The 144,179-nt window shown below is 38.6% G+C and overlaps 1 protein-coding gene across 3 annotated transcripts; it reads left to right on the forward strand.

Moving 5' to 3' along the window:
• Nucleotides 1–34,931: 34,931 nt before the first annotated feature.
• On the forward strand, nt 34,932–113,008 carry Arhgap5 (Rho GTPase activating protein 5). 3 transcript variants are annotated; one of them, XM_059280033.1, is made up of 7 exons: nt 34,932–35,028; nt 49,286–53,171; nt 80,513–80,660; nt 101,026–101,103; nt 103,408–103,539; nt 105,571–105,676; nt 110,334–113,008. In XM_059280033.1, the coding sequence occupies exons 2-7, from the start codon at nt 49,452–49,454 to the stop codon at nt 110,659–110,661; spliced, it is 4,512 nt and encodes a 1,503-aa protein (XP_059136016.1). In that variant the 5' UTR covers nt 34,932–35,028; nt 49,286–49,451; the 3' UTR covers nt 110,662–113,008. The 3 variants fall into 3 exon arrangements, with proteins under 3 accessions (XP_059136016.1, XP_059136015.1, XP_059136017.1); XM_059280032.1 differs by lacking the exon at nt 34,932–35,028 and adding an exon at nt 35,337–35,465; XM_059280034.1 differs by lacking the exon at nt 34,932–35,028 and adding an exon at nt 35,337–35,465 and having other exon boundaries at nt 80,516–80,660.
• Nucleotides 113,009–144,179: the final 31,171 nt, after the last annotated feature.

A 144,179-nucleotide genomic window follows, 5' to 3' on the forward strand; every position in this document is an offset into this window, starting at 1 on the left:
ACTAAGAAAAAGCCTTAAAACAGTAAAATAAATGTTTTGTATGGAAATGAGTTTTCATTTCTCTCGGGTAGTATCTAAAAACAGGATTGCAAAATACATAGTTAACTTTATTTAAAAAAAAAAAAAAAGCTGTTTTCCAGAGTGGCTCCATCAATATTTATTTCCACCACCACCACCAACAGAGTTCTGTTGTTCCGCACACCAACATACACACACCACACCTTATCCATGCTTTCAGCTACTGTAATAAGTGTGTAGTTGTATGTCACTGTAATTTTAATTTACATTTCCATAATAACTAGTGTTGTTGATACCTCAGATGCCTTCATTTGTCTTCAAACAGAGAACATTCTGCCCGCTTCCTACTTGTCTGCATTTCTGTTTTTTGCTGTTCTGTGTTTGCTAAGACCTTCAGTAGATGCCAAGTGGAGCGGTGAAAGCGGACATCCTTATCTTGTTCTTGCTTGTAGGGAGAAAACATTTGCTCTTTCTGCATTTACTGTGATACTAGCTGAAGGTCTAGTGTAGACACACTTTATTGCCTGAAGCCATTTTTTATTTATTCTTATTTTTGGCTTACTAAAAGCATCATGTATAGATATTGAGATGAACATGTGTGTTACATCAATAGATTTTCCAGTATTGAACCAGCCTTGCATTCCTAGGATACGTCTTACCTTGCCATGATATACTATCCTCTCATATGTGTTGTATTTGATTTGTTGTGTGTGTTTAAATAAAATAAGACAGTAATACACCCCCCCCTCTCTCTCTCTCTCACACACACACACACACACACACACAAAGATTTGTAATTTTTTTTGAAAATTCTTATTTTCTTAAATCTAGAAGAAATAGATGCTTATAATAAAAGTTCATGAGGCTGGAGAGGTGGCTCAGTGGTTTAGAGCACTTGCTGCTCTTCCATAGGACCGGAGTTTACAACACCAGCGTTGGGCAGCTCCTAGCTTCCTGCAACTTCAGTTCTAGGGTACCTGTCAAACCGTTCTGGCCCCCATAGGTACCCATACACATGTGGCACACACACACACACACACACACACACACACACACACACACACTCACAAACAGACACACATAAATAAGTAAAAGCTAAAGACAAGAAAAGATGTTTTCAGTAGATTTTTCTCTTCTCCGTTTCTTTTAGTGTAGGAGTAGACAAGTATTATGTGTATTTTATTTCAAGTTCAAAATAGATTCCAAATTTGGGCTGAGAGATGAGAAATTTTTAGCCCACACAAACCAGCTTTTCTAATTAGCTGATAAACCCTGAAAAAAATCAGTTGCTTCTTTGACAGAATGCGAAGGGAAAACTGTTTTATGTTTAAAGGCCATTATCGATGCCAAGGGTAGAGAGAAAGGAGTCCTGAGGGTGTCTCATGCTCTGCCATATGATAAACCTAAACCTACATCAGAGAGCTTAGGTATTTGTAAAGCAAGATTTGTGGGGCTAGAGATAGACAGAGCATTGACAATCTTTTGGTAAGTTTTATTTTCTAAAACATTTTAATTTTGAGATGTGTCTTCCCTAAACAAGTAAGCCTTTTCACTTTTAAAATTAAAAATAAAATGTTCCTTATTCCAGAAACATGAATATTTTCTAGGTACCCACTTCGACTTAATTTTAGAATTCTGAAAGTCTGGATCCCCTGCCTTCTGCCCAGTTTTGCTTTAGGAGGTTCAGGCTGAGTACTCTTCACATCTTCATGAAGGCATGCTCTGTTTTATATGTGGGACACAGTAAAGATAATGGCCAATCTTACCAGAGGCCTCATGGCTACTAAACATTTTTTTTTTTTCTGGAGACTTTGTTTGCTCATTCGTTAGGGTTTTCAGTGGGCCGGAGTCGGGGTTGGGGGGGTCCGGGGATCCTCCATGCCGTGCATTGGGTTAATATGATTCTGGGTCTCTCAAACATTTGTATGAGAGGATGAACTTGGATGTTTGCATTGTTCACCCTGTTTTATACTCTCCTCGCATAGACCACAGCTGAGAGTTTGGGAGAAAAGGCGCTTTGGGCAAGTGCAAAGTGGTATTGTCGTGTTGCTACTGGAGCTGACTGTGAGAGCCAAGAAAATAGGACAGAGTAAAAAGGAAGTCAAATAAGTCCTAGCGAAACCTTCTCCCTCGGAGGAAGGAGAGCAAACACTGAAATATTGCTTTTTCCTGGCTGCTTATTAAAGGGGAAATTTGCCTACCGCGCTGGAAGAGGCTTTTATTCCTCGTTCTGTTGATGTGAAGCAGGCAGCCTGAGGTTGGTTTTTGTATGCACAGCCCATTTTGTTACTTACAGTGAACTTCACTGACAGTGGGTGTACCACAGTTTCAGCATTTCTCACGATGTTGATTTGCTGTTATCAGTCAATAATTTGAACGAGGGCCAATTCTCAGAAACGATGCAGTTGAAATGTTTTCTGCAAAGTCAGTCTGTGTTTGTGAAATAGCTAACGTTGTTGTTTACATGGCCGTCTTGTTTTATTTTAACGATGGACTGACACATTTCAAATAAAGTGCCACTCGAGCATTTTGTGGAGCTTAACATAGTTTTGTTGCTTTCAGAGATATTTAGGTCAAGGGTATTGTAAGTTAATCAACTAATACAAAAGCCTCGAGTTTAGCAGTATAGAATTGTAATAATGTATTATGCAATGCAATACTCCAACTTCTATTTTTCATAAGTCCAAGGTCGTTGGTCTAAATTACAATTATATAATTTCTGTTATTATTACTAGTGATTGGTATAATTTGACTAATTGTTGTCTAAACAATGGAAGTTGGCTCCGACTCAAGCTGCAACAAATGGTTTTCTGTGTGAGATGAACAAGGAAACAGTGTATTTTTCTCCTGTCATTCACTGAGGAACTGTGATTAATCCTAAATATTGTGCTGGGGGTGCGGGAGTATAGAGAGCCTTCTCTAGTTCTCATGATCGGCTTTCTTGGTTGGGGTAGAAGGCAACCCTCCAGAGAGAAATAAATGACCATGTTTAGAGAAACATCACTTGGACTGACTAATTGAAAGGGTGGTGGACGAAAACCCCACAGGAAATGGCCTGGAGCCTGTGACTCTTAGAGTCAATACTCTGCTTAGGCAGAGCAAACGTTCCTTTTAATGGCATAAAAATCCATTTGAATTGAAAGTACCATCTGCCCAACCTTCTAATCTGACCACGGGTTTAAGAATAACCTTTGCCCAATAAGGAAATAATAAAATGTTTTGTGAAATATAGGATGGACTTGTAGTCAGTAAGAATGTGATTACTAATGGGGGTAATTTTGAAAAGATATTTGCATTTTTAGGAATTTTAAACATGACATGGTTTATTAAAATCCTTTTAGCCTTTCCAGGGTTTTCCAGCAACTTCCTTTTCTGTTTTGACTTTAAGCTTCAAATGAACTGAAAATACGAGAGTGTGGTTATTGTCACTGTACAGAGGTATCTGTGTGAGAGCAGATAATAAATAACCTGCAATGCTGAGTAGGACCTTAGGAGAAGAGTGTACTCTAGTTGGCTGTGCCCTTAAGATGCTTGGATTTGCACAGGTTCTGGGATCCTTGGCATCTCTGCCGGGACTGAATCCCTTTGATCCCCAGACATGAGAGATGAACTATTAAGGTTCCACTGCTAACAAAGTAAGTCTGGGCCAAGCTTTCTAGTTAGAGATGGCAATATGTTCTTGCAGGCACATCAAGGAAGTGGTGTGAACACAAATTCTGTCTTATGGCCACTCATAAGAATTTACTCTGGTAAATTCTAGGTGGAGCTCCCCCAGTTTCCTCAACTCCCGACATGAAGACTTGGAATCTGTCCATGAAAACCATCATTCAGGCCAGGGGAGATGGTTCTGTGGATAAAGTGTTTGTCCTGCAAGCATGAGAACCAGAATGGGATGCAGTAGCTTATATCTGCAATCCGAGCTTGCCTGTGGGGAGGCAGAGACAGGAGAATCTTTACAATATGCAGTCCAGCTAGCTTAGCGTGTACAGTAATGAACAACAGAAAGCCCCGCGTCAGACAAAGGAAGACCAGGAAAGAAGAGATTGCACACACGCACACACACACACATTTTAAAAAGAAACTGCAATCCTTGGCTGCTGAGCTTTGCTTCCACTATGCTAAGGACATTCCTGTTGAAAAGAAGAACAGGTTCAATGTGGCATGTCTTCTGAGCAGTGTCAACAGCATGCCATCTAAGTACCAAGTGAAGTACATTGTCTTTAATATAGTGCAATGTATCATAAATGAAAGGTGTTCCCATTTCCTGTCCCTTCTAACTGTGTCGTACTGCTGACTTTAGAGATGACTGCCTCATTTTGACAGCTCATGACAAGTAGGCAGGAGATAGGCTGGCCGTTACAGGGTCACCTTGGCAAAGTAAAAAGGGAGTTGATTTTAATTCTCCCATTTTGGAAGGTGGCATATATACCATACTCTTTAAACATGTCAGAAATGGAATCTAACCGCCTGGGTACTGATTCCACTAGTCCAAGCTATAACTCTTTTGATATGTTGCTTAACTTTGGGAAAGCCTCCATTTCCTTATCTGCAAAACAAATTCTATAACTTTACTTGCCTCAAGGGATTGCTGTGAAGAATTTAGAATATGAAAATATGAATACCTAGAAACAATTAAAGAAAATTTAGATTTACCCTTTAGTTACGAAATATATACATTCCCAACAATATCTCTTCCTCTCTCTCTCTAAGTGTGTGTGTGTGTGTGTGTGTGTGTGTGTGTGTGTGTGTGTGTGTGTTCCCCTCAGCACTGGTAGGATTTCCTTAAACTGTAATCACTCCTAAAGTTGTTTAAGTGGGCCCAAAGTCTGTCAGAAATTAGATAATCAAATTAAAAATTGCAGGTCAAGTTGCATTGCAGTGATTTCTGAAAGTCATTATTATCGAAGTTTGAAGTCTTCTCTTTGTCTTGGTGGAGAGGCTGTGTCGTTTCCCCAGTCCCTTTCAGGCTCACGGAGCTGTTTTATCCACTTCAAAGGAAGAGGGAAACATGAAGGCCCAAGATGCCTCGGTTAGCGTCTGTCTAGCCTGCTTCCCATTGATGGCTCTGCTTCAGATCTGAAGTCAGGTTTTGAGTCGTGTGTGGATTACAAGTTAGGAGCTGGAATTCTGTTTTTAAAAGTCAGAAAATAAAGTTCAGTTCTTGGCTTTTTAGGTCATAGGATTCTTGGATGCCATTAAAGATTAGTAGAGAGTATTTTTAAAATTGTACTCTTGACCTGAAAAATAATCTTCTCATTTTAACTTTCAAGCCTGTCTTCTAAGTACAGAGCCGGCCGTGGTATTCCATTGTTTAGGAGAAAACATCTCATGCCTCTTGGATGCTATGAAATCAAACTGAAGAAGTCAAAGTCAATTTATGAACCCTCCAAATCTTGCTAAGGAAATCACGAGCAAATGCTTAGAGAAATTGTATTTATCCTTATGAAATACGAAAAATAATTTCAGTGTACTTCCCTAAGTGACTCTGCTGTATAAGCTGTGTAAGAGTATGCCTGCATTGAGTTTACTTCATACGATGCTTTGGGGACTGTGGTATAATTGAAAGATTTGAAGATAAAACTAGCATCAATTGAGTTGAAGAGTTCCGTTTTAAATAAGATCTGTTAAATTATGCTACAAAGTACTGGAGAAAATATTACATACTATCTAAATGTGAAATCAATGTCTCCCTGAGCATTACTGTAAGTAGTGCATCTCAACTTAGTTCATAGCTAAGTGAATTGGTTCCTTCATTTCTGATGATTCAGATTTTCCACGCAGTCAAGTCTTTTCATCATCCATTTCTTCAACCAAATTCTCTTGCCAGATTGTTGTATTTGAAGAAGCATATTCATGCCTCCTAGGGAGGTGTTACCAAGCCTGGGAAGAGGAATTGCTCCATGGGAGTAAACGTGTGCATGATTCTCTGAAGGGGCCGTGATGCACTTCATGATTGTTCTTGTTGTGTTAGAACCGTACAGCTCTTCTTCCAGGGGTCTTCGTGCCCTTGTGACTGTGTTTTCATTTGTGTGACTCATTTCACTTGTTAAGTTTGTCCCTGTGGACATCAGCCATCCACTGTGCCACACTGTGGCCATTTATCCAAGTTGTAAATCAGCAGTTCTTAACCTGTGTTTTTAATATCTGAGGGCATGTTAATATAAGCCAAGAGCTATCTTTAGTTCTTTAAAAGCGAACTCAAAATAGCTTTCAATTTTAAGATGCCATTGGAAATAGAATGGATGATTGGACAATAACTTGATTTGTAGGATTTAATATATTATACTGGAAGTATTCCTGGGCATAGATGCAATCACCTGATTGAAGGAACTGGTTGCTAAGCAAACAACTGAATTGCCTCAAAGATAAAACTAAAGTTATAGCTGCTTCCATCTTTGGGTACCCATTTTCTTCTTCCGGACCCATGATATTTTGCTGTTATCAATTAATAAAGAAACTAAATCCTGCCACTTACATCTCAACACCAAAATGTTTAATCTCTGTGGTTTTTTATGTTAACAATTGGCTTTCTCGTGCTAAATAAAGTCATAGGTCTTGGATTTTAGGAACTCTTCATTTTATATTAAGCATGAAGTAACAAAGATCCACAAAATTTCAAGCGATTCTACATGTTTCTGAAGTTGTTAGCAGCAGAGCTTTACCTGACCAGGGCTCCTTACAAGCATTATGCTTCTTTCCATCTACACCAGAGCATCTCCAAGGCCTGGCTCATATGTCTTAGCATGAAGTGAACAAGAATGTAAAGGACGCTACTGTAGTGGGTAACCATTCCAGCTTTGATCTGGAAGTTCCAACCTCCATTGAGACTTCAGCAACTGTCACGCCTACAAGGCGGGGCCAAGGGAGGCGCCTGGGGACCTGAGATCTGGATCTGCGGAGACTATCTCCGTTCCAGGACCCTGAACGGTGGAGGTGGACAAAGCAGAGCTCCAGAGAACACCGCTGGACTGTGATACACCTTCCCCAGACCCCGCAACCTACCTATCCCTTAATTTGTAAGTTACGCCATTAAATAAATCTCCTTTTAACTACGTGGAGTGGCCTTAATAATTTCACCAATACGCTACTTTGAGAACTGGCAGTTGGAGATAAGGTCCATGGCACTATTCCTCAACCTGTGAACTGAGAATGACTTATGTCACTGAGGGGTAGATTTATGTCATATCTAGTGTGACATGTCTGTAATCCCAACACTAGGTGGGCCGAGACAGGAATATTATGAATTTAAAGATAGCCTAGGCTACATAGTGATAGCTTAAAAAAAAAAGTAGATTTTTTTTTTAGACCCTTCCCTAGACTTAATGAATCTTGATCTTTAAGGATGGACACAGAAACATGTACTGTAAACCAGCTCTCTGGGGTGATTTTTGTACACATTAAGGTTTATATCTATAGGCCAATGATGTGTTTTACTAGAATGTTATTTAATGTTTTAATTGGCATAAACAAAATAGTCCCATTTGAGAAAGGTATAATGCTTTGCAGTAGATTCTCAGGTATGTACAGAGGAGATATGTGGCCAAAGGGAAAAATATTGACTCTGATTCCCATCTAGGCTCTACCACCTTTCTGTGCAGACTTGGGCAAGCTATGAAACATCCCGGAGCTCCAAATTTTTCTTTTGAGTAGTAATAATAATGCTACTTTTGCAGGATTGTTGAGAAATAATAGCTATGAAATACCTGGCAAGCATTGGGCTTGGCGTGTTAAAATACCTGCAGCTGTTAATTACTGTCTTTATCTGAAATCACATCACTGTTATTTCCCCGTCTCTCCTTTCACCTTGTAAAGTGGGAATTTGCAGAATTCTACATTGTTTCAGACCTAACTACCCACTGTGACTTATTTCTGTCCTTTGCTCTTCCTGCTCTCTGCCCTGGCGCCCTGCCTGCTTACCTCTTGGCCATTTCACTGTTCATTAGTCTCTTTAAGTGGGAGGGGGAGAGGGAAACATGAAATGCATTTCAAAACACCTATTTTCCTCACCTTATTACTTCTCGCAAAAGGTTGGTTAAAAGGAAAGGCTGAGTCACTGGCCAAATATTTATTGTGTTTTCTGAGAGTTTAATCTACATTTTAAAAGACAGGTTGTGTCCCAGCTTCTATATAATGGATTCATGGTAGTGGTTCACTTGAAATACGCTTGCTTTAAAACAGAGCTTTTAATAAAATTGCATATGATGAAGAGATATTTTTAATCTTGTTTCTTTCCCTGCATTTTAGGGAAACCAAAAAGATCCAGTTTGAGGGAACTCATTAAGATCCAAGGGAGAGAGAAGTGTGTATAAAGTAGGTCAGATCCAGCCTCCCTGGTCATGCCCTTCAGCAGGCTGACATAGGGTTCCGGATCAGCAGCAGTGGACTGTATGTGGACAGAGTCCTAGGGAGCAGAGCCTCACGGTTGGCCTCTAACCTAATGAGAAGGTGTCCATGCAGAGCTTGCACAGCCTGGGGAAATGATGAAGGGAAAGAGAGAGAGAGCCTCAAGTTCAGCTACAAGAAAAGAAGTCTCCAGTGGTAACAAACCATAGCATCACCCAAAGATGAGTGTGACAAGAGGAAGTGTGTCTTAACCACTTGGGTGTGAAGCACACTCTGGCAGGGGGTGCAGGTTGTGGGCCGGGTAGCTTTCTGGCATGGTTCATCTCTTTCCCCCACTATTCTCTTGTCAGACCTTGTCCCTCAAGTGGACAGGAGGTCTGGCTAAGATGCCTGGGGAGATCAGTGTAGTGGCAGGGCAGCAATGAAGCCTTTAATAACCATGTGTTGGGTAAATGTATGAATTAGAGATCAGGATTAAATGGTGTGTGTTGAATTGAAAAAGAAAAGAGGGGTAAAATGAAGAGAAACCATGAGATAGTACTTAGTTTGTTTGGACAAATCTGGTTATTTGAAGGATGTGCTCTTCAAATCAAAGATGTCTTGTTTTGTCTTGAATCGGGGACCAGACCCAGGGCCTCACATATTCTAGGCAAGTGTTGCACCACTGAATTGTATCCTAGCCCCTTTTCATTTTTGAAATCATGTGTACTTAGTTTTTTTTTTAATTAAAAGCATGTAGTATCCCTGCTACTAGACCCTCCTCACCAGGTTTCAGGGTCTACACTTGGTAATACCAATGCTGATGACTGATTTGTAATGGAATATTAAAGATGTGTTACATTCTCTTATGTTGTGGAATATTTGTTTAATGATGCAAAGAGGTGTTGCATTCTATTATGTTGCATTTGTTTAACTCTGTGAAGCTGTGTTACTTTGCCTGCCTAAAACACCTGATTGGTCTAATAAAGAGCTGAACGGCCAATAGCTAGGCAGGAGAGAGAAACAGGTGGGGCTGGCAGGCAGAGAGAATAAACAGGAGGAGAAATCTAGGGAGAAGAGGGAAGAGTGAGGAAAGGAGAAGGAGAGGAGGACACCAGGGGCCAACCACCCAGCCACTCAGTCAGTAACGGAGCAAGAAGGAAAGAAAGGAATAGAGAACAGAGAAAGGTAAAAGCCCAGAGGTGAAAGGTAGATGGGATAATTTAAGTTAAAAAAAAAAAAAACCTGGCTAGGAACAAGCCAAGCTAAGGCTGGACATTCCCAAGTAAGAAAGAATAAGTCTTCATGTATTTATTTGGGAGCTGGGTGGTAGGCACCCAAAGAATAAAGAGAAAAAAAAAAACCAACTACACTGATTGGGTTGGAAAAATAATTATAACAATAATGATTATAAGTAAGAAAACAAAAACAATGATACTGACTGTTTATGTAATACTTGCACCATGTGGGTTGCCTTTTCCAGTGTGTAAACATTAGTGGATGGTAGGAATAGCATCATGGCGCTTTGCCACAGCATTGTGAAGCTTGATAGAACATATCAAGGGTATTCAGCCATGGAATGCAATCTTGTAAGGAGGTCCTATAGGCAGCAGAGTAGCCTGGTTTCTCTAAATAAACACTGCTCATGCTCTTGCATATGCATATACGTGTGTGTGTGTGTGTGTGTGTGTACATATACATGCATAAAATCTACTCAAAATAATTTGTGATGACCTTGTTCTTGGAGTTGGGTTACTAGGTGTAATTTTTACTTTAATGTCTAATATAGGCCATCATTTCCTGAGAAGTTGCCAAAACCACAAATGCAAATGGCGTGCATCTCTATAAATTCCCCTTGGAGTAAAGAGAATGGCAGCGTGCCAGCGGAGGTGAAATAGAAGGCATATTTTTCCAAGAATCCCTGACTAGTCCTACATTTTAAGCATCTGCTTATTATATGGCCCTTACTGTATCGTGTTTGCTTACTGCCTCCACACTTTAGCTCTTGAATTATCTTACTTAAGTTCAGTAAAGGCAAACGAGATGAATGAGACTGTAAATTGTAGTTTCCTTGTGTGTGTGTGTGTGTGTGTGTGTGTGTGTGTGTGTGTGCGTGTGTGTGTGTGTCCCCATCGAAAGGTGTGGACTGTGTAGGCGGGTAGACTTGGATGGTTTGGATTCCAGCTCTGCTGGCGACCTTCTGTATGACCTTGGATAACTTTCTTAATAATCAGAATTCTCCTCTGTAAAGAACAGAAAACTTCTCAGGGATGTACTAGGTGTTACATAAGGTATTACATATAAAAATGTTTGCTCGGATAACATGGCTTATAAACGGTGTGTACCTGTGTTATTTCCACCATTGCCTCCCTCATTTTCTACACACTCTCAGCATCCTGCACAACATAGGCAGCCTGAACACCTGGTCATCTTCAGGACCAGAGTCTCAGGGCAACTCCTTGGATCTCTCCTAGACTATGACAGCTGCATAGGCCAGCCTGCTCTCTACTTTGCAACACACACACACACACACACACACACACACACACACACACACACGTTATTCTGCTCACTTCTTCTTAGTTTTCTGCAGCCTATGGACTTAACTCCTGACTGAAGCATGCAAACCTTGTTTTTTCAGCTTTAGATTATTGACTTATTTTTCTTTAACCTTGCCATGTCCTTTCATAACTCTGTGGCCCTATAAATGTGTGTGGGGGTGTGGGGGTGTGTGTGTGTGTGGATGTGTGTGCGCACATGCGTGCATGTGTTCGTGTGTGTATGTGTGTGGGTGGGGGGTGTGTATTTCTCAGCCTAAAATACCCTTCCTCTCTTCACCAAGTGAATATTCCCTATTTCTTCTTTCAAGCTAAATCCCAAATGTTATCTCCTTTGTAGAGCATCTCTGGATAAAGCATCCCTGGGCTGCCTGGAGCTAAGTGGGTCATCCACTTTTACATCTTTCTAGCTTCCACAGTTCTCTATAATTCTATCACAGCAGCAGTATGTGCCCGTTGAACTACAAACATGCCCAGTAACGCAACTTTCTGAATTTGTGAGATTGAGTGAGGACTTAACGCCTGTTAATCGTGTGGTTTTGTTCCTAAGATGAAGACAATGTTCATACCTACCTGACACAGTAGTTTTAAGTATTAACTGAGATAATCTTCGTATGGCACATAAGGCAATGCTCTAGCATGGTGACCGTGTCCACAGGACAGCAGCACCTGTCCTGTCACTGAATAATTTCCCTGCAGTCTGCCATTGTTGGACTGTCTGGAGTGTCTATCCCCAAGCCCAGGGCATACTAGATATTTAATTTACATTTGTTGGAAGGAAGGAAGAAAGCAATAAGCTTTCATCTTTATTAACAAAGAAAAAATGTTAAACTAAGCCATGTTTTTTGGAAGTTTCATTGGTTGTCCTTTTAGTTAATACTTCCGGTTAATACTAGATCTTCCATTTTATAACCACAGAATGCCCATGTTGCCCAGACACATCCTGCTCACAGGACCTGAGACAACTATTGCTGTCTGCTTAGGCTTGAAGTTTAGTACTCAGTTTTTAAGACAAGCACTGTGTTTCATTGTGATGGCCTTCCCCACCCCCCCCCTTTTTTTTTTCTAAAAGTGGGCTTAGATAGTGAGTACCAAGATTTGGGATCCAGTTCTAGAGCAGGTATCTGGGAGTCAATTAATCTGGCTGAGTTTATAATGTAACACCCTAAAGACCCTGATCACTTTGCTGATTATGTGTTATTTGCTGATTATGTGTTAGGTGCTCCAGAATTGTTTTAGTACTTAACTTTGTCTTTGTGTTTCTAGCTTAGAAGAGGTGTGTGTGTGTGTGTGTGTGTGTGTGTGTGTGTGTGTGTGTGTGAGAGAGAGAGGGGGGGGGCTAAATGTGAGTTGTATGCATCATGTGCCTAAATTGTCTCCTGTAGTGTTTGACGTTTGGCATATGGGAGATGCCCAACGAATGTTATTTCATTTCTCATCCAAGTTTATTTATGACACTGTTTTATTCAGATTCCCTTGTTTACACACGTGTCTTCCCTTCTACAGTGCACACTCATACGGAGCAGGGAACTGTGTCACACTCAGCCTTGGTTCCAGCGCCCAGTACATTGAGTGACACATAATGTATAATGTATGTTTATGGAAAGCAATCAGGAAGAAAAGACAGGAGAGAAAAAAGGAAAAAGAATGGGAGGAAAAGAGGGAACTGAGAACTAGGCAAACATGAATACACAGGACGAAAATTCTCACAGTTTACACTGTTATTATGTTTTAGTTACTTATGTTGTATATTAACTCTAATAATTCTGAGCAGTTATAGACTTACACAAACATATTTAATCCTAACAGTGTTGAGTGAAGAGTACTTAAAAGTCCTTTTTGTATTATGCCAATGAACAAGCATTACTGACTAAAAATTGCTTGTCAAAAATTTAACAAAAGCAAGATAGGGCTGTGCATTTGACGGTCTGTGTCATGTATGTCTACAACACGTGAGGCGCATCACAATGTTCAGGACACTTAAGTGCTTAGAAAACTTGACAGTCTGCAACCTATTTGTTCTGGATATCTCAGGTAAAATGCATGTGTCTTATGCTTTTTAACTGATGCACTTGACACACAGAATGAAACGATCCAGCCTGTGTCGTGTAAAGTCGCAGTGCACACCAACCAGAGAAGCTGTGCTTTGGGCCTACACAATTTGGAGTTTGAAAATGTTGCATTTGATACCAAGGAAAGAGCAAGGAGGCTGGCGCTGAGGCAGTCCCAGCCTTCCCAAGGAGACTTCCACCCTTTCTCTAATGTATGCTCACACATCCTGTGGGTTTTTTTTATCTACCTGCTTCAAGTTATTCTTTTCTCTAGTTAACAATTGATACTGGTTACGTGGTTATGTGTATTTAATTATTTTTAGAAGGTTTCAGCATAGAAAGTTTTAAGTAATATAAAAGCAAACAAAGTAACAAATTCTTCTTCACTACCTCCTCACCTTTCCCTCCAACTCAGTCCCACTCCTCTGTGGTGCACACCTTCCAAGCCTTTGCCCACTTATTAAACACATATATTACACGCACTTATTACACACAGGAATATGCAAGTATGTGGACAGATGCTAGTCCATGTGAGTGGTCCCAGCTCTGTATATTAGCAAGCAGCAAGATTTTTTGCACTCATTCTTCATCTTAGAAGTCTTTCCAGGTCAGTATACGGGAGTGAAACTCTTCTTCTTCTTCTTCTTCTTCTTCTTCTTCTTCTTCTTCTTCTTCTTCTTCTTCTTCTTCTTCTTCTTCTTCTTCTTCTTCTTCTTCTTTTTACTATGTAGTATTCCATGCATTGCTAACATGACTCAACAATGACTCAACAATCCCTCCTCTGGTAGGAAGAAATTTGTTTTGCCTCTTTAACCAAGGCACATAGTGAAGTGTGGTGCTCAATCCTGTGTTTTTGCCTCTCCACAAGGTGGGACGGCCACACTAAAGCGCAGAGCCATTCAGAGTGCCAGCCATAAGAATCTATCTCAACATTTGGTGACAGTCCTTTATTATTTTTCCCTCTTTTATATAAGGATGTGATTTGCTCTGCCTTAACCAATCTTTGAAACACAGTGGGGTGCCATTATAAAGAAACTTGAGGCTGGGTGGTGGTAGTGCATGCCTTTGATCCCACCACTTGGGAGGCAGAGCCACACGGATCTCTGTGAGTTCGAGGCCAGCCTGGTCTACAGAGCAAGATCCAGGACAGGCACCAAAACTACACAGAGAAACCCTGTCTTGAAAAACGAAAAAAAAAAAGAAAGAAAGAAAGAAAGAAAGGAACTTGACTGTCTTAAATAGAAGAACAAAGAAAAAATTTTGCCACTTCTGATAATTCAATCAAAAAGTTTAACTATATCTTCATTTGGGGGCTGTCTTCATTTGGGGGCTGACCTCTGGAAGAGATCTGCTTTAATGTAGCTAGAGTCTTCCTGCCTTGCCCACAGTCAGGACAAATCTCTGTCACCCGACAGTCCCACAGCCGCTTGGACCCAACCAAGTAAACACAGAGACTTATATTGCTTACAAACTGTATGGCCGTGGCAGGCTTCTTGCTAACTGTTCTTACAGCTTAAATTAATCCATTTCTATTAATCTATACCTTGCCACGTGGCTCGTGACTTACTGGCATCTTCACATGCTGTTTCTCATCGTGGCAGTGTCTCTGACTCAGCCTTCCACTTACCAGCTTTATTCTCCTCCTTGTCCCGCCTACACTTCCTGCCTGGCCACTGGCCTATCAGTGATTTATTTATTGACCAATCAGCAACACACTTGACATACAGACCATCCCACAGCACTTGAAAGTCACATTCAGTTTAAGTTTTAGCTGCATTCATCTCATATTACATTCAAGGAGAGGTTAACTAGTTAAATAAGTTCAACCAGTTAAATTTACTTCAAAAATGATTCCATAGCATAGATTTTAAGGGGCAAGTCAAAATAAAGTGACATGGATGAGACAGTAGCAATCCCTGTCTAGTGAAGTTCCACAAAATGACGGGTTAAATTTAATATGCACTTTCTAATTGTTTCTTTTTCTTTTCTTTTCTTTTTTTTTTTTGGTGGGGGGTGTCAAAAAACAAACACTATTTCCTCTGTATTTGAGAAAGGGAGAGATCCAAAAAATTCAACATTTTTAAGTGTTGAGAGTGAAAATTTTAGTATGCAACTGTACAGATCATGTTCTGAATTTGAAAGGTCATGGAGGATTTGGAGAATGGGAAAACATCCCAACTCCTCGAAAAGGAAGTTGCAGGTAATGTTCAGAGGGGTTGAGGATCCAAGGTAGTGGTATAGTTTTGAGAAACTGTTGGATGATGGGCCATGTGGTATGGCCTCTTGGGTCTCTTCCTGTAGTCGGTCTTTCTGCCTGCCTTCCTGTACCTATTCCAGGCGCTGTGATCACACACAGGAGCTGACCTTTTTTATAGCATCTATCATTAAAGACTGTGCTGTGGCTTCAGGTCCTTGGAGATCATAGACTCTCCTCTGGCCTGGAGCAATGAAACTGTGTTGATAACACATGTCATCATAGGTCATCTGTCCTTCCAAATGATTCCCAGTGAGGTTTGTTTTCTTGCTTTCACCTTTAGAGAACTTGAGGGCTGTGGAGATGGCTCGGCAGTGAGGAACATTTAGTGCTTTTCTGCAGAACCCAAGTTTGATTCCCAGTACTCATGTTGCAAGGCTCATAGCTGCCTGCAACTCTAGCTCCAGGGTAAGCTGCTGCTCCTGATCTCTGTGGGAACCTGCATCCACACGCAAGTGCCCACACACAGACACAGACACCTCACCTACATGGTAAGAAGTAAGTCCATACAACTTTTGAAGAAAATTATGGATAATAAAAACAGAACGAAATTTAATAAAACCAAAACAAATAAAACTGCCCTCTGTGCACACCCTCTGACACATGTCTGTTCCCCAGACCTAGGACTCTTTTCCACACCAGATCTCCTCCCACCCTGCACCTCTCTCCCCGGACTGTGGTCTGCTATGGTAGCGCTGTGATGTGCTGCGTTTACTGTGCACATTCAACAATGGCTGACTGGCTGTGTCTTTATCTCAAAGCCAGCTTAATGAACTGGTCATCTTTATTACATACTAACTATTTATTAATTATACTTTAAACACATACGTATTATATATGAAAATACTAAGTATTTATTAAGTATAATATTAAGTATGTTTTTATCTAAAGAAGAAAACTTGCTTAGCAGTCCCTGCTTGCTTGAGTCTCCATTAAACCTGTGGTCATCTTTTTCCACATCCTGAGATGACTGCTTACATGTCTCATGCAGGCCCACTGGTGAAGGCTTGGCTGCCAGCCTGTGGCCCTCCTGAGAGGTGCTAGAACTTCTAGGGGCCCAGTGGAAGGAAATTAGATTTCAGGGGACATGTCCTTGAAAATACCAAAAGCTACTCCTTCCTGTCTTCCCTTCTCCACAGCCTGACCGCCATAAAGGTGGACAGTTCTCCTCTGCCATGTGCTCTGCCATGATGTGCTCCTGTGCCGTTACAGGCCCCAAACAACCATAGACTGAAACCTCTGAGAAATGAGCTAAACGAAGCTCTCCTCCTTGCAACTTTCACAGCTCAGCTATTTTGTTACAGCAACCAAAAGGGCTCTTACAAGGGGGAGACGATTCTTTCGGAAATGGTTACTCTGTGATTCTGTGGCTCTCGGTGACTTCACAGAATCATGACAGCAGCTGTCGTCTCTCACTTAATAATTTTCTGGATTCTCACTTAGGTCACAGGAGACGTTCCAGAGGTTTGTTACAGGATTCTCTGATCAGTTGGTCTGGGACAAACTGATGCGTACAATTTTGTTTATTTTAGGGCATGTACTAGCTTCCCAAAATGTGTGTGTGTGTGTGTGTGTGTGTGTGTATATGTGTGTGTGAGAGAGAGGGGGGTGGCGGGAGGAAGATTGTGTTTAGGTTTGAGTGCCTCTTTTTGTTTGTTAGGAGGAGCATAAGAATAATAATGCCTGTATCAAGACTAAATGTGCTATGAAAACTCTGAAACAGTGGCATTTAGAAAACATAGTTAAATGTGTGCGGTGATTAAACTCAAGCAGGATTAGCAACAAATTTAGGGTTCAAGATTTGCATAGAAATTAATTTCTGAGCAAGCAGGTCGTCTTCTTTCATTTAATTGTTTCCTATGTGATTATGTAAAGTTGAAATTAATGGCTGAACTTTTTCCTTTTCGCTTTAAAAACTAGTAGCGCTTCTCAGGGCCTGGTTTGTGTCTGCGTCTGGAGTCCCATTTGGCTTCCTCTTCATCACGCACTTCTAATCAAGGGCCTATTTATACCGTTTTGAGTTCCTGACTAGTTACTTCTGACCCTAATTATCTCATGCAGCACTTTGCAGTTTATATCTCAGCCATTTCCTACTCGGTATATTTTAGGAAGATCCTCCTCTGCTGACTCGGCCGAGCAATCCCGGGAAAGCATCATGAAGAGGCCGCTCAGAAGCCTTGAATCTACAAGGCTTGCTCAGGACATGGAGTTCATCTGCCGATCTGATCTGTGGAGTCACCTTCTGCCAGTACATCAATCTCTTCCTGGCAGATGGACTGTGAGAGGCTGACCCCTCACAGGGGCTGACAATATGGTTCAGTCCTCATCCTTCATTCAGGGATGACGCGGATGAAGGGGAGCACAGGCCGCGTGACAGACATCTCAGTACCACGCTGGAGGCTTTCTAGGGTTAGGTCCCTGGCTGTTTTTCTCTTTCCCACTGCCTGTTAACCCCTGGAACTTCCTCCTGCTTATCTGCTATGACTTCTTTCCTCCTTGTTCTAAGTGACATTTTTTTTGGATGTATATGTGATGGCATCTTACTAGATGGCTGAGGCTAGCCTCATATCTGATCATACTGTCTCAGCCCTTCCTAACAGTTCAAACATCTGCTGCCATGCTTCTTCAGTGTGATTTTTTTTTATATATCTGGGTGAAAACAAAACATATGATCGCTTTTTAAACCTGAGTGAGCTATCCTGGACAGTCATTCTCTGGCTCCACATCAAAAGCTACTTTCCCTGGCACATTGGGTACTCATTTGCTATCAAAGCATCTGCTGGCTGAATTCTTAGAGAAGAAATCTTTACTTTTCTAAATTCCTGCTTTAAAACAAAATGTGTTTCTATAGTTAACATTTGCAATAATGGTATAGTTAGGAATAAAATATATTCCCACGGCCACCTAAATTACCCACTGGACATTCAAAATAACCAAGAAGAGGGAGATATGGATGTATGGCATTTCAATATGTATTTGAGTATAAAGTCATCACAGTTTTGTACTTTAGAGAGAAAACATGGCCAGAAAGGTAAAGTAAATGCTATCATAATTCTAGAAGAGAACATATCAAGTAGGTCTATAGATACTGACTAAAATGTAATTGTATATTTTTATTGAGAATTAATATTTGGAAACAACACCTTTTAGTATTTTACTAGATCATTTTAATCTCAAAAGTTTCCTGCAAATCCTCCTTATATAAGCAGTATTGGCTAAGCATTTTAAGGTAACATTTTAAAACATAGACAAACCTGATACTATAGCATTATTATCTTAACTTTTCTAATCAAGTAAAATAAAATAGACACAGTCTGAGTGTCAATAGTCATCAGTCATTAAAGAAGTAATTATTTTGAAGGAGAAAATTACTTCCAGTTATTATTTCAATAACTTACTCATTATTATGATGGGAATGTAAGCAGATTCTCTTTGCATGTTCTTTTTTAAGTTTATTTATTTTACATCCCAGCTGCAGTTTCCCCTCCCTCCTCTCCTCTCAGTTCCATCCCCCATCCCTCTTTGGGGGCCGGGGTCCCTCCCCCGCCCCCAATCTACTCCTCCTCTGTTTCTGTTTAGGGAGGTGCTGGTCTCCCATGGATCTCAACAAAGCATGGCATATCAAGTTGCAGTAAGACTAAACACCTCTTCTTGTGTTAAGACTGGGCAAGGCAACCCAGTATGAGGAATAGGGTCCCAAAGGCCTATAAAAGAGTCAGAGTCTCACCAGAGGACCAAGCTACACAACTGTCACATATATGCAGAGTGCCTAGGTCAGTCCCATGCAGGCTCCCTGGTTGTCAGTTCAGTCTCTGTGAACCCAAGTTAGTTGATTCTGTGGGTTTTCTTGTGGTGTCCTTGACCCCTCTGGTTCCTACAATCCTGTCTCCCTTTCTTCTGCAGGATTCCCAGAACTCCGCCTAATGTTTGGCTGTGGGTCTGCATCTGTCTCCATCAGTTGATGGAGGAAGCCTCTCTGATGATAGTTGGGCTAGGCACTGATCTATGAGTATAGCAGAACATCGTTAGCCATCAGTACACTGACATTTTCCCCCTCCGGTCGTGTTTGGTTCTATCCTAGGTCTCTGGGTCATCCAGCCTGTGTTCTTAGAAATCATTTCTAATGACAGCATGGTTCTGAACTCCATTTCTAACTTAATATGTGATCTTTTCAACAGACCCCAATGTTTCTAAAGTATCTCAGTTGTGAGTATTTCTGTTATTTCAGCCCAAGGACACCGAAGACGCTGATTGACTAAGTTCAATATAAAGCATTAAGAGTAGGCATGCTGGGGCTGGAGAGAAAGCTCAGGGGATAGAGTGCTTATCATGAGAGCATGAGGACCCGAGTTTGATCCTCAGCATCCACTTAAAGTCGGATGAGATGCTACAGGACAGCAGTCTCACTGCTGTGAAAGCAGAGACATGAGGAGCTCTGGGACGCTCTGGTAAGCCAGCCTGGCTGAATTAGTGAGCTCCAGGTTCAGCGAGAGATGCTGTGTCTAAAAATAAAGTGGAGAGTGGTTGAGGACAGCACCAGGTGTTGACGGCAAGCCCGGTGTCCCCCATTTTCCGATGAAAACTCTGGCTACGGAAGGGGAGTTACCGCAGAATCAGAACCGTCATCCCCACATGTTTCTTCTAACACAGCCCAAGGGGTCCAAGCCCTTTGAGGACTGATTTCACTAAAGAAATATACGTCCTACATATATGTCTGCCGACCACTATCTGGACATTAAATACAGAGAGTAACACAAGTCCTGTTCCTTCAATGCAGATAAATGTATTTTTAAAGATCCGCCTTTTTATTACAGTTTGATGAGAAGGGGTCTCGCCACGTAGAACAGCTTGCACGGGTTAGTCAAGCTAACTTGGAACCTTCTATCTACCATCCCCCACCTCTCAGCTGTGCCACTGCTCTTGGGCACTCATTTATTTTCAAAGGATAAGAAATCCAGGCTTTGTCACTGCAGTTATTTGTACCTGTCAAAAATTCTTAAGATATTATATGGAAACCAGTTGCATTTTTGAAGTGAATATGAAAATGTAGGGAACTATGGCACTGTTGATTAAAATATTGGATAATTCAAAATATTACAAATATTGGAAAGGGATAATGATTTCACCTCATAAATTCACAGTATTATTGTTATTCACATTATGTATTCACATAATTAATTGTAGGAGGAGAGGCTGGTCGTGTGGATGCAAACAGGACTTGTTGCAGACAAGCATGCATCTTGCTCTGTTGCTGTGTTTACAGTGTACTGGCAGAAGAGCCCTGGCCGCCATGCAGATTTTCTAAGCAGCAGCCAGCCTTGGGTTAGAGGCACATGAAGACACATTGACTTCAGTGGAGAGCTTTCCCTTGACAGAAGTGTCATAGGAACATACACTTAGGCTTTTATCTTGATCCAGTCAGCAGCACATCTGACATCTTTATTTTAGTTAACATATAAAAAAAAAAATCTACGCATCAGTGGTGTGACACACGAGGTTTTGATACACGTGCGACCTTCTAATCAAGGTAATTTATTTCCTAAAACGCTTGTCATTCCTTTGTGATGAGAACTGTGGTCAAATCCATCCTTTTAACTTTAAAAAATATATATACACACATAGCACATTATCATATCTGCAGCCACTAGGCAATAGAATGCCAGATTCCTTTTCTCCTATATGAATATAACTTAACATTTGTTGACCAGTCTCCCTATCATTCCATCCCCAGCCTCTGATAACCACTCTTCTGTTGTCAGATTCTCTCTGATCCACTTTTCAATCCTATGAATGGCTGAGTACCCACAGTATTTGTCTTTCTGTGCCCAACTTTCAAATAACAATCTCCCATTCTATTTATGTTACTGAAATGAAACGGAGTTCATCCTTATAATGGCTGAATAGTATTCAACTGCCCATTTGCTTCCTATTCTCTACTTCAGTTGATGGCTAGGTTGTTTCTATTTCTTGGCCATTGTGAATGATGCTGCAATAAACATAAATATAAGGCTGTCTCCTCAACAGGTTTATTTCATTTCTTTTGGATTTACAACTAGCAATGGTGTTGTGTATTATATGATAGTTACATTTTTAATTTTTTAAAGAACCTTCATACTGCAGTGTGTAAGGGCCCTCTTTTTCTATATCCTTGAAACAGTTGTGACTTTTGCCTTTTGGAAGAGAGTCTTTTTAACAGGCATAAGGTAGTGTTTCGTTGATACACATGCTCTAAAGTTCATATCTAACAACAAAAACAAATCCCAAGTGACCAAAGTCATTTTGAGCAAAAAGAGCAAAGCAGAAGGCGTGATACTACCTAACTGCAAACACATTACAAAGTTATAGTGATCGAAGTAGCATGGCATTTGCATAAAAACAGATACCCATAGATCAAAGGAACAAAACAGAGTGGCCAGAAAGGGAACCTACAGATCTGCAATGAGCTGGCCTGCAGCAAAGATGCTACAATCATGTGTCGAAGAAAGGATAGTTTCCTACATAAATAGTACTGACCAAATCGGGTGTCCATGAGCAGAAGAATAAAGGTGGACATGCCTCTCACCATATTTAAAACAAAACAAAATAAAACAAAACAAAAAACTCAAAATGTATTAGAAACTTAGCTGTAAGATAGGAAACTCATTTGAATTCTATCAGACTAAAAATACTTTGCAGAGAAAAGAAAACAGTCAGCGGAGTGAAGGATGGGAGAAAATACTGGCCAACTCCAGAACAAGTAAGAAACGCAAACAACACAACTGCACATAATCTATTTGGCAAATGGGCATGTGACCTAAATAGATAGTTTTCAAAAGATGTACACTTTATCAACAACTACAAAGAAGCTCAATGTCACTAGTCCCCCTGGTTTTTAAACACCCCAACAAAGGCTCACAAAACCCAGCAGAATCATAAGGTTCAGTATAGTCAGGACACCCCCTGGCCCTTCCCTTCCATGTTATGACAGTGCAAGCTCACTCTCTTGTGTTCCTTCTTCACTGCGTCCTTCATAGGCTTAAAGAACACTTTCCTTCCCAAGCAAAAGCATTCAAGTTACTTCAGCTCTTACGGGGCTTATGCCCCCAGATTAGTGCACTCACAGCTGGTCCCGTTCAATCACACCCAGTGAAGGGCTAGTAGCACAAAGCATCCTGTCATCGATCCCATAAAGTAAAGGTGTGACAGGGAACAGAATACAACCTCATTGCTCTTTAACAAACCAACTGGACATCAGAAAGTCCTGAGTTCCCTCTGTGGGTTAGATGTTCACTTAGGAGTGTGTCCCTTATCTCTACTTAGAAGAGAATGGCCCTGGGGCCGTGTGTGGTGGAACAGGCCTTTAATCACAGCGCATGGGAGGCCGAGGCAGGTAAAAACTAAACTAAAACTGTGAGTTTGAGCTGATCACCAGATCATAGATCAGTGGTTCTCAACCTTCCTAATGCTGTGACCCTTTAATAGTTCCTCATGTCATGGTGACCCCCCCACTACCACCATAAAAATATTTTTATTGCTACCACATAACTGTAATTTTGCTACTGCTATGAATCATAATGTAAATATCTGTGTTTTCCAATGGTCCTAGGTGACCCCTGTGAAAAGGGGTCGCAACCCAGATGTTGAGAACCAGTGACATAGAGAGTTCTCAGATAGCCAGGACTATGTGGAGAGACACATCTTAGCTCAGAGAGAGAGAGAGAGAGACGGGGGGGGGGGGCCACATGTGGAAATGTGTCCTTCTATTTCACTTTGCAGCTGTTTTTGTTCCACTGGGCCTGGTCTCGAGCCTGGAATCCCAGCATTCACCAAATCCAGGCAGAGGATTAGAGCTCAGGATAATCCAAAATTACTAGCAAGTTGGAGCACAGCCTGGACTACAGGAGACCATTCCAAGAAATTAAAGCTACATCAACAACAACAGTGTTTGAGTTCCAAATAAATTTTTGCCTTAAAAGAAAAAAAAAAAATTGACCATGCACAAACCTGGTTTTTATTTAAACTATGTGAGACAGTACATGTCGCTGAAGAAGTGTGAATCTTATTTGTATTAGATCATCTAGTATATGTATAAATGCCATTTTTTAATTCTGGGATTTTGTGAATTCCCTTTAACAGACCTGACATTTTAACTGTTTAAATATATTGTGATTTTTCTTTTCCTTGCTGCTATAATTCTGTGTCTGGTACTATGCACACACCCAGGAGGACTTGCAGGGCAAGAGTTCTTGGTTCTGCTTATCTTGAAAGGCCTCCCTTCGCCACTTTCCCTGGAATGTCTGCTAAAAGCTGAGTTACATTGAAGGAAATTGAAACAGTATATGAAAGAGGTGCGGCTTTCATGAAATGGAATTTGTGGAATGCCCTTATTCTGGACGAGTTGCAGGCTTCCAGATTCCACAGAAATCCAAATAAAAACAGTCATATGCCAGTTAAAACAAGACTTCACTCAGTCTCAGAGCGGCCTCTACGCCTCTCGGTGGCATGGTCCTAACTTGAACACTGTCAAAACTCAAAAACCACAAGACTACAAATCTGACCATAGAAGAGGAAACAACAGGGTTCCTTCAAGCCACGAGCTCTGCAAGCACCCTCAGCACAGAAGTTATCCGAGTAAATCAGTGGTCAGTTTGATAGAAGAGAAATTACCGTCCTTTACATCTTCATCCTCCGAAAGATCTTACTGGGCCCGTTGTGTTTAGAATGAGAAATCATAAACGAGGAAGCCGTTATAGTGTGACAGACATGGAAAGGTCTGTTTGTTCCTCACCCAAAGCCATAGTCTGTAGCTCTACATCTTGCTAGTCCTAAAACAAGAAGAGGAACTTGCAGGCAGGAATCATGCCTTTCCTTTTCTCTATTGGTGGCACCACAGACTGGCAGACAGTGGGTATGAACTGATAGTTGTTCCAGGATAGGGTGACACAGACTAGTGCTCCAAAGAAAAAGTTTACCCGGGACTCAAAACTCGTGTCAATGATACTGTCTCAATAAATACAATAAAGGATGTTTTAAGCAGGAAGATATGATTAGCGTGTGCAATGCTACAAAATATCTGCTCTTTTCTCAAGTCTAAGGGAGCTTATAGATATGTCATGTGAATTTGTAAGACACATAAGAGGAGTGCATCATTTTAGACTCAGATATAGCTACTGTTAATGTTTTTATTTATTTTCTTCTAGATTATTTAGTTATTCGCATTTTTATACAAATTTAAAATCCTAATTGAATTTTCAGAATATACCAACCGTAAGTAGAGTGTTATTTCAGTAATTAAAGGTAAACTAGAAATGATTAGCCTATAGCCAGCTTATAAGTAATACATTTCACTTTTCTATAGTACAAGCTCCCACCATGCATTGATGCACCTTGCAGTCCTGATGCTCAGAAGCCCAAGCAGAAGGAACTTGTGTTTCAGGTCACCCTCAGCGACAGAACAATAACTGTCTCATGGCAAAGGAACAAACAGCAACAATTAAAATGTTTAGGGTCACTTCAGAAATTGTTGGAGCTTCTGTCCCACACTCAAGACAAAAATTAATTTAATGATCTTTTCATGGAGCTCCAACAGCAATTTTTAAATTAAGCATAATGATATAATCCAAAGATACACTAATTTCATACTCACCTGCTGAAGAATGACAGTGGAAAACATTAAAAGTCATTCCCTGTAATGAAATCATTATGTTTCTATAAGAGCAAAAAAACTCTGTTGCAGACAGGGAAAACATGGCAATTCAAGACATGCTAGAGTCTTGAGTTTGAGTGGAGGCATTGTATGGCATGCACCATGTGAAGTGCACAAGTGGCTTAGAACCTAGACTGAGGTGAAGTCATGTGATGCAGCACAGAAGAGCACTGCCACAAACAGCTTCCGTAGATGTTTGATTTTGAATTATTGTTTTGGCCATTGTATGTTCAGAGACCTGGATATGGCTGCCAGCATTTCACGATCCTAACATTAAGTTTCATGACCCCTTTTGGGGTTGGGACCTATGGTTTAAGAAGCTGGGTTCTATGCTAAGGCTTCTGGTGAGAATACGTCTGCAAATGTCTTTTGTTCAGATGATTTAGATTAAAATGTTTAACTAAGGGGCAGTTGTGGCAGCATCCAGAGCTGCATCATGAGTTGACAGATAAGATGATGGGGAGAGTTGGGAGTTTTACTCTTATGTAAGTTACCTGAACTGTCAGCTGCCCATCCCATGGCAAGGCAGACACACAGAACACTGTCAAAACCAGCACTCTTTTATTAGAATCGAGATGACACTTGGGATGTATACCAAAATAACACAAACCCGCAGGCCATACTGAAGATGTACACAGAGGAAATCAGAAGTGAATAGCCAAACAGCAGTAACCTATTTTCTTTCTCATCTCTAACTCACTGTGGCATGGAATTTCTTTGGAGCCAAGATGTTGCCTCGCCCTATAAAATAGTCAAAGGTATGGCTGTAGGAACCGAGAAGATCCCTTTGAACCACTCTGAAAATTGTACTTGGCTTAAAGGAGTTAAGCACCTTTCGAAGGCACTGGCAGTGAATTAGGTGTCAAGGAGACTGGTTGTGGTCCCTGGCTTTTGATCACTGTGCCTCAGAAGTCCCCTCAAGGCTTGGGATATTGAGATGAGGATCCCGAGAGTAAGTGGACCCAGATGCATATTTCACATATGTTAGTCCTTCACCTAGATTTTCTGATAGAATGATTATAATATCTCTATAAGCAGATAAATAAAAAGCCAAACAGAATGAGTAACATGCAAGGAAGAGCAGCAGCAAAAGCAAGTCTAGCTAACCAAGTGCTACCAAAGAAGACTGACTCTAAGAGCGCAAGACAGACAAAGGTTTCAGTCGGGGGTGTTACGTCTTTTACAAGTTTTGGATGTTGGGAAGAACTCAAGCACTGCAAACATAGACATGGGAATGAGCTGTAGGAAGCAGTATGGGGAAAATGGGAACCTAACGTTATCACTGCGTGAAGAAACATTTTAAGGATTTGTTACGAAAACTCAGTTAACAACATAAGCTGTAAAGAGGTTCATCTCAATGATAAAACAACCATCTGTTTTAAAATGGGCAAAATACTGAAGAGATACATTAAAGAGATACCAGTGACTAATAAGCACATTAAAAGGTACTCAGCCTCGTTTACCATACAGAGACATGCAGGCTCAAACAATAGTGAAATATCACTATATACTTATTAGAATGTCTATAATACAAGCCTGTATGTCTGTAATAACAAGTGTTGACCAGGGTGTGGAACAACTATAACATCCATACATTGTTGGTAGGAATATAAAATAATGCTTTGGAGAATGTTTGGGATTTTCTTGTAAGGTTAAACATAAAGGCTTACCGTAAAAACCTGCCAACTAACTGCCCATTGAAGACAAATTAAAACTTACATCCATACAAATATTTGTATGTTATTATTCATAGCAGTATTACCCACAGAGGGCAAATGATGGGAACTATTTAAATGTTGGTTAGCATTTAATGATGACCAGACAAATTAGTGTTTGGTCATAAAATGGAATGCTACTCAGTAATGAAGAGGAACTACTGAAGCATGCTAAAAACATGTATGAACCTCAAAAGTATCAAGCTAAGTAGGAGACAAATCCTTAAGATCACATAGAGTATTATGCCATTACATGACATGTCCAGAATAAGCAAGTATCTGGAAAAAAGTACATTAGTGGCTATCTGGAGGTAAGGATGGAAACAAAACTTATCATAAATGGCAAAAATAGGAAACATGTAGCCTAAATAGATTACTAAACATAGTTATTGGGACCCAGAATGGGTTACTCAGCTATCTCGCTTGGAGGCTGAGTAATGAATGAATTTGGGAAGTTTAAAGACCTATAATCTTAGAAAATACAAGGTAATATGGGGGGGAAAGAAGGTATGAATCAGTAGATGTTACAACATAAATGGGAAAATGCAGGACCCACAGGAAGGTGACCATTGAACTTTGCAAGGCAAAATGGTCCTTCAGGTTCCTGCTTCACAGAAGAAACTGCCAGACATTCTACAGGACACAAAGAAAACAATGACTGAGAGACTAGGCCTATGGGCTGAAGATGGATGCCCCAATATTGCAGAGGAACTTTGGGTAACTGTCCGGGCAGGCAGCTGTCTCTGTCATTTCCAGAATTTTGGAAGTTGCTTACAATGCTCTTCCTATTTACTTAGGTAATATTATGTCCTTCTGAGGTCTTTGATGTAGTTGAAGACTAGATAGTTATAATTATAATTTTCCTTGGTTATGGTAAAAGATAAATTAGATATGAAACCTTAGACTCACAAATATAGGATACATAGAATAATTTCTTTAATTTTACAAAATACAAATAGACTAGATATTGTAACTGTGATTCTTGCTTGATAATTGTTATGATATGTAATTTTACTATGTTAAAGTTAAAACCTTCCTTTCTGATTAGACAGAAAAGGGGAAATGCTGTGGGATAATGCTCTTGTAAATTGATTTAATAAAATGCTGATTGACCAGTAGCCAGGCAGGAAGTATAGGTGGGATAAATAGACAAGGAGAATTCTGGGAAGTGGAAGGCTGAGTCAGGAGACACCAGCCTGTTGTCTAGGAAGCAGCATGTAATGGCACATAGGTAAAGCCATGGAACATGTGGTGACATATTGATTAACAGAAATGAGCTGAGTTTAAGTGTAAGAGCTAGTCAGTAATAAGTCTGAGCTAAATGGCAAGCAGTTATAACTAATATAAGCTTCTGAGTGATTATTTTATAAGTGGGCCATGGGACTGTAGGGGCTTGTCAGGACTGGAGAAAAACTGGCTACAGGAAAAGTTTGTTCAGAAAGGTCTAGAAATTCAAACCTAAAGACATGGAATAGGGGTTAGGCTATGGTTTGCTTGTTTTTTTTGTTTTTTGTTTTTTGTTTTTTTTGAGATAGGGTTTCACCCTGGAGTCCAGGGTGGCCTGAAATTCACTATGTAGCCCAGACTAGCTTTGAATGTGTAGTAATGACTGACCTCTTACCCTCCTAAGTGCTGTGATTACAGGATCGAGGCACCGTGCCTCTTTTAGAATTGAGGTTGAATGAGAATCCATTTACTTGGAGTGAAGGTGAGGAAGTGGAAGGTCGGCTTTGTTGTTATTGTTATAATTTGTTTCATTTGGTTCACTTTTAATCCTTGCGGAGAGGGATGCAGGAAGAACAAAACTAAAACGGAAGCCAAAGCCAGGAGCCACAGCTTGGTCCTGGGTGTGGCGGTGGGTGTGGGTGAGTTACACTCATAGTAAACCAGGAAGAGCTGAAGCCTGGTCTGTGGGTTCACTGTTCAAGATAACGTCACCACATAACACCAGAGTGGATAGAGGCCTGTTGCCTGGAGAAGCTCAGATACAGCTAAAGACCTCTGGAGATCCCAACAGCAAGCAGAACCTGAGCTACAACTGGGCTTTTTATCTGAGGTCCTCTGCTTTCCCAGTTCAGTGCTCTTTCACGACAGATTTGTGTAATTCTTTTGCACTGTAGTTAAGATCATTTTTCCTTTTCTTAAACTGGCGCTGTGTTCAGGAGCATGCACGAGTACAGAGAGCTGCAGAAGAGTAGCCTCAGCTCGGAAGAGCAGCCCTCGTTGACATGGGATAGTGGAATGCAAAAATAAACTGTGTGCAACGAAGCTAAATGGGAGGCCATCTCAATGAAATATGTTCTGTCGTAAACCCTTCGTTCCAAAAGAGAAAGATGGGAATTCCTGGAAGGATGCATTTTTTTTTTTTTTTAATCAGCATTTGTGAAAACTATCTAGTGGAAGTTCCATGAGACCATCTTCAGTCTGGATAATGCTATTTTTGAAACAGGGTCTCATGTAGCCCAGACTGGCTTTAAACTCGCTGTGTAGCTGAGGATAACGTTGAACTCCTGATCCTCTTGTCTGCGCCTCCCAGGTGCTAGGATCACAGACACTGACTGCCACACATGGTTTATGTGGGGCTAGCGCTTGAACCACATACATACTAGACTAGCACTCTACCAACTGAACCTCATCTTCCGCCTTGGGTAACACTATTGACTTCAGAATTTAAAAGTAGAGTTGAATCCTCAAATATAAGAAAGTCCTTTGGTTGGCATAGTGTGTTCTGTAGAAACTTTAAAAAAGCCATCAAAGCAATATTATCTAGAATCTACATGTGGCAATAATGTGCTTACCAAGGCTGTTTCATTTTGCTAGGAGTTACCATAAATAGAATCGGAAAATGCCTGAAGTGGCCAGCCTGTAAGAGACAAAGAGAAAGATGGAAAAGCTAAAAGCTAGAAGACAGAAAAGTGGAAGGAACACCTAGAAGCTGAGTAAATGGATAAAAAGAAAAGAGAAGACCAATGAGGAAAAGAAGAAAGCCAACACTAGCTACAATTCCCCGTGTGGATTAAATATTAACATATTGGTCAATAATGCTGCCATCTTGTTTGTGAACCTTTTCTTTTTACACAAACCATTATGGCATTATTGCTTTTTAGTGAGACTTCACTCTTCATAAAATACTGTGGTTATTTTCCTCAGTGAATATATGCTTCTAAAATATAATTTTAAACATTTGCTTGCAGGGCTAGGTGCATAGATCCGTGACAGAGTGCTTGCCTAACATTGTGAGTCCCTGGGTTCCCTCCTCAGCCCTGCAGAAAAGATGATGATGATGATGATGATGATGATGATGATGATGGTGACAACAATGAACTCCATTTAAACTTAATCTTGTAAGAATTTGACTTATTTGATGTAAGGGGCACATGAAATGCTTCATACATTTTTTTTTACATTATCACTTTTATTTTGTCATGTTAAAAATCTCAGAATTAATAATGTAAATACTTTTATGGGAAAAAAAAAAAGCAATTATTTAATAGCCATTCCCATATGAACAAGAGTTAGAAACAAAGTATATGACATAGGCCTGTTCTGGGCTCTGCTAAGGAGGGATGGAAAGCCTGATTATGGAAAGACTTTGATTAATATTCCTTACTGTCTAACAGTACTGAGGAGGAGGAAATATTCAGGGCTAAATGTAGGATAAGACATGAAATCCTGTCTCAAAAAAAAAGCATTTAGAAATATATAATAATCGAAGAACCATACTATTTTTGGTTTCTTTTTTTCCTCGAGAAAATGCATAAGCATGGGCAGGCGAAGCAAATATTTACCATCTACTGTGGTTTATAATAAGGAGAACTGACAGAGCCTTAATTGCAGAGTGATTAGCTACCTTATTGTTGATTACAGAAAGCAAGCTCGTATGCTGCACCAGTTCTTTAGGATGGCCCCTGATGTTTCAGATTCAGTTATCTTGTTGCCAGTGACTCACACTTACCTACCAGAGAGATGTTATGTGGAGAAGTGTGGGCTGTATGCTGGGAAGGACAACTAAATCAACTTTTATAGGCTTTTCCCCCCTTAAAGTGATTATCTCAGCTGGTACTTCAAAACATAATCTAAATCCTTCTGTTAGTAATAAATCCTAGAAATCCATAAAACCTAGAGTGTTTCATATTAGCAAATATTTACAAAGCTTTGGACCAATAATCATGTATTTTATCATTGTATGGAGCCAAACACACATTCATAACTTCCATCTGGAAGAGCTCACAATCTGAATTTGGTCTACACTAAGGATGAGAGAATTCACAAAAATTAAAATAATGTGCCCGTGACCAGACAGTCAAGGAATCCTTCCTTTAGTCACCTTTTCAATTATTTTTCAGCTTTATAGAGTTAACCTGATTGGGGTTGATTAAATTCAAGCTGCGATCTTTCATAAAAAAAAAACGCAATGGAGGGTCCAGATGGCCTAGCAATACCCCCTTTTGTGATGGGAAATAACTCGAAGACCTTTTTGTCTAAAGTATTTGTGCTGGTGGGACCTGAGTGAATTATTATTACCTTAAGAATAAGTCTGCATTACAAACACTTGTTAGAAAATAGTGATTGTTTTATAGCAGAGTGCTACTTTGACAATTTCAGTTATATCCTTGGACTAGAGTGTCAGGAACATGACATTTTGAAGCTAGACTCTGATGTCATCTTTGGGATTTCAGTCTGAAATTATGGTTCTGGAGAGTCACCAGGACAAGGCTCAGTGCAACACAAAGCCAGGAAGGTCAATGTATTTCTCCTCCTCTGTCCCATCCCCATACTCAGGATTACCTTAACTATTGTCAAAATATTTCCTACCATAACAGCCAAGACGCAATTAGCACTCTTCCTTCAACTATCATTGGGGGCAGTAAACCAAACACAAGGAAAGCCCTATGCATCTTAACTCAGCAGAGGGCCGAGGGGGTTGTTTATAATGCCATCGTTTTCCATCTGCGGGAGTAAAGCCCCATCTTGCCATGTCTTCCTGAGTCACCCGTCTTAACTGTCAGAGACAGAGGATTCTAGTGGGCAGATGGGACTAGGTTAGGAGGGTTGGAAACAAGTTGAGAAATGCAGCAGGAAACTAGACAATATTGCATGTGCTTTTGAGTAGCCATTTGTATCATTAGCCTCCATCTTCTTCGTGTATTTTGCCTGTAATCAAGACAATATTCCGAGATAGGCTCTTCTCGGAAAACCCGTCTTGTGCGAGCTAGGCAAAAATACTGGTTACTTGCGTCACCAGTGGAAAAGTCCTATGTTTGACTTTGTGTGTGTTCTTGGTGGAGGCTACCAAAGACAATGCTGTTATGAGCAAAGATTCCAGCAGGGGGTGTAACTGCTTCTATAGGGTAAGTTCCTGTGAGGACACCATAGTTCATGCATTTCCAACAGAGGTGGAATTCTGGTAACATTTTTATGACTGTCTTATCTTTCGATTCAAAAACAACAATGCAAATTAATACTCTGTTAGGATATGTTGAAGAACTAGACATTTGTACAGACCAATATTTAAATTAAAACCCTAAATGCCCGACTGGAATGTTATTCTGCCTTTTTTCCCCCCTCAAAGTTAAAAAAAGAACAAAGCTCTGGGTGATTTTAATTATCCAGTACAGCAGAAGTGTTTAAATTTTTAATTCTAGATAAGAAGAGTAATAGATGTGAGAAAGCTGGGTAATATTTATTCCAGCTCCCCCACAGTACCACGAAGGAGTTTAAAGACAATGTCCTCATGTTTCTGAAAACAGTCACTTTTGGGTGGGGAGTTTCAAAGCTCTGGTTTATGGGATGGCACCCCTCATACACTATTAAATGCCTCTCACTTATAAATAAATAGACATTATCAATCACAGAACTTTGACCTCTAACCCCCACTTTCAGGTTTCTATGGCAACAGAAGACCATGCCTCATTTTTTTTAGAGAGAAATAAGTAACACAGACAACAGCAGTGGTAACTTTGTAAGTAGTAAATAGTTTACTATTAATAATAGGCAGAGTTTTACATTTCCAGATCTTCTACGTCAAGATGGATGATGCAGGACTAAAAATAATGTCAGCTATGAAAATTATTGCTTGAAAAACCATGGCAAAATGGGTGGGTGGGGGTTCCTTTATTAATAAATTAGGTTTCAAGTCCTTTTTGTGCCTAGTATCATGTCCTACAGCTGAAAATTACACCTTCTTATGCTAGTATTTTCCTTTATGAGTCCTGATTTATCTGACTTCAGATATGCTGATAAATACCCACGGTTGAAGATTTTTCTGGTTGTTTAAAAGTAATTCCAAAATTTTCTCAGTATGGGTACCCTATAGTACTTGATATTTTATTCAGGTTATGTTTTTTAACTGGCTCCATTCATTAAGGGCTTTTACAAAAAGTATACAAAACACATTCAGCTCAAGCCTACAGAAGGGATTGGTGCCTCGTCTTCCAAATCTCCGAGTTCTCTCCTTTCCTCCTAACTTCTGTGTTCCCTCCATGGCAAACGCTCCTCAGCTCTGTCTCCTTGCAGTGTTTGTTAGCATCCGCAGACCACAGACTACCCTTACCTTTAAAAGGAAAGAGTGAGAAATTAAATGTCGTCTCTGCTTTTAAACTAGTTGAACTTTAACCTTTGAGGAATTCGGACAGTGGAGGGACACGGGGAAGGAACAAACGAACAGATCTTTCTGCTGGAATATTCTGACAGATATACTGACAAATATTTTCTAACAAATGTGTACCAACAGACACTTTTTGTTTTCTTTCCTGACAGAAAACTGTAAATATACTTCTGGGTCTGGGTGGTAGCAGCTATGCCGTTATAAGAGTAAAGCGACCTTGGCTAGCTTCAGTACCTTACGTAGCATAATAACTTGAATTTTAAAGCATCTTTATGTTTATTGCCGATAAACTATTTTCAGTGCAGGAAATAAATCTTTCCCCAAAGAGAAATTCTTCCCCAAATTACTTTACATGAACCAATGAATTGGAGCAGATTTATGCTTTTCCTTATTCTTCTATCTTCTGGCAGCTCCTGTAACATCCCTGTATAAAATTGGGGTGACCTTGGGAAAGTCACAGATAGTTTTTTTTTTTTCAGAGATTAAAGGCCGTGATTTCTAGCGTTCATTCTCTCTTTCTATGCACAGAAGAAGAAATACATGGAAAGCTCAACGTACTCCCAAACTTGTGATATTTCTAGAAGTCTCAAAAAAAAAAAGACTGAATACATTTTAAAGCAGTATCATGAAAGCCAGGAGGCAGATAGTTTCTGAAGTTGAGCCGATTGTGAGCTGGGGCCCTTGGGATCACCCTAAACCACCCAAATCTCGGCGTCTCACTCAACTTCCCTAAGAATGGCCAGGATCAAGGGCCTGGGTCTCTGAGGAAGGACCTCTCTTCTTGCCCTTGTCTAGCTCTGGCTTCTGGCTGAGAGTAGCTCCATTAGCAGGCAGGCAGGACTGGCGGTGTGTGTACACACACACACACACACACACACACACACACACACACACGAGGCGAGTCCTGCCACGGAGCTCCGCGGTGTACACACACACACACACACACACACACACACACACACACACACACGAGGCGAGTCCTGCCACGGAGCTCCGGTGCATTCTTCCCTCCTTTGCATTCCTCAGTGCTCAGAGGGAGATCTTCGCCTCCAAGGCTTTAGAGGGACTTAATCGGGGAGGAGCGCCGGGCTCCCGGGCCATGCCTCGCCACGGCTCACACCGGCCCAAGTTCCTCCGCAGGACTCGGAGTGAAAAGCGCCGGACGCCGGCACGCAGGCCAGGGAAGAGGGCCGGGGGAGGCTCGGCGACCATGCACGGCGGCGGCGGCGTGCGGGCGCCTGGGCGCGTGGAGGATGGGACGGAGGCGGGGCCGAGGCGCGGAGAAAGGGGCGCGCGGAGGCAGGGCGCTCACGCCAATGGGTAACCGGGAAAAGGTGAGAAGGAAGGGAGGAGGAGCGGGAACCAATGGCCGGGAGAGGCGGGGACGGCGGGGGGGGGGGGGAGGAGGGGCGGAAGCCAATGGGGAGCCGGGGCCCCGAGCGGGGACGCGGCCCCGCGCGCTCGCGCGCCCCCTCCTCCTCCCTCCCTCCCTCCGGCGCGGCCGCTCGCGCCTCCCCGGCTCCCGGGAGACCAGGGCAGGGGCGGGGCCGAGCCGGGAGCGCGGGTCGGGAGGCGTCTCGGAGGTGAGCGCCGCGGGGCGGGGGGCTGGGGAGGGGTGGGTGGGTGTGTGTGTGTGCGGGGTGGGGGGGAGTGGGGGGGAGAGATTCTGGGGCGGGCACGCACGCGCGCCCCCGGGCTGCCCGCGCCGCCCCCGGCCGGGTGTGTGAGTGTGTGAGTGTGTGTGTGTGGCTGGGCGCGCGCGCGCACGGGTGCGCGGGTGCGCGCGTTCCGGCGGTGCGCGCCGGGAGAGATGCTGAGGTAAAGTTCGGGAGAGGAGAGAGAGAGAGAGGGAGAGAGGGAAGAGACCCGTCAGCGCGAGGGAGCCCGAGCGGCCGCCATTACTGAGCGGAGCGCGACGGCGGGCGCGGAGGGCCGGGGGGAGGGTCGGGGCGGCCGCTGCCGGCGGCCGGGCGGGTTCCCAGGCAGCGCGAGCCGCCGCCGCTGCCGCCGCCGCCGCCACCACCGCGGCCGCTGCCGCCGCGGGGCTCGGGCTTTCGGGGCGTGTGTGGCGGCGAGGGCGGGGGGAGCGCGCCGGGCGCGAGAGGCGAGCCGAGAGTGGAGGAGGCGGCGGCGGCGGCGGCGGAGGAGGAGGAGGAGGAGGAGGAGGGAGCGCTCCCCAGGAATGTCGCTGCCGCCGCCACCACCGCCGGGGCCGCTGCCGTTGAGGAGGCGACGGAGGAGACCGGCGTTGTTAGGTAGGAGCGCGGGAGGCGGCTGCGCGGGGCCTGCCGCTCCCCTCCCCTCCCTCCCTCCCTCCCGCCCGCCCGCCCGCCCGCCGGGGACCCTCGCTCGCTCGCCCGCTCGCCCGCCGCCGCCGCCGCCGCCGGTTGTAACCAGTTCAAGGGGCTGGGGCCGGGCCGGCTCGGTCCTCGCAGGGCCGGGCCGCGGGCAGCCGGGCGGCTGAAGGGCAGAGAGGCCGGAGACGGGGGCCGCTTTCTCCACAGGTGACCGGGCCGGGGTCGGCGGAGGCCTGCTGCTGCCGCTGCTGCTGCTGCTGCTGCCGCTGCTGCGGGGCGCCCAGCTCGCGCCGGCCCCGCCAGGCGTCCGCTCCCCCGCGCCACCTTCACTTGCCCGGGGCCCGGAGGGTGCGCGGGGCTCGGAAGGTGGCGGGGTCGGCGGCGGCGGCGGCGGCTGGCGGAGGCTGAGGCGGCTGCTAACGAGTTCCACCTGGAAGGGCGAGCGCGGGGGGCGCCGAGAGCCGCCGAAACCCGAGCTGGGCTGCAAACTTAACCGCCTTTCCGGGGGATCGGCCCTTTCACTTTTTTTTTTTTTTTTTTCCCCTCCTTATCTCCTCGACTCCTCCCTAGCTCCACGGCCACATTCCCATCTGCTCCAAGCCCGGGGTTAGGGAGTGAGAAGTTGCACTGCGCAACCCAAACACCAAGACTCCTTTCCGTGCGGTGGCGTTGCACGGCTCCCCGGGCCTGTGGGCTTTGATCCCGAGTTTTCTTTCGCTGGGATAACCTCTAAAATTTCCCTCGGTTCCCAGCAGAGGAAAAAAAAAGTATCGGGGTGGGGGTGGGGAGCGGCTCGGGAGCGCGCGTGCACTTATCCACACCGAAATACACTCGCTCACACCCTCCCTCTCCGGCGTTATTGGAAATGCAAGTGAGGTGCAAGCTCTGTGTGTGTGTGTGTGTGTGTGTGTGTAGCTGAGGCTGAAGGGTGCTAGAAAGTAAGGACAAACTCGTAGGGCGGCTGATAAAATTCCGAGGAAGTTGCAGGGGAGACGTTCATACTTTTACCATAGGATGGAAATCCAGTTTGGGCCAGCGCTTAGCAAATGACACGTAAAATGTACTAAATCTGAACCAAAAGAGTGAGACGAGAGGATTTTTTTGCAAGCATTTCTAAACTTAAATTTTATCAGTCTACTTTTTCTTTTGTGCAGGTAGGAAGCAAGGGCATTTTTCAGAATGTTCCAGTGTGAAACAGTGACGTGCCTCTCTGTTTACTAGTGTCTGTGCATGTTGTCTTCTGCAGGTGTTTGAGGTGGGAATTGCCCACTCTACTTAAATCCAAATCCAATATCCAATTTGAACAGGATGTTAGGAGATGTTTACCTGCATCGAGGAGACCACTCACTTCATGGACTAATTATCTCAATCTCCACTTAAAACGATTCTTCCAGCAACCATTCCTGAAAAATATTTTGGTTTCAATATGGACTTAGGTAAAATGTGTTTGGAGATGTTTTTACTGTCAATTCCAGTTTATACGGCGTTGTACTCCTTTTCAGTATTTTTACATATTGATATTAATATTATAGGTAAACTGCAGCTTCCAGAGAAATTTTGCTTTAATTTTAAATTTCTCATTTTGTGCTCTTTTGTCCTTTGTAATTGCCCCACATTTCTCTTACCTATAGAAGGTAGAGCAGAGGAAGAAAGTTGTAAGTGTGGGTCACAAAAACCTGCTAAGGCATTAGAGAAGTTTATATAGATTGTGGATTGAAAGGCTAGGGATATATGGGCTTTTTAATGTCAAGAAATTGATCTGATTGATTTAAAGCAGAATCCAACAGTATAGGTAATTAGATAACTATTGATTTGGTTGTCTTCTTTAGGCTACCTTCTTTAACCCAGGTCAGCATGCCCATACCATTCTTCGCATATTCGTTATTAAGAGCATTGAGAGTGGGCTTGGTTACATGTGGATAGAAAAAAAAAAAACCTGTCACAAAATTGTGCTTATTAGTTTTCTAAAGTACCCTTTTCCATTTAAACTGTTTTGGCAATTAGATTTTTTTCTTCCTGTGGTGCTGGACATTGAAACCAGGACCTTGCACAATGCTCTACCACAGGGCTATATCTCTGGCTCCTTTCAAAATCATCCCAATATCTGAATATCTTGATTTTCTTATATGGTATTTACCTTGACTATTTTGGAGACCCATTAGAATGGCAGATGTAGCACACTTTTGTTGGAGACAATAATTTTCACCTTGAACGTTAAGGTTTTTTATGAAATAAAATGCTGTATTTGCTTTTTGGGGGTTATTGACAGTTATGGTTCAGCTTTGAATAATAGTTATGTAACAACACTCCCCCCCACACACACACACACACACTGCTGGGAATTGAACCCAGGTCCTTGAGTATACTAGGCTGTCACTGCCAACATCCTTAGGCCTTAACTTTTTTGATTGAACAAAAGTGTGTTTCGTGAATACTGTAGTAAACTTTTCCAATTGTTTATTTGGATTACTAGGTTTTTCTTTGCACATCAAGAAGGCACTGTGATGAATTGACTCAAGAAGCATTCTGTAGTGTTGTTTTGTGTTTGTAATATTAAGTACAAGAAAGAAATGTGTCTAGAAGAATAGTGAAGAAATTTTAATAAAGTCATGTCATCCATTTGGTAATTTGTATAATGAGCCCTTTAAGTGCAAGGCTTTGTTGATTTTATCAAACTAGGGAAAAAATGTTAGAGTGTGTTGGGTTGGTGTAGAATACTTATGTAGCAAGTATGTACAGGGCCCTTGGTACATTCCCTAGTACTGCAAACAAACTAGAATGAAAGGCTAGACTTTTAAGAAATCAACACATGAATTTAAAATACGTTTGTTCTTTGAATTTCAGACCTTCCCCTGCATGCCTTGAGACTTCCTCTGACAAGTCTCCCTCCCAAACTAAGGCAGTTTCTGTCTTTAACCCATGAAAGTAGTCTGTATTAAGAAGTGTTAAAACCTCTGATATATTACTTATTAATCTGATTATTTTTATTTAGCACTTAATAACATGCCATGGGGATAAAATGATGAATTAGAGGTAGTACCTGTAAAGGACTAACCAGATGAAGAACCTGAGGGACAGAGAAGAGAATAACTCTTTCTGTCATTGTCTCTGGGAATCCTTCACAGAAGAAAACCTTGGGAGTTCTTTTTACCCCCTCTGGGTTCTGGAAGCTGACTCTCCACAAGGCTATGCAGTAAAACACTAACTTTTCATCAGAATTAGAAGTTAGGAAAAGTTATATGTAACTTTGATTTCATAGTTAAAACATAACTAAAATTTGTCACTTATATTTTTTCTCAAGCTTTTTTGCCATACAGAGTTATTATCAAACCTTAGTTTTAATTTTATCCCTTAACTTCAGATTAATCTTATTAACTTTAGCAAATTTATTGAGCACCTGGGCACTGTCAGTAATACAAGAAAGTGTGTTTGAACTATAGCCTTAACTCCTGCTTGGAGTTTATTTATTCTTTATTTTGAAGCCCCCTTTCCCACATGTGTGTCTATGCACATGTGCATGCAGATGCCCTTGGAGGCCAGAAGAGGGCATCAGCTCTCCTGGAGCTAGAGTGGTAGTGAGCTTCTGGGAACCAAATTCCCAGCCTCTGCAAGAGCAGTACCTGCTCTTAACTACTGAGCCATGTCTCCACCCCTAGAGCTTATAGTTTTGAGAGAGAAGGAATTTGAGACATGGAACAATATAAAAATACTTAAATGTGAGTCAAACATATAACAGGTGAATTTGGCTACAGGATAGTACATTGCTGATTTAAAATTTGCTATAAAAGGTTGGAGATTGGGCTCAGCAGTAAGAGCACTAGCTGCTCTTCTGGAGGATCTGAGTTCTAGTCCCAGCACCCATATGATAGCTAACATCTGTAACTCCAGTTCCAGGGGGAATCTAATGACCTTTTATGGCCTCCCTGGGCATTTCATCCACTCAGTACACAGACATACATGCAGGCAAATTACCCGTACACATTAAATAAAACTTAAAAAAAACATAAAATATGGTATAAAGAAATTGCTATAAAAGAGGTACTATCTGAAAGTAGTATATAGTAAGGATAGTGAGGAGGAAAAAAAAGACATTGAAGTAGTAATGACTGTGGACCTTAAAAGGTGTAGGCCAGATTGGCAAGTGAGAAGAAAATGCAAAGTAAAAGTGTAAGAACATCAGTTTGTACCTCATGAGTAAATTGAAGTATTAGGAGAAAATACAAGAGTAATAAAGAGATCATGGAGAAATAAACTGTCTATTCTCACTGTATTTGACATCAAATTGCCCTGGGGAAATGGACCACGTTCTTGGCTTCTGGTTTGGTATAGTTTGACCATTGTTGATTATGCCCTTTTACTGATTAAATATTCTGTGTTTACTATTTCTATGTTTACCTTTTCAAAGCCAAGGTGACACTTCTTTTTGGCTGTTGACTATTTAAAGAAATGGCTGGTGTATGGGATTCTTCAGATATTTCTAAGAATACCAAGGAGGTCTTAAAATTTTCTGAACTTTATGGTCTCGTTAGTCATCTTGCCCTTACCTCATTTCATTACTAAGTTCCGTGTCTTTGGAGATAACACCTGAAACTCAGGTGTTATCACCATCTGTTGCTAAAACTGATTAGCTTTTCATTGAGAAACACTGACTCATTTATTTCATGTGTCTAGTGCCAGTCACGCAGTTCTCTGTCTAGCATTGTTCTTCTCGGTTCTGCTGAGACGGTTCAGGTGCTTGGACTTTGTAAGCCCATCAGATTCCATCTTGTATTCTACTTTTAGACTCTTCTGTTTCCTTTTACAAGGTCTACCTCCTGTTTGCCCTTTTAAAGGATGTTTTAAGCATATTTTGTATCTAACTGTATTTGTCTGCTTTTCTATCTGTTGCTGTGCTCAGTTTATTCCACATGAATCACACATCAGGAATGTCTTCTCTTTGAAAACCAAACCCCATCAAATCTTTTATTCAAATCTTTTTTGCTCACGAAAATTATTCATCACAGGGCTAGAGAAGTAGCTCAGTGACTAAGAGCACTGGCTACTCTTGTAGATGACCTGGGTTTGATTCCCAGCGCACACATGGCTGCTTACAGTGGGCCTGGCACCCTCTTTTGGCTACTACAGGCACTGATACATTTGTGATGCACGTACATACATACAGGCAAAATACTTAAACACATAAAATACAAATAAATTTATCTAAGGCTTATAAGCTTTGGCTTTTGGTCAAATCTGGCCTATTTATTTCTCTGTAATGCAGTGCCCTTTTATATTGTGGAATAGCTGTCAAAATTGTAAGAATAATATTTTGGAGTGTATGAAAATTATATAGACTTCAAATATCTGTATGTCTAAATAAAGTTTTATTATAATATATCAAGATCACTTTCTCAAGTGGTAGGACAGACATTAGACAGTATGCAAAACCTACTTAGTGCCTAACTCATTGTGGAAAAAACATTTTCCAAACATTGGCCTGTTATAGCTTGCAACTTACCTTTCATTATTTGAATTTACACTGCATTTTTCAACTCCCCGATCTATGTCATTGGTTTTATCTCCTTAGCTATAGTACTATAAAGGTGTATGTGTATGTGTTTGTGTGTGTGGGGGTGTTGTTAGTGGTATGGAAGTTTTTTGTTTATTTTTTTTATATTTATTTATTGGTTTTTCGAGACAGGGTTTCTCTGTGTAGCTTTGCGCCTTTCCTGGGTCTCTCTCTGTAGACCAGGCTGGCCTTGAATTCACAAAGATCCGCCTGCCTCTGCCTCCCAAGTGCTGGGGTTAAAGGCGTGCGTTTGTTTATGTTTAAGACAAAGTCTCATGTATCCCAAGCTGGCCTCCAAGTTGCTCTTTAGCCAAGGATAACTTTGAATTCCTGATCCTCCTGTCTTTGCTTTCTGTGATTGTGTTATGATTACAGGTACATATCACTGTGCTTGTTTATTTTTTAGAGTTACTGAGGCAGTCTCTTTTAGTCCAGGCTATTCCAAAACTTGCTATGTATACAAGACTGGATGTGCCTTCTGCCTCAGCTTTCCATATGATGGAATTACAGACATTGGGTCACCTTGACCAGCAAGAGTCTATATATAGTGTGGAAAATGTTTTTTAACCTTCTGATACCTTTTTAAAAATGTCCAGTATATCCCTTCCTATGATTATTTGGCTTGCTACTATTCCCATCATCAAGTTTCCCATCAAAAAAAATTATGACACTGAGGACCACTTAGATGGCTCAATGTTTATAAAGGTGCTTGCTGTCAAGCCTAACCTGAGTTTGATCCCTAGGACCCATATGATGGAAGGAGAGAACTTGACTTCTGCAGATTTTCCTCAGATCTATACACACACCAATGGCATACATGCCCACACACACATACAAAATGAAATAAGTTTAAAACATTGTGGAACCTTGCTTACAATCATTCACATAATGAAAATGATGGGTCCTCTTCTGTGTAGCATTACAAATACAGAGAGTAAAAGTATTCCCTTCTCCCACTTTTTGGTGTTTCCAGGAGGGGTGAACATATTCATAGTACTGGCTTTAGTGGATTTCTAGAGCCTTTGGATCTGTTGAGTCTCTGCCATAAGCTTAAGCAGATAGTGGCTAAACATAGGCAATAAAGCTTGTTCTCTCAGGCTAACAGAAATGAGATGGCCTTGTATGCTTTAATTTCTGCTCTAGAATAAGGAACAGACTAGTATAAATTTGGAATAACTTTCTTGTAAAGGCATAGGAAAACATGTTATCAGAGAAAGATGTAGATTAAGTAGTAAGGTCTGCAGTTAGTTTGTTTGGGAATAGTTCAGCTGGCTTGCAGTTGCTTTCGTCGATGAAATCTCTCCTCTGCCGCACCCCCCCAACAGTAATTTGAAATGTCAAAAGATAGAAATAGATAAAAGTGGAATTACTTTTGTTGACTAGAGCTTAGGAAGCCAGAGTCCCTGCCTAGATCCCTTACCCTCCACCTCCTGGAGATACTGTACTATTTATAAACCTGTAGTGTATGGTAGTGATCAAACTATAGGCCTTAGAAAGATGCTGGACATTTGAGATGAAAATAGTCTTTGTAGATTTTTTGGCTTACAGCAGTGTATGGATTTATATTAATTGTGCCAACAGTTGGGACTTACTTGAGGATTTTATAATAGTTTTAGAGTTGTTTGCATTGAGCTTGGAGGTTGGGTCACTTATTACTTGGTAAAATTTATTGTGTTCCCCATGTATGTCAGGTTTTCTGGACAGGTATTCTGGGAGCTTAGAGATTGAGTAAAAACAGAAATTCGAGATTTTGCAGGTTAGTTACTACGTAACTGTGGAAAGTTTTGAAAGATTCTCTTCATTCACTTTAATTATAGTCTTATCTAAAGACCAATTCATAGAATTGACTTCTCGCAGCTACATTACATCTAAAGAGTGTGTGCTTTTGTGGCAGCAATTTTGCTTCAAAAGTAAAATAACACGTGATTGATTTTTACTAAGTATTACATTGTTGAATTACTTAGGTATCTTACATATGCTAAAATGTTACCTATTTTTGTTTATAACATTGACAAATTTGTCAACAAGAACTAGCACCATTAACAGAAGTACTGTATCAAGTTTACAATAATTTTTTTAGTATGAAATTTTCTCTTTTTTTCTTAGGTTATTCTGGACAAATTTGCCTTAGCTTGATCTTTGTGTTAGGTCTATCTTTAGTTACATTGGGGTATTTAAGATTGAATTATTAAGTAATTATAAAGTTATTTCTGTATAATCAGATCTTAGAAATGTAATTTCCTATAATAAATACTGTGACTTTAAAAAAGACTAATATTTAAAATCAGTTACATTCGGGATTATATTTCTTATTTTTAGGTTTTTAAATTTAGCTTTCATTTCATGTGTATGAGTGCTTTGCCTGCATGCACCAATATGCGTCATGTGCCTTCAGTGCCTGTGGAGGAAGAAGAGGGTGTTGGAGCTCCTGGAACTGGAGTGATGGGTAGTTGTAAGCTGCCATGTGGGCACTAGGAGTGGAACTTAGGTCCTCTACAAGAGCAGCCAGTATTCTTAACTGCTGAGCCCTCTCTGAGTGGCACTCCAGCCCCTATCTCTGTCTTTCTAAAATTAGTTTTAAATATTATAAAAATATATGCTTATTCTGGCCAAATACATTATTATGCATCATAATTTACCTTGGTTCAGATACCTTCATTTTTGGAAAAGTTTTCATCTTAAGATCTAGGAATCAGTTGTGTGAAGTACTTTTAGGCTTATGGACTAGACTAGTGCAGTGAACATAGATTTGTGCCTTTTTGGCTCTTTAGTTAAATCTAGACTGAAATGGGAGAAGGGTAGAGTTAGTGACATATGATTATTATGTTATATAGTAGTTTGGGAAATACTAGTGAAAGTGCAAAGGCAGGAATGTGTTAAACATGTTGTGTGCCTCAGTGTGACTGAAGCAGAATGAGAATTTGGGAAAGTGTTACTAGAGCAGCTCAGGTATGAGAACACTCTGGAAGGCAGATAGTGTAGTAGTAGAACATTAAAGATTTGGCTTTTCCTTTGAAAAGTACTGGAAAGTTTTGAACAAAAGGCTCTGGTTTATATTTTAACAAGAACCTGGTTGCTCTGATATTAACAGACCAGAGAAAGGGAACAGAAATTATGCAAAGAAGTGAAATTGGAATAATTTACCAAACATGATGATGAATGGAATCTAGGTTATTGTAGTAAAGGTGTCAGAAACTGCTAAGTTATATGTGTACTTTAAAGATAGGACAAAGTACAACAATGTAAAGGCATAAACATTTTGAAAATTATACTTTTATTACTAATTACAACAATTTTATGAAAAGGGATTAAAATTTTATTTAAAGGTTAATGGTTATAGATTTATGTGTCTTAATTGACAGAAGTTGTGTGTATATGGAATCCAGTGTGGCATTTTAGTATATATGATAAATGATTGGATCAGGGTAATTGACATATCTCTGCCACCTTAGGCCCTTTTTTTTTTTTTTTGTATTGAGAACAGTCAGAATCCCTTGTATTGGTTTGCTGTTTAATACTGTTATAAAATGTGGTCTAAAAGCAACTTGAGGAGAAAAGGATTTATTTGGCTTATACATTCCAGTCACAGTCCATCATTGAGGAAATCAGAGCAGTAATTCAAGAGGAACAGAGGCAAGAACCATGGAGGAAACTTCTAGGCTTATTTCCCCTGGCTTGCTCAGTTACCTTTCTTATACAGTCCGTGCTCATTGACAGTCTAATGGAGGCAGTTCCTCAATTGCACTTCTTTCTTAGGCATGGCAAGCTAACAACCAAGATTGGCTGTCACAGGTGTGTTACTTTGACACACAAACCCATCACTGTGAAATCTGTAACCCTTCCTTTCTTTGCTCCCTGTGGCTTGTGCTAATATTAATATCATAATATAAAACACAGTCCAACTTTTAAGTCTCAATCTTTAATAGTTTTCAACACATTTAAAGTCCAGATTTTCTTTAAAAATCCCAAGTCTCTTTTTTTAACTGTGGATTTCTGTAAAATCTAAAATAAATGATGTAATTTATTTTAAGAGGAAAGAACCTGGACACAGTTTTAATCAAATAAAAGCAAAACCAAAGTCCAACGAAAGCTGTACGTCTTAACATCTGGGATTCACTCATGAGCTTCTGGACTGCAAAGGGCTTAGATAGCCCCACAACTTGATTCCACCATTCGCAGCCCCTGCAGCTTGTCTCCCTAGTCTCAGGCCAAGTCCACTATGCACCTTACACTGTCCTTGGTCTTCATCCTATGGTCTTGGCATCTCCAGTATACTAGTCTCTACTGTAACAGGCTGTATCTTTACCAGTGACCTCTCTTGGCTTCTTACAGTGTTAGCCACAGCTGCTGTCCATGACTCTTTCAGTCCTGGGGTTTCTACTGCAGCTGAGGCTGAACTTTGACCAATAGCCTCTCCTGCCTCTTTTCAGGGAATCTTTAACCTTGCCATATAGTGCCAGGCCTCAGCTGGTCTCTCTGACCTCTTCATGCCTTCAAAACCAGTACCATATGGAAGACTTACACATTGTCAAGTTCTACTTTCAGCTTAAGATAGAGTTCCTACCCCCACCCTCAACTGTGTGCTGACCCTGAGGAACTACTTCCCAGATTGCACCTCAGTGATACTGGTCTCTTACTGATCATGGCTAATTTTTCAGCACCAGCTAACCAGCATTGATTGTCCCAGTAAAGCAAAGATTTTGCTTACATAGATTCTTAATTAAAATATCACAGGAACAGCAGTAGAGTCTTTGAGAGACTTCTTCCTATGAAACTTCACAAGCCAGGCCTTCATCTGCATTTCTGTCTACATTTGCATCTTCCAAGCTCCAGCAACAGTTCATTAAGTTCTGAACACTCAGTTTTTCTAGCCAAAAGCTCCCAAATGAGCCACAGTCCTCCCCCAAAACAACATGGTCAGGTTCATTACAATACCCCACTTTCTTGGTACAGTTCTGCTCAAGTTAGTTTCTCTGTTACTGTGATAAAACACTGCCCAAAGCAAACTTGAGGAAGAAAGGGTTTATTTGATGGACAGGTTACAGTTCATTATTGAGGGAAGTCAAGGCAGGAACTGCAGAGGAAAGCACAATAATGGCTTATTTCCCCTGGCTTGCTCAGCCAGCTTATACAGCTCATGCCCACCTGTCCACAGTAGGTAAGGTCCTCCTGTGTCAATTAACACAGTGTCCCACAGGTATGCCCACAGCCCAGTCTAATGGAGGCAGTTTCTCTATTGAGGTTCCTTTAACCAAAATTAGCTATCACATCTCTCTATTAGCTATTTTAAAATATGTAATTGTCGATTGATTATTCTGCTGTGGTGTAGAACATTAGAAGTTATTTCTGCTATCTAACTGTACCTCAGTACCCATTAACTGTCCTCTGTCCGTTTTTCTCTACCCTAACACTTTACCCAGGATCCAGTTAGTAGTAGTATAGTCTCTAAAAATATTTTAGGTTAAATTGTGAATTCTTAAAAATCTATTTTTCATTTTTTTCTAGATTTCTTGTATAGTTTTTAATTTGTAAAAAGCCACTTCATGTTATTAAGCCTTATTTAAAAGAGAATGCAATATATGAATGCCCTAGTAAAAGTTTAGAAAACTTAGTTCTAGGAAATGGCTTCATTTTGACAGAGAGGTATATTTCACCCAAATATATGTATTATCATTAATTTCTATAAAGATAATTGACATTCTTGACATAACTTTCTTGACATAAAACCTAAGTTTCTAAGATAACCTTAAAGGAAAATCAGAACGCTCACTGTGTACTACTAAAAGCAAAACTGATTGAATGTGTAAAAACTGATCCAAACTGTGTATTTTTCATGCAGGCCATTACTGTTTTCTTGCTTTCCTCATAAGTAAAAATAAGTTTACTAAATGTTATGAGACAAGTTACTGTGTATGAAAGTAAAGTTTCAAAAGAAATAAAGAAGCTATATGCGTTATTGACTCAGTAACATTATTACTGGTCATATTTGAAAGAAAGCTTCAAATTAAATCTAAACACCACCTTCATAGTTGAAGAGCAGTGTGTTTGGATCATTAGTTTATTAGAGACTTTGCTCTTTGCCCTTAAAAATACCAAAATCATGTTGACTAATTAATGGAGGATAATTTTGATCTGGTTATTAGAGGCCAATGGAATTCAGATGACAATACAATTTTATTTTCTAGACTAGCTTTCTCAAACTAAGATTTCTGTGTTAAACTTGCTAGTAAATAAAGAAGACTTTGATGAGAGTTGAGAAAGGGAGACCTATTTGCCTAATATTATTGTTTCCCATTCCTAGGTGAATTTTTCAACCCTAATTTAAAAACCACTATATGATGATTCATGTCATAAGCTCTGGAGTTGACTTCAAAGTAGCTTACCTGAGCTCTGCTAGAAGGATGGACTAGGATATTCCTCACTGTGTCTAATTGGCAGTTTACTCTCGAGAATTGGTGTGAAAACCATAAAAGTTATGGAAACTTCCTTATTTTTAATATAAATTTTATATTTATGATTCAGAAATCGTCACTGTGAAATTAATTAGGATGTGCAGAAGCTTTAAAATTAAACCCCAATTGATTCAGCCTCAATATAAGAGTTTTATTTACCTTTTAGATAAAAAGCTTTTCACTTCCCAGTGACCAATGATATGATGACATATATAAAACTCAGATATACTCATTTTCATTTAATATTATCACCCTTCACTTTTTTTAAACTTTCAAAATACCTTTTATGGTAATGCTTTCTTCTATTTCTTACTTTTTCATTTTAAGCTATAGAGTACACTCATATAAATGTAAATATGTATGTATACTTATATATATATATATGCACATATGTCTACATGTATGTGTGTGTGTATGTGTGTGTGTGTGTGTGTGTGTGTGTGTGTGTATTCATTGTTTTGGGGTTGCTATAGGAGAACAGAAGGGAATTTGCTGTTTGGGGCATCAAAACCAGGGGCCCATAAATATTAGGCAAGTTGTCTACCACTAAGCTATGTCTCCCGGCCCCAAGTCTGAACTCTCAGTAAGCCATGATATCCAGAGTTACACTGTATTTGAATAAGCATATGTAAGAGATATTACTAAAAAGTTTAAGCTTTTTGATAGAGAATAGGTTGTAGCTGGAGTTTTCCTGGTCCTGCCTGGCTCACAGTCAGGACAAATCTTTTTCACCCACCAGTCCCGCAGCCGCTCAGACCCAACCAAGTAAACACACAGAGACTTATATTACTTATAAACTGTATGGCCGTGGCAGGCTTTTTGCTATCTGTTCTTGTATCTTAAATTAACCCATTTCTTTAAATCTATACCTTGCCACATGGCTCGTGGCTTACCAGTATCTTACATATCGGTACTCATGGAGGCAGCTGGCAGCGTCTCCTGTCTCAGCCTTCCTCCTTCCAGAATTTTCCTCTCTCTTTGTCCCGCCTATACTTCCTGTCTGGCTACTGGCCGATCGGCACTTTATTTATTAACCAATCAGAGCAACACATTCACAGCATAGAGAACATCCCACAGCAATAGGTTTTAGTTAAAAGTTTTCTACATTATTAACTTGTTGTTCCCTTTTCCTCTCTTTGCTCTGCTATGTTCTCTCAATTTTGGGAGGAACATGAAATCTAATAGGTTTCACAGGAGCATTGAAAGTTATGGGGGAAAAAAACTTCTAAAATTAAAAAATTTTGGGAAAGTAGATTTTGAGAAATTCTGTTACCTGAAGCTGGTTATTTCACACTTTGAAGTCATGAGGCTGGAGAGACAGCTGTAAGAGGACTTGCTTCGAGCATGCTGGAGTTAGGGCCTTGGTTCTGTTGCTGACACAGTCAAAACTGAGTAAGGGTTGTAAGGCAGTTGATAAAGCAGCACAGTGTAGTTACTACTAACATGTTAGTACAGAAAGAAGGGAAATTTATTTTCTCAAATCTATAGGATGGAGTAATTAGAAGCAGAATTCATGTTTGGTTAAAAGAGGCTGTAGAGAGTTCATTTTAAAGTTAGTGAGCTATCAGATTTACATATTTAATATTTTGTTAGCTTTATCTTAACATTTGAGGCCACTGTGCATTTATAAAAGTAAATTATAAATTGTTTATGTGGTTTCTTTACATATATACAACAGTATTACAACTATTGGTTTACATAATACCTTGTTATGGACATTTTTACTTTGTGTACACAGTAACTCACATAAGATTTTTTATCTTTTTTTCTCTTTGTAGGAAGATGATCCATATGATCTTGAAGACCTTTCTTTGGTGATGAAGGAATTACAAAGAACCAAATATAATTCTGAAATTCAGGATCTGTATTTTGAGATGGTTTTATTTTCAGAATGAAAAGTATATATGGTGACTTTTATGAATGTAGAGACATGAGAAAAGAGTTATGATGGCAAAAAACAAAGAGCCTCGTCCTCCAGCCTATACTGTCAGTGTAGTTGGACTCTCTGGGACTGAAAAAGACAAAGGGAACTGTGGAGTTGGAAAGTCTTGTTTGTGCAATAGATTTGTACGCTCAAAGGCAGATGAATATTATCCAGAGCATACTTCTGTGCTTAGCACCATTGACTTTGGAGGCCGAGTAGTAAACAATGATCACTTTTTATACTGGGGTGACATAACTCAAAATGGTGAAGATGGAGTAGAATGCAAAATTCATGTCATTGAACAAACAGAGTTCATTGATGACCAGACTTTCTTGCCTCATCGAAGTACAAATTTACAACCATACATAAAACGTGCAGCTGCCTCTAAATTGCAGTCAGCAGAAAAACTAATGTACATTTGCACTGATCAGCTAGGCTTGGAGCAAGACTTTGAACAGAAGCAAATGCCTGAAGGGAAGCTCAATGTAGATGGATTTTTATTGTGTATTGACGTAAGTCAAGGATGTAATAGGAAGTTTGATGATCAACTTAAATTTGTGAATAACCTTTTTGTCCAGCTATCAAAATCCAAAAAGCCTGTGATAATAGCAGCAACTAAATGTGATGAATGTGTGGATCATTATCTTAGAGAAGTTCAAGCATTTGCTTCAAACAAAAAGAACCTTCTTGTAGTGGAAACATCAGCACGATTTAATGTCAACATTGAGACATGTTTCACTGCATTGGTACAAATGTTGGATAAAACTCGTGGCAAACCTAAAATTATTCCCTATCTGGATGCTTATAAAACACAGAGACAACTTGTTGTCACAGCAACAGATAAGTTCGAAAAACTTGTACAGACTGTGAGAGATTATCATGCAACTTGGAAAACTGTTAGTAATAAATTAAAAAATCATCCTGATTATGAAGAATACATCAACTTAGAGGGTACAAGAAAGGCCAGAAATACGTTCTCAAAACATATAGAACAACTCAAGCAGGAACATATAAGAAAAAGGAGAGAAGAATATATAAGTTCTTTACCACGGGCTTTCAATACTCTTTTGCCTGATCTAGAAGAGATTGAACATTTGAATTGGTTGGAAGCTTTGAAGTTAATGGAAAAGAGAGCAGATTTCCAGTTATGTTTTGTGGTGCTAGAAAAAACCCCTTGGGATGAAACTGACCACATCGACAAAATCAATGATAGACGGATCCCATTCGACCTCCTGAGCACTTTAGAAGCAGAAAAGGTCTATCAGAACCATGTGCAACATCTGATATCAGAGAAAAGAAGACTGGAAATGAAGGAGAAATTCAAGAAGACGTTAGAAAAAATTCAGTTCATTTCACCTGGGCAACCATGGGAGGAAGTGATGTGTTTTGTTATGGAGGATGAAGCATTCAAATACATCACTGAGGCTGATAGCAAAGAAGTATATGGTCGGCATCAGCGAGAGATAGTTGAAAGAGCCAAAGAAGAGTTTCAGGAAATGCTCTTTGAGCATTCGGAACTTTTTTATGATTTAGATCTTAATGCAACACCAAGTTCAGATAAAATGAGTGAAATTCATACCGTTCTAAGTGAAGAACCTAGATATAAAGCTTTACAGAAACTTGCACCTGATAGGGAATCTCTTCTACTTAAGCATATAGGATTTGTTTATCATCCCACTAAAGAAACCTGCCTCAGTGGCCAATATTGTACAGACATTAAAGTGGAACACTTACTTGCCAGTAGTCTTTTACAGTTGGATCATGGCCGCTTACGCTTGTATCATGATAGTACCAATATAGACAAAGTTAATCTTTTCATTTTAGGGAAAGATGGCCTTGCCCAGGAACTAGCAAATGAGATAAGGACTCAATCCACTGATGATGAGTATGCCTTAGATGGAAAAATTTATGAACTTGATCTTCGGCCTGTTGATGCCAAATCGCCTTACCTTTTGAGTCAGTTATGGACTGCAGCCTTTAAACCACATGGGTGCTTCTGTGTATTTAATTCCATTGAGTCACTGAGTTTTATTGGGGAATTTATTGGAAAAATAAGAACTGAAGCTTCTCAGATCAGAAAAGATAAATACATGGCTAATCTTCCATTTACATTAATTCTTGCTAATCAGAGGGACTCCATTAGTAAAAATCTACCAATTCTCAGGCACCAAGGACAGCAGTTGGCCAACAAATTGCAGTGTCCTTTTGTAGATGTACCTACTGGTACATATCCTCGTAAATTTAATGAATCACAAATCAAGCAAGCTCTAAGAGGAGTATTGGAATCAGTTAAACACAATTTAGATGTGGTGAGCCCAGTTCCTATCAATAAGGACGTGTCGGAAGCTGACTTGAGGATTGTCATGTGTGCCATGTGTGGTGACCCATTTAGTGTGGATCTCATTCTCTCACCCTTCCTTGAGTCTCACTCCTGTAGTGCTGCTCAAGCTGGACAGAGTAATTCCTTAATGCTTGACAAAATTATTGGTGAGAAAAGGAGGCGCATACAGATCACAATATTGTCATACCACTCCTCAATTGGAGTAAGAAAAGATGAACTGGTTCATGGCTATATATTAGTTTATTCTGCAAAACGGAAAGCATCGATGGGAATGCTTCGCGCATTTCTGTCAGAAGTTCAAGATACCATTCCTGTGCAACTGGTAGCAGTTACTGACAGTCAAGCAGATTTTTTTGAAAATGAGGCCATCAAGGAGTTAATGACTGAAGGAGAACACATTGCAACTGAGATAACTGCTAAATTTACAGCATTGTATTCTTTATCTCAGTATCATCGGCAAACGGAGGTCTTTACTCTGTTTTTCAGTGACGTTCTAGAGAAAAAAAATATGATAGAAAATTCCTATTTGTCTGATAACACAAGGGAATCCACCCATCAAAGTGAAGATGTTTTTCTCCCATCTCCAAGAGACTGTTTTCCCTATAACAACTACCCTGATTCAGATGATGACACAGAAGCACCACCTCCTTATAGTCCTATTGGGGATGATGTACAGTTGCTTCCAACACCCAGTGACCGCTCCAGATACAGGTTAGATTTAGAAGGAAATGAGTATCCTGTTCATAGCACCCCAAACTGTCACGATCATGAACGTAACCATAAAGTGCCTCCGCCTATTAAACCTAAACCAGTTGTACCTAAAACAAATGTGAAAAAACTGGATCCAAACCTTTTAAAAACAATTGAAGCTGGTATTGGTAAAAATCCAAGAAAACAGACTTCCCGGATGCCTTTGCCACATCCTGAAGATATGGATTCTTCAGATAACTATGCGGAACCCCTTGACACAATTTTCAAACAGAAGGGCTATTCTGATGAGATTTATGTTGTCCCAGATGATAGTCAGAATCGAATTATTAAAATTCGAAATTCATTTGTAAATAACACTCAAGGAGATGAAGAAAATGGGTTTTCTGATAGAACCTCCAAAGGTCACGGGGAACGTAGGCCTTCAAAATACAAATATAAATCTAAAACATTGTTTAGTAAAGCCAAGTCATACTATAGAAGAACACATTCAGATGCAAGTGATGATGAGGCCTTCACCACTTCTAAAACAAAAAGAAAAGGAAGACATCGTGGAAGTGAAGAAGACCCACTGCTTTCACCTGTTGAAACCTGGAAAGGTGGTATCGATAATCCTGCGATCACATCTGACCAGGAGGTAGATGATAAGAAGATAAAGAAGAAGACCCACAAAGTAAAGGAAGATAAAAAGGTAAGTTTAGTTTATCTTTATAAAAGTGCTCACTTTTGCCTTAAAAGGAAAAAAAAAATATATATATATATATATATATATACACATACATATATATGTTTAAGATAGTGAGTTTGCCATTAATAAGAACTTAAGACCAGTAATAAATATAGTATCTCTTGAATTTTTAAAAATTTAAAATATTTTGTTGGGACAGATTTGTTTTTATAGTTTTAGTACATTTTATTTCTTTATACTTTATTTGGAATAGAAGTTTGAGTTTTTATTCTTAAGCATGAAAATTGTGGGTGGATGTTATTTTTTTCTTTTATATTTTCAATAACTTAATTCATCTAATAGTATTAAACATTAGACCCTTTATGTGTATCAGATTTGTATTAAAGTTATATTTAATGCTTTCTACTTGTTTTTCACAGTAGTGTTTCAGGACTTTCTATTACTATGTGATTTGATTTCATATAAGCCTTCATTCAAGGATTTTATGGTTATTAAGATAGTATTCAATATATTTTTATGCTACATTGAGCATTTCATCAGTTTGATTTATGGTCTTAATAAATAAATTATTAATATGAAGTTCCTACATCTGATTGCTATTTATCAGACCCAATTAAGGATAAGGATATTTCTAGTAATTATAACACTATTTTATCAGCATATAGTAAACTGCTCATTATGATTTGGATAGACGAGGCAGGCGGATCTCTGTGAGTTTGAGGCCAGCCTGGGCTACAAAGTGAGTTCCAGGAAAGGTGCTAAAGTTACACAGAGAAACCCTTTCTCAAACCCCCCCCCCCCCCCCAAAAAAAATGACTTGGATAGACATTTTAAAAGTTTAAGCTATAGTATTTATTTTCTTTTTTTTTCTTTCTTTCTTTCTTTTTTTTTTTTGGTAGACTAAACATTTAAATTGTCTTTTCATGTAGCCTAGACATGTAACAAATATTCTTATGACCTCATGATACTGACTGTAAAAATCTCTGGCATCTTACACATACCACCTTTTATCGTTAGTCCTGTCTACAATTCTGAGGTGGGTTTTTTTGTTTGGGTTTTGTTTTTGAAATAGGGACTTGTGTTCCTCAGGTTCGCCTTGAACTATATACTCCTCACTGGCTTTGCACTTGTGGTGTTCCTGTCTCAGCCTCCTGAAATTATAGGAGTATACCACCCACACCCAGCCATGTCTTAATATCTTTTATCACTACCAAACCATATTTTCTGTTAATTTGCATAGATTGAGCATCTTTAATCTGAAAATCAGAATCTAAAATGCTCCCGAATCTGAAACCTTTGGGTCCCAACATTAAACTACCCATGGAAAAATTTTATATCTTACCATATCTAATAGGTTACAATGAAAGCTAGAAATACTTACAAAATTACCTTTAGACTGTTTATAAATTATATGTGAAACATGAATGAATTTGATGTTAGCTTTGAATTTCATCCTCAAAATGACTCATTTTCTATATGCAGGCATCACAAAATGAGAAAAAAAATTGAGATATGAAACCCCCCTGGTTCCAAGCAATTTAAATAAGAAATACTCAACTTTGTTATTCAGACTTTCATAAACACCAAGAATCTATAGCGTTGGTTCTCAACCTTCCTAATGCTGTGACCCTTTAATACAGTTCCTCATGTTGTGGTGACCCCAACCATAAAATTATTTTGTTGCTACTTCATAACTATAATTTTGCTACTGTTATGAATGTAATATAAACTACAGGTTGAGAACCACTGGTTTATAATCTTTCCACTTCAATAGTGTCTTTATGTGTATTTTCTGTTTTGATTCACAAATCCTAATTGTTTTGCTGTCTTTTAAGAGAGAAACAGACTGTGTGTGTGTATACGTGTGTACATGCATGCTTGTGGAAGCCAGAGGTTGATGTTTGGTGTCTTTCTGGCCTGTTCTCTGTCCTTTAAGACAGGTCTCTCATTGCACCTGGAGCTCACCAGTTAGCTAGGCTGTCTAGTCATGAGGCCAGCTTTTATGTGGCTGTTGATCAGAATTCAAGTCTCTGTGCTTATACAACAGGCACTTTACCAACTGGTCCAACTCTCCATCCTCCAGTATAATTTCAGCTTAAACAGTGGTTGCAGGAATGGCCAAAAGTTCCTGAATGCCCTTCATCGGCTTTCCTGATTGTTTACATTTATCCCTTCGTGCTTGAGCATGAAGTGCGGGTATGTTTGTTTGCTTGTTTAAGCATTTGGAGGTTAAGTTGAAGGTACTGGCATCTTTGTTATTAAGTGCTTGATTGTGTATTCCCTATGCAAAAATTTATCTACTAGAAGCAGTGTTTCAATGTTTTCCATGTAGCAAATTGATTAAAACTGGCGAGTTTTCCAAGGTTTTAATTTTGCTATCTTTTTGTTCCTACAGTGAATAAGTCATTTTTCAGGAAAGTTTGTTCTAGGCTTATTTTTCAGAATACATTTGTTATCACCAGACTCAAAAGACCTATATTTTAGTGATTCAGTATTATTCAATTCTTTTAGTTACATTCTCATGAGCACAGGGTAAGAATATACCAAATATATTCTGGAATTTTTAACATGGTCTATCGTGCCAACTGAATAATTATACAACTCCTTGGATTGAATGTCACTTCTTAAGTTTCATTCACCTATGTAGTGCTTTGGCTTTCTAATTATTTGATTGTAAGTCCTTTTTTGCCCCCTTCACTTCTCATATCTGATTGTGTTCAAGAGTTTGGAAGTATATCATAATTGAAATGGTGTAGGATTTTCATTTTTTAAGAGTATGTAAGATAATCGTTCTGTTTATAATCACTAGCATCTTAGCAAATAGGATACTTTGCCTTTAATTTTTGTTATTTACTAATTACCTCCATTTGACATCAGTCTTTTCTACACTTGCTCTAGTGTTGAATTAGCTTTAAGTTACACTTTTACTCTCCCTCTGTTTGATTAAAGTCACCTTCTCAGCCATCTTTCAGACTTCTTTTCAGAAATGTGTTAGACTTTGATGTAACATTGCTTTAATTATTAGAGCCATAGTTTGTGTATTTGAACTTTTAATAAGTGAAGAAATTGGTTTATAAGGTTTTAGGTTTGTAAAGTTTTTAGTTATATAAGTGGTTCTAGTCCATAGTTTTCAAAAGATAAATATAGGTTATTCAGCTTTAGACAAGAACAGGTGCAATCAGTGTGGTATTCTATAGACCCAGTTGAATTCAGACTCAACTGCTTACTGTCCAACCTCCGCACTGCCATCTAGGAAAACAGAGACATCATACTTAGCATTGCTGTGATAAAAAGAGGAACATTTATTTAAAACAGGAGCTAGGATACATTACATTTGTTTAAGAGGAAAACAAAGAATTGTTATTTTGTGATACTGTAGTCTAAATAAACATTTTTTTTAAATGTGTACAGAGTAGAAAAGGATCATCATAGAGTGCCATTCACAAAACTTGATGAAGGAAAGTAAATCAGTGGTTTTCTTTTTGATATGTTTTAAGAAACAGCTTTAGATGGAGAAAAATTTTCAGTTATGCAGAAGCATCAAATTGTCTGGGTAAAGTGAAAGATGATACAGAAATTGTCTTAATTTTGGGGTACTGAAATATTAATATTGCGTTTATAAGGGCTTTTATTGAACCTGTAGCACTAGTTTGGAGCTAAGCAAGGCCTGTGTGCGATAGGATTACAAAATTACCTTTGGACTGTTTATAAGGTATATGTGAAACAAATGACTTTGATGTTTAGCCTTGAGTCTCATCCTCAAGATAACTTATCTATGCAGATACTACAAAATTAGAAAAAAATTGAGATGTGAAACACTCTTGGTTCCAAGCATTTCAAATAAAGAATGCTCAAGGAAGAGATTTGGATCACATATGTAGATAGACTAGGTAAGAGAAATATGTAAACATTTCATTATAAAGTGATCCAGATTCAGAGACCACATGGGAAATCAACAGCTAAAAGTTGATTCTTCAGAAAGACTAGAAAATAGATAAAGTTGGCAAGATTGGGAAAATACAGAAGCCATAAATTACGCTTTAGAATAAAAAGGATGGTATAGGTGAGTATCATCAAGACAAGTACCAAATGCTCAATGAACTAATAAAAGTATATTTAAAAAATTTTAAAATAAACGCACACATATAAAAAAGAATATACAGTTAGAAGTGCATGAAAATAAAAGATAACCAGAGAGTGCTGTCAGTAGTGTTTGTGCATACTACTTTGAAAGTTTGAAATAAACATCTAAAAGCTACAGTTTGATAATTTGCCTAAGTAAGAAAGCTTTGATTTAATTGTGAAGTAGCAGTTAAGTTTTCCCACCAAAGAAATACCTGGTCTAGATAATTTTATGGGACAGGTAATTCTGGTGTTCACACAAGTTATTTCAGAGAATAGAAAGCAAGGGAATACATTCTTCATTCTTATATTTGTCCTTAATTTTATAACCAGATAGCAAAGGTATAAGAAAGAAATGATACATACGAGTATTTATACAAAATTCTTAAATAAAGTTAACAGGTCTACAGACCCCTTTACTGTAAATTTGACTTTTGTTTTGAGACAGGGTCATAATAGCAAAGGCTAGTCCTGAACTCTTGATCCTCCCGCCTCTCTCTCCCAAGTGTTAGGATTAAAGGCATGCCTCACAATGCATGGCTGGCTTTCAGATGAAGAATTAGGGACCTGTTAGTGACCAAAAAAATTTAACAACATAGAAAAGGAAAATCTTAGTCAACTTGGGTTTATACTGCATATACAGAAGATAGCTTAATATTAAAGAGTTCGATTTATGTAGTTCCTCTATAAACAAGGGAGGAAAAGTATCATGATAGTGGTACATGGAGGGAAAAAGTGCTCAATAAAATTTCATCATGAAAAGACTACTAATTTAGGAATAGATGAGAACTTGGCAAAGTTCATGCTTTAGAGTATAGTAAGTCATAGGTTTAGAAATATATGCCTTTAGAACCTCAACAGTCTTTATTAAATAAACTGCCTTTTTAAAATAAATACTATTGGACCTGAATATGTTCAAGTCAAATGGGGTCCCAGCACTGAGTGGGAAGTAGACAAGGGGGTCTCACCCCTAACCAAGAAGCTGTTTGCAATTGATACCTACTTGCAAAGAAAAAATCAGTTTTCTGTAATGGAGTGTCACACTGTATGTCAGCCACACCAGAGGGCAGGCCCCATACCCAGGAGTAGTTAGCTAACACAAAACAGACTCCATGATTTTTGTTTGTTTTTGTTTTTTGTTTGGTTGGCTGTTTGTTTTGTTTGAGATCTTCCCCCCCTCTGGGAGGGGGGACAGAACACACAGAAAATAGAGTAGGTAAGGCGGTCGGGGAGGATATGGGAAGAGATAGGAGAGGAGAAAACATGATCAGACTATACTGTATGAAAAACAATTTTAATAAAGTACTTTGTTATGGGAGTGAATCTTAGTCTAGAGGGCAGAAGCTGGAGTTTCCAAATTCGTGTGCCTCTTTACAGTGACTTTTACAGAGACACATAGATAGTTAAAGGAAAGCATTACTTTATTCAGGGAAGATAACAAAGGAGCTGGGAAGTACGCATATTCCACCTGTGGACTGGCACCCAGAGGACAAAGGGGGAAAGGCAAAGGTGACCTGTTTTATGGGTCGTTCATGTAGTACCTGCCCCTCCCACATTCCTGGAATGTGGACTTTGCAGAGCATGTTCCCGTGTTTGAGTGAACATCGATAGACTGAGCTGCCAGTCTAAGAAAGAAATGTTGTGCCACCTGCTTTTGATTGCTAATTTCTAGAACCTCCCACCAGGGCCGCCACCATTTTCACTTGACATGTAAATCTTCCTTTTTCGGTGTAAAGGTAATAAACTATATACAATTTTCAAATTTATATCCAGTATAAATTCAGGCACAGTGTACTTTCAGCTTTTAGTCTGTATCAGCTAACTTCCTGACATCTGAAGAAATTAGGGCCTTGAAGGATGTATCTCTTCATGGTTTTTGTTTTTGGTGGGGCTGGGGATTGAACCTACTGCAGGTCTTCATTTAACAAAACTTTGAAACTGTTTAAAGTTTATTTTTCTCTTAATTTTTAGCCTATTTTGGGGAATATTTATTGCTAAATTAGCAGTTGAGGAAGGTATCAATTACTTAACCATTATTACTTTGAAGTTCTGCTCTTAAGGATCCAGAGTCACCTTTATGAAGAACGTATGTTTAGGAAAATGAGAAAGGTTTTTTTTTTTTCCCCATCAACCCTCCAGCTAACACTTTTTAGTCCTTTTGTCTTGAATTGAGTCAGAGGAATACTGAGTTTGTGTCTGAGCTTTTGTCCCAAGAGCACTGAGTAATTTCTAAAGGATAAACTATAATGCCTACTATGGGAAAAATTGATACCATATTTACAATTCATGTCCCTGACCTAACAATATATTGCAGTATGATCAGCTGAATTCAGTATAAGTGAAAGTTCTTATACTTTGTGTCACAGTAAAATATATACATATATACATATATACATATATTAACAAATATACATATATATATATATTAACAAAAGAATCTGTTTAGTAATTATAATTTATTTCAAAAGAGGATAGTTATTTTATCCAATAAGGTTTTTACTGAATACTTTATATGACTGACAATACTAGAAGCTCATACAGATACAACTTATCCCTTGGCTGTTTCTCAAGGAATTAAGTCTAGTAAAATTGATTTTAAATTATTTTCAACAAGATGTATCAGTGTATCAGAACTTGTAAATTCTCCTCTATCTTTGTCTTACCTGGAAAACATTGGCTTTTGCTATTATTTCTATTTTATACTGGTAAGCTAAAATGATCTTTTGAATCATTAGCTAGGTGTGCAGGGTTTATAATTTGTATAAAGTTAAGTGTGGTTTATTGCCATATATGATGGCATGCATGTGCCTATGTAGCCTAACTATGTGAGGCTGAGACAGGAGGATCTCCTGAGCCTAGGAGTTTGAGAACATCTTGGGCAACATGAGTGACAAGCAGTCTTAAGATTTGTTTCTTTAATAGCATTTCAGTACTGGTCACACCAATTTATGGTATTATATAAGTTCACTTTTATAATATACATTTTCACTTATATTTTGCCTTTTCTCATTTCTTGAGCATGTCCTATACTATACATTTGACTGATTTCTTTTCAGATATAGATGGAAATATGCTTAATTAATTTTTAAAGTATTTCTAATTCATATTTTACTGAGACCTATAAATTAGTTGCTTATTTCTGCATCAGATTAATTATAATTGTTAAGAATATAGTGTGTGTCAAGGAGGTACTTTTTAATGCGGATGTTATGCTCTAATATATAGATGGATAGCTGTTACTATTGGAAGACAGGTGAATTTATAGCATTTCTGGTTTGCATACTACTAACTTTAGTGTATTATAAATGATTGTATTCAATTCTGGAAAAACAGTAGATATATTTTTATGATTTCTAGCTCTAATGTTTTCTTGATGGCTCAGCTGAAATGATGAAGGGATCCTCAAGTAAGCAGAAATTAATTTATGACTTAAAAACAAAAGCTGGATGTAGTGGCACATGCCTAGCTATGAGATCTCCACACTTCAGAGGATGAAGCAGGACCGCCTTGAGCCAGCTTTGTCTGCATAGGGAGGCCTTGTTTCAAAACAAAACAAGGCAGACTTCAGTAGAAAGAAAGGCTTTTTAATTAAAAGTAGTGTTCATGTTTCAATACTTAATACAGAATACATGGGTATGAAAAAGTGATGTTGTGATTCTGTTTAGTGTTATCCAAATATGAGGAACAGTTTTTATATTTTGTATAAAATAGTTGTTTTGAATTTTTGGAAATTGTTTTTAGTCATTAAAAATCTGAAGAAAGATTTGAATGTTTCTCCCGGAAAAGTACATACATAAAATTTTACTGGAGTTTTAATATTTTCACTTATTTTCTAAAGACCTGTGGACCCTAGCTTAAGAGTTCTTGTTATAAAATGTGAGAGAGGTGGAAAACACTCACATTTTTCTTTATTTCTTTATTCAGTTTTTTTTTCTTTCTTTCTCATTCTTCACTAATACATTGACTGGCAAACATTGGAGTTAATTCAAACACTGAAAGGTGTTTGATAGGTATGATGAAAGTCAAAGGGAATGCCAGTGGTTTAGGAATGAAGTTGTATGTATACTATAAAGCTCAGTTTCTTTAGAATGTAGATATTTGAAGAACCCTGATAAAAATACCCGTTCACTTATAGAACCAGATATGGTGACAGTGCCTTGTCCAGGTCACTCTTGGTTTATAGTTTATTATTTGTTGTTGATGGCATTACTAAACCAGTCTACTAGGTGGCTTAGAGACGTTGAAACCATTTTTTAGGAAGATACTATCTTACAGAAGAAAGTTTTCTGAATTAAAGTCAGAAGCTGTTTGTCTAACGTGTGTCTATAAGAACCCTCACTAGTTATTTCTTCTTCTTTCATTTTACTTGGTTAGCTTGAAAAGTGACCAGTTCTCTTAGAAGACACACATTCTTGTTTTTCATTGCCTATTTGGACTCCCAGCCAATACCCAGAACTTTTGTGTGTTTACTTTTAAATGGAGTTAAACTTTCATAGAGTCCGAATCCCACAAAAGAGTTCTTATACTGACGTGTCATTGGACATCTCCCTTCCCATGTTGTTGTTTTTTTAAATATTATGGCTAGATATTTTTTCCTTCCACTGTAAGCATTTTAAAGGCAGTTAAGATTATCATGTATCTTTGTATTCACCACACTAGAATTCCTCATCTTAATTCATGAACAGACTTTATTTGTTCTCTTCTTTCTGACTTCCTGTGTTGCCCAAACTGAGTTCACATGTTCTTCCTGCCTTTGCCTCCTGGGTGCTGGGATTACCGTGTGCCTGGCCTTGGGACCGTTTTCTTTTTTTTTTTTTTTTTAAGTTAAAATTCTCAGACTTCTCAGGAATGTTATCTGTAGCCATTTACCAGACTTGAGGTCTTCATCCTTATTTTCACCAACTTAGACTAGTGGTTCTCAGTGTAATTAACTGCTTTTCAGGGACCGTATGACAGTGTTGGCCTGTCACCACTGGGTTTGAGTGTTGCTTCCAGTATATAAGTCAAGGATGCTGCTAATATTCTAAAATTCATAGGCCATTTCTCACAACTGTGGATTAGGTAGCGCTGAAGTTAGAGAAATATTGGTACAGCTGAATGTAGTCTTTAAGGAGATCTCTGTGATTCTAAGAAGGCAGCTATATGTGGCATGTTTGTACCTGTTTGGTAAGAAAGGCAGGTTTTTCCTCATAGGTCATAGCTTTTGCTTCTCTGTCCTCATCATGATTGAGCAAGAATGTGTTTTTAGGAGCGTGCTGCTACGGATCAGAGCTACATACTATTGCTATTCATCATACTCAGCTGCTCTTTATTCTGCTGTCAAATGTGTTGCTTCTACTCCATTGTTGCAATCCTAGTTGAGTTTTTATTACTTCTTACCTGGACTATTGCCCTGTTTTTTTATTAAATATTTTATTTTGAGATAATTGTAGATTTTTATGTCATTGTAAGACATACAGAGACATACATATGCTACAATAGTATAACATCTTGTTAGACTATAGTACAATATCACAACCATTGCATTGGTATTAGATGTCTGCTTTTTTAATTCCCCAGTTTCTGAATTGTTTATGTGTGTATTTAGTTCTGAAAATTTTCACATGCATGAGTTTGTATATCTGTCACTAGAGTAAAGATTCAAAACCAGTTTCACCCTCAGCCAGTCCTTCTATTGTTCTTTTCTAACCATAGTCTCCTCCTCCTCACTCTTTCCTCAGTCTTAACTGCCTACAGATTCTAGCCTGCTTTCTGTTTGGTTGTTTTGTGACTACCAATATATTACATGAGGTTGGGCGGTGGTGGCACTCGCCTAGAACCCCAGCACTCAGGAGGCAGAGCCAGGCGGATCTCGATGAGTTCAAGGCCAGCCTGGTCTACAGAGTGAATTTTAGGACATCCAGGGCTACACAGAAAAACCCTGTCTTGAAAAAACAAAATAATAATAATAATAATTACAAGAATGAAACCAAACAGTAGGTAACTTTCTAGGACTGACTTTCATTTAGCATAATTCCCTTCAGATTTATTCAAATTGTTGCATTTTTCAATGATTTGTTCCCTCTTATTGCTCAATAATATTCTACAGAATGAGTATATCCAGTTTTTAAATTGTTGAAGGATACTGGGTTGTGTCTTAGATTTTTTTTTTTTAAATAAATAATGAGTTCTTGTGTTTCTAGAATAGGACTATAATTGCTTGGTCATAGAATAACTTCATATTTGGTCTTGTAAGGAAACTGCCTTACTATCTTCCTGAGTGGGTGTACCATTTTAGATTCCCACTGGCAGTGGATGGTCTATCCAGTTTCTCCACATCATCACCAGTATTTACAGTGTAATTATTCTTTAATTGAGTTTCTCTGTTCCAGTCAGCATTAGTTCAGACTCTCTATTACTTTATAATGGAAATGCCTCGTCTTTCTTCCTACAACTTGTTTGTGGTATCTGTAGAATTCAGACTCCTCAGTTAGGCCCCCAGAGTTATTTGCAGTGTGACTCTTGTCTGCTTTTCTACCCTTGTCTTCGTTCCTATACAGTTGGAAATTCTAAGAATATCAGATAGGTACAACATATAATTGTGTCAGTGCTCCTGTCATGAAGATTAGGATTGTGCACATCTTTGAACAAATGTCTAATATACAGTAAGCAGTAAACGGCAGTTTCTGATTTCTCAGTCCTTAACCTAAATATAACAGGCAGTCAGATATTTGGGGGCCAAATGACTTAAGAGACTAGATACTTAAATTTCTGGACTCCCTGATGTCTTATCATGCATGTAAAAACTGCCTTCTGGAGTTAAGCCTTGCATCCAGTCATTTTCCCATTTAGGAAACTATTTTGTATGTACTGTAAATAACTGGTAGTGAAGTGTGGGGTTTCCTTCTTTTTCTTCATGTAGATTAGATGTTTCTTGAGGACATTAAAGTCCTTAATTTTTCTGTCCTTCACAGTAACCAGGTATGATACACAGGAAAATTCTTCAGTTTTTATATGCTGTTGTGTCCAAATGAATTCATTTAAGGTTGACTTGTATCTTTACAAGTAATAATTCTTTGGTATGATTCAGATGGGATCATTAAAATTAGGAACAGCCATTTAGTGACAATCAAAAGAATCTGTAAGTAGGTAAATAAAATGGTTGACGGGGAATGGTGTTGGAGAGATGGCTCAGCAGTTAAAAGTACTTGCTGCTGTTGGAGAGGACCTGGGTTTGGTTCCCAGCATAACAGGTAACAACTGACTATAACTAGTTCCAGGGGATCTACACCCTTTTCTGGTCTCCACATACAATGCACAGACATGATACATGGACATATATGCAGGGAAAACACTAATGCACGTAAAACAAAAATCTTAACGTTCCAATTAGCTGGTGAATAAACTGACAATACTTTATGCATTTACTAACAGAAACCTTATGTAGTAGAGAGCCCTTGGATTACTGCCTATATTTTTATGTTTTTCTGTTAGTGATTAACCGAATATCCATTATGTGTTATTGTCCGATACATGTACTAAAAAAAGAGAGAAAGGTTACCAGATTCTAAATAGTGTTCTGAAAGTGGTACTACCATGCTTCTGATTTGTTCACCAGGAAGAGCCGAAGGGAAGGGAAATCAGGATTGACTCTGGGGTTTGGGCTTTGAGCGACTGGATGGTTTTCCTGGGAAGACACTTACTCCTTCTTACCTTTTATGTCGTGTTTAAAGTATCTGTTAACATCCCAGGGGACACAGTCAGTCTCAAGTTAGATTTATGAGTTCTGGTACCAAGAGAAGGATTTAAAACTGGCATTAGATTATTCACTGAAGGGTGTGGAACAGCTAGAGGACAGAAGAGCTCAGATTGAGTTTATGTGGAAGAGTAGTGAGCAGTGGGGCAGAAACGGAAAGCAAAGAGGAGTGACCTACATGGAAGTCAAAAGAGCAAGTACTTAGGGCAGAAGTCTAAGAAAGAATGTCGATGAGAGCTTAAGAAGGATGAAAAGTCTTTAATAGCATGTTAGTAGAGTGGTAAGAGAAGCCATATATAAGGAGTTGAGAGAGTGGGATGTATTCTTGGAGATTTGTGACAGTTTTTTGGGGGGAATTGCATTTGAACACAGTTCAAGTGGCATGTGTTGAATGCATAAAATATGTAAAATATATATAGATAGTAGGTTCATTATTTAATACTATTAAATATACCATCTATATGAAAAACTAAAATTTACTAACAGTGCACACAAACAGATTATGGCACCATTTACAGTCAAGAGAATATAGGCAGATACAAAGCTATTCAGTCATTGCTTCATAAATTAACTATAGTTCATACAGGAGTCTAATAATTGCATAGCCACTTCCTGTTGATTTGGGGGAGATCCTTTCTCTACCTGAGTAAGCACTTGTCTCTCTAGTCTATTGTACATCAAAATCAAAAGTGGTGCCCAATTCTCACTTATTTTTCACCATGTATAATATAAACAACATAGAAAGTATGTGTTGACTGTGATCTATGAGGCTTCCTTCTGTTAACAGCAAGCTGCTAGTAGTTAAGTTTTAGAGGAGTTAAAACTTGTAGAGCTAATCAGGAGCAGAGAACAAACTCCAAAAAGTCCTGAGAGCTATTTGCTTCCCAGGCTATGATTATACCATGGAAGAAGGACAGCGTGTCTAATGGCTGCAACCGATCCACTCCTTCCATTGCTTCCAGCATCAAACCCAACCCCACGGTCATCAGTAGATGGAAGGGAAGGATAAGTGCGGTGACAAAGACTAGAAGGTTATCATCAGGAAGGTTTGGAAAACAGCAGAATGGTTTGGTGTAAGAAACTGATATGGTATCCTACCAAACTGATACCAAGGAAGCTGTGACATCTGGACTAGCCCCGGGAACACATTTACAGTGTAAGAAATGGATAAACTGGGATTTGGTGTTAAAAGAGAAAGAAATGTGGAGACAGTCAAAGATGTATCAAAAGTGTAACCATTATAAATGCTATCAATATCCTAAGAGTCCTCCATACAATTACCAACAGAATTATTAGAATGGACAGTGGAGGCACAAATGCCCCAGAAGTCCAGATCTAGCAAACAGCAATCTTAATTAGGGAAAGGTTCTTAACACTACATGTAGAGATAACTGTGAATATAGACAATACTATCTCAGTTCTGTTCAGGGAGGAATGATGGAGGATTCTGACATCATAAAACAGAAAGGTAGCCGCAGAGCAGAAAGATGTATTGGAATCATGGGCACAGTTCTTTGGTGTTTGCCAAAGACTGCCTGAAGAAGGTAAGAATTATCAAAATTAAAACCCAAGATCAGCAAACATTTCAGTGTTGGTACTCAGCTACTTGATAACTGACACAGTTTCCTATCCCACAAGACAAAGAAACAGCTGATCCACACACTTTCCACCTGAGAATCCATCTGTCCCAGAGGCTGACCAGGATAAGGCTGGGCAATCGCAGTTTACCATCTCTTAACAGTTGTCCTCCAGTGAAATCCCAACAGTTAGAAATAAAGAAAAGATTGGAGGTGAACACACTGTTGTTGCTTGTTTTATTAATTACATTCGTATTCATTGTCTTTGCATGATAAGGCTTTTTATTACTTTAACTTTAAATGTCTTGAGTAGAACAAAATTTTTACCCAATATACCTTTAATGATTTTCAAATTGCTTCATATCTGGTCATATCTAAGATTTTTATTTTTAAATTTCATTTGTAAACCGTGTTGGCAACTCCCACCCCCACCAAAAAAACAAAAACAAAAACAAAAAACAAAAACAAACCAGCAGCCAGTAAGATGGCTTAGCAGGTAATGGTACTTACTGCCAACCCTAGATGACTTTAGTTTGGTATTTGGAACCAGTATGGTGGAGAAAACCAACTTCTGCAAGTTGTCTTTTGATTCCCACACATGTGCTTTGGCATGAATGCACCCACCCAACACACATATGTGGGTGCTCACAAACAGTTGCTTTTCAAAAGCAAAACTACAGGTGCCTGTTAATAAAGGTCTTCATTTTCTTAAAGTTAAACTTAAAAATGTGGGTATGGGCATATTTATGGAGCTCAGAAGACATGGGTGCCAGGGATAAACTCAGTGGCTAGAGCTAGCATTATAGGCATGTACCACCGTGATCAGCTTTTTACTTAGGTCTAGGGATCAGTGCCCTGGTCCTCATGCTTGTGTGGCAGGCACTTTACCTCCTGAGCCACCTCCCCAGCCCTGTGAGACGGTATTTTACTGTTTTTGATTGCATTTCTCTGATAGGCAGTGGTACTAATACACTTTTTCTTAAAATTTGTTGGGCTTTGTATGGCTTCTTTTAAGAAATACCTGTTCAGATCATTTGCCCATTTTAGCTGGTTTGTCTTTGTTTTTAAGTTTGAGTTCCTCATACATACTGGATATTAACCCTCTATGAGATGAGTAGTTGGCAGATTTATTCTCCCATTGTATAGGTTGTCTCTGCTCTGTATTCTTTGCTTTTTCTGTGTAAAGGCTTTAAAATTTCATATAATCCTGTTTGTCGGCTTTCACTTTTTAAAATGTTCTGTGCTTCTGGGGTTCTTTCTAGGAAACCATTGCCTACAGTGATGTCTTGATGTGTTTTCCGTATATATATACATTTTTACACTGATTATGGTTTCTAGACTTACTACATTTATGTCTTTAATCTCCCTTGAATTGTTTATGTACAGGTTGAGAGATGGGGGTTAAATTTCAGTCTTCTGAAGAAATCAGAAGAGCTTGTCCTTTCTCCAGTGTGTATTTGTTCCACTTTGATTGGAAAATAGTAGTTGGCTATAGAAATGTGTGTTTACTTCGGGATCTCTGTTCTTTTCCTTTGATCCGTTTGTTTCATAAAGCATGACCTTATACATATTACAGTGGAATGTGTGGGTTCTGCAGTGTCTCTTGAAATCAGCTATTATTATTATGCTTCCAGTTTTGTTCTCTTGGACCAGGATTGCTTTGACTATTTGAGATCTTTTGTGCTTCCATACGAATTGTAGGATATTTTTCTAGTTCTGTGAAGATCATTGGTATTTTGATGGAGGCTACATTGAATACATAGATACCTTTGTGTAGTGTAGATATTTTAATAATTTTTCAACCTAGAAACCTGTAAAATCTTTGCTTTTTGTATCTTCAATTTCTTTTTCTTTTGTGTTTAGTAGTTTTCCTTTTAGATGCTTTTCATTTTCTTGGTGACGTTTACTCTTAGGTATTTTGTTTTATTATAGGTATTGTGGTGGAATTATTTTCATGATTTGTCCTCAAAAATTTATCAGTGTATAGAGAAGCCATTGTTTTTTTTTTTTTTCTTAAATGCTGCTACTTTATTCAGCTCATCAGTTGTAATAGTCTTTTGATGGCATCTCAGGTTTTCTGTGTGTCCTATCATCTCAAACAAGGATGATTTTACTTCTGCTCCTCTTTGTGTGTCCTTTATTTCTTCTCTTGCCTGCTTGGCCCCACATAGTTTCTCCTTGCGTATTGAATAAGGAGTGGTGAACACCTTTCTTTTCTTCCTGATCTTAGAGGAAGTCTGTTCAGTATGACACTAGCTGTGGGTTGGTTGAGTATAGCCTTTATTACGTTGAGATATGATCCTTTTCTACATTATTTGTTGAGTTCTCCATTTTAAAGCTTTGGGTTCTCTTTAAATGGTTAATTAGGTTTATTTTTGTGCTTAGTCTGCATGACTTAAAATAGATGTTCTTACTCTATTTATATTTATTTTTATGTTTCAGTTTGCCTTTTTTCTTGTTTTCTATTTTGTATGCATCTTTAGCAAAAACAAAACAGAACAAACAGAAACACGCACACACACACAAAAAACCCTACCAAAAAAATCAAACTAGCCACATGCATGCTTATTTTTATCTTTAAGTTATCTTTAATTATGCCCCATTTCAGTTTATTTTTAACTCAGCCACCAATATATTCTAATACTCAACCATATGTGTGTTATATTCATAAATATGGTATACCTAATATATTTGTATGTATATTTATACCATATGTATTAGGGTTATCTCCTTTTTAAGAAGTTTAAATAGCAGTTAAATTTTTTTATATGTATGCATATGGGCATGTACATAGCATGAACACACAGAAATCAGAGGACAATTTGCTGGGGCTAGTTCTCTCCTACCATGTAGATCCCAGAGAGTGAACTCACCTCAGGTTGGGTAGCAAGAACTATTACCCACTGAGCCATTTCTTAGGCCCTATGATCATTTCTTATAGAGTAGGTTGAGGCTTTTTAGTCTTTTTAACAAAAATTTTTTTATAACTTTACCTGAAAAAGTAGAAATCATATTTTATTTGTCTTTAGTGTTTATTTTTTGTATATGAGTGTGAGGAGGTCAGAGGAAAACTTTCCATAGACAGTTCCTGCCAACCTTGTTGAAGCAGGGTCTTGTTTCTGTTACTCCGCATATTCCAGGCTAGCTGGCTATGAGATTCCTGCCAGTTCTGTCTCTACTACCCATCTTGTAGTAGAAGTGCTAGGATTACAGGTGCATGCCACTGCATCCAGCATTCTACCTGGGTTCCAGGGAGCAAACACTGGTACAAGGCTTGTATACTTTGACCCATTGAGACATTTCCCCAGATCTGGGTTTTATTTAATAACATGATTTTGGTTGCTTTTTTAAAATGTTTAACTGTACACAGTGTTCATTCTTAGGTTTTAATATAGAAAAATCTATGCTAAGTTCTTTTATTGATATTTCATTATATGTTTATAACTTTTAAAGAGATTAATTTATTGGGTCAAGTTCTCACTTTTGAGCCCAAGCTGTCCTTGAACTTGGAGCATTCTCCTCACCCTAGCTGCCAAATGCTGGAGTTTTACAAGCATGAGCCACCAAGCTAAGATGACTGTAGAATTCTTTTATACTCACTTTTCCTGTGTATACTCTTGTCAGAGAATCTTAGAGTTGTCTTGAACTTTGAAGCTAGCTGTATATTCCTCCCCATCTCCACTATTGGTGGTTTATTTATTCTGTCTGGGTGCCTTTAATATTCTTTGACATTTGTTGAGTTCAACATGACTCTTATCTCAGTGATTCACCTGGATTTATTGTATAAAAATTAAGTTTGTTAGTTTAGAAGATTAAATTTTAGATTTAATTAGATTAATAAAGATTAAAAATTAAAACTAATTTTTTTTTTTATCATTTGTACTAGTTTATCTCACAAGCAGTGTTTCTGATCTTTGGGTGTATATCGACAAACAAAATAGGTGAAAATCCCTTTCCTTAGGTAGAGCCTGTATATTGTGTCAGGGTAAGTCTTCTCTTCCCACATCCTTCCCCCTCCCCCCAAAAGAAAGAAAAATAAGATATGACTATTACATAGCATTGAGATATGAGTAAGTTATATAGTGTTGTGGGGATTAGTAGTGGAAGAGGGCTGGGGAAGACTGCAGCAGAATTTCAATATTTAATGGCTTTTACTGTGGGCTTCCTTGAGATACAAAGAGAACAGCCAATGCAAAAGTGCTAATGCAACAACATTGTTGACATGTTAAATTGTCGAAGAAGCCATGTAGCTGGAGGGAATAAATAATGAAAACAGTGGAGAATGAGGTCAATATAAAGTGGCATTGCAAGGCTTGCAGGCCATCTGTTGGGGAGTTCTGGTTGCTCTCTTGAGAATGGCCTAGCTTTATAGGGAATACCAGTAAAAGCACTTGTATAGAAATACATGTTATTTTTTTTCTTACTATCTTTACTGTTAATTCCTTGAGTTCACAAAGCTATCATTATATCATGTATCTGGATTACTAATCTATACATCTGCTTAGCAACTGGAAATAAGGTGTGGGAGGAAAAGAGAGAGAAAGGATTATGTTGAATAAGTTTTCCTGGGACAAACAGGGAACAAACCCCTGATATGTCACAGAGAGTAGCACAAAGAAATGGTTCCACTCTATTCTAGTTTGGTGAGCTAATGCGCTTAGTTGGGTTTACTTTCAGGAGCACAGATGGGAGGTTACTTGTGGAAGCACAGGCAACTACACCACCGGAATCTCCCTTAATCCCAGAAATGTTAACCACTTATATATTCTCAGGGTTAGATGAGCTACCTTGTATGATTAGTAAATGCTTTGTAGGGCTGCCTTGTGACCCACCTCATGTGTCACCTCATCTACAAGAGAATGTTAGTAGACCTGTAGGTGGAGTTTTCTTTACCACCTGCCAGATCCCAAGTAACTAACACAGAAGGCTAATATTAATTATAAACACTTGGCCAATAGCTCAGGCTTGTTACTAGCTAACTCTTATATTTTTAATTAACCCATATTTTTATCTACACTTTGCCACGTGGCTTGGTACCTTTTCTCACTATGGCATGTCCATCTCTGGCTGATAATTCCTCTGACTATACCTTTCTTCCCAGCATTCTCTGTTTAGCTCTTGCCCTAACCTTATCATGTCCAGCTATTGGCCAGTCAGTTTTTTATTAAGCCAATCACAGTAACATATGTTCACACAGTGTAAAGGAATATTCCACATAGGCCTAATGTTACGAAAGTCTTCTGTGGGTAATCACAGTTAAAATGACTTACAGATGGCAGTGGCCATATCATACCCAGAGGATAGGATTCCACAACAGATGTCTTAAGTATTTTTAGTTTGAGCAACTTGAAATAGAATTGCCAACCATTGACATGTATAGAAGTAGTTAGTCTTCGTCTGCCAGCCAGCTCCCACATCACAACACAGAGACTTATTATGAAAGCTTAGTCGATAGCTTAGGCTTGTTTCTAACTAGCTCTTAAAACTTAAATTAACCCATTTCTATTAATTTACTTTCTGTCTTGTGGCACATGGCTTATTATCTCATCTCTTACATGTTTTCCTTGTCTTCCTCCATGTCTCCTTGTGACTCTGCCCTTCTTCCCAGTATCCTCTGTGCCTGGAAATCCTATGTAGCTATTGGCCATTCAGCTCTTTATTAAACCATTCAGAGTGACATATCTTTACATAGTATAACCAAATATCTTGCAACATATAGTTTATTTTATGGAAAACATCAGGAATTTTGGACATGTTAAAAAGTCTCTCTTAGACATTGGAGTAAAGTTATTTTACATCACTTAGAGTTCAGGAGAAAGGTGCATTCGACTATTCGTTTGCATTATCAGTATGTAGATGGCATAACCAAGAGGGTGAGTGTATATGGAGAAGATAATCAAGGGTGAGGTATGAGTCATTCATACCATTATTACAGAGTATGCTGAAAAATATGCCACAAAGTAATAGGATGGTCTCCTTGAAGTCCACTAAAGAGACTGCTAAGAAGTCAAGGAAAATGAGAACTGAGAACTGTTGGAAAACAATCATCTGTACTTTATCAGATGGATTTAGAAGCATGTTGAGTGTCATGGGGACTAATTTGAGTGCATGTTTAAGAGTGAAGGAAGGAAAATTGGAGCCAGCTAGTACAAATGATGTCTGCATGGTTTGTCTATCAGAAGTATACCCAGTATCTTAGCTCAGCAGCTAACAAGGAGAGACTTCTTTTTTAAACATGAGCAAACCCTACTCCTAGATAAAGAGCTATAGACAATTAATGACTTGAGATGGAAAATCCATCTTCCCCAGGGATGAACCCCATAATTGGTTATCTTATATCAAATGGTCAACCCTAAAAATATACACATGAGTAAAGCTAAGTAGACTCAGAAAGTTGTATATATATTAATTTGTGTATATATGCATATGTTTGTATGACAAAAGTTTAAAAGAGGCCATGAATTTGAGAGTAGTGGGTGTGTTTCTAGAGAGGAAACTGGAGGGAGAAGATGGAGGGGAAAGGGATGTTGTAAATAAAGTACATATACATGAAATTTTTAAAAAATTGAGAGCAAACTCCATGTATTTGGGTATATGTAATAGGAGTGATCTGGTAAAAAGGTAGCATGCTAATGATCCTTAATATTTTATTCTGATGTTTTTAGTCATAGTCTTTTCTTTTCTGCTGCTGCCAAAAGATTTTCTTTACATTTCTTCATTTATCTTGTTTTGCATTTAATTTTTATCTCAAAAACAATGTCTAAGAGAGTTCCAGATTTTCTTGCTTTCTTAAGTTCTTTGAAAGCCTAGCTGTGCTTAAGTTTTGTTCAGAGTTTATGTTTATAAGGTTTTAACATTATTCATTATAATGTTTATATGAGTATGTTGCTGATATTGTTGCACTAAGGGGGAGGGGAGAAAACTATTTGTCTTCCTTGTCTGTTCATTTATACTGAGAATTTAAACTATCTGCTATACATTTAATTAATAACATAGTTTACATTATTTGCAAATATAAGCATGATTTTGCAGACATAAAATTTGTTTTAAAAATAGCAGTATAAATAGCATAAATTCTTGCTTATGAAGGTAGTAACAATTAAAATTGTGTCATTATAAATCAGATCTTGTTTTTCATTGACATTTTTTAATTGGAGACTTCATTTCTCACTAAATGTAAAAAAAAACCAACAAGCTATTTATATAAACAACATATATCCTTGTTTTTCTCTTATTTCAGAGAACCAGGTAGCATTTTATAAAAGTTGTAGTTATCTTTAATCCCAGCACTCGGGAGGCAAAGCCAGGCGGATCTCTGAGTTCGAGGCCAGCCTGGGCTACCAAGTGAGTCCTAGGAAAGGTGCAAAGCTACACAGAGAAACCCTGTCTCGAAAAAAAAAAAAAAAAAAAAAAGTTGTAGTTATCTAGTCTTAGTTTATTGGTTTTAAATTATATGTTATTTTGAGTTAGTGTGAATTAATGGCTTTATAGATCAGTAACTCTAGCCAAGGGATGAATCTCAATGTGGAGAGCTTAAAATCCTGCATTTGTCAGATACGTAAATCTTCATACTTGGGAAGTGGAGGGAGACATATGTAACAAGTCTGTCTCTGTCCTGCCAGCAGCTATCAAATAATGACACAGATTTATTATTAATTATAAAAGCTTGGCCTTTCTTAGGCTTGTCCCACTAGCTCTTATAACTTCAATTAACCCATTTATTTTAATGTATGTTCTGTCGAGTAGCTGGTTACCTCATCTCTTCATACTGCCCATGCTGCTTTCTCCATGTCTGGCTGGTGACTCTGCCTTCTTCTTCCCAGAGTCTTATCTGTGCTTGTAAGTCCTGCCTATACCTCTTGCCTGGCTACTGGATGTTTTTTATTAAACTAATCACAGCAGTATATCTTCACACAGTGTACAAATAGCCCACAACATTCCCCCTCCCCCATTTTTGTCTAAATAAAATGGAAAGGTTCTAGGACTGTTTCACAGAGAAACCCTGTCTGAAAAAAAACAAAAAGAAAAAAGGGGGTGGGGGGAGATTTTAACTCTAATACAGTAAAATCATATACTATAAGGACAGTCAAGTAAGAAATACATTTACAATGTTCATTCTATCTGTATATGGCAAATTTATCTTTTTAGATCTCAAAACATTTTCTTAGATAAACAATTTAAGCTTTTATGTTTCTCAATCTTATAAACTTTACATCTTTTATATAAGCTTCTTTTTTGAGTTTGGTAACAAGGAGGACTAATTATAACTATCTAGTCTTCAACTCCATCAGAGACCCAAGAAGGATATAATATTATCTGAGTAAACAGGAAGTGGAGAGCAGACGACTTCCAGAACTATAGAAATGACAGAAACAGCTATCTGGACAGTTATCCCTTACCCCAAAGTTTCTCTGCAACTTTGAGGCATCTATCTTCACCCTTCAGGCCTAGGATATCTGACAGACTTTTCTGTGAAGCAGGAATTTTGAAGGACTGTTCTACCTTGTTTTGGCAAAGTGCATCAGTTGCTTTCTTTTGTGTCTTGCTTGTCTCATTTGGGCAACATACTGTCAGCAGTTGAGGCAAGGGCAATTTCTTGCCCAGTGACTAACTTTTGCCACAAAGAAAGTAAACTCCAGGTCTGGAGAGATGAGATGGCTCAGTGGTTAAGAGCATTGACTGCTCTTCCAGAGGTCATGAGTTCAATTCCTAGCACCCACATGGCAGCTAGCAACTGTCTGTAACTATAAGATCTGACACCCTCACACAGATACACAAATAGGCAGAACACCCAATGCACAAAAAATAAAAATAAATTATTAAAAAAATAAAGGAAAGTAAACTCCATATGGAGGTTCTTCAATGACCATCATTCTTTATTTTAAAGTAAATTGGTACTGCCAGGAGCAGACGTGTCTCACTGTCATGAAAAGCCTTAGGTTATTGAAATATTTTAAATGTCATATTCCATAGGTCTTTGAAGTGCTTGAAGACCATCTGTCTATTTAAAATATATCTCTGTTTAACCTTGAAAACATACCTAACATGACTACATGTTTTGATTATTATAGATGGCTAACTACTAACCTGTGTTTCTTAATTATATATTACATTTTAAATGAGCAGAATAGGTACAATAGAAACATATATACAGTATAACAAAAATAACCTTAAATTTGTATCAGTATACCAAAATCCATACCACTGTAAAGTATTTGAGACTAGTGGTTGTTGAAAAGTAAACTCAACAATCCACCTGTTTATCCCATCATTCCTATACTATATGCCCCCTTTTTCCCTTCAGAAAGAGATCCCTGAATATAATCTTTCAGCTTTTTTCCTGATCGTGGCCAATAACAACTTGTTACCAACCCCCTAAACAATGACAAACATCTATAATCCACCGAATGACCAAAAACCTCGCCTCTTGGGAATGTGGACATCATGTTCTCTAGACTGCTTCCTGTTGTTTGGGGGCAGTGGCATCTTTAGGGGACCCTGAGAAAATTGGGATACTGCTGAGGTCCTGGGAGAGCTAGCTGTATAGTTTGTTGTACTGTCTCTGTGTATTGGGGAAGTACAGTGCATATCTTATCTGAAGTCCTGGATTGGAATATCGCTTGAAGCTGGATCTTCTCAGCTAGCAGCTTTGAAGTTGTTCTGGATGCAGATTTTGAGAAAACTGCAACAGAGGCATTCTGAGAGGCTGGATTATCTGAGCTACTTGTTTTCATTGGTGTATGGTCCTTTTATTCTTTCTGAAAACACACAAGCTTTTAAAGGTGACATATACCTGCATTAACACAAGTATGGAATGTACAGTGTGCACAAGTCAGCTAAAGATTTTTTTTATTCTGTGTTTGAGCAGGTAAAAGGCACCAATCTACTTTATAAGTCCATTTGGACTGTATAACCAAACTAATATAAATCTCTATCCATGTCATATGAAAGGATGGCTTATAATAAGTCATGAGGACTCTAGCCAACAAGATTTACCATGTTTCATCCAGTCTCAGAGCTGTTCCCATGTCAGGGGATCAGCTTATACATCATCTGTCCTGTTGTCTTTCTTGTTTTTTTTCCCCCTCATTTCTGTAGCCAAGATCCTTACTAATTTTGAAGAGAACCGTAACTTTTTATTTCCTGTGGAAACAAAAGCATAACCTCTCCCCAATGCAACATATTTTCTGACTTCCATTTTGAAGTTAAGACATTCTTAAAATAAATAGGTTGATTCAATTTAGCAGTTTCCATAATCCAATGTCTCAGCAGCTATTGTATTTTTGTACATGAGCATTTAAAAATTTCAGAGTCAACAAATTACTGTACAGGATCCAGACACCCTGTGTATATCCAGTCTTTTTGTGGCTTATTCTTTTTATATTACTTTATTCCTTTTTTAAAGAATTTATTATCTTTAAACTGTATTTTTCCTATGATGGTCTATAACCATTTTCATTAGCATCTATATCTGTTCAGAGATTTTCTCATTCTGGACCTGACTTTATTAAGTGCCAGTAGCCACTCACTTGCAGTGTACTCTGATGTGTGCCAAACCTTAAACTGCTAAGTGGCTGCTGAGCAGCTCTGGCTGTTGGCTGCCACTCCCCCCTCCCCTTCCCCGAGGACCTAGCCTCATGTCAGCTTCAGCAGTACTGGACAGTACTGCATGGTACTGCCCTAGCACTGGAGATTGGCTGAGTCCCAGTGGCAGGCATTTTTACCTAGCATGCCAGTTGCTTAAGTGCTCTGCCACACAGCAGGGCCTCTTAAAAGAGCCTCACCTCTGTATGCTGTGAACAGTGGGCTCTGTGTACATGCCCCCAAGTTGTACGCCATTTGTAATGAGTCTCTGTACCACCAGCCAGCTCCCAAATAACAACATGGAGACTTATTATGAACGCTTGGCCTTAGCTTAGACTTGTCCTACTAGCTCTTATAATTTAAAGTAACCCATTTATTTTAATCTACATTTTATTTATTTTTTATTTTTATTTTTCAAGACACATTTCTCTGTGTAGCTTTGGAGCCTTTCCTGGAACTCACTTTGTAGCCCAGGCTGACCTCGAACTCACAGAGATCCACCTGATTCTGCCTCCCAAGTGCTGTGATTAAAGGCATGCGCCACCACCACCTGGCCCTATGTTTTATTTTAATCTACATTCTGTCATGTGGCTCATTACCTCATCTCTCCATACTGTCCATGCTGTTTCCTCCATGTCTGACTGGCGACTCCACCTTCTTCCCCGAGTCCTCTCTTTTCCTGGAAGTCCTGCCTATACCTCTTGTCTAGCTATTGGCCATCTAGCTCTTCATTAAACCAATCACAGCAATATATCTCACACAGTGTACAAATAGCCCACAACATGGGGGCAGCCTTGGGCTACAGAATGGAACCTTATCTCAACAACAAATCCCTGAATTCTTGAGGAACTCCCTGGAGTGATTCTGCTGGCTAAGAACTATGAATTATAGACCAAAAAGAGCTGTACGCATTGTAACTCATTTTGAAAGGTGTATCTGATCTAAAACACCTTTTCTTTCTTTTTTTAAATAGTTTATCTACATACCCTAGGTTGAGTTGACTTTGTGACCCAGACTGACTTTGAACTAGCAGCATTCTGGCTAGCTCAGCCTCACAGTACTAAGGCTGTAGGTGTACACCATATGCCCTGCCCCAGATTACTTTTTAGCTTGTAAACCTCTTTGTGGCAGTATCCTTAGGAAACAGACTGGTCATATAGGTTGGTCTCCTCCCCTATAATGATTATCAGAGCAGACCTGTATTAAAGTGTCCCTTAGAGCTGCTGAAAAGTCCTTGCTCTAAGATCTTGCCTTTTTATTGTAGTAGATTAGTAGCACCATACCTGGTGGTTTCAGAATTAAATCCCCTGCCTTGTTAACTTAGGGCCTAGAAGTACACTTTTGAGCTTATGCCAGATAATCTACCTTATTTTGATTCCTTTTATTAACCCACCAAATTTAGTGAAATATTCAGGTGTTCTAAAACAAAGTTAAGACTTTACTTTTTCCTCTCCCCAACATCAAGTGGGGATATAATTACTTCAGTCATCTCAGAGTTTAAATTGGTTTTGAATGGCCAATAATAAAAATGTAATCTCTTAACAGTGAATTGCAACATTTAAGACTAACTAGACAGCTTACTTTTAAAAAATTATTTTTAATTTTATATATGTGTGTGTTTGTGTGTCCATGCTTATATAGGTATGTGCATGTGAGTACAGGTGCCTGTGAAGGCCAGAGACATCAGATACTTGTAGATGGGTGCTGGGGACCAAACTCAAGTTGTCTTCGGGAGCAGTACATTCTCTTAATCACTGAGCCATCTTTCCAGCCCCAGCTATCTTACACTTAAAAAAAAAAGTAACTCTTTAACTTTACAGACTAAGAGTTCTTTACCTCTTCATTTCTGTTACACTGTTATATCCTGGACATTGCTGGTGAGTAGAGGTGCAGTTTCTTTAGCAGTAAACAGACAAAAAAAGTTTTGCTTCAGGTTGTCCTTTTCCATTCAAATTGTAATGCAGCTACTAGTTTGTAACTTGAAAAGGATCTTACTTCCAAGAAAAAAGAACTTAGCCACTTACCTCTACCTGGCTTTTAAGTACAGTTTCTGCTACTTCCTGGACATTTGGTGGTGGTCAGTTGGAGAATAAGATTATAGACTGTTTAACTAGGTAAGTTAGGTTTTGAGCCAGAATACTAATGACCTATTGTAAATAGTCTTTGCTTACTAAGAGTTGTGTATTCTCTTTCTTACTAGGAAGTGTTAGTGACTGAGGATTTGAAAGTTAGATTTCATGAGCTCTGGCAGTTTGCTGAGTGAAAGGACTAAAATATTCAAGGTGTCCAGTGTAGAGACTAAAACAAGTTTCCTGTAGAAAGAATGGGGAAAATGAGAGATGTTTTTGGGCATTAGATAAGATGATGGTATCTGTGCTTACTCTTCTTGCTCCACTTTTCTGACTGCAAAGTGTGGTTTTGTCCTATTTGTAAGTCTGCAACAATGCTTACTCACTGTATGAATTTGTGTCGGGGTGTGCATGCTGTTATTTATTTTTGTTTATTTGGTTGGTTTGGTTTATACCAGGGAAAATAAAAAATTTGTATATGAAGTTAGACTGAAAGAATCTAAGGTTGTGAATGAAAGTGCTCTAACATTTCTTTTTGTGTTTGAAGACTTCATCTTCCTATACTTCAGAAACCCCAACTGGGTGTTTGCAACAGCATCATCTTTGGAGATAACATCTAGTCCAGAAAGTTGAGTTAGTATCTGTCTCCTGAACAGATGGATTTCAGACAGTGTTCATTGTGTTTTTAACATGTTCACTTCCTAGTAAAGAATCCATTTTCTCTCTAATGTTAGATTTTGTTTCATTTCTTTACTTTTCTGAAGATGTTATGTGTGTTCCTTCAGAAAACGATGTTAAAATGTAAAGGGAGTAGATAGGAAGAGAAGGGTGGTGGTGACATTGAAAGTTTATAATCAGTCGAGCATAACTTGTTCTTACAAAGAAAAGTTCATACAGAATCACAGTTTACCTCGAAGGCTAAATAAAGTTGACCACATATAAAACAAGGAGGGATGTTAGTTATTGTCCTTTGTGTTAACATTGAGAAATTATTTTTTTCCAATCTCTTATTTATCCAGTCCATTTATTTTTCAAAGAGACCATTTTCTTCTAGTCAGCCTTTTATTTTTTTTTTCCCTGTTCATTTCTGTCTCTCTAGTTTACATACAGCAGAATTTATCAGGGCAAATATTACTGGGCACTTGGATTGAATGTGACTTTTACTTCTTTTGGTCCAAAGTATTTATTTACGTTGCTTGGAAATATTCTGGAGAAGATAAACATTAATAGTTTTAATTTGAATATGTTTTCTTATAGCAGAAAAAGAAAACTAAGACCTTCAATCCACCAACACGTAGGAATTGGGAAAGTAATTACTTTGGGATGCCCCTCCAGGATCTGGTTACAGCTGAGAAGCCTATACCACTGTTTGTTGAAAAATGTGTGGAATTTATTGAAGACACAGGTAGGCTAGAAGAATCAATACATGAGATTTGATTTATATTTGCATTTTTGGTACAATAACAGTTTGTCAGATGTTTGTGATATGTTAAAGCTTTATTTGAGCCTTATAGTTCCCATTAGTGCCATTTCAGTCACCTTGAAGGTAGTTATCTGGAACTTTATTGTTGATCAGTAGTAATTTTGAAGATCTTGAACATAATAAATATGTTGAAAGTTAAAATATTAAACTTACCTAATTCTGAAATTTATAATAGCTATAATATTAAGAGATTACTTTTATAATTTTTTAAAAATATTTTCAACCTAATACTATTTATGTTACTTATTTTACACATGAGTAGTTTTCTTTTAAAAGTTAAAGCCATAATTATATATTTACAAATGGCAGTTCATTCTGTGTGTGATTTCCTATTTATTCAGCAGTTCTAGCTTGATATCGTTTTATATGGTTTGAATTATGTTTATAAGGAATGTATAGATATCTTCACAGTTCTAAAAACAGGTTTGCATTTATGTTTGCTTTGCTGTAATATAGATCATTAAAACTGAAAAAAATCGCCGGGCGGTGGTGGCACACGCCTTTAATCCCAGCACTTGGGAGGCAGAGGCAGGCGGATCTCTGTGAGTTCGAGGCCAGCCTGGGCTACCAAGTGAGTCCCAGGAAAGGCGCAAAGCTACACAGAGAAACCCTGTCTTGAAAAACCAAAAAAAAAAAAAAAATGAAAAAAATCAGAGTTGGGGTAGTAAGTGTTGGGAAATAGATTTGAAAAAAAATATGCTTGAGTGTATTTTATTTATTGTTTTTGAGACAAGGCCTCACTTTGTATCTGTGGAACTGTGTAGATCAGTTTATCCTCAAACTCACAGAAATCCTGCTGCCTCTACCTCCTGGATGCTGGGATTAAAGGCATTTGCCAACATACCTGACTATTGAGCATATTTTAAATGAGCTCGAAATTAACCGTGGACCTGAGTGATTGAATGAACTTCAATTATAAAAAAGTTTAAAAACACGAGCTACATCAGTTTTAGCTTTATTTGCTTGTAATGTTCTTTTTGAGATATATAAGCTTTTGGGTTTTTTTGTTTGTTTGTTTGAACTAGTATAGCCATGTCTTATCTAAATAATCATGCTTAGTTTTGCTCATGGATGCCCTACCTTTTATTCCAATTATCAGCTTATTTCTGTACATAACCAGTTTGTCTATTTGATGAGGAATGATGACTTCTGGTTTTAGTAAGGGATAGAATATAGGAAAGTACTGTTATTTACTAGTATCATGATTGACATAATATATATCTCCATTCAATTGGTACATGTTAATTTTTAGAGTCTACATTTGATGTGAATTAACTTACATTTTCTTTCCTTCAACAAACACTTAAGAAATGAGTGGTAGACAAATTTCTTGTTCGAAGTTAAGACAGGAAAAACAAATGCAAAGATTTTTCTAATACTAGCTCTCTGCTTTGGACTTACTGACTTCTCATTTTCTGTAGTAATATATTTAGGCCTTGTGAATACAACATGTTTGTTGTTGTTTGGGGAAGGGATCTCATGTATTCTAGGCTGACCTTGAACTTGTGTTACTCTTCTACTTCCCAAGTGCTAGTTAGGATATAAGGCATGCACAACTAGATTGTGTTTTATCTGGTTTTGAGGATCAAACCCAGTGCTTCCCGAATACTAGGAAAGCATCTCTACCAACTGAACTGCATTCCACCTGTAGGCCTGCGGATATGACTGAGGATTTAGAAAATGATTTTCTTCAGTGATTGAAAAATATTAAAATAACAATGGGTTTAGCATTTACCAATAGAATGAAAATTTATTTTTTTTAAAATGCCAGTTTCTAGAGTATTTTCATAGTAATCAAGTGACCTGTCTTGAGGGAAGTGACTGTGATTCTAATTCAGTTTTTAACTTGAATTAGTCTATAGATCAAATAATAAGTAATGTGCACATTATTATAATAAGTAATGTGCTTTGATAGAAATATACTTAAATATATGGAAATACAATACCTATAGAATAGAAGAATGAAACTAGAATCTTCTTGTATATTGCTTGTTTTTATTACTGATTTTTAAACTGATTATCAGTTTGGCACCGATTGTCAGTTGCTTAAGAATTCAATTTATGTGGTGGTGGTACCCTCCCTATTACTCCTCAACTCATGAAGAACTCAATTTATGTGGTGGTGGTACCCCTCCCTATTACTCCTCAACTCATGACGCTGTGTCAGGTCAGCCTGGGCTAAGTAGTGAGACCTGGTCTCAAAAAAAGAGAGTTCAGTTGACAGCTCTCATGTGACCTACAGCATAGTAACCACCATAAAGTTCAGCTTGTAGTTTATAATAAATGAAGATGTAGAAATGGTAGTCATTATTTTAAAGTTTTATTTTAGCCATTTATAGATTCTAAGCTCTGTTATAAGTCATGAGCATTCATTATAATCAGCTCTCTTGTTTAGAAGATTAAATGTTGAACAGTCTTGATAAAAACATGATGGGTTTAAGAGTCAATGAATCAACTTTATTGTCAGAATTTACATAAAAAATATTATGTATTATATAGACAATTTCCATTTGCCTCAGACAGCATCTAGTGTTCTATAATTGTGTATAATGTTAGCTGTTGTATTTTATCTCTGATGCTGAAGGTCAGACCTGGTGGGGTCCTGTGTGTGCTAGGCCAGCTATCTACCAATAAGCTACATCCAAGTCCTGTTGCCATTTTTAAATCTTTTTTTAATGCTCTGTTATGTTGAGAAAATATTCTAATGTTCCTAGAATTTTCCCCAATGATGTTGTTGCTTTTTTTGTACGCCAGTATTTTTTTGGTTTTTCGAGACAGGGTTTCTCTATGTGGTTTGGTGCCTGCCCTGGATCTCACGCTATAGACCAGGCTGGCCTTGAACTCACAGAGATCCTCCTGGCTCTGCCTCCCGAATGCTGGGATTAAAGGCATGCGCCACTGCTGCCCAGCTGTACACCAGTATTTTAATAAAATAGATATTAATTGTCCTGTGCTTAAATGTCCTTGCAGTTATGTGCCTACATCCATAAAACCCTTCACAAATAACACTCTGGATAGAAGTAAAAACAAGAGTAAATAGAAGTGGCTACTGAGACAGTGTCATTTTAGTCATAGTCTCACTATAATTAACACTTTTTAAAAGTGGGGCTTAACATTATTTACAATTACATCAACATTCATAGTGGCTGGATATTGTGGGCAAAGGGCACACTATGATCACAAGACATTTCTTTGTACTTCCCAAATCATGTTGTAGTTTAACTGTGAAGGTCAGTTACTACAATGCAGCTTGTTCTTACCAAGAAGGATTTTATGTTTGTTCAGAGTCTTGGCCCTTTGGGCCAGTCTACTATCAGGTAGAAGAAATTGTAACTAGACCCTTCATGTCTTACCTTCAGGTGACTCCCAGTTTTCATACGCTGTCTGATTTCTTTAAGATACACAGAGGACTTGCATCAGGGCCATGTAAATGAGGATGTTCTATATGAAGATCACATCCTTAGGCATCTTGTTTCATCTCCATAGAGTCCAGTTTTGATGAAAACCCTTCAGTCTGGCTGGGTGTTAATTTTGTGATAAAGTTTCTCTGCATCTTCAGAGATGATTATAATGTTTTTATTTGCTTTCATATAGTGAATTACATTGGTTGATTTTTCAAGTAAACTAACCTTGAATTCCTGAGACAAATACCACTGGGTCATAATGTTTTATACTTTTTTTATGTTGCTAGATTAAATTTGCTAAAATGTTAAGGATCCAGAGTACTGTTTAGTCTGATACGTAGTTAGAATTACTTACTGTAGCAAGATTTTACTTAACTCTCTATTTATTAAAAGATATTTTCAGAATAATTTTTAATTCCTGGCTACGGGAACTTTCTTTTCATACATGTACAGTTATCAGCCAGTTTGTAGAGATTTTTGTCCATTACATGTATGGGGCTCTTAACTGTGTATCTCCATTTCTGGTGCTGTGGCCCACAAATTAGACTTCAGTCTTTCTGATCTCTTCTCTATAGCTGCTAAATTGTCTTGGCCTATGAGGTTTCCACCTCTGTTCACTATCATCTGAAGATTCTCTAGGCATTCACATGGCTTATCTCATTTGCTTTTCCCTATGGTTAACAGTTGTTTTGTTTTGTTTTGTTTTTTTATTTTATTATTTATTTATTGCATTATTTATTTATTTATTTATTGGTTTTTCGAGACAGAGTTTCTCTGTGAAGTTTTGGTGTCATCTTAGATCTCACTCTGTAGCCAAGGCTGGCCTTGAACTCACAGAGATCCACCTGACACTGCCTCCCGAGTGCTGGGATTAAAGGCCTACACCACTGCCCGACTAGTTAACAGTTTTGAGCTGAGTATTTAGTACTTTTTTAAAAAATGTTTATTTTTTCCCCTGTTTTTAGTTATTTACTATGGGAGGATAATTTTCATGCAGTTAATTCCTCATGGTGGAAGCAATGTCCATACTAATGTACATAGAATCATAGTAAAATAAAACTTTTCAAAATAGTTTGGACATGTTGCATCTAATGTGTCTGTAGAATATCCTAGTAAAAGACTCTGTTGCATGTGTGGCCACAGAGCTCAGGAACGTGTTTTGAGTTTCAGATGCTAATTTAATAATTGTCAGTTTATAAATACTAATGTAAGCTCTATGTTAATGAAATTCAGGATCAACATTTAGAGAAGAAAAGTTCAAAATGTTAGCAGACTATGCAAAACAGAAGTCCTAAAACCAGAGAAGAAAATAAAGAATCATGGTTATAAGTATTAAATAACTTAATTTTCTTACTGTTTATTAAGGTAAAATTCACAAACTTAAAGCTAACCTTATTAAAGTATACCAACCCAGTGATCCATATTGCATTTAGTATTGTAAAGCCACCCAGAACATTTTTAAAACCCTGAAGAAACTCTTATCCTTATAAGAGTTCCCTATTCCCCACTTTGTCCAGCTTACTAATCTGCTTTCTGTCCCAGTGGGTTATTTATTCTGCATATATCATATAAGTATATAGTATATGAATATTTTTCTAGTTCTTAGCGTTAACATGTTTTTTGCGATTTACCTATGTTGCAGCATGTATCATATTTTATCTCCTTTATAATTTGGTAGACACATTCAGATGGCTTCTACCTCTTGACTGTTGTGAGTAGTTGTACTGTAAACATTCATATACAAGAATTTGTTCAAGTGTTCTCTATTTCAGTAGGTTTTTAGAGGAATGGAATTGCTGCGTCATTCAGTAACTGTTTCACTTTTTTAAGAACTATCAGTTTTCCACAATGGATACTGTTTTACGTTTGACCAGCAGTGCATGAAAGATCATCACCGTTTACAATATCACTAACACTTGTGTTCTGTGTGCTTGTGTGTCTTCATTCTCACTTTTATTTTCCTTTTAATATGTAATAATTAAATAAAAAAATCTGTAGATTATTTTGATAGTATTGCCATAAGCAATATTGTCTTTCAGTTCATGGATGCTTGGTATTTTTTCACTTGTTTAACTATTCCTTGATTTTTTTTTTTCCAAATCCTTTGTACAAATATTCCTGAGCATTTTATTGGATACTATTCAGTTGTAATTTTTTAATTTTTTTAAGTGAAATTCTGGCATATACAGTGTTTTGTATATTAACCCTGTAATTTGGCTGAATTATTTTTATTAGCTCTATTAGTTTTTGGTTTGTATGTATTCTTTGGAATTTCTCGTGTGTCTCTGTGTGCGCGTGAGTGTGTGTGTGTATGTATGTATGTGTGTGTGTATATATATATATACACACACACATACATATAATATTTTCTAAGTAGGTATAGCTTTACTTTGTATTTTGTATGACTTTGTTTCTTTGTACTGGATTTTTAACACATTGATGAGTTCCAGTGTGAAAGCAGGGCCTTTGTCATATTCCTTATCTAGGAGATAGATAGTTTTTTGTCGTCTTTGGGATTTCATAACTATTACTTACCCTGTTGAGGAAGCTTCTTCTCTGTTAGTTTCCTGAGGCTGCTATATAAAGACCTTTAGAAAGTGACTAGAATAAAATTACAAAGTTACGTGTCGTATCTGAAGGCTAGAATCATGAGTGACGTCAGCAGGGTTTTGCTATCTGAAAGTCTAGGTAGAATTCCTTTTTGTTCTTGACTTCAGTTATGATCCCTTGGTTCACAGGTGTGTTACAGCCTTTGCCTTTGGCGTTCTCATTGGGGGTTTTCTCTTTTTACTTATTTTTAAAATAATTATTATTTGTGTTTGTGCGCGCATGCGCGCACGTGCATGTGCAACTCAGAGGATGACTGGGGGAGCCAGTTCTTCATCCCTATGTGGATCCTAAAGCATCTTTAGCCACTGAACCATCTCACTGGTCCATTTTCTCTTTTCTTGTTGATATCAATCACATTGGGTTATGAAACAGTCACCCAGCTGCAGCCAATATGTTCTTATCTTGAATAATGATATATGCAATAATCAAAGTCATCTTTTGAGGGTTTATTGGTTTAGCTTTATTATGTTACTTTTCTATTGCCATGAACCAAAAAACACAAAACAAAGAACAAAGGTATTATATTAGTTTATGGTAACAAAGGGATAGATTCCTCATGGCAGAGATGGCACAGCATGGCAGCTTTATGTGTCTTTTCTTACACTTTTGAGCTCTGGAAAACATTACAAGAATTATTCACCAGGATCCATTATAGTTTTTGGTATGCTTTTACACTTTTTTAAATAGCTTCCTACTTATGTCTGTTTTCATGTCATGTATGCTTCTGGTTTTTGTTGGTTTGGTTTTGGTTTTTTTGTTTGGTTGATTGGCTTTGGATTTTTTTTTTTTTTTTTTTTTTTTTTTTTTTTTTTTTTGGGTAGGGCTGAAGTATCCTTAACATATCACACAGTAGGTGACAGTTGTTAAAGAACTATTTCAATTGATTTTAGAATTCTAATCTTTAAATACCCTTAAGTCACTGTCCGGTAATTGTCAGAAGTTGCTGTTATTGACCCTTGAATTTAACAATGCAGGTGCTGGGCCTAAAAGGATGGCTCAGCACTTAAGAGCACTGGCTGCTCTTCCAGAAGGCTGGGTTCAGTTCCCAACACCCACATGGCAGTTCACAACTGCCTGTAATTCTAATCCCTGGAGAGCCAATGCTATCTTCTGGTCTCGGTGGGTACCAGGCATACGTGTGATACACAGAAATACATGTAAGCAAAACACTCATCCACAAAAATAAATTAATTATATTTTTTTAAAAAAAGGAGTGAGCCACTAAAAACAATCTGGGTATTTCTTTCCTAGCACAGAGGAATTGTAAATTAGCCCTTGAAACATTTCTTCAGATTGTTTTTAAATGCTTATGTCCAGCAACAAATTCCTTTAGGCCTCCTGGTATATTTTACCTTTTTTGGTTTTCTAGCTTTGGGCTATCTTATTTTTGTTACTAACAACACTGTCTTACTGAAATATCTGATCATTTAACTGGTTAAAAAGCTAAACTTTGTGTGTTTTTGTTTTACCCACCATCCATTAGAGTATACTCTCATGAAAGTAGTGGTACCTGGTCTGTGCATAATTAATCCTTTATGTTTTATAACCAAATGATTGCCCTTGTGACATTACACATTTCTTTTAAATTTCTGCTTGGGGAGCTGGAGGGATGGCTCCTTAAGAGCATGTGCTGCTCTTTGCAGAGAGAGGATTCAAGTTCAGTTCCTAGCACCCCGTGTCAGCTCCAGGGGATCCAATGCCCTTTTCTTGCTTTTGCAGGCACCTTCACATATGTGCACATACCCCTACACAAACACACATACATACTATATAATTAAAATTAAAAATCTTTTTTTAAAGAATATTTTCCAAACTAAAATCGGAATTATCTCCCCCCCCCCCCCTTAAAAAGAGAGCCAGGTATGGTGGCATACACCTTTAATCCCAGTACCTGGGCGACAGAGGCAGGTGGACCGCTATATAAGTTTGAGACCAGCCAAGGGCTGTGTTGTAAAACTCTTGTCTCAAAAAATAAAATTAGATAGGTAGGTAGGTAGGTAGGTAAGTAGGGTGGTAGTTTGAATGTAATTGGCCCTCATAATCTCAGGGAGTGGCACTCTTAGGAGGTGTGGCACTGTTAGAGTAGGTGTGGTCTTGTTGGAGGAAGTATGTCACTGTGGGGGCGGGCTTTGAGATATCTTGTTCAAGCTTGACTCAGTATGACACTGAGACCATTTCCTGTTGCCTTCTGATCAAGATGTAGCCAGTACCATGTCTGCCTGCCACACAGCCATGCTTCCTGCCATGATAATAATGGACTGAACCTCTGAACTTTAAGAGGCCACCTCAATGAAATGTTTTCCTTTATAAGAGTTGTCGTGGGCATGGTGTCTCTTCACAACAATAGAAACCCTAACTGAGACAAACAGATAGATAAAAAGAGGAGACAATCTTTGTGAAAGTTCAGAGAGTAGGATCATTTGTTATGGTTGAAGTCTGTTTTTGCCAAAGAACCTTGTAGTAGAAGTTTTGCAGGCATTGGTGGTAATAGGGTTGGACATAACTGCCTTGTATAAGTTAGAAGCTTGGTCTTTAATGTGGTGGTGTTGAGAAGTAGTGTGGACCTTCAAGAGATGAATGCTGTTTCAAAGTCCTTAGATCATTTCCTATGGTGATTAGGATAGTTTTTGAGAGAAGATTATAAAAGCCTGAGCTTGGCCCCTCCAGCTCTCTAACTTCCTTTCTGTTAATATTACATTTCTACTGTAATGATGCAGCTAAGATCTGATGCTGGTACTAAAATCATCTTCGTTAGAAAGTTAAATTTCCTTGTCTATTGTATTATAGGAACAAAAGGCTAACATTTGTACTAGAGTTTTCATAATTTAAAGTTACATAAACACCTTGTTTTCTTTTGTTAAACATTTGAGTTAGCGTACAGAGTAATGGGCTTCATGGCAGCTTCTTGCAGTCATGTCATTGTACTTGGTTCTCATTCTCCTTCCCTGCTGCACTCAATACTTCTTAAATCAATTATATTTTGCGGCAGGATCTCACTAGGTAGCCCTGGCTATCCTGGAACTTAACTCTGTAGGCCTACCTCAAGCTCAAAGTTGTAGCATGAATCTTAGAGAGTCTTATTAATAAAATCAAACCTGAGGCAAGTTATTGGGGTGAAATGCTGGATGGTCAGAGAGACAGAACAAGCCACAGCTATCTCACCTCGCCAGATCCTCAGCTGGTTTGTTTCCTCAGACCGGAAGCTTCTGTGTCCTCATCCCAATGGCTCTCAGCTGAACTGCTGCTTGAAAGCCTGAAGCTTAACCAGCTAAAAGCTTCTAGTTTCTGGTCCTCACGCCTTATATATCTTTCTGCCTTCTACCACCACTCCCTGGGATTAAAGGCGTGAGTCACCATGCTTGGCTGTTTCCAATGTGGCCTTGAACTCACAGAGATCCAGAGGGATTTCTGTCTCTGGAATGCTAGGATTAAAGGTGTGAGTGCCACCATTTTCTAGCCTCTGTATCTAGTGGCTGTATGTTCTCTGACTCCAGATAAACTTATTAGGGTACACAATATTTTGGGGAATACAATACCACCACACAAAGTGCTTTCTTTACCTCCTGAGTGTGGGTGGGATTTTAAAGGTGTGTGCTACTGAGTCTGGCAGTAATTTTGTTTTTAATGACAAATTTCTACAGGAAAAGGAATGTTGCCCCAATTCTGATGAAACACTTGATCCTTTACCCTTTTAAATGTCCCAAATGAAAATATTGATAATAGAATCAATTTTGCTTAATGTTTACTGTTTGCATAAACCTTCATTGTGATATGAAATGAATCAAATGTGTGTACAGTTCCATTGAATTAGTAGAGGAAGAAAAACTCAAGAACTTAACTGACTTATAATCGACTCTAGTCTAGACTCACAGCTGTTAACTGTTTACAGTTGATTTTTTTTAAGATTTGTTTATTTATTATGTATACAGTTTCTGTCTGCATGTATGCCTGAAGAAGGGAGGCACCAGCTCTCATTACAGATGGCTGTGAGCCACCATGTGGTTGCTGGGAATTGAACTCAGGACCTCTGGAAGAATAATCATTGCTCTTAACCTCTGCACCATCTCTCCAGCCCCACATGTGATTTTGATAACTAGAAGTTACTAGGAAAGTAACAGAATAGAACATACCAATTAATCCATAAAGAGTAGTCTAAAAATCACCTATGATTCCATACAGATAAGTTTTCTGTGTGATTATCTAATACATGATACACATTTAAACATTCATACTTTTTTCAAAACGAAAAACTAAACTTACTTTTTTAAAATATTTGTTATACAAAAGCAGTTTTTTTTTTTTTGTTTTTTTTTGTTTTGTTTTTTTGGTTTTTCGAGACAGGGTTTCTCTGTGTAGCTTTGCGCCTTTCCTGGGACTCACTTGGTAGCCCAGGCTGGCCTAGAACTCACAGATCCGCCTGCCTCTGCCTCCCGAGTGCTGGGATTAAAGGCGTGCGCCACCACTGCCCGGCCAAAAGCAGTTTTTAATGATACATGGCATTGATCTTTGGAATTTCTTTTTATGACTTATCACATTCTGATATGTTGATAATTTTAGTTTATTTTAGTAACCTCTCATGTAAATCTTAAAATGCTCAGTATTTTTTGGTAGTTATAAAATTGCTATCTGGCTCCCAAAGATAGAGACCTTGTAGAGAGAAGAAACCATTCACCCATATCATTGGGAGGCATTTCAAGAGGATATCTCTTATGCATTGAATAGGACCAACTAATGGTTTTAGCTTGTTCATCATGTGACTAAGGAATTTGTTTTTACTGTGTTAATCATGTGTCTTTAATAAATACTCTTTAATAATTTTTTGTGTATTCTTTGAAATTTCCACATATTTTTATACAGTATTTTTTGATCATATCTATCCACCACTGCCTCCCTCCAAACTCCCATTAGTGAACCCTGCCCCATCTCCCAACTTTTCGTGTTTAATTGTTATTAATAACCCCCTAAGACCAATTTAAATAGCTTTAAAAAGTAGGGACACATTTTAGTTCAGTAAAGTAAAAATAATTGACATGGACTCCTGGCCTTGTGGCATTAAAAAAAGAAAGAAACTTGTACTTCATAAGCTGGGAAAGCACTGCCTTTAGTCTTACTTGTGTAACAGTTTTCTGCCGGAAATGTCACATAGTACTGCTAGGAATTCTTCCATTAATATTAACTTCATCAACTGCCGGCTTTTAGTAGATGAGAAACCTCACTTAGTTTGAGTGAGTTTCATTGCTAATATAGTTAAAGACAGCATGAACATATTTATTTCAGTCAGTGTTCTGACGCTCAGAGTAGCTGGTCTCTTGAACTATATGCTGTGTAATACCCAGGACAATACATTACATATCTTGTATCACACAAATATCCTTTTACGTGACACACAGTGGGCATTTGATTAAGAAACATTAAATCCTGTTTTAAGTAAAAACATATTTCTGCATGTGACATTTCTTTAGTTATTTTTTGCTTTTACTAAAATACCTTCTTACAGCTTCAGTAAATTATAGCCATCATCTTTATGATGCCATTTATTCATATCTGATTGATACTTGCTTTTTGGCTGGGGCCATCACATTTATAAGAATTACCCTCCAGATCTTTGTTTTTTGTACTTCAAATGTATTAATATATTCTGAACTGCCTATTGAACATTTCTAGTTAAAATGAGATGGCTTGTACTTGACAAAATTAAGATGTAATTCATCTTCCCCCAAACTACCTTCCTTTGATTTTGTTTATTTATAATAGTGACAGTTGTGTTTTCCTAGTCCAAGTTGAGTTATCTTTTAAATCTGACTTAAAAAATACTGGGTTACATAAGGCCATTTGCATACATGTACATAGCATACTTGAGCAATTCCCCCGCATTCCCCACTTTCCTTTCCTTTCTTGCCCCTTCTTGATCTGATTTCTTCTCCATTGTGCCTATACTATTAATAGATAAGTCTTGCCTGTTTTTTAGCAACTTTTGTCTTATATCAGTTTTTAATACATTGTATTAAGGTCTATTAAATCACATTTGTATTATTCCTTATCTAGTTGTCTCCACTCTCAGTTTAAAAATATGGTGTATGGGGGCTGGAGAGATGACTCAGAGGTTAAGAACACTGCCTGTTCTTCCAGAGGTCCTGAGTTCAATTCCCAGCAACCACAGTGGCTTACAGCCATCTGTAATGAGATCTGGCGCCCTCTTCTGGCATGCAGGCAGAACACTGTATACAGAATTAATTAATTAATTAATTAATTAATTAATTAATTAAAAAATACATCGTGTATGGGGCCAAGTGCAATTTCACTTGAATCCCAGCCCTTGGGGAGGCAGGAGCAGGTGAATTTCTCTGAGTTTGAGGCCAACCTGATCTACATATAGTGAGTTCAGGCCATCTGGGGCTGAAATTTCATAGCCTAGTACTTGAAGCTTTTCTTTTATTATATGTGTATATTTATATACTCATGTATCATTTTCAATCTTAATGTTGAGCATACAGAGAAAATGTATTTTCTGAGTCAGAATATTTTGTTTAATTTCTTTCCAGTTCTCTGCAAATGATTTCATTTTTCTTTGCCTCTGAATACCCTTGTATATATATGTATGTATCACAGTTTCTGTATTTGTTCATCTGATGATAGGCATCTAAGCTGGTTCCATTTCTTGGCTCTTATAAGTAGTGCAGCAATAAACACGGATTGTGATATTTCTTTGGAGTGTTAGGAGCCTTTTGGGTGTATAAGCAAGAGTATAGTATAGCTGTGTCATGTGGTGACTAGTTATAGTTTTCTGAGAAACATCCATACTGATTTCCATAGTGACTACAGAAGTTGACATTCTCCCCAGCAGTATATATTCTCTTCACTCACATGTCAGCCACTCAGTGTGAGTGCTGAAACCTGAACTCAGGTCCTCTGCAAGAGCAGTACAGATTTTTTTTTTTAACAGCTAAGCATTTCTCTAGACTTTCCCTACTTCTTGGAGAATGGAGGAGAGTCTGCACCAAGGCTGGTTTCAGACTCACTCTGTAGCCAAAGATGACATTTAACTTCTGATCCTCTTGCCTCTACCTCTGAATACTGGAATTATAGATGTGTGCCATCCTGTCCCATTATGCAGTGCCAGGGAATCAAATCCAGGGTTTTGTGCATGCATGATAAGTAAGCAGTCTACAAACTGAGCAACGTATTCAGCCTGTAATTTATTTTCTGATAAAAGGCATTCTGGCTAGGGTAAAGATGGATTCAGAAAAGTTTAATTTGTTTTTCTCTGGTATCAAAAGATACTGCACACTTTTTGGACATCTGTGTTCTTTTGAAATTTGTTGATTATCCCATTAGTCGATTGGATAATTTATTTTTGTGTTATTTTCCTCTGTGTCTCCACTCCCAAACACTGAGATTAGAGACATGTCCTGTTATGCTGGGCTTTGTTTTATTTTATTTTGAGATTTCTTTTATTTTTTTTTAATTTTGTATATCTTTGTGGTTTTGTGAATGTATGAGTTCAAGTACCCATGGAATCCATAAGAAAGTGTTTGATTCCTTGAAGCTAGAGTTACGGGTGGTTGTAGGATGCCCCATGGGTGCTGGAAACTGAACTTGAGTCCTCTACAAGAGTAGTACATGCTCTTAACCACTGAGCTCCCCCTTTGGACCATCATTTATTTATTAATTTACTTATTTTAGCATGGCATCTGAGAAATTGAAGTCAGGTCCTCACGTTTGCATGGCAAGCACTTTGAGAACTGTGCCATCTCCCCAGCCTGATAGTTAAAACTTTACCGTATAGAATGGTATTTGTCCTTTTCTCATGTGTGTGTGTGTGTGTGTGTGTGTGTGTGTGTGTGTGTGTGTGTAGTTGACAAAGATTTTCTTCTGTAGCATGTGTCTTTTCTGCTAATTTTTTTCTTTGCTGTGCAGAAGCTTTATAAATTTGTATGATCCCATTTTCTAATTCTTCAGGTTATTTACTGTGTTAGTGCTGTCTTTTTCTGAAAATTCTTTGCCTATGCCCATATCTTGAAGCGTCTTTTTCCTCTAGCACTTTCAGAGCTTCATGTCTTAGACTCATTTGGAATTGATTTTTTCTAAATAGAGTAAGAAACACCGATCTAATTCCTTCTTCACCTTTTGGTACAGAGACTGCCTTCCCACCCCTGTATATGGTTTGGGTTTTTAAGAGAGAGGGAGAGAGAGTGTGTTTGAGAACTTGATGAAAAGTTAGGTGTTTGTAACTCTGGGGGTTTATTTCTGGATCCTCTATTCTATTCTACTGATCAACATGTCTCTTTTTGTGCCAGTACTGTGCTGCTTTTAGTACTATGAGTATGTAGCATGGTTTGAAATCAGATACCGTGAGCCCTGATCATTATGATTTCTTTGTCATCTGCTGGCTCTGAGTTTGAATTGTCTGAGTTTTGATTTGTTTTGTTTTTGTTTTTTAGATCTTGTGATTCATTATTAGGTTATCTATTTGTGGTCAGTGTTACTTTGCTGCATCTGTGATCAGACTCTCTTAGAATTTCTATTGCTGTAATAAAATACCACTACCAAAAAGCAACTTTGGGAGGAAGAGGGTTATTTCATCTTACAGTTTTCAGGTCACTCCATCACCGAGGGAAGCCAAGGCAGGACCTAAAGCAGGAACTTGTAGGCAGGAACTGAAACAGGTTATGGAGGAGTGCCTCTTACTAATCTGCTCCCAAGGCTTCCTCAGCCTGGTTTCTTACATACCCCAGGATTACCTGCTCAGGAATGGCACTACCCACAGTGCCCTGGGACCTCTCACATCAGTCACTAATTAAGAAAGTGCACCACAGGCCTGGCCACAGGCCAGTCTGGTGGGGCATTTTCTCACTTAAAGTTCCCTTTCTCAAACAACTCTAGCTTTTATCAAGTTGAAAGAAAATACTCAACACAACAAACACAGACCAAAAGTGACGTATGGAACAGTTTCTTTTGGCTTTATGTTCCAGAGGTTCTGTCGTATGGGAGGCATGTCAGCAAGTAGCAGGTTTAGGAACCCAAAAGTTGACCCTGTCAGTCGCAAGCACAGAGGGGGAGGGTGAACTGAAAGTGGCATGAGGCTTGTAATCTAAAAGCTGGCTTCCAGTGATGGACTTCAGCTGGACTGTACCTCCTCAACCTTTCCAAACAGTGCCATCAGCCAAGGACCAACTGTCCAGATGCCTGAGACTAAGGAACAGCTTTCATTCAGACTACCACAAGATCTTTCTGAGTATTTAATAGAAGTACTCATAGCTATAAAGGTTCCTCTCCCAACTTCCTTAGCTATATTCCCAGTGTTCTGGTTAAGTTACCCTTGCATTGCAATCGGATTCAAGGAAAGTTTTTAATTTCAAAATTGTTTTCCCCTCAGTGACGCACAAGTCATTCAAATGTTATTGTTCAGTATCCGTATTCATGTAGTTTCTGAAGTTTTTCTCACTATTGATTACTAATTCTCTTGCCATATCTTTGGATAAGATACTGAGATATTATTTAGATTCCATTAATTTGTAGCCTAGATTGTGGCCTATCTTAGAGATTCTTGGTTTGTGGGTGTCTTTACCAGTGAATCCTGTTTCATGGAGACAGTGGTTGGATTTAGTATTTTAATCTCAGGGGGGAGAGAGAGAGGGAGAGGGAGAGGGAGGGAGAGGGAGAGAGAGGGAGGGAGGGAGGGAGGGAGGAAGGGGAGAAAGAGATTGGATTATTGATTGATCATTGATTTCTCCCCATCAATATTAAAGGTTTTCTTGTTTGATATTGAATATGATGAATTCCTACCACTTACTCCTCTCAAGAAATTTTTTTTTTCTCATGTGCTTATTATTGAGACTTTCTTCTCAGTCTGTAGTATTCCATTAAGTATTGTGTAGTGCAGGCTTGGTGTTATGTCTTACTTATCCATTATGCCTTAATTTGTGCTTTTTTTTTCAAATGTCCTTATTTATCCATCAACTTTAAAAGATAGCTTTGCTGAATATAGTAATCTTGGTTGGCTGTTACCTTCAGGGCTAGAAATAAATCATTCCAGGCTTTCTTGGCTTTCAGGGCTGCTGATTTCTGATGTGTTTGCCTTTGTGAATTGATGTCTTTGCTTTATCATTTCTTTGCTTAGTATTCGTGACACTGAATGTAGTTAGGGCAGCGTTCTCTGATTGTTTAAGATTCCAAGTGCCTCTTCTGTTTGGATGTTAATTTCTTTCTGTAGATTTGAGGAATTTGTTATAATTTCATTAAGTAGATTGTCTATGTCTGTAGTGTTTAAATTTTTGTGCTGCGGAGTCTTGGGCTTAGTCTGTTGATTGTATTCTAGATTTCTTAGATGTTAGTCTTATTTTTCCCCTTACTGATAATTTATCATGAAAGATGTTGAATTCTGTCAAATGCTTTTTCTGTATGAATTCAGATATTCAGGTAGATTTTTCCTTCTGTGGTCTATTACATTAATTGATTTCTGTGGGTTGAATTTGTTATCCTTGAATAAATCTTGGTCTTGATGTAATAAATGTAATATGCTGATTAGATTGGTTTACTAGTATTTTGTTGAAGATTTTGTATTTGTATTTATTAGGGATATTGGTCCATGGTTTTCATTTCTGGTGATTTCTTTATCTTTGATATTTAGGATAATCACTTTCTATCACAAATAATTACAGAATATTCCTGAACAATTTTTTTTTAATAATTTGAGATTAATTCCTGTTGATAATTTTTTAAGGCATGAATATTATAGTTAATCAATGAAGCCATCTGGTTCTGGATTTTTCTTACTGCCAGGTTTTTATGATCAGCTAGTGCTTATTACTAATAGATCTTTTTAAGTTTTTCTGATGCTTCTTTAGTGAATTTTGTTAGTGTGTATTGCTAAAAAATGTACCCATGTAACTTCACTTACATGTTTGTTGGCATAAATTTGTCACAGTATTCTGTCTTGCATTTTCTTGTTTCTCTGTTTTCAGTAATATCACTATTTTCATTTATGATTTTGGTAATTCGAGTCTTCTCCTTCCCCTGATCCCTCTCAGTCAGTCTATTTAAAAGCTTGCCTAGATCATTGATCTCTTCAAAGAACCAACTTTTTGAGTGTTGGTGTTATTTTTCTATTTTTTTTATTTTCTATTTTATAATTCACTATTTTTCTTGCTTTGAGTATAGACTTGTTATTTTTTTCTAGGATTCTTAAAGTTAACCTTAAAATGAAGTGCTTATTTTTTCTTTCTTTGTTTTGTGTTGCTGGTGATTGGACTTATAAATAAAATAAATAAATAGTTGATACCACAGGCACAGGCACTAGTGTCTTGATAAGTCTTTCATCTCTTTACATTCAAATATTTGTGTCATTGGGCCTGTGATGGTATCTTATAGACTGCATTTTGTTTTTCTTCTTTAATCAATCTGTTAAGAGAGAAAGGTGAGTTTAAATTAGCTTTTTAATTGTTACCAGGGGTTATAAATAACATTATAACTTTTTTGATGTTTTTCAAAATGGGTTCTCACTATGTAGCTCTGGCTGTCCTAGAACTTAACTATGTAGGGCCAGGCTGGCCTCGAACTCACAGAGATCCTCCTGCCACTGCCTCCCAAGTGCTGGGATTAAAAAAGCTTGTACCACTATACCTACCACATCTGAAACCTATAAATAGTCATGTTTTATTTCAATTTAACTTTGTTTCAAAGTAAATAAAAACTCCTCTACAGATATTTTCCATCCCTTTCTGGTATTGCCAGAAATTACATCTTTGCCAATTAGGTGTCTGTTAATATAAATTTGTTAAATTTATGCATTTGTGGTATAAATGTATCACAACAAAAAGAGAAGTTATAAATCAAAGTGGAAACGGTTATTTGGCTTATGCACTTAGCTGTATTTCTTTTGTTGTTGTTGTTCTGTGCTTTGTTACTGTCAGAACTTCATTAGGTTCCCTTGATGGTTAATATTGCCAACTTGATTTCATCTGTAATCACCTAGGAGATAAATATCTGAACATACTTGTGGAAATTTCTAGATGAGGTCAAATTGGGTGGAAGCCATCCCATAGGCTAGGGAGAGTTCCAGACTGAGTAAAAAGGGAAAGACAAGCTTTGCATCCCCCTCCACAGCCATGCTTCCTGACTTTAGACATATGCAGTCAGCTGCTTTCTATTCCTGCTCGTGTGATTTCCTTGTCTTGATGGACCTTGCTCTCAAACAGTGACCCATAAATAAAAGCCATTTTTCCTTAAGTTGCTTTTGTTGTGTGTTTTGTCACAGCAACAGCAAAAGAACTAATTTACTCCTTCCTCCAGTTATCACATCCAAAAATGTTTCTAGGCATTGCCAAGTGGTCCCTGAAGTACACTGTCTCCCCTGAGAACCACTACAAGGTGTGAAGGACCTTGAAGATGACAGGGCATTGCTAATACTGTTAACATTTACAGCTGGCATACCTAGTATATTCTACTCTAGTGTATAAAAAGTACTTAGTGGTGATAGTTACAGTTTCACAGTGCTGTGGGAATTCTAAAGAAGGTGATTTGAAGTGGAAATAGCAAAGAAGGTGTCAATGAGGAAGAGGTGTTTTAATTGGTGTAATGATCTAGAGAATGTTGTGATACAATGCATTTGGTAGGTGTTTGTTTGTAATGCAAATGAAAGAAGTAGAAAAAACCCACTGGCACTAGATCTTAAAGAAGAGTTGGACATTAAATCATTAGCAGTAAGTAGTGATGTGTTCTTGAGAGATAGTATTTCTTCTTTTGTGATATTAGCATGCTTGAATCATAAAGGAAAGATAATAGCTGTGTTTTTCTCCTTCTTTTATAACTTTTACCTGTTTCAGATTTCTACCAGAAAAATAACCAATAGGAGATTATAAGTGATTTTATTTATATGTGTGTGTGTGTGTGTGTGTGTGTGTGTGTGTGTGTGTGTATGTGTGTATTTATGTATATAATTTGCATTAGTTTAACTACTGTTTGAGACTGATTAATTTCAGTATCAGAAGGTAAGCAGTCAAAAATTGCTGGTAGCAAGCATTAACACTACACATGTGATATTTCTTCATTGGGGAGACTTCAGTTTTCTTGATTATTTCTAACTGAGTACTAGGGTCTACCCAAATGATTGATTCTAATATCATCTGGTTGTGAATGAGTTTTTAATTTGGTGTGTGTGTGTGTGTGTGTGTGTGTGTGTGTGTGTGTGTGTTCACTGGTATGTGCTCCAGCTCACATGTGTGGATGCAGAGACTCAAAGTTATGTCGAATGTCTTCCTCAGTTACTCTCTACCTTATTTATTGAAGCAGGATATCTCACTAAACCCAGACCTTGCCAACTGCCTCATCTAGCTAATCTGTCTAGCCAGCTTGCCCCAGAAATCCCAGTTCTACTTCCAGAGTGCTAGGATGATGGGCAGCTGCCACACCTACCTAGTCCTGGAGATTGGAAATCTGGTCCTCAGAATGGCATGGCAAGCACTTTATCCACTGAGCCATTTTCTCAGCTTTTGATTGTAGAGTGTTCAGGATTTGCTTGTTTTATTTTTTAAGGACATGAGTTACATAGAACACAGTATACTGATCTTACAAGTACAGATGCATGCATTTTTGACAAATACATATACCTGTCAAGAATAAAACCATCATCACATTTTTGTCCTTTCATAACTGATTTTCTAGCCATTAGAAACAATTGCTTTTTAGAAATTTTTGCTCATAATATAGGTAAGAATTCCTTGTTGTAGGATGTTATATAAGTTAAATATATTCTTTTGTTTCTGACTTCCTTTCATTCATGCATTCATTCATTGAGACAGACTTTTGTTGTTGAACCTCATGATCTTTCTGCCTCAGTTTCTTAAGGGCTATGATTATAGGCATGCGCCACCACATCAGACATAATCTGGTTTCTTTTACATACCTGAGTTCTTATGAGACTAATTCATGTTGGTTGTGTCAGTGTTAACTCATAGTTTTTATGGATTAGACCTTGTCCTCATAAATTTTATGACAGCAAATTTTTGATCATTTTATCTTCACAGATTTCTGAGAGTTGAAAATTTTTCCCAGTATAACACTTTGTAAAGCATGAAATACTTGTAACCAGACAGACAGAGAGAAATAATGTTTCCCTATGCAAAGGCCCTGACATACTGCTCCTGGAATGATACTAGACAGAAATCAGTTTTCTAATATTTCTGTAAACTGTGACTGGTTGCTAAGGATTTAGAGTTAAGCATATTCTTTGTTATGGATATATGTGTTCGTAAAAACATTTTTTAATTTCTTAGGATTATGTACTGAAGGACTGTACCGTGTTAGTGGAAATAAAACTGATCAAGACAACATTCAAAAGCAGTTTGATCAAGGTAATTACAAAATAAAATTATCTTACTGTTTTCCTTATTAAAATTTTATGGTAAGAAATTTTATTTGAAACTTCTTATAGAAGTGGATGTGGAGAGGAGAGCATTTAAAAGTGTGATTAGAAATGTTAACTATATGGTAGTTGCCACAGTAAAGGAATAGAAGAACTGAGAGAGGTCTGTCTTAGTACTAACAAGAAAATCCGGAGCCTGGCATGGTGGTACATACCTTTATTCCCAGCACTCAGGAGGCAGAGGCAGGAGTTCAAGAACAGCCAAGGCCAAATAGTGAAATTTTGTATCAAAAACAAACAGGACGGAAGGAAGGAAAGAGAAAGAAAACATTGATTCTTTTAGAGTCTTCTTAGGAAGGTGGATGTTAGGAAACAGGAAGAGGAAGTTGGAAATATTAAACTTTTAAAATATATTTAGAATAAAAGAAAGATTTGACACAATTGAAACAGATGGGCTCAGAGAATACGGTATTGCATCTATATTTTGGTGTGTGAAGGTTAGAAGACAAGAAAGAACTTACTGAAAAGAAGGGTACTCAGAATTAAAACCGAGTATTATAGGCAACAAAATTTATAGGTCTTATTTAGAAGTGAGAATTTCTTTATGTGCTGAGACTGTGGTGATTAATGTAAAGCAAACACTTTGAGGTAAGCTATGATAGATTATGGACAATGGTACTTTTTGCCCTATTTTATATTTCTGATCCAATAAGCTATCTACAAATAAAAGATTAATAGAATCTATAAAGCCAGTGCCAGAATTAAAAAGGCAGTTATATCAGAAATGGCACTATGTAATGTAACAGATAACTAATATTTAGGAGTAAATTCAAAAGTGAACCTGTACTAGTAAGGAATTCCATGTGTGATCAAAGATCAAACTAAAAAATGAAAATCAATTTACCAGAAATAAGTGAATATTTTTATAGTCTTTGACTGGAAAGAGCCTAAATTTAGTAAGAAACCTAGAAAGCATAAATGAATAACAATCTAGGCTACCTAAATTGTAAAAATTCTGTGTAAGAATATAAGAACAAAATCTTGAGAGTATTGAGTAACTTATACAGATAAACTGTCAGTATATATTTGAAAATATACTCAGCCTCTACCAATGACAAGTTTTTATTTTAAGATTATGTTTATTATCAGTGAAAAAGATTGTTGGTAATGTAGGCAAACATATTTTCTATATCTGTTGTAGGTACATTTTGAGAGGCAGTTTGTGAATATTAAAATTCAGATTCCTTTGTTTTAGAAATTCTACTTCAAGGAATTTGTATTCCAAAAGCCTTTGCATGATCTTGTTAAAGGCATTTGTTGCAGTATTTATAATTTAAAGAGAGGAGAGAGAACTACCTATGTGTCTATGAATGTTGTATATTGTAGGAGGTAGAATAATTATTTATGTTCGTTTAAATGGTAAAACATTACTTGTTGGGTTGTATATTCCTGTGTAAAAGTACGCCGTGTTGCCAAAAGTACTCTACCATATTTTTTAAGAAATATTAGAGAAACTGTATTTTATGTCAAATTGGTACAATTCCACTTTGAGTGAGGAGGGCACAGTAATAGTTGGGGCTCTTGGATTCAGTTTAGTGGTTTTATTTTTTAGTCTTGCCACTGTCTATGCCTCAAGCAAGTTAATCTTTCTAGATCTAATTTTTTCATCACACAGTGGAGATGAAAGAATAAATATAAGGCTAATGAGATAATGGTTGTCCAGTAAGATGTGTAAATGGGTCGTGTTTTCTTTAAGTGATCATGAAAGGGCTCAAAGGAAGAATGCTATAAAATAATAACAACTGTCTCTAAGTCATGGGATGATGTTTTTCTCATCTGTATTTTCACATGTTAGTGACTTGATACACTTTTAGCATGTTCCATTCTTGTTCTTTAAATCAGCCCTTTACTGATGAGGTAATTATTTAACCTGTTTACTTAAAACATTACAAAGTAAAGTTTAAAAGTCCAAATTAGAATTGTTATACATCATTTGTATTGTTTGTCTTTCTGTTTTCTTATAGTCTTTTAAATAGTCTGTGTATAAACAAGTAATTAAAATAACAGTGTAATTAAAATTCTTTAATGAACTCTATGCTGATATATACCAGACAGTGTTTGTGAATAAAATGCTTTTTGCATGGGATTGTCTTCCTGATCTGTATAGTTTGCTGGCCTGTGAGGAAAAGCAATTAATGAAAAATGTCTTTTGGCAGAAAGATGCCTGTTCACTGTATCTCTGCAGTAAGTTAAAATGTCATTATATAAATTAAATTTTGATTCTGTCTTATAGATCATAATATCAATCTAGTATCCATGGAAGTGACAGTTAATGCAGTAGCTGGAGCTCTCAAAGCTTTCTTTGCTGATCTGCCAGATCCTTTGATTCCATATTCACTCCATCCAGAGCTATTGGAAGCAGCGAGTAAGCAGAAACTTCCTTTGGGGGTGGGGTTAGTGGTTTTGAATATTGGTTGCCAGAATCAACTATGCACTAGAATTTTTAGTTAAAAACTCACTTTATTCAAAATATATCTTAAAGATTTCCAACAAATTTAAATAAAGTCAGCATGCCCATGGATGTCCTTAGGGATATTTGTTTTTAGCTACTTCCACAGATAATGAGGGGCAGGGAGAAGGTGCACTTTGAGGCCAGAAGAGAATATTGGGTGTCTTATTTTATTACTGTCCACCTTATTCCAAGATAAGTTCTCTCTCTTGCTCTGAACGTGGAGCTAGGTTGGCAGTCAGTAAGTCCTAGGATCCTCTGGTCTCCTCCTCTTTCCCACAGTCCTGGGGTCACATGAAGCTACCCATGCTGCTACTTTTTACATGGATGGTAGACTCTGCACTTGGGTCCTCATGCGTGCCTGCACAGCCCCTCCTAGAGAAGTTAAATGCTCCTAGAAGATGAGGATGTTTTTACTTGTTAAGTACTTTGGAGTAAGACAGTGAGTCAGACACAGTACTTGATTCAAAGTGTATTCCTACTTTGACATCAGTCACTCAGATGTTTCTAGTATGCACATATCATTTATCCTGAAAATGGAACCTAAAGTCCATTTGAGCATCAAGAAACCTAATGCTTAATTTGCATTAATGGCTAAAATTAATGTAATTTCTAGGTTTTTCCTTTTAGTGTAAGTATTCAAGGTCTTTTAAATGGGATTACTTCTTTAGTTTATTTTAAAAGTTCTCAGTTACTTGTTTTTAGTTAAAATACAGTTCTGAACCAGCAAGATGTCTCCTTAGGGAAAGTTGCTTGCCACCAAACCTGACAATCTGAGTTTGATCCCCAAACATACATGGTGAAAGGAGAGAAATAACTTGAACAAGTTGTCCTCTGACCTTTATTCCATGCCCTGTGGCACATACCTCCCCTCTCCCATCTCTATACACATAATTAAGTGAATGAGTTTTAAAGTAAGTTTTAAAAGAGGTCTAGAGAGATGACTCACCAGTAAAGAGCACTTTCCTGCTCTTGTAGGGGACCTGAGTTCAGTTTCCAACACCCATGCCAAGTGGCTCACAGACAACTATAAGTCCAGCTCCGGGTGATCTAACACCCTCTCCTTTACTAGTGGGGCATCTGTACTTGTGCAGCATACCCCTCCCTACAAAGACATACACACACAAATTATAGAAAAATAAAAATCTGGAAAATAACATCTCTTTTTTAAAAGTAAAGATTCAAAAAACTTTCAATATATTGTCACAAGGTATAGTTAGTTGCCTTATACATATTCCCAGGTGTTACCTCTTGGTTATAAACACTAGCCTTATAACTTCCTACTTAGTTCATTTTAAAGGCCTAGTTTAGAAATAAAATGGTGACAAATGAGAATTTTTAGTACTTGATAATTCTACCATGATGTAAAGTGAGAGAGAAAAAATAAATCTCTTACCTCCCATTTATTGCTGTACTGTGTGTTAGTTAGCCTGTTTTATAGTTGCTTTAACTAGGAAAATAACTACATTAAATGTTTATGCTACTGGTAAAGGAAATTGCAAGTCAGTGCAATGTGGATAACTATGGATTCAGGGGTACATTGTGCCTAGCACTGCTTTTGAAAGTCTTTGAACCCGAGGGCCATACTTTTATCAAAAGAAAACCTTGATGACACATTAAAATAAAAAAGTTCATGTTTCAGAAATGTCATCAAAAGATACACAAGGCTCATTTATCAGTGTTGTGGGTTATTGCTTTTGTTGTTCAGCTGTAGGAGTGAGTAGTTGTACACATAAAGCCTGAAATTCTTACAATCCATTGTGCAAATATTAAAGAGACTAATGTACTTCTAAGTAATTAGGTAATTCTAAATAAATTTGTAGTTGTATATGTAGAAGTACAATATACCTCAAACACAGACTTAATTTTCATAGTAAATATTAACTGGAAGTTTGTATTAGATATTTGAAAGTTTATTCATTTTATACAAAAATTTCTCTTTTACAGAAATACCAGATAAAACAGAACGCCTTCACGCCTTGAAAGAAATTGTTAAGAAATTTCATCCTGTAAACTATGATGTATTCAGATATGTGATAACACATCTAAACAGGTACTTGCAAATAAAACGCACATTGTGTTTCAAACCTGTAACCTTTATAAGCTGGATAATTATAACTTCTACTTAGGGGAATGCCGACTAACCAGGTTCTGTTTGGATCCTTTGTAATGGTTGTCTATATTATCTAATTCATATCTATAAAGCTTTGTGATAATATTTTGCGTGTATAATCAGAGTTTGCTTAGGAATTAAACCCAGGGCCTTCCATATGCTGGGCAAGCACTCTACCACTGAACCATATACCCAGCCCAACAATATATTTTTTCTTAGTTTTCTTTAGTACTTCTCTTGTGTGGAATCTTAGAATTGTAGTTGAAAAAAAAAATGACAGTAACCAAAATAACCAAATCAGCATCTTTGGAGTTGGAGACATCGGGGTTTGAAGAGGGGATGATAAGTAGAGTGCAGCTGTTGTGTGGTTTACTTCACCTGGTGTTCTAGACTGTGTTGCGTAGTTTGCGTATTCCACGTGTGGAAATTTTACCACAAACTATCTACCCTGTTACTCAAAATAAGAGACAGTAATTCTTGTATTCATAACTCTACATATGTTCTGGTTGGAATTGACGTTCAGTAACAGGCACTGTAGTATTGAGTATTAAGACTTGCTCAGACAATGTAGTCAAACAGGTGTCAGTTTGCAATGTTATAATTGTAACCTTAGAGAAACTACCCATTTCTCAGTTATCAAATGAGAGAAAATAACACGTCATTGAAGTTGTTCTGAAGAATAAATGAGTGTTTGGGGGGTTTGTTTTTTGTTTTGAATTTCTGCAAAATTTTATTTGCACATATACAAATAAAATAAACTCTTATCAAAAGTTTATTCAAAACATTTTTAGTGGCAATTTAAAGCATTCTGTAGGGTTGTGGTGTGGCTCAGTGGTAGAACATTTGCCTAGTATCTGGGAAGCCCTGAGTTTGATTCCTCCACCAAAATATAAACTTCAATAATCATAATAGGGCCCAAATGAAGTGTATTCTAATCTGTTCTTCTTAAAAGAGACTATTCACTAACATTTGAAGTTTTATTATTGCTATCAGTGTGCAATATAAAATTAAACTGGCTTTATAACCTTTCTTCCAAGTCCCCTTCTTAAAAAACAAAACAAAAAAAAACCTGTCAACTTGATAAATACAGTAAGATGGTAGAATTTCCCCTTTTGAAAAATAATTAATGGTTGATATTTTATTAACAGAGTACATGAAAGCTGTAAACCTTATTGAATATAGAGAATAGCAATATCTTATGAACATAACAGGTTGAATTAACAATTGGACTTGATTTAAAGATTATGAAAAAAGGACAGGGCAGAGCATACTCAAAGAATCATAGTACTATCCCACCTTCAAAGTTATCCTAAGTGCTGTATTCTGGAAGTGTTTTTGGCTATGTACAATAGTAAACAGCACAGGCAAAAGCTTGTTTGATGTTTGAAGAACACAAAAAGGGGGCTTGTTTGAACTGACCAAAATAAGAATGGAAAAAGTCAAGAGACAGGTTATATCAAACAGTATTGTTCACATTATGACTCATGGACTAGTTTTATAGCTTTTTAGTCTTTATAATGATAAGAAGTTTATTTCAGAATATATAAATCTTTTTTATTATATGTATTATTCTTTTTTGCTAGGAGAACCACATTGCTTTAATGAGAAAGCATTATATGATTTGTATTCTTTGCGGTTCTGCGAAATACTAGAGATAGAGCAGAAGCTGTTCAGACTTCAGTTTGAAAAGGAACAATCTACTGCACAATTTAGTTTTCTCTTGTGTTGCTCTGATAAATGCCATGGCCAAAAGCAACTTAGACAAAGAAAGGGTTTATGTGGCTTATGCTCCTCAGGTCTATCATTGAAGGTGATGTCAGGATAGGAGCTGAAGCAGAAACCTGTGGAGGAATTCTGCCTGCTGGCTTGTTCCCCAACTCCTGCTCAGCTCAGTTTTTGTACAGCCCAGCACTCCTTGCCTAGCAACAGTACCACCCACAGTGGGCTAGGCCCTACTACATGAATCTTCAAGCAAGAAAACAGCCTACAGGTATATCCACAGGTCAATCTGTTTGAGGCAGTACCCCAGTTGAGTTTCCGTTAGGTAACTCTAGACTATGTCAGGTTGATAACTGAAGCTAACTAGAAGCTACTCCTAAACCCCCCATTCCCCCACCCTGCATATTCTCACATTACTAGGGATATAGCAGTGAACAGATGGGCCTGGAATTCTAGGAGAAAGACAAATACATGTCATACATCTCTTTGACAGACTGACAAGATTGTAAAGTTATTCTGTGGAATGCTTATTTGATCATATTCTTCCACTCTTTATATCCAATTATTATCAAGTCCATTTTTCTAATTTTTCCATTTTCTTTCCTTTACCACAACTTTATTTACTATTTCTCATTCAGGAACTACTAATGTTAACAGTTGTTTTTGCCAACTTTTATTCCTACCCTCCACTGATTCTAATGTCAAGATGATCTTTCTAAAACAACCTGGTCTACAGAGCGAGTTCCAGGACAGGCTCCAAAGCTACACAGAGAAACCCTGTCTTTAAAAAAAAAAAAAAAAAAAAAAAAAAATCTTGGCTAAAGATATCTTTTAGATGTCTTTATTTTGTATATTTTATTTAATGCACGTCTGTGTGCCGCATGTATTCCTGATGCCTGTGGTGGTCATAAGTGGGCAACAGTTGCCCTGGAACTGGAGTTCCACATAGTTGTGAACCACAATGTGGGTGCTGGGATCTGAACTCCAGTTTTTTGCAAGAGCAACATGTGCTCTTAACTGCTGGGCCATCACTCCAGCCCCAAAGATTTTTCAAGATTAAAATAGTGCTCTATCTCTTTAGGATAGACTCTAAACTGATAAATAGTAGTAATTCTAAGTGGTTACACTTCCTTTCTTTCCCCATAAACAGCAGTTATGCTATGTTAAACTTGTACTAGCAGCTACCCAGGAGTATCAGTTTGTGGCACATCTTAACGTGCCAATAGTTTGAAAGTATGGTTCCCAAAACAGCAGCTATCTGAGAATTTCTGAGCAGTGTATGCTATTAAACTTCACCACAGACATAATAAATGCAAACTTCAGATAGTCACCAGCAGTTTATGTTTTAACAAGCTCTCCAGAAGGTTCTGACAAATGCTATAGCCACTGTTGTAACTCAGTTTCCCTTCCTTCCTACCGTTCTTCCCACATCCACTACCTTTGACTTAACCTTAAACTTTACCTTGTCCATGAAGCTTTCCCTGATCACCCTAATTTCTTCCCACATCCACTACCTTTGACTTAACCTTAAACTTTACCTTGTCCATGAAGCTTTCCCTGATCACCCTAATTTCTAACAGATACAGTACCTTCAGTTAGACTCTCCATACTGTCTTCTAACTTTGTAGGTAGTTCTGAACCTAGCATGTCATTGCTACATGGCACACCACACTGTACGCACTAGCCACCTACTGCTTATCAACAGATGGTTGACTTGATTCTCACTGTTCAGTTGAGTCTCTTTTTTACTAGAAATAGTGACTTTTTCATCACAGAACACAATGTTAGGCTACATATTTTACTTTAGGTGAGTGATTTCTGTATCTGGAAGTTTCCTTTGGTTTGTGTTTTTTGTTTGCTTTATTTTCTTTTTTTAATCTTAAAGATTTTGCTGCTATGCCACAGACTTCTGGACAGTTTTTCTTCTTTTTTCTTGTGTAGCTCAGGCTGACCTGTAATCTGTTATCCTACTGCTTCAGCTTCTGAGAACTGGGATTACAGATGGATACTGCTATGCCCAGTTCGAAGTGTTCGTTTATGTGTAGAATAAGAGGGTTGAATAAACGTAATATAATAATTTATAGTTTATAGTCTAAGGTTTGCTTCTTACATGTCTTGCTTACTAGAGATGGTGATAGAGAAGTGCTTGCTCAGGTATTTAAAGGACTGGATGAAAATCATTTAATACTGTATAATCATATTTGTAAATTGATGTTGAATTGTGAGACATTGTAAAGTAGAATTTATTGAATGTTGTCTTTAAGATAAAGTTTTAACAGTATACAAAATAATGTTTTAAAAGATGTTCATAGTGTGCTAGGTGCTAGATAGATTATGCTAAGTTTTCCTAAGCTGGTTTAAAAGGGATGATATACCCTGATTTTTGGGTTTCTCTGTGTAACCATGGCTGTCCTATAACTTGCTCTGTAGACCAGACTGGCCTCAAACTCAAGAGATCCACCTGCCTCTGCCTCCAGAGTACTGGGATTAAAGGCAGGTGCTACCACTGCCTGGCCTTGATTTATTTCTTAATCTCCCACAGTAGTCTAAAAATTTGGATCCACAGTTAGAATTTGCTGCTTGGAAAGCCATTAATGTTTGTCAGTTGGCTTTCTTAACCTAGAAGAAAAGGATTTTTTCAAATTGAAAAGACTTGGCATGTATAAACCTTTAAGCCCCAGGGTGCAGCATCTTTTAGACTGTCTGGCATTCTCATGAAGAATAGGTATTCATTGCTCTCGTTTTAGAATATAGTTGAATATATACTGCTAAGAAAAAATTTAAATTTGAAATTAGCATAAATGATAAACTAGCTTTGGGGTTCTGTAATTTCAATGAGTTCTGATTTCTTTTTTTTCCTCCCGTTTCATAATTTCAGGGTTAGTCAGCAAAATAAAATCAACCTAATGACAGCAGACAACTTATCCATCTGTTTTTGGCCGACTTTGATGAGACCTGATTTTGAAAATCGGGAGTTTCTGTCTACCACTAAAATCCATCAATCTGTCGTTGAAACATTTATTCAACAGTGCCAGTTTTTCTTTTACAATGGAGAAATTGTAGAAACTGCGAACACTGTGGCTCCTCCCCCACCTTCAAATCCAGGACAGTTGGTGGAATCAATGGTACCGCTTCAGTTACCACCACCCTTGCAACCTCAGCTAATTCAACCGCAATTGCAGGCAGACCCTCTTGGTATTATATGAGTAGAATGTGATTGCAAATGGCCTGAAGTTGGACAAAAGCAAATCTAGACATGCATGTTTCAGGGTTTAGTAGTATATTTCATGTTTCATACAGATAATCCACATTCAAAATGATGAGACATTTTCTCTTTGAACTATATGGTATTCCCTGTTCACTTACATTACGAATTCTAAAAACATGGTAAGCATGACTGGAGAGGTTTAATTTTTATAAACAAAAAATAGTTATAAAAATGCAAAGCTGCTGCTGCATGCAACCTTATTGCAATCAGTATATCATTCCTGTGGCGATTTCTGTCACATTATATTGTGAATAAAATTTTTCTATAGAAATTAAATGATTTAAAAACTCATATATGAAACGTTTAATGCTTTCAGCCTGCTTTATGGCTGGTTTTGTTATTTGATGTGCTAATTTGGAAACTTAATTTACATTCAAGCAGTCTGTATAGATAACTAAAGCCCAGTTAAGTATTTTATAATTTCAGGCTACTGTGCCGTGCTTGGGATGTTGTTTGAAAGAAAGAAAAAAATACATGTAACATATTTCACATTTCTGCACCTTCATCTTCTAAGTAAATCTGTGGATGATTTGATGAGGAGTGAATGAACTTGTTTCTTTTACTCACATACCAAGGACACACTTGTGGTTAAAGTGAGTTGATAATGTGGTGTAAAGGATAGTTGTCACCAACTCATTTCTTTATGATCTATAATGAAAAATCCATTTTGTATACGGTTAATTCTGTAAACAGATGCATGTTCAAAAGATCTATGATGGTCTTGTAATCTTAATCTAATATATTTTAGATATTTTAATTTTTCCCTCTTGGGGAATACATTTAGTATAGTGTAGAAAAATACTTCATGACATTTTCATATAAGGTTATATAACTTTTCATACATAAACATGAAATTTGTTGTAGAAAGTTCTTTAAACCAAACATTTAATCCAGGACTTCAATTTAATCTGTTCCTTGAATCTATTTTTATGTGGCCCTTGAGAATATATCCCAAAAAAATCCATTGCTAATACAGCAATAAAAATACTTTGGGTACTGACAGACTCCTTGGAGTATGTATATATAAAATCACAAACTTGTATTCATATTCTTTCTGTGATGTGTTGTTCTACAATCCAGAATGGCTTTTGCACCATTTTTTAAACCAGTTTCCCCCCCTTTGATGTTGGTACCAGAGTTGCTATAAATGACTGCTGCTTTAGGGGTTAAATATTTTGTTAGTGAAGATTAAACCAGAACACTAAATTATGATAAAACTTTCTGACTGGATAATAGGTAAATTTAGTTGGGCTGTATTCAAAATTATTTTATTATCAAACCATACCATTTGTTTTACTGGGAAAAGGAAAATGATTTGCTTTTTACTGCTGGGTCATATTTTGTGTAGTAAGGAAGAAATTCTTTGGTCAATATTGTAATCTTTATATTTCAACGTTAAGGTTTCCTTATTTGTATTATAGTAAATCGATGATTTTTGAGATTCAAGGCTCCTAAGAGTTTGATTTGCTCCATTTTGTCTTAAAATAAATATTCTTTCCCAATTGTTATATCTTAGGTATTGTACTTCCAATTTCAACCACGATGTCGACATGAACCAGGCTACTGTTGAAGTACATGTATATTATAAATTACCCTATTTGTGTCATATGCTTACATGTTATTATCTTTTCTAAGAGAACAAAGTCCCTATTATTCCTATTGCAAAGCACACAGGAATTAAGAAAGTACAGTAATTTTTAAAAAAGAATATCCGGTAAATGTAGTATTCTTAACTTGTTCTATATTACTTAATACCTATGTCTATATAGCTTTAATTTATAGCTGTCAGTTTAACATTGGCATGTCTGGCAAAGAAAATTAAACTTTAAGAGTTTTATAAACTGTTTCTAGGTTGCTAAAGAATTTATTTTTCTACTATAAATGGTATAGATAAAGCATCAACTATGTACAGGAAAAAAGCCTGAATATTTCTGTTGGAAGTAGGCTTAAAAGAGAATTTTCAGAACTGTTCATATCTTTGGTTTATTCTGTCCTAACTTTACTATTGTAATATATAAGTTCCAGTTTATTTAAGCCTTTCTCTTTTATAATGTGTTAATTTAACATTCATTTACATTTAGAACTATTTTTGTTATTAAAGTTAGCATTTAGAAGTTTCCACATTAACCACCTTAACACCTTTCCCAAAACTGATCTCTTACTTTTCTATGCGTTCTATCATTGATTTGACACACTACTACATAGAAAATCACTTCAGTATTCTACATCTGGCTCATTACTGGTAGGTTACAGATACTGGAAATTAAAGTGCGCTTTAAAGCTCAGTCTGTGACACTGACTTGTGTTTGTTTTTGCCCAAGGATATAAATGTGTTTTAAGTACTAGAAAAGCAATTCTAAGAAGAGAATAACATAATTGAATCATATTTTCCTTGTAAGTCCCTGGAACATTTCACTGTTTAGGGACAGACATATACGCATGTGTATATTGGACTTAATGGGTTAAAAGAATAGTAGATAGTCTTACAATTATGGGTCAACATTAAGACATTTTACAATATTAAAAAAAATTACATCTATACATGTTGCCATTGTTTCATTTAAAGTTCAATGCTTATTATTCCAATATCAGGTGTAGACGAATTTCTAAACAGTCTTAGTAAATAAGAAACACAGAGCCAAATACAGGGGTAACAGCCGAAGAGATCAGAGAATTAGCGAAGAGCCACTGACTACCCTTTAGCTTACCACCAAGCCGTAGTTTCCCACACAAGAGAGCTTCTTCCTGCCTATCCTGCACTTTTATTGCTTTCCTGTTCTGCCTTCTCATTGGCTCTAAGCCCAGCCACATGACTTCCTCATCACTGCCTGTCTGTACAGACCTCCAGGTCTCTATGGTTGGTACTGGAATTAAAGGTTCGGGTCACCACACTTGGCTGTGTCCTTGACCACACAGAAACTCTGCCTGCCATGTGATTGCATTAAGGGCATGGGCTACCACTGTCTGACTTCTGTTCCTGGCTCTCTATGACCTCTGATCTCCAGATAAACTTTATTTATTAACATACAAATAAAATCACATTTCAGCACAATTAAAATATCACCACAATCAGGCTCAACAGTATTTAGATAAACAACATAAAGAAGCATAGAGGGGTCTCTGTTTCAGACTTTGAGTAGATTTTTTTTTTTTAGAAGTCAAATTCTGTTTGATATGCGCTTGTCCAGGGTATACAGATATCGTAAGAACAAAAGTCCAGGCACAATATATTTGTTTAAAGTGGTATTTTTAGTAGTACTTCCTCCCCCCCTTAACATTTACAGTGTAAATACTGTAGGTAACAGCAATCTAACTTAGCCAAAAGAGCAGCTCTTATTTTCCATTGTAGATGTAAATATTAAAGACTTTCTGGTTCTTTTTTGTTTTGTTTTGTTTGTTTTGAGGTACTGAAATCTAGTTTCTAATATCTCTTAGATATAAACAAAGGGGACATTTGAAATAAAAAACTTAGACCTTAGCTTCCATGGTTATTTTCACATTTTTTTAATAGTGTAATAATTGTGATGCTATTTGTCAACTGGATATAAATATATGTATATATAATTTTAAAAAATCAAAAGTGGTTTGTTTCTTTTTATAGTTAATATAATTTTATGCTTTATCTAGATGATGCTGCAGTAATTTAAGTATCAGTAAAGTTCCAATGTAACGAATGCTTTAAATAAAACATTAAGAAGCTGTGCAATTTTAAGTTAAAGTTGCCTATTTTTACCATTTTGTTGGTAAAAATCAACTAATTTTAGGTAAAATAGGAACATTTAAAACTATATTAATATAATTAAAATTTTACTGGATGATTTTTTATTGGACTTTCCTTATACCATGAAAGGAAATCAAAAACTTATTCTGGGTATTTGTGAACATAAGTTTTTAAAAATAGGAGGGACTGAGGATATGTAGCTCAGTTGATAGAGTGCTTGCTTAGCTTGCATGAAGACCTGGATTCAGCCCCAGCACTACATAAACCAAGCCTGCTGGTACATATCTGCAATCCTACCACACAGGAGATAGAGGCAGATGAATCAGAAGTTTGGAATCATCCTTTACTACATAATGAGTGTGAATACAGCCTGGAACACATTAGACCCTGCCCTTAAAAAGGGTCAAAAATAGGAAAACAAAGTAAAATGTACAGATTAAACATATACATGAGTCTGGATTTTGAGAGGCATTCTTTGGAACCACTGGAAATATTTTTAAACCTTTTCTAGTTATAGCATAGCTATTAATATTGAAAAATGCATGTTTTTGCTGTCTCATGGCTTAAAAATAACATAAGCCCAACTTTATGGGCATATGCTGTCAGATTCTATGGACCTGGTGAGTTCTCTTTGAGTTGAATCTTTGTGCATATCTTGGATTTGAATTCTTAGCCTTTTCCGGTCACCAAATACCTGAAGATAAAAGTTAATAATATTTAATTAAGGAAGACACCATTCTTCAAAACCATGTTCTTGGGGCTGCTGAGATGGCCCCATGGTTAAGAACATCACTGCTTTTGCAGAGGAACCCAGTTCAGTTCCCCACCCTCAGATCAGGCTGTTCTACCACCTGTAACTCAGGCTCCAGTGGATCTGGCACCCTCTTCAGGTCTTGACAGGCAACTATACTCACATGCACGTGCTCATACACATGGATTTAAAAATAAACAGTGGTAGCATCTGTATGTTTTTGCTGCATATCCTTATATCCAGTGATTTGCTGTGTTACAAGTACCAATAGTTTTTATAATACAGTTCAAATCTAACTTCAATGAACTTAGAGAAATCTTCACTACTTAGTTGACTCATCCTATATACATGGTTATTCCTTAGACAATCTGCTATTGTTACCTTCCGGAGGATTGAGATATGAAGAACTACAGAGTTTCATATTCCCATCTTAGTTGAATGATGTAGAATTAATTTTTATGAAAATTTTAGTGGTAGCCAGAGTGATTTTAAAAAGCCAGTGAATGGCAGTAAAAGTTAATGTTTTCATATGTTAAGTATTAAACAGAATAATAGTCCTTGAAGTTAATAAAACATTGACGATTCTTGTTTACCAGTTGTTAGAAATGTTAAAACTTGCAAATATATATTTGTGTGTATACATACATATATATATTTCATATGTATGTATACATCTGTAAGGAGCTGTCAGAATGTGTGGTTGAAAACCAAACTTGTTAATCGCCATAGTGCAGATGTTCTGTTCAGTTTTATTTTCTTGAAATAGTGAAGTTGCTGTAAGTAATTTAGTAATGGCCCTCCTATCATAACAGTTTGGTGTTTAGTTTAAAATTCATTTTATTTCAACATAAGTGATAACGGATTTAGCACTGACTCACCAAATCTTTTTAATTATCTGTATATCCTCATTAGATAATTTTTTTTTGTGTGTGTGTGTACTTGAATTGTGGATGCTTTGGTTATTATGTTCTAAGTCTTAAAATATTTTATCAGTTTTACATTTGGAGCTCTTAGTTTACTTTTTCTCCTGATTCTTACTATTTCGTTTTGTCCAAATCAATGTAGGTGTTCAAGAAACAAATAGAACACTGGTTCCTTAAAATGGTAACTAGGTTCAGAAACAATGTGTATTACTATTATTACTTTTGTAGGACTCCAAATTATTTAAAAACAAACAGAAAGCTAGCCGTTATCTTCCCAGGTTTACTTCTTAAAAATTTTGCTTCTATACTTTGCATTTGTTGGCAGTCATGTATGCCTGTGGAATGTTTTTTTGTTTTTGTTTTTTTTAATTGGAGTACTTTAAGTGAAACTTTCTACCAGTGTACTTTTAAAATGCAAATTGGTTTATCTAGTACTTCACTTACAGAATAACTATTGGGTTACCTTAAAATTACTATTTTCATGGTGTAGATTAGGGATTAACAGTTTCCCCCTTTAGGAAATTAGATAGTAAATACATTAAACTTTGCAGGCCAATTTATCACTGTAGCACTGCTCATCTCTACTACAGTATATGAGTAGCCATTAGCAAAATAGAAATGAATATGAGTGTTGTAATGAAGTTATTTGGCCAGTAGAATTTAGTTGACTGGTCACTGGCATAGTTTGTAAGTAAAATTAAAGCTTCCAATCTGTATCTGTATGTAATAATTGATGATTAATTCTTAACACAGATTGAAGTAAAATTTTACAGGTGACAATGATACTACCCTCTTACCATTTTTCCAAAGGAAATCGTCTTCTCAGTTGTAGGAAATAAGTAAGGAGAGCTGTGTATAAAGGTTCTTATTTATATTCTGAATGGTAACCTAAAGATTTTTGAGGATGATAATTACATATCCATATAGTATTCATTAATAGTGACAACACAGTAACCATTACAGCATAGGTTTTTGGATAGCTGAACATCAAAATCATATCTAATAATTGCAAAGGTATGTGATGATTAATGAGTGGTCTCCAGCTCCAGTGTGTATACCTCACTCACCAGGCAGTACTCAGTCCTGTAGGAAATCATGGGAGAGACGATTGAGCAGAAATTCAGGAGGTGTGTTTTACTGGACATTGAACAGTCAAAAACGGAGAAGAATATACATGTAATCCTAGGAAACTGAAGTTGTACCTTAGTATCTCTAGTCAGTAGAGAAATTATGTTGCATATGGAGGGAAAAATCACCAGCTCGTATATCTTCTTTACAACTATGTCTTTGCTGGTCATAGCAAAATAAACTTGATGGCAGACCAGAGAATTCACTCTTGGAAAGTGAATGCATTGACCATGGGAAAGCCTTCACCCAGAAATCATACACCAGAAGTCCAAGGTGAAGAAAATCTTCAAACTGAATGAAAATGGCATTAAACTACAAATCAGACTTCTTATAACCAGCCTCCAAAAGCAATCTCCGGTAATGTCAGTTCTTGGGATTCACATTGTGTATGCCTCCTTCTTTGTTGTCTAAGGCTATTCTGTGTGACTACAGGCATCTTCTGTGGACATAAGGTACCAGTTGACTGGAGGAAACTAAGCTAGAATTGGATAAACATGTTTGCCTTCTCAGTCAAAATCCAAGGACCAAAACATAACAGTGAAGTTACGTCTGTATTTAGAATTCAATGTCCAACAAAAATGTGCTTTGAATATAGCACTTTCAGGTCCGTGAGGTGGCTCTGCTGGTAAAGGAGCTTGCTGCCAAATCTAATGACTTAAGTTGGATGCTAGAACTCACTGGGTGGAAGGAAGGAGAAAATTCCCACATATTATCATCTGACCTCTACCCGTATGCCATCAAACACACACCCACATACGCACAATTCATAGCCCTTGTGGATTAAAGGGTTTTCTGTATCAATATGTTTTTAAGAGGTGCATACTGCTGCTTCACGTGGTCTGAAGTACATACAAGAAGAAAAAAATCAACTACTCTGGGGGAAAAGGAGGAAATAGAAGCAATCTGAGCCACTTTAAATTGAACTTGTAATTCCAAGTTGATGCACCTCCATGTGGCTTTCAAGTGAGTCTTACTAAATCTTTAAAGAAGAAATAGTCTTTTACTAGAACTGAAATTCTGATTTGATCAGCACAGCATAAACTTGATAACAAAATTCACCAAGAATATAGTTGTAGGCAGTCTCATTCATGAATATAAATGCAAGTATTTTAAACATTTCAAGAAAATTATAATTAAGAGTTGACTTAATTTTGAAAAGTTAACCAGAATAAAGGAGAATAAAAGAATAAAGGAGAATTTTGCAATTATGTCAATAGATAAGTAAAAAGCATTTTATTTCATTTTGTGTGGGCATATAAATACCATCAGCTCTTGTTGCCATGCTGTTCTCATAGTCAAATGTAAGGCAAAAAGCATCACTGGATATGCAGGACATTTGATCATAATGGGAGGTTCAGCTCAGCAGGACAATGCAGTTGTAAATTACTGTGACCTAAGTCAGAACGGGCCTTTTGAAATGTGCTGCATCTTTTGTCTCTTACTACAGACAAGCACAGTACAGCATCTGGTGGACTTTTTACATCCTTTGAAGGCAAAACATTGTACACAAGAGTCTCTCAGCTTTGGCACTGTTGGCATTTGGACCAGATGGTTATTTGTATAGAGAGCCATCTTGTGCATTGTAAGATCTTTAGCAACATTTCTGGCCTTTAACAGAGGCCAGAGCATTAATAGAACTAATGCTATGAGCACTATCTACCACAAGAGCAAAGATCCAAAATGGCTCCAGATTTTTCCTAGTGTTCTTTCCAAGACAAAATTAACCATGGTTTAGATCTAGTCTATTTCTACTTTTGAATTCTGCTATGACCTATACTCCCAAGTAAAGATCCCCAGCAGTCAAGGAAAACTTCAGAAAACCCCAAGTTTGTGTTCAAACAGCTCTTACTTTAGCTGTACCATATAGCCGGCCATTTTGGAGAGATCAGTGGCAGGGATAATATAAATGAAGAATGTATGAAAAGCCCCATGGAAACGTGCAATAAGTTTCTGAAACAAGGCCATATAGTCTGGGAGACAGCTACTGGAATGTTTCTAGACACAAAGGAATGCCTGACAACCATGCATCTTGAACTGCCAATATGAGGTTTGTAGACCTCAGTGCAAACAGATAGGCAGGCCTAGCAGTAGTCCATTGGTGAAATGAAGATAGTCCATCTGGGATTGCACCTGAACAGAACTAAACACACTCACACACTCTCTCTCTCTCTCTCTCTCTCTCTCTCTCTCTCTCTCTCTCTCTCTATATATATATATATATATATATATATATATATATATACACATATATGTATGTATGTGTATATATGTATATATACATATATGTATGTGTATATATGTGTATATACACACACACACACACACACACACACACACACCATTTGTACCTTTTCCGTCCCACAACTTAACACCTATGGTTGTGTAAAAGGCCCTGTATAAGCAGATGGAAATTTTTTTTAGGTTTGATTTATAAACTAGAAGCATATCTTTGATATCCAAACTAATTCGGAGGCATACTGCCTGTGGTTGGATAAATCAGTCCAGGAGACAGTATACTTCTGCCATAATCAAGCCAGGGCCCAGTTATCAGACAAGAAGAGCTCAATAGCTTAAGAGGCCTCCAAATTGTATAGAGTACCCAATCCTAAGCTGTACTTTGTCTTGTGTTTTCTTAAACACCAATAAAAAAGCATTAGCCTAATGCTTTCCCCTTGCTCCTGTTTTTGCCTCCTGGCCATCCCAATGTTTTCCCTGTGTACCATGTGTCTCCTGTCCATGGATCTGTCAGTATGATGAACTTGGTCTTCCTGAGCTCGTCTTTTCTAGTTGCATCTGAATGACCATATAAAGAACTGAAAAACAACAACCCTCAGGTGGTCTTTAAAAACAGTGGTGAGCATCTCATCTTGCCAGATCTAGCTCTTGTTCCACACTTGGTGCCCCCACCCAGGCTGGCTACCCCTGCTTGATCCCAAGCCAACCTCTAGGCTTCTGCTAGGATCAGCCCTACATACCAACCCACAGGTCCCTTCTGCAACACATCCAACCTCTCCACACAGCCAGATCTACTTCCTCCAGAGTAGCCCTGTGAGTCTCCCCAACCTGCCAGCTCTAGCCCGGGTCCCATATCCAGTGCCTCTGCCTAGTCTGGCCTTCTGTAGTTTGTCTACAACCAATTTCTAGGCCTCTGCCAGGACCCTTGTTATTTATTTCCTAGCTCACCAATCTCTTTCCACACTGTATCCAACCTTTCCACCAAGCCAGATCTACCCCCACACTCCAGGCTTGGATCAGCAGATACATCTTGTACAACAGCCCAGTCCCCTCTATCCATCTGACTTCATTCCACCCAAGCTATTTCCAACCTCTAGGCCCAAGTCTGCCACATCAGACTTAGAACTAACAAAAGAAGTCCACATGTCCAATTTCATCACAAAAATACCAACAGTGTGATAGATCAAGTCAGTGTCTTCTCTCCAACATCGACCAGTCCTGTAGAATTGAAATGAGAATTTTCTAGATGAGCCTCAGGACATAATTTAAAAGAACAATTGAAAAACCCAATAACGCATCTAGAAAACCCAAAGGGAAGCTTTACAAGTACAGTGAATCAAACAGAAGATAGAATATCAGGACTTGAAGATAAATATCAGGATCTAGACCAAATAAGCAAGGAATATGGGGTTGGGGTGCACAGAAAGGGGAGCATGCAGGAAATGTGGGACACCACAGAAAAAAATGAGACCTTTGAATTATAGGCATGGATGAGGGATAAGAATCCCAAGTCAGTGGCATAGACAAGGTCTTCAATAGGCTCATAGAAGAAAACTCGCCCCAAACAAGGAAAGACACACAGATATAAGAAATACACAAAACACCATATAGACAAAACCAGAAAAAAAAAATCCCCCGCAGCAAATTGCCAGGAACCATCCCCAGCAGTAGATAGGTCCTAGAAAGGAGGCAGGGAGTCAGTGAGGGAAGGAGTGAGCCAGGCATGATGGTCGGGAGAATCTTGCAGCCTGACTGGCTAACAGCCAGAGTGTTCATTTATACAGAATTCAGTAAGCAGGAATACATTCAAGTTGTTCCAAAACATAGATCAAATCGTTTTTGGTTTTGGACATGTTTCACTTCCTTTTGCATATCTTCTAGTCATCATTGATAAACCATGACAGAACAGAGTTATCTTTTACAATCATTCTCCCTCATCATCATTGATAAACAGCTGTCTTTTATAACCATTTTTACTTATTAACCCCATAACCCAATTTTTAAGAATCTAGAGGCCTGTTCTCGGGCTAGTATCTTTTATGGCTTCAAAGATGCTAGACCAAAACAAAATTTCCAAGCCAGCCCAGGCAGATTGCCTTGTCCCAAGCAGTGTATTAACTCTTTTTTTTTTTTTTTTGGTTTTTCGAGACAGGGTTTCTCTGTGTAGCTTTGCGCCTTTCCTCGAACTCACTTTGTAGACCAGGCTGGCCTCGAACTCACAGAGATCTGCCTGCCTCTGCCTCCCGAGTGCTGGGATTAAAGGCGTGCGCCACCACTGCCCGGCGCAGTGTATTAACTCTTAATGGTCAGAGTGCCCAAGGAAAATCCTCAGGCCAAAGCTGCTGCAGTTATTATTTAAATTCTCGCATAATACAATGTTTACATTCTATATATTTATAGAATGTGTTTACATGTCTAATCCTGGCATTCTGTTCTTTGGTCATATGACATCACAGTGGCTCTGTATGAGCTAACTTTTCTAAGGAAGGGAGGTGCTGACATCTCATTCTTATCTTTTTACATCATTCTTTGTTTACCAGTAAGTCTCTGTGTAGCGCAGAGGTAACTCCAGCTGTATATGCCACTTAGTTGCCTGAGGGTATAGTGGGAAGAGGCTTGCAATCTGATCTGTGGCCAACTCCTAGCCCACTGAATCGTATTGACCTTTTTAAGTTTACTTTATTTTGAATATCTTGTTTCTGAGTAAGTACAAGGACAGATGTTTCTAGAATATCTTATAGCCTCATAAAAAGACCTCTGGCTTCTTTATGTGTGTCATAACCTCCAGGGCATAAGGCAGACCTTCAAGTAGATAAGGATGTCTCCCTAAAACCGGGAAGGGTAGTATGTTCAGGACTTTCCTGGTGAAGCTTAGAAGCAGTGCTTCCTGAAAGAAGGCATAAATGATTCATAAGGAGTTTTCCATCAATCTAATATCCTCAAATTGTACAAATATTGAAAGTGCCCCAAGTATGTAACAGGTGGGGATGAAGACTAAAGGCGGCTCATCTTTGCTGGATCTTTGTCAAGCAGCTAGGCTGGCTTTATGACTTTTGCCATTTCATTCAGATATGGCTGTGCCAGCAAATGATAGTTAAAACATAACTATGCGTTTTTTAAAAAGTGTATTGAAAGCTGCAAGATAAAAAAAAATGCAAGTCACATACAAAGGAAAACTCATCAAAATAATGACTTATTTCTTGACGGAAACTTTGAAAGCCTGGAACAATGCATTCTAAAGGCTATGATGCCCAGCTTAGAGTAACATACCCAACCAAAAAAAAACAAACAAAACTATCTCCCATAACTGAAGGAGAAAGAAAAACTTTCTATGATATAAACAACCTAAAAATACTTACATCAAACAAACTAAACCTAAGGAAAATACAGGAAGCAACATTTCAAGCTTCAGGGAGGAATGAGCATAGCAGAGAGACTGGAAAGAAAGAAACCATAATTATTAAAATACAAAGTATCAATTGGGCAGTGGTGGAGCATGCCTTTAATCCCAGCGCTTAGGAGGCAGAGACTGGTGGATCTCTGTGAGTTCAAGGCCAGTCTGGTCTACAAAGTGAGTTCCAGGACAGCCAGGGCTGTTACACAGAGAAAACCTGTCTCAAAAAAAACAAACATACAAAAAACCCAAAAGTATCACTGAACACAAAAAAAAAACCACCAAAAATCAACAACACTGTTCACAGTCAACCATAAATATCAACACACACCAAAGAAGTTCAGAATATCATAAGGGAATATTTTTCAGACCTGTCCTTCACTAAGCTGGGAAACCTAAGAGGAATGGATGACTTTCTAGATTTAGCCACACTACCTAGGTTAAATCAAGAAGTAAAAATACTAAGTGGACCCGTAACAAATGAGGAGACTAAAATAGTAATAAAAAATCTTCACACTAAGAAAAGTCAGGACCAGAGAGATTTACAGCCGAATTTCACCAGGCTTTCAAAGAAGATATACAGCCAAACCTTAAACTGTTTTTAAAGAAAGAAAAAGAGAAACGAGAAACAGAAGGAGCACTCCCAAACTCCTACAAACTCACACTATTCCCAAAACCAAGTAAACAAACAACAACAAAAAATCCTAAAAAACCATTGGCCAATGTCCCTGATGAACACAGACTCCAAAATGATCAATAAAATACTTTCAAACCAAATACAGAGTTATATAAAAAATATTATACACCATGACCAAATTGGCTTCATCCCTGAATTGAAGGGATGGTTCCATATATGCATGTCAATAAATGTAATAAACCACATAAATGGACTTAAAAGGCAAAAATTGCATTATCGTTTCAATAGATTCAGAACAAGCCTTTGACAAAATCCAACATGCCTTCATGATAGAAGTTCTAGAGAATGTAGGGTTAGAGGGAACATACCTCAATATGATGAAAGCCACAGTTAATTAACATCATCCTAAGTAGAGAAAAGCTTGAAGCAGCCCCTCTGAAGTCAGGATTGAGACAGGGATGTCCACTTCCCCACTCCTTTTCAACACTGTGCTCAGAGTACTAGCTGGAGCAATAAGGCAGGAGAAGGAGATCAAAGGGACACAAATAGGGAGAGAAGTCTAATTATCCCTGTTTACAGATGACACGGTACTACCATACGTTCGAGATCCCAAAAGTTCTACCAGAAAACTGGAAACTAAACAAACTCAGCAATGTGGTAAGATACAGAATGAACTCGCACAAATAAATAGTGTGTCTATAAATCAACAGCAAACATACAAAGAAGGATCATGGACACATTTCCATTCACAATTGTCTCAAAGAAAATATTTCAGAATAAACCTAACCAAGGAAGTAAAGGGCCTCTACAATGAAAACTTTAAACCTCTCAAGAAAGAGCCATACAAAGACACTAGGAAATGGAAAGATATCTCATGCTTATGGATTGATAGAATTAATATTGTGAAAATTACCATTTTACTAAAGCTATTTACAGATTCAATGCAATCCCAATCAAAATCCCCGTCTTATTTTTCATAGAAATAGGAAAAACTATTCTAAACTTATAAGGAGGCACAGAAGACCCTGGATAGCCCAAACAGCCCTGAGCAAAAAGAACAATGCTAGAGTGATTACTATTCCAGTTCTTAAGATGTGTTACAGAGACATAGTAATAAAAACAATATGGTATCGACACAAAAAAAGACATATAGACCAATATAATAAAAATCGAAGACTCAAACATAAGTACACATAACTTCAGCCATTTAATATTTGACAAAGGCTGGGTGGTGGTGGCGCACACCTTTAACCCCAGCACTTGGGAGGCAGAGCCAGGCGAATCTCTGTGAGTTTGAGGCCAGCCTGGTCTACAGAGCGAGATCCAGGACAGGCACCAAAACTACACAGAGAAACCCTGTCTCGAAAAAACAAAACAAAATGAAACAAAAACAAAACAAAAACAAAATTGACAAAGATGCAAAAAACAGAAGCTGGAGGAAAGAAAGCATCTTCAACAAACTGTGCTGGGAAAACTGCGTGTCCACGTGAATAACGGAGTTAGACCTGTATCTATCGCCTTGCATAAAAACTAACTCCAAATGGGTGAAAGGCTTAAATGTGAAACCTGGAACCCTGAAACTGCCAGAAGAAGAGATAGGCAGTACCCTACATGATACAGATGTAGGAAAGGACTTCCAGAAAAGGACTCCGTTTACTCAGGAATTAAGGCAACAATTGACAAATGTGGCTTCATAAGACTAAAAAGCTTCTGCACGGCTAAACAAACAGAGTGAGGAGGAAACCCACAGAATGGGAGCGGATCTTTGCCAGCTATATATCTGACAAAGGATTAATATCCAGAATATATAAAGAACTCAAAAAACAGTTTTTAAAAAGTGACTCATTTGAAAAATGGGCCTGGGACCTGAACAGAGTTCTCAAAAGAAGAAAAGAAAAATGGCTAACAGATATCTCAAAAATGTTCAGTGTTCATACTAAATAGGTTAATACAAATCAAAACAACTTTGAGGTTTCATCTGACCCCCGTCAGAATGGCCAAGTTCAACAGAACAACTGACAACAAATACTGTATGGGGTGTGAGAAAAAGGGAATCCTTTGTCCATTGTTAGGATTGCAAACTGGTGCTGCCACCATGGAAATCAGAGTGTATCATTTTCAAAAAGCTATACTCAGCTGTACCACTGCTATATGGGCTACCAGCATTTGCCCAAAGGACTTGACATTCTGGTCCACAGATACTTGCTCAGCCATGTCCATTGCTGCTCTATTCACAATAGCTAGGGAATGGAAAAATCCTAAATGGTCTTTAATTGACAGATGGATAATGAGAATGTGATACTTATATACTGTGGAATACCATTTTAATGTAAAGAAAAATGAAATCTTGAATTCAGCAGGTAAGTATATATGGAACTAGAAAAGATCATATTGAGCGAGGTTAACCAGCCCAAGAATGACAAAGTTCCCATGTTCTCTCTCATTAGAGGCTCTTAGCTCCAAATCTTCAGGTGTGAGTATATTTCTTGGAGTAACTGCAGAAACCAGGGAACTAAAAAGGGACCAATGTCAGAGTAGGGGGTGGAAAAAAATAGAAGGGAGACAGTAGTGTACAAGTGATCGGATTGAGGAATGGGAAAAGGAGGATCTAATTAATGAGGGAAGAGGGAGATAAATACTGAAGAAGGAGGGAATAGTGTAAAATAACAGAAAGGATGTCTGAAAAAGTCATAAGGAATCATACTATTAACTATTTACCTTAAAAACCTGTAGTACACATAAAGTCTATAAATATACGTATATAGTTTAAATAAAAGTTTCTTATCTGGGCTGACAATACTTCTAAGAGCCAAAGACCACCTAACAAAAAGCCCAACACCAGGCATGAGAAGCTCTCTTTTGAGTTGTTGGCCAGGACTGTGTAAGAGACTCCCAAAATGTACAACCTATTACTGCTGCCCTTGGTACCCCAGAAGTGGAAGGTGCTGAAGACGATATGCCCTTCAGGTGTAGGGCCCAAAGGACCCTGAGCTCAAACTGTCCTGCCTGAGGATTACGTACACCCACAGATAAGTGTAGTCCCCACCCTCATTAAGGAAACTCCTTTTTGTAACCCATGGAGACCATTACAGGAGATCACAACCAATAAAAAATGCAGAGCTGTGGAGCCCAGTTTCAATGGATGCATCTACAAAACAGGTACCATACTTAAGACTCCAGGAACATTCCAGAAGAGGGAGCAGAAAGATTGTAAGAGCCAAAGGTTCAGGAAATTTGCTGCGAGATTATCTCCTAGTAATGTCAGAAGCTATACCCATAAAGTCTCATGGTCTCACGGTTTCTATTGCTGAGAAGAGACACTATGACCATGGCAACTTTCATACAGGAAAGCATTTAATTGGGGCTGTTTTACAGTTTCAGAGGTTTAGTCCGTTATCATCATGGTGGGAAGTAAGCAGCGTGCTGGCAAACATGGTGCTGGAGAGGTAGCTGAGAGGAAGTGAAGTTCACACAGGAAGTGAACTGTATCCCACACTGGATGTAGCTTGAGCATATGAGGCCTCAAAGCCTGCTTCCACAGTGACACACTTCCTCCAACAAGGCCACACTTCCTCCAACAAGGCCATACCTCTTAATAGTGCCACTCCCTATAGGCCAAGCATTCAAACGTGAGTCTATGGAGGCCATACCTATGCAAACCACGACACTTACCAACACAACAGCCTAAACAACAGCTGAACAAGGGCAACAACAACAGATAAGCCAAAATGGACAGGAGAAAAACCATGGGGCCTCAACCCTACACAAAGAACTCTGAGCAACTAAGAAAAGCTGAGAGTAGGAGAAATAGTCTTCCCCAGGGAAGAGCACACCAATTGGTTATCTAATACCAATGGTCATCCCTGAAAACATACAACAAGTAATACTACATGGATTGAACAGATTATATTTAGGAATACTAACGATTATATATACATACATGTATATGTGTAACAACAATCAACAAAAGAAAACAGACTACAAAATTGAAAGAGCAAGAATGGGTATATAGTAGAGTTTGGATGGAGGGAAGGGAAAGATTTGATATAATATTGTATCATACTCTCAAAAATAAAAATAAAAAATACAGTCACAAGTAGTACAATAATGCTATGAATGTCATGGGAATAGCCAACCATTTTCTGATTGAATCTGCTGCATGAGATGGAACCCACACCTGGCAATGTTAAAAGATCCAGGAACCTGTGGCTAGATAGGTCATAGGACCTAGGTAACTTAGGGAAGAACCTGCTACTATTATTCTGCTAAATAGATATATATTTAAAGTATTCTTAATCACTTATCTCTCTACCCAGAGATCATTGCATCTTTCTGTGGTGATATTTTATTTGTGCTCTAACAAATAAAGCTTGCCTGGGGATCAGAGGATAAAGCCAGCCACTATATTAAACATAGAGGTCAGGCAATGGTAGCACATGCCTTTAATCCTAGCATTAAGGAGGCAGAGATTCATCTGGACCTCTGTGAGTTCAAGGCCATACTAGGAACAGAGCCAGGCATGGTGGCACACACCTTTAATCCCGGCACTAATTAACCATAGAGATCTGGAGGTCTGTACAGACAGACAGGAAGTGATAGAGCTGGGCAGAAAGAGGAAGTGATGTAGCTGGATGGAGAGAGAAAGTAAGATGGCAGGGCACAGAAAGTTATATAACGCGTGAGTATACAGGAAATAGCTCTCTTGGGCTGAGAATTTCCTAGTGGCAAGAACTTGTGGCTGGTTTGTTCTATTCCTCTGATCTTTCAGCTTTCACCCCAATATCTGACTCTGGTTTTTTTTTATTATTATTAATAAGACCATGTACCATTTTGTGTTACATCTTTCAACCCTCATTACAGAATCTCGTCTTGCAGGAGATGGTAGTTAGCAGAGACCCTCAACTGGTCAACATGCACAGAATAAGAAACTCTGGACTGCTTAGTCCTTGAATGGAACATACATATCATTTCCCTCCCCACAAGCCTTACAGATCTTTGAGGATGCTGGGAGGATTCTAAGAGCCAGAGGCAGTGGATAATTTCAAGAAAACCATGTTCTCTAGACACAGCAGAGCAGCTGTAGCCTATGAGCTCAGTGATTGTAATAACACGCACAAGGCCTGAACAAGCTCCAGCCAGAAGAAGGCTTTTGAGGTGGCCGTGGAATCCCACCACTTGTTGAAGACTGTTGACATTGATATCTGCTAGGAGAGGAGGAGTCAGTTTTCTTTAATGATGTGCCCCCTGCTAGGTTCTCCACACTCCAAGGTAGACCCCCTCCTAAAATTAGCTGGTCAACAAAAACTGGACTTCATGGGACTTGGGGAAGAAGAAAACAAAGTTGGGTGGACTTGGGACGGGGAGGTACGTGATAAAACTATATTGTATGAAATTCTTAAGTAATTAATTTAAAAAATATTAAATGGTAGGGGAGAATGGTCCCAGAACTCTTGGTTAACACTGTCTGTAGCTGGAGGTGACAATATTCACATACCTAAGTGCAGTAGTAAATAGTCTGGCTAGATAGTCAGGACCTCAAGAAAACAGACTAGAAAATCGGGAGGTCTAGTTGGAAGCATGGAGATGAACATACGGGAATGAGTCTGAAGTATCACTTTTTATTATTATTTAGTAACGTCCATAGAAAGAATTAACACGAGGCAAATAGACACGGTGCATCATTTAGTTATCATTGTGCAACCTGTCAAACATCTAAGTGACGTGATGAATCTGTGAGCACAGTGGTTCCTGAGGCAGAGATGGAAGCTACATACAGGTTGGTTGCGTGATTTTCACTTAAAAAGGCTAATCTATGGCATCAGGCTTATATGTACCTACTCTGAATTTCCAGTTTTCTATTATGACCAAATTTTGTATATCTGTGCCTGAGTTGTTGGTTTTCTTTTTTTTTTTTCAGGAAATATTTCTTCCTATTCACGTATTTAGGTAATAAAAACATGTCATTAATATTTATCTATTCTTATGTCCAAATGAGGCACAGAAGAGGTTCTGGAATGATAGTACAAATTCATATAGAAACTTAGAAGGAAACAGGTTTTCTTGATTTGTTCAGGGCTTTTGGTTTTAGCATCCAAAGTTTTGCAACTCAAGAAGCCCCTGAGTCCATGGAAAATCAGTACAGTGGGGCATTCTAGTGGGCAAACATCTAACCTAGAGGAGAGAAGGCTAGGCGGCGGGTGGGGAACTTGGGCTGAGTTGGGCAAGCACTTACTAATAGCCACAGTAAACACAGGAAGACCTCTTGTTGTGATACATACTTGGAAAGTGTTGTGGGTTGTGTGCTGACCAAGCAGGGTATAAACCTCAACAAAGGACGCAAACCATGGGACCTGGAATTCATGAGGATGGTTGAGGCTAAAACAGGACCCTAGAATGAACAGTAGAGCAAGAAATGAAGGCAGTGAAACACCATGGTTATTTAGATACTGGGACTACTCACAATCGCTACACATGAGTCTTTCAGAAACTAGAACATTTGGGTCAGAACAACTTTTAAAACTGGCCTCATTCAGAATCGCTGTATATTCATTATGTGATTCTTAATTCACGCATCCTTCAGTTGCAGGAGACACTGAACCTGCAGGAGAAGCTATATGACCTGGCTTTAGGTTTAGATCACAATAGCAACTGCTAACGTAGTTCCTTCTGAATATGCCCAGAATTAAGTGTACCTATTCTGTGAGTGGAAGCTGAGACCCTAGCTTAGGTAATAAATTCTGGATCCTAACACTCACATTTATAAGGAGAACAGTTCAAAAACCCATTCTATCAATCACGGTGAAGCTGTTCCAAATCAGAATGAATTCTCCATCTTGTAAGAAACCAGAAGGCATGCTATCTCTCTAAACCATATGCTTTCTAACAACCCCAAGCCAGACTGAAAGCTTGGCAGATTTTCATCTTTATTTTTTTTTTATCATTTTTTTAACCTTCATAATTTCTTGCAAAAAGACACTTCAGATCTTTACACCTGACACTTTTGTTTTCATTTTGTCAGTCTAGAATATTTCTAGCAAACAAGTATATTTGTAAGTATCATTATGCAATGGTATTTTATGGTTTTATGTATAAATTGATCATCTCCTGTATCAGGCAGTCGTCTTTTGACTCAGACACTTATTTTATCTGTGTTGAAACAAAACTATGGGTTTCTCAGGAGTAGCAAGCAGTGATGAGAACTAACTAGTGATGGTGGATCTGGGAAATGGTTCATAATTCATGCTCTGTCTGTGCTCTTCCCATCACCCGTTCCCATTGTCCCGCTGTGAGGAGGAAGATTGCCCAGAGCAGAGGTGTGGGGCTCATGTTGTGGAGAGAGAAGAAATCTTACCAGTCCTCTTCCTTTCACCGATAAGGCGTCTAATTCCAGAGGTTTGACCATTTTAACCAGAGACATCACCAGATTAGTGAGTCTCTCAACTCACAAAGTGAAAATGATCGCCCTGGCCCCGTGGAGAGCATTGTTGCACGTGGTTTGCAGTGTTGTGAAGCACATCGGAGGATATGGAGGCATTCATGGGTTGCATTGGTAAGTCGTTTTTCTTACCTAGTATAGGCTGAGCCCCTCAAAAGTAACATACAGACTGGAACACTGAGAAGCCTTTACTGTGTGGGGTGATGTGTGTGGGGGATGTGTGTAGTTCAGGTCTCCAAGCTGCAGGACAACTGACGGGCAGGGACCCTCACACGTGTCACATGAAGCAGCAGCTTTCATTCTTACCTGACCAAGACCCAGATGAAGAAATCCTCTAACATTGCGACCCAGTCCTCACCTGCCACGCACACAGTAACGTAGACATAGGTAGTTGCTTAAACTAAAATCACATTTCCCGCTAAGTGGGGGTAAAAACTAGTCAGCTCATAAAAGTATCTGTCCGTGTGTGTGTGTGTGTGTGTGTGTGTGTGTGTGTGTGTGTGTGTACAGGAAGAGAACACTACTCGTAGGAAAGCTACGTGGGAGCTGGGCAGTCAGTCACTCTGCTGATGCCCTTGCTGTTCTTCTCTGTTATCATCTTCTGAGGCCAGTTAGACAGCAGGAAATTCTCTTATATTAACGCTAACTACAGTATTACTAAGTCTTCTCGGACAAGCAAACCACTACCAAATGTCTTAAAATGAACAATATTGGTTTTAAAATATGATTATCAAGTATACGATACTTTGAATTTCCTAAATCATATCCTGGGAGAATCATTTTCATCATGTGTGAGTTGGATCCCCTGGGCCACCTGACTCTGTCACAGGAAAAGGAGCAAGGCAGGATTCAGTATTCGTTATATAGGACCGCCACTTTCTGAACACAGCTTAGCGCGTCTGTGAACAGTCTCATCTTACGCAAATACAAGATGCGGTCCTTGTTTCTCTGACGTCAAGTCCCATGTTCTTGCACCATCTCTTCCATGTCTGTTATTTGACTTGTTGACTGTGGAGAGGTAGCAGGAACTGAGTCATGTGAAAATATGTCGGCAGTGTTACAAATTCCTACTGCCCCGGGGCAAATGGGGGGTGAGGGGGTAAGCCTGAAAGCTGGTATTCTTCCGGGTGAGATCGAGCTGGAACATGGCCAACACCAGAGTCAAGGCTGGAATTCTGAGTTTCTGGGGTTCCACAGATGAAATGAGCAGTGGAGATGCTCTCACAAGATGTGTACAGCCTCCCACCACAGCAGGATGTCCCACCCCCTCACTTCTCCCCTCCCCTGGTGTTTTGACGCTCCTCCTCCATACCCTTAGGCTCAGTGTGAAACCTGAGACTGCTCAGGAACCCATTCAAACACATTTCTGAGACAAAGAAGGAGATACCATCTTTGATGTGGGCTGAAAATTCTCAATGAATTTACAGTTTACCCCATACTAGTGACGCATTTATCTACTGTGATTGCTAATATTTTCCTATAAAATTGTTTCTTTCATATAAGTTCTGATGTTTATTGACAAAGTTGTTCAATGCTTTTATTACCCCTTTGTGGCCCTATCTGTGATACCCTCCTTTACCTTCTGAATATCATTTCTCTTTTTGTCTTGATTTTTGCTTTGCTGGAGTTTGACCAGTTTTATTGATATTGTTCCCTGCTCTCCTTTGAGACAAAGTTGCTCTTTTGGGGGGCCTGCCATCCAGCTCCCAAATAAATCACACACAGAGACTTATTCTTTCTTATTAATGCCCAGCCTTAGCTTAGCTTATTTCTAGCCAGCTTTCCTTAACTTTAAATTATTCCTGTCGACCTTTTGCCTCTGGGCTTTTCCTTTTCTATTCCTGTATACCTTTCTTTGTTTCTACCTCTGTGGCTTGCTGTGTAGTTGGGTCGCTGGCCCCTGGGTCCTTCTCCTTCTCTGATACTTCTTTTTTCTTCCCAGATTTCTCCTTCTATATATTCTCTTGTTTCTCCTGCCTCACTATTGGCCATCCAGTTCTCTATGAGACCATCAGGTGTTTTAGACAGGCCCAGTAACACAGCTTTGTGGTGGGATGTCTTTATGCTGTGAATATGTGTGGCTCTCATTGGATAATAAAGCTGTTTTGGCCTATGGCAAGAAAGCTTATAGCCAGGTGGGAAATTCAAGCAGAGATACAGAGAGAAGAAGGGTGGAGCTGGGAGAGACACTAGCTGCCGCCAAAGGAGCAACAAGATGCCAGCAGACTGGTAACATCATGGCCACGTGGCAACATATAGATTAATAGGAGTGGGTTAATTTAAGATGAAAGAGCTAGCTAACAAGAAGCTGAATCCATAGGCCATACAGTTTGTAATTAATACAAGCCTCTGAGTGACTATTTTATAAAAGGCTGCAGGACCACAGGGCCAGGCAGGACCAAGAAACTTCCAGCTACACAGTTTCACAGAGTTAAACAAATGCAACATAAAAGAATGCACCACATCTTTGCATCATTAAACAAATGTTCCACAGCATAAACAACTGTAACACGTGTTAAAATAATATTCTACAACAGGCAGTCTCTATAGAAGAGAAGTCCTCAGGCTGTTAATGTCCAGGGGGAAAATGCTATGGTGGGCATTTTCTGCACACGTTATCTTGTGAGAAAAATTCCCCCAACTCTATTCTAAATAAGGCTGAGATGGGCATGTCACTCTGTGTGTCAGGAGTTTCTCCAAAGTTCATCCTCCCGTTAGAATGGTACCTTTCAGTGTCCCAACTTATGCCAACATTTTATATCCCTTGGACTTCTCATCATAAGCAGGTCCAGGTTCTCTCTCTTAACTCAAACACTGTCAGTTAAAACCAACGAGTCTGGCCGGGCGGCGGTGGCGCACACCTTTAATCTCAGCACTCGGGAGGCAGAGGCAGGCAGATCTCTGGGAGTTCATGGCCAGCCTGGGCTACAGAGTGAATTCTAGGAAAGGCACCAAAGCTACACAGAGAAACCCTGTCTCGGAAAAACAAACAAACAAACAAACAAAAACAAGTCTTCCAAAGACTGTCTCTCATCCCCAATTCTCATTATCTCTGTGGAGGTGATTGTCTTGGCATCTTCCAGCTGTGTATTTACAGATTTTTTTTTACTTTTTACCCATTTTTCCTTCCTTCCTTCCTTCTTCCTTCCTTCCTTCCTTCCTTCCTTCCTTCCTTCCTTAGCTCCTTTCCTCCCTCTCTCCTTCCTCTCTCTCTCCCCCTTAGTACTTTGCACTGATAGAATTCCTTGAGGCATCTTCTTCTCATATTGCTAGAAACAGAATTGAGTCTTATCAGTACTTTCATGTTATGCTTCTGAGATGCCCAATTTAATTGTACTGTTTGACTTTAACCACTAATTCAGATTTGTGTATTCATAGTTCATATCCTGCTACAAAGCCTTGTTTAATTAAGAATATGATGGGCTGAGTCTATAATTAATTCCTTATTCAAGTACATAATTTTATTTCTGTGTTAACTTTATTCTAGGTACTACGTTATAAACTGGATTTTCTTTTTTAAATGAAGAGGCTTGGTCCTCAAGGTTCTCAGAATTTCAGAGGCAGTACTTTGAAGAGGTGGTTTTAACTCCGTCTTATGGCACTCTGAAAGGGTTTGCCTGGAGTCAAGAAAGCTCGGGGAAGAGCCTCTGCCCAGATTCCTGTAGAGGAGGAGCACTCTGAAGGCCGGTGTGCACACAAGGGCTGTCATCAGTGAAATGATTAACCAGACCTTTGGTCAGCTGGCTAGCGTGACTAAGTGTTAGTGACTCACGTGTTCCTTTCTACAGAAGCTTATCTTATCCATGGCATGTGATCGCGAAAGCTATTCCTCTTCTGAGCAGACTCCCAGGAATCCAAGTTAGCAGATGGTAGTAGCCACAGGCCTCGGCAAGAGAGAGATGGGTGGATGGAATCCACTCCTGCCCTCACTGTACAAAGCAGCCGAGAGCCGATGCCTCCATGAGTTGTGTGGACGGAAACGTGGACGTCACCGAAGGAGAGAGGATGTTTACTCTAGGGAGCAGACGTCGTCGTCGGTAGGGTAGCTGGATGCAAATTTCATATATTGATAATTAGAACATTGCCTTGCTGCTGCCTTTAACATCTTCACACAGCTAAATTGGAGGAATCCAGAAACAAATTCTAATATTCAGAGAAACTTGTTTAAAAAGAGTGGTTTTCTACAGCAACAGTGGTGGAATCCTCACAGGTTTTGAATATTTCTCTCATGAATATAATAATAACATGGTGAAGAGAGTATTATTGGTAGGCAAAGATGAGTCAGAAGTAATTGTTTGGTAATATCTTTGCTTATAATTTCTTGGTAAAGCTTTTTAATATACTATTTTTTTTTTTCATTTCAATGCAGTATTTATTAAGTGGCTATGTATGCGAAGATTTTCAGGAAACCGAAGGACAAATAACACTCAGCTTCTAACCTCACACTTCCAACCAGGAAAAGAGTGGAGAAGTGCCTAAAAACAGGAATAAAGTAAATAGAAAAATAGAAACGTTTATGTGCATAAAAAAGGCTTCTGGATGAGATGCTATTTATTACAAAGTAGTTAGCTGGTCTTTTTTTTTTTTTTACAATGAATACTTTACTGAAGTACAAAGCATATGAAAGTACACAAATGAGAAGTGTGTGGTTTATTTATTGAAAGATGAATGTGCCGCTGTGTGTATACAGCACCCAGGCAACAGAACCGAATAGTTCCGTAGTCTGTCTGTGTCTTGTCTTTCCCCACCGTTCTTCTTCAGAGACAATGGCCATCCCTAGTAAAAATTTCCCTGTTTTTGAGAAGTCACAAAAGCAGAACAGACTATTTAACAAAATAAATATCTATTTCTGTTTGGCCTCTTTTGATCAGTGTTTTGTTCTCAAGATTCTGACATACTGCAGTATTTGGTTGTAAAGACATAGGTGTGGTATTGCTAGACCAGTGTGTATTTGTTCCTTTCTAACAGATCGTGACCGTTTTCAAAGGGATTGTACAAACCTACACACTCCACCAGAATTAATGAGACAGGATCCTATACACCTTTCCAACAAAAAGGGTTTTTGTTTTTGTTTTTGTTTTTTTGAGAAACAATACAGTTGTGACTTTGTGGCATGTACTTACTTCTATAAGCCTGGATGACGATACATCTAGGCTACAGTGTATAGGCGACTGCATCTATTCTACGAATCTATACGGCATGCTCTTTTTCTGAATACCATAGGTAAGTAAAACATGAGGGTTAGTATCTGTATATGTGTGCGTCCACACATAGAAAAGCTACAGAGTGTAAAAGATAAAACATGGCCTACCTGTGCAGGGTGTTCCCATAAATGGAGCTTGTAGGATTCAGTTTCCCTAGCTGAGTCACTGAGCATATGAGTGGATGTGAAGGTTGAGGTCACTCCTGTGACCCATGTAGACTTTTCATTTCGGCTACACTATATTTATTTACATTTTTCTTTAATAGCAAAGTACTTTTGCCTTCTTAATTGAAAAAAAGTTTTAATTTTTAAGAATTAGTTGTTACGTGTGTGTTTGTGTATGTTGAGTGCAGGTACCTGAGGAGGCCAGAAGAGGGCGTTGGATCCCCTGTAGCTGAAGTTACAGGTGATTATGGGCTTGTCTGATGTGCGTGTTGGGAACCAAACTCAGGTCCTCTGCAAGAGTAGTACACTCTTAACTGCTCTAGGCCTACTTTTATAATTTTTATTTTTACTTTATAAACTTTTGCATTTTAAAAACTTTGGACTCGCCAGGCGGTGGTGGCGCACGCCTTTAATCTCAGCACTCGGGAGGCAGAGCCAGGCGGATCTCTGTGAGTTCGAGGCCAGCCTGGGCTACCAAGTGAGTTCTAGGAAAGGCGCAAAGCTACACAGAAAAACCATGTCTCGAAAAACAAAAAAACAAAAACAAAAACAAAAACAACAAAACAACAACAAAAAAAACCCCAACAACTTTGGACTCTTTGAAAAATGCTTAGCTTCAAATATATGGATTGTTTGGGCTGGCCTCTGTGGGCATCTGTACACACGTGTGTACATAAACACACAGAGCTGCATACAAATACACATAAATAAATAATAAAATAAATCTTAAAACATATATTCATATTGTATAAAATATTCTTTCTTTCCATATATCACGACTCTATAGACCTTTTCTATTATAATTAATAAAATACTTTTTTCATCCAGCCTCGGCTGCTGCCAGGTCTGGTCCATGGTCCTACCGCTGCTGGGGTCTGGGTTGAGGTCTGAGGTCTGTACTGCCACCAAAGGTCACACGGAAGCCTGGGGTTGGGGCAGCAACTTGTGTCCTTGTTGGTGTCCCGGGGCCATGCGACAGCCAGAGCCATCCTGATCTGAGTGGCCTGCGCTTGCACCGGGAGCCACAAAATTGTCAGGGCGTGAGCTGCTGGGAGCTGCTGCCAAGGGCCATGTCTGGGTCCTGCTGCAGCTGGGGTCTATGTTGACGTCTGTGGCCCATGTCACCTCAGGAGGCCATAGGAACCATGTGTGATGAAATCAGAGGGCCATGCTGAGCCGGCCCTGCCCTTCACTGGCTCTGGGAAAGCTGGTCCTGCCTCTTGATGGACACTGCAGCCAGAGAGCTGACCCCTGCCCTCGGAGAGATGGCCCCACCCCTCGCCGCAGGTGAGGGAGAACTGACCTAGAAGGCATGGGCATGGGGAGCTGGCTCCGCCCCTCGCCGGAGGTGGGTGGTCCCAGTGGCCTGGACTGACCAGCTCAGTTACAACCGAGCCTGGGGTTGGCCCACCCTCACATCGACCCCGTCTAGGACCGGCTGGAGCTCGTGAAGGTTCCTGTGGAGGATACCTGCAGGATCTCCGTGACAACTAAGGGTAGCCTCGGAAACTCCAAGAGGAGTTTGATGGTGAGGGTCCAGTGATGAAGGTGACCCAGAAACCAGAGGCCTTGAACCAGACCAGTGACTCACTGCAATGAACACTTGCTAGTAAAGCTGATTGGACAAAAGGGTAGACTGTGTGACACACCGTGGCTCCCAATGCCACCAGGAGGAATGAAGAGGAGTTGGAGAGGCAGGAAAGATGAAGAAGCGAAGGGTTTTTTTTTTTTGTTTTATTCTTATTTTTGTTTGCTTGCTTTGTTTTGCTTTGGTTTAATTTTTTTAAATTTTCCTTTTTGGGGGTGCTGCAGGGGTGAGGGGAGGACACGCAGGGACTGGGAGGTGAGCAGAATTAGGGTGCATGATGTGAAAATCCCAAAAAATCAATAAAGAAGTTATGATTTTAAAAAACTATTTTTTTTTTTTTTGAAGAAACAAACACACAGATTAGCCGAGGCTTATTTAAAGCGGGATGATCTGTATCACTGACTTCCACCTCCACATCTTGCCCTGCTGAAAGGTTCAGGCAGTAACACAAATGGAGTTTTCATTTCCTGGATGACAAGATCTTCCATAACATTCCCCGAAGGGTGTGCCTGGGGCTTTTTGTGAGAAGGTGCCATTTCAGAAATGTGTCTTTTGTGGTTCTCTTGGGATCATGTTTCTTTCCATTCCAGGTTTGCTTCTAAGTAGATAGCGTGGTGCTGAGTGTTCTCGCTATTGAAGATGTTTCACGGTCGGCTCCATATTTTCTACATTTTTACACAATTATAATTTCATTCATTTGTGTGTGTGGTGTGTTCACGCATGCATGTGTGGAGGTCAGAGAACAGCTTGTAGGAGTTCTTTCCTTTCCCAGTGTGGGGATAAACTCAGGCGTTCAGGATTGGCGGCATTTAGGATTGGCCGCAAGCTGCTTTACCCACTGAGCCATCTTGCCAGCCGCATTTTCACTTTTTAAAGGGTTCATCGAGGTCTGCAAAGCTTCTTCTAACCCCGTCAACTGTGAGTTTTCTTGGGGTTACTTTTAATTCTCCTGCTCATTCCCTTTTCTCTTTGACTCTCCAGCTCTATGTTCCTGATCTTTATAATCTTGGAGACCCTTGCTGTGTATGGGTCTCTCTGGGAAATGTTGTGTAGCGTGTGACCAGGTAGCGTCTGTGGGCAACCATGCTAAAAGTCTGTCACTGCAGATCATGGGTGTTCTGGTGACAAGAAGAAAAAATTGCTTCTGTACTTCTTAGGATAGGGTAAAGGTACATATCACAAGCTAATCAGGACAGAAATAAGCCTCAGCTGACTCATGAAAACAGCCCATTCATGTGGGGCATTTACCCACCAACCCCACAGCTCCCCAGAGTTTTCTTGACTGTGAGCAGCAGGAAATACTAGATAGAAGGATTTATATTGCGGAGATAAACAGATAGAAAATAAAGGATAGCCTTGAGAGAGCCTGGAACCTTTTCCAATGGGCCCTGACTGTCTCTGCCCCAGGGTAGAGACGCCAAGGGGTGGAACAAAAAACCTCCTTCTCCCCAGAACAGGCAAGTGCAGACCATTTCAGACACCTGTACTCAGGTCCGTGGTCCAATCATCCTCCTCTATGCGGACCTGCTGGGTAAAGCCATGAGGAACCTGAAAATGGGCTCCTACACACTCAATCCTCTGAAATAGAAAGGCTACTGATTTAATTAAATGGTCCAGAAAGACAAAAAGCTTCCTAGCTGGGCGTGGTGGCCAAACCTTTGATCCCAGCACTTGGGAGGCAGAGATAAGCGGATCTCTGTGATTTTGAGGCCATCCTGGTCTACAGATCAAGTTCCAGGACAGCCAGGGCTGTTACACAGAGAGACCCTGTCTCAGAAAACATAAATAAATAAATAAATAAATAAATAAATAAATAAATAAATAAATAAATAAATTTAAAAAATAAATAAAAGCTTCCCACCTAATGAAGAGGGAGCTGACTGGGAATTTGGGGATGGTTTTATTCATTAAAAGGCTGAGTGCTGGCTGGGTTATAAAAGGTAACATTTAACATATAGTTTGTCAAGAGCCTTCTCTGTGTAAGGCTGATGTTCAGAGGAACAGACATGAGTAAGCTGGTGTCTCCACCATTACAGAGGTTAAAGTCCAATGAGGAGAAAAGATAAGACACACCCAGGTCCCTGGCTATACAAAGCGCTGGGTGATAAGAACCGTACAGAAAGGGGAGAGGAAAAGAAACAGCAGTTATTTGAGTATCTTTTGTGAGCCAGGCACACTGCGTGCACCGTCTCACTTTAACCTTACAACATAGTATGAGTTGGTTTATTCTCAACTCAAGGAACCATAGACTGCTGGATACCACCATCTAATGGCAGAGCCAAGGCTCAAATTCTGACCCATCCAGCCGCAAGCCTGTGTTCCTAACAACCCTACAGATTAAGAATCATGTAATCGACAGAGAAGATTCTTTTGGCCTTTATAGTGCGGAGGATTGAATGCAGGCCTCCCACATGCTGGGCAGGCACACTCCATCAAGGAGCTCCAGCCCAGGAGACACTTATTAATCTTGTCTCAGAGTCTGGAGGAAAAAGAGAGTCCTTTTCCTTCTCTTCCTCCCCCTCCTCTTCTGTCTGTATAACTTACCCCTGCCTACTTTTTTCTTAACTATTAATATTGATGTAAATAATCTTTTACATGAAGACCCCCAGTTTCTGTTCTGTTCAAGTGTCAAGAATGCACAGTTGTCTGCCTCAAGTCAATTCCTGGCTTTCATTTACATCCCTGCCTCACAGTTTCTCAAGAGTTACCATCACTCAGTGGCCATTTCCTAAGGCAAACGAACACAAGTGTAGTCTTTCGTCCAGGACGAGTCAGCTGACAATCAGCACTGGTGTCTCTCCCATGTGAATTGTTTGGTTCAGAGGAAATGCTAGAAGATGAGCCCAGAAGGACAACTCAGGTTTCCTGCTTTGGTTTCCATTCTTACAGTGAGGAAAGCACCCGGCAGATCGTGTTTGTCCTCTGCAGGTCTCTGCTTCGGAGCAGACAATGACTAATGATGCCCGCTGTCCTGCCTGAACTGCCCGAGTCCTCTAAAGAAGAGCAGTGCTATTTTTCTGGATATTCCTGCATCCACTGTAGAAAGCACAAGTACAGGAGATAATTTCACCTGTCTTAGTTTGTACAGTAGTTGGCTTTGAATAAGAACAAAACTGGGTTTGTACACGCTTTGCAATCTTACCTGAGATTACCCCAATTGTTGGCTTTTCACTGGTGTCCAGCATAGCTAAACCTCTAAGGGGCTGAATCCTCTGTCTCTTTCTTGATGAGGACCAAAATAAATAAAAAGATTAAAAGCAACAATGCTATCATAGCAGTATATAACAGGTGCTTAAAAATTGGTGATCTGTGGATCACCCGAAAGACTGAAACCACTCCAGTGTCGGAAGTGCTAGTGGAGTTTTAGAGCATGAAATGTTTACCCCTGTCCTATGGATGATGTGGTGCAGGCAGTTGGTGTGTGGTCTCATTTCCACAGGCACTTTGAACTAACAGATTTAGAAATTCCCACGTTTTTGACTAGGGTCACTCCTTAGATATTTAAACCCAGAGGAGAGTTGGAAGTTTCGGTAAAATGGACACGGTGGATCTGCATAATATCCTATGATCTACATAATATCCTGTGCTTTCTCTCTCAATACACACTCCTGTGCTTTTAGTTTTTGTTTAATGATCTGAGGAACTGTCAATTTGTCCTTTCTCAAAAGCTGTGAGGAAATAAATTTGCACAAGTGAAACACGGCTTCATGTTTTGAAACAGCATTTTCACAGCACAGTGAGAGTAAAAGACTCTAAGAGCCGGGCTTTGTGGTCACAAGGGAGCTAAACATAGGATAATCTGACGTGCACACACATGTGACTCACATACCTTGCCTCAGCCAGGAGTAAAACACAGTCACACAGTTCATTCTTTAAATGTTTTACCTTCACTGTGCTCTTGGACAGCTGGAGTTATCTACTCTTTCATTTGCATATCTCTTCATTGCTTGTTTCTTCTACACACTCTGTGGGGCGAGAGGTGTAGGGACTTGATCATTGCTGTACCCTGGTGCCAAGAACATTGCCCACACATAGGTACTTTGTAAATAAATTTAAATGTAAAGTATTCAGTTAACAACACCACGAAGTTATAGAGATACTTTTCAACTCAACTTGACTGAAATGTCTACAGTCAAGATGTCTACCAGCTGTGTGGAATCGATATGTATGTAGTGAGAGGATACTGCTAAAGTTCCAGAAACCATGGTTTAACTGTTTGGAACAGGGAACGCCTGGGTTAGAGACCTCAGCAGCAGTTTTGAGTTTGAATCTTTTTCTTTACCTAAGCATAGTGTTTGGGCAGCGTCAGTGACCATGGCGATGTTTAGATTTCAAGTGTACAGTTGAAATGCTCCGAGAAACTACATGCTGACGGAGATGAATAACTTTACACCCTTGTAGAAAGTTCCCTCCCTGTAACACGCTGTAGTCCAGACACCCTTCCTCCCTCTACCCATTCTATTTCAATGTCTATTGCTATTAGATTATCTTTGCTTACTTATCGATTTCAGCATGATTTGCGTTTATTTATGCATGTGGGTGGGAAGAGGGGAATGCACGGCATGGCCTCGTGTGGAGTGAGAACTGGTTGTCTCCTTCTGTCACGTAGATCCCAGAGACAGAGCTCAGGCTGCCAGGCTCGGTGGCAAGTCAGTGCCTTTAGTCACCGAGCCAGCTCACTGGCCTGTTCATAGATGTGTGTGAATGGAGTCATGATACACAACCTCTTTCAGTTGCCGTCTTCTGTGCACCAGGCCTGTGAAATCCAGCCATTCTGTGCATATCCGCAGTGTGTTTCTTCTTACTGCTGAATAGCATTCCATTGTGTGAATATGTCACAATCTTTCCCTTTGTTGTATGAATCCTTGTGGACTTAAGTCTTAATTTTTCCTGTATAAATATTTGGAAACTACTGGGTCACAATATGCCTTTCTTTGTAAGATAAAGATATCTTAGTTTCTTATTGCTGTGATAAAATACTCTGGTGAAAGTAATTTAAGGAGAAAGGGTTTATTTCAGTTCACAGTTCAAGGCACATTGAAGGTAAGTGCAGACAGCAGGAGCCTGAAGTAGCCGGTCACGTTACATCCACAATGAGGAACAGGAGTGAATCGCTCAGTCTGCCTTCTCCATTTTACACAGTCCGAATCTCTGCCCAGGGAATGGTTGCACCCACAATGAAAATGGATCTCACATCAACTAATATCATCAAGATGATTCCCCACAGGAATCCCCCCCAGAGGCCCACCTTCCGGAAGATTCTAGATTCTGCCAAGTTGACAATTAGCATGAACATAGGAAAAGCTAAACAATTCTTCAAAAATGTACCACTTACCCCTGGCCCCAAGAATGTCACCTAGGAGCTGCAGTTGCTCTGCATGATTGCCAGAGTTCGGTGTTGGTTATTCTTAGTTTTTGCCATTTTAGTACTGTGCAATGGTATTCAGTAGACATTAGCAATTTTCTGATGATAAATGGTGTTGAATTTGTTTTCATTTGCTTGTTAGCCATTTATATGTCTTTTTTTCATTTTTTTCTTGTCTTATTTTGATTTTCATTTGTGTATATTTTTGTGAAGTGTTTGTTCAAACCTTTTGCCCATATTTTGACATATTTTTAATGTTGGAATGTAGAAACATCTCTTGATTTATTATTTAACGTATTTTAGATTTATTTTATTCTATGTGTATGAATGTTTTGTCTGCATGTCTGTCTGTCTGTGCACCACATGCTTGGTGCGTTCAGAAGTCAGAAGAGGAGGTAGATCCCCTGGAACTGGAGTTACAGATGGTTGTGAGCCATCCTGTGGGTGCTGGGAATGAACCTGGGTCCTCTGGAAGAGTAGCCAATGCTCTTAACTGCTGCGCCTTCTTTCCAGCCCCATCTTGACTTATTCGTGATACATTTCTGATAATGAATTCTTATTATTTTCTTCAGTTTTTGTCTTGTATTACAGTTGGACTCTGTGTTGATAAAGACCAGATTAACAAGTTTTTCAGAGTCTTTGACTGCTGAAAACAAGGAAGAAGCCACATTTCTCAGTAGGGTCATTATTTCAGCAACTGTTTCAAGAGAGAAATGGATTACTGGGCCGTGTCCTCAGAAATGCCCTCTTCCTCCACAAAACAAGGCAGACAGGTTTGTGCAGGGAAAGCCGCCTGAGGACGGGATCTCTCCGGTGGTTCTGGTTTTTGTTATTTGGGGGTTTTGTTAGGGGAGGGGGCGGTGTTGTGTTCTGTTTTCTGGTCTGCTATGCATGAAGCTTGAGAAGGTAGG

Source organism: Peromyscus eremicus, chromosome 14, assembly GCF_949786415.1.
Source record: "Peromyscus eremicus chromosome 14, PerEre_H2_v1, whole genome shotgun sequence".
NCBI classification, from domain to species: Eukaryota; Metazoa; Chordata; class Mammalia; order Rodentia; family Cricetidae; genus Peromyscus; species Peromyscus eremicus.

Coding starts and splice junctions, on each gene's coding strand:
- Arhgap5 (XM_059280033.1), top strand. CDS start 49,452: ATGATGGCAAAAAACAAAGAGCCTCGTCCTCCAGCCTATACTGTCAGT. Junction 53,172..80,512: donor AAGTAAAGGAAGATAAAAAG/GTAAGTTTAGTT, acceptor GTTTTCTTATAG/CAGAAAAAGAAAACTAAGAC. Junction 103,540..105,570: donor AGAGCTATTGGAAGCAGCGA/GTAAGCAGAAAC, acceptor TCTCTTTTACAG/AAATACCAGATAAAACAGAA.